The sequence below is a fragment of the Ranitomeya variabilis genome, chromosome 4 (genome assembly GCF_051348905.1).
Source record: "Ranitomeya variabilis isolate aRanVar5 chromosome 4, aRanVar5.hap1, whole genome shotgun sequence".
Lineage (NCBI taxonomy): Eukaryota > Metazoa > Chordata > Amphibia > Anura > Dendrobatidae > Ranitomeya > Ranitomeya variabilis.
In genome coordinates this window covers 533,439,669-533,561,564 of record NC_135235.1, presented here as the reverse complement: position 1 = coordinate 533,561,564, position 121,896 = coordinate 533,439,669, and the positions used below count along the sequence as shown (strand labels likewise).

The following is a 121,896-nucleotide window of genomic DNA, read 5'->3' as shown; positions in this document are numbered from 1 at the left end:
CGTCACCCATTGCTGAGTCTTGGCTGAGCTAGAGGACAATCACAGCATTCTCTCCACCCGACTTCAGCTTTCAGCGGAGAATGAAAAAAATTGCACATGCGCAGAGAGACTCATAGTCAGCCAGAGTGCAAGCCGATTATTTATGACAGCGCACTCGTCTGTTTTCCTCGCGAAATTTTCGGACCATAAACGCTTATTTTAGCCACGTGACCTCAGTTCATACACCTCAACAAGCCATGTAGTGCGCGTGCGCGTGCGCGAGCGCGAGCTTCCGCGTATTAACCCAGAAGCCACTGCGGCTGCAGAACTAATACAAAACAGTTCTATTCCCCGCATTCTATTGGCCCGGTCCTCCTTCAATCAAAAGTTCCGCCCATCACCCAATTTGTCCTCTGATTGGCTATCTAATTCTGAAGCGATTTTTTTTTTTTTCAAAATCAAGGAAGATTACGTCAGACTACGGAGGCCCGCTCTTATCATTATTGGTGCATTCATACGAGCGCCGCCCTCTTGTCATGTGATTGGAGAATTCAATCCCGGCCTGGCCGCGGATTGGTGGAAGGTTTTTGGCGGTTTCTCAGGTTTGAAGTTGTTTCTCGTAACCGTCCGACCTCAGTATCTCTCTGTGAGGAACGAAAGGAGCGCGCTGTGGGCGAAGAGCCGGAGTCTTGTCGCCATCGTCTGTGTCGGGTAACGTTACAACATGGAGTCTGAACCACTAAAAGTAAGTATGCCCTCGGCTCCGTGACCGAGAAACGACACGAATTTCTGCTTTATTACACTGGAGCCCGTACACGCCTGTCACTATGTGCACAGCCATGAGAGACTTCGCCAGTGTGGGACTACATGTACCAGCATGCTCAGCTGAGGAAATCATTTCAGTGTGGGAACACTGCACGATGTATTACAGCATACACTGAGAGTCTGTCATGGAGCTGCGTCACATAGGAGTAAGTACTCAGCAGGTGTGGAACTACAGCTCCCAGAATGCTCAGTACCGGTCAGATGGGGGTGGATGTGGAACTACAGCTCCCGGAATGCTCAGTACCAATCAGATGGAGTTAGACGTGGAACTACAGCTCCCAGAATGCCCAGTACCGGTCAGATGGGGGTAGATGTGGAACTACAGCTCCCAGAATGCCCAGTACCGGTCAGATGGGGGTAGATGTGGAACTACAGCTCCCAGAATGAACAGTACTGGTCAGATGGAGGTAGGCATGGAACTACAGCTCCCAGAATGCTCAGTACTGGTCAGATGGAGGTAGGCATGGAACTACAGCTCCCAGAATGCTCAGTACTGGTCAGATGGAGGTAGGCGTGGAACTACAGCTCCCAGAATGCTCAGTACTGGTCAGATGGAGGTAGGCGTGGAACTACAGCTCCCAGAATGCTCAGTACTGGTCAGATGGAGGTAGATGTGGAACTACAGCTCCCAGAATGCTCGTCAGATGGAGGTAGGCGTGGAACTACAGCTCCCAGAATGCTCAGTACCGGTCAGATGGGGGTAGATGTGGAACTACAGCTCCCAGAATGCCCAGTACCGGTCAGATGGGGGTAGATGTGGAACTACAGCTCCCAGAATGCCCAGTACCGGTCAGATGGGGGTAGATGTGGTACTACAGCTCCCAGAATGCGCAGTATCCGGTCAGATGGGGGTAGATGTGGAACTACAGCTCCCAGAATGCCCAGTACCGGTCAGATGGGGGTAGATGTGGTACTTCGGATACTGAGCATTCTAGGAGCTGGTCAGATGGGGGTAGATGTGGAACTACAGCTCCCAGAATGCCCAGTACCGGTCAGATGGGGGTAGATGTGGAACTTCAGCTCCCAGCATGCTCAGTACCGATCAGATGGGGTAGATGTGGAACTAGAGCTCCCAGCATGCTCACTACTAGTCAGATGAAGGTAGGTGTGGTGCCTAAGTGTATGCTCATCATGTGTGGTCAGCGGCTCACAGCTCTGCAGCCTTGTTTCTGGGGTCGTGCTCTCCTGAGTGACACCTGCAGCATTGCTGTAGCATTAGCTGAACTTGTGGGAAGAGTTGTAGTTCTGCAGTGAAGCTGCACTTACACTGGGAGACTGAACCATTGTACTTAAAGGGAGCCTGTCAGCAGGATTGTGCCCAGTAACCTACGGACAGTGTCAGGTCGGCGCTGTTATACTGGTTACAATGATACCTTGGTTGATGAAATCCGTCTTGTGGTTGTTGTGTAATCTTCATTTTCAGTTTTGCGTTAAAGGGAACCTGTCACCCCCAAAATCAAGCTCACCAGCATCAGGGGCTTATCTACAGCATTCTGTAATGCTGTAGATAAGCTGCCGATGTTACCTGTAAGGGTACCGTTACACTAAACGATTTACCAACGATCACGACCAGCGATACGACCTGGCCGTGATCGTTGGTAAGTCGTTGTGTGGTCGTTGGGGAGCTGTCACACAGACTGCTCTCCAGCGACCAACGATCAGGGGAACGACTTCGGCATCGATGAAACTGTCTTCAACGATGCCGAAGTCCCCGGGTAACCAGGGTAAACATCGGGTTACTAAGCGCAGGGCCGCGCTTAGTAACCCGATGTTTACCCTGGTTACCATCGTAAATGTAAAAACAAAAACAACAGTACATACTCACATTCCGGTGTCACGTCCCCCGGCGTCTGCTTCCCGCACTGACTGTGAGTGCCGGCCGTAAGGCACAGCACAGCGGTGACGTCACTGCTGTGCTCTGCTTTCACTTTACGGCCGGCGCTCACAGTTTGGCCCCGATAAAATAAAAAGTTTATACTCTCCTCCCGTGCTGGCGCCCTTCCTGTGGTGCTGGCACTCTCTCTCCCTGGGGCTCCCGTGCTGCTGTTGTGACTTGTGCCAGTGCCCAATCATCGCTGTCATCACTGTCCCTGCCTTTGTAAGGATTGAGCATGAAGAGGAAGTCTGGGCTGCAACTGATCTTGGATTTCCTCTTCATGTTCAATTCAACAGGAGGCGGGGACAGTGACGCCAGCGCTGATTGGGCGCCGGTGTCAGAACTACAGCACAGGAGAACAAATGCCAACACCACGGGAATGGTGCAGGCACGGGAGGGCATATAAGCTTTTTTTTTTTTTTCCCTATTTCATCAGTGCCAAACAATTAGATCCAGAAGGGGTTGTCCAAGTAGAGGACAACTTCTTTAACCCCTTAGTGACTGAGCCAAATTTTTGAAATCTGACCAGTGTCAATTTATGTGGTAATAACTCTGGAACGCTTCAACAAATCCCAGTGATTTTGAGATTTTTTTCATGACACATTATACTTTATGATAATTGTAAATGTAGGTTGATATGTTTTATGTTTATTTATAAAAAAATATCAGAAATTTGAGAAAAATGTAAAAAAAATTGCAATTTTCAAACTTTGAATGATTATCCCTTTAATCCAGATGGTCATACCACAGCAAACCATTAATAAATAACATTTCCCTCTTGTCTGCTTTACATCAGCACCATTTATAAAACGTTCTTTTATTTTGTTAGCATTTTAGGAGGTTTAAAAATGTAGCAGTAATTTTTCATTTTTTCAAGGAAATTTACAAAATTAATTTTTTACGGACTTATCCATGTTAGAAGTGACTTTAGGGGTCCCATATATTGGGAAACCCCCAAACGTGATACCATTTTAGAAACAACACCCCCTGACATATTGAAAACTGCGGTCACGTAGTTTATTAACCCTTCAGGTGCTTTACAGGAATTAATGCAAAGTGGCATGACAAATGAAAAAGTGTATTTTTACCACCTAAATGCCTCTAACTTCTGAACAGATTACTACAGCCGGCAGACTTTAAGGCCAGAATTTGGTCATGAATTGCCATGGCAAACATCGGTGCCACAAAATCATGATCTGAGGGCACCGATTGGGATAAAGAGGAAGCCCCCACACTGTTAACTATTTATAATGAAGTAGTCACTATTGACAGCAGCATCTAAGGGGTTAAACAGATTTGTACGGTGCAAATACTGATTGTGGCTGATACAGCAAGTTGTCAGCTATAGTGTACATCCGACAGCTGCTGGATTGTCACCTGTATGGGGAGGCTATTCTCAAATATCTCAGGTCAGTTAAAAGACGTATTGGCTGTCATTAAGGGGTTAACAGTGTTTCTTGTCACAGAACACATCCTTAGGATAGATCATGAATATTAATACCTATGGTCTTACACTTGGTACATCAATGTACATTTTCTGAAACCTTTTGTCAGATTCAGTAGTACAGTCGTATTCGAGTGAAAACGAGTGAATGCAATACCAAGCACAGCCACTACCAAATATCTGGCACTGTGGTAAAAACGCAGCAAATCTGAGTCCGGCTGACGAGTGCAAGTCCTGGCTGTCATACTACTACTCACATAATGACCTATGCTAAGGATAGGTCATCAATATTAAAACATCTTCACAACATTATAATCGCTCTGTTTTTCTAAAAGCGTGGCAAAAAAAAAAAAAAAACAGCCTAACTGCATCATGTCAACACACCATTATTTTCCCAGAAAACTGCCTTTTAAAAGGATTGTCTGCTACTTATGTTCCTTACGTTTGAACCCATTAAATAAGAACACCTAGGCTTTACTCCACTGCCTGCACCATTCAAACTGTGTTGACACTCAAGTTCCCGGGGTTAACGTGAGTTATTGTGTGTGGTTATACCTGACTCATCTTCAGGTTCCCCTCAGCTTGAGATTTCATCTGACAGACAGGGCTGCAATATTGTTGAAATACAGCAGAGCTCAGAGAGCTGCAAAAAATGTAAGAGGTCATTTACAAGTAAAAAAAAATGTGGATTTCTCTGGAAAAAAACATCAGATCGCTAACATCAAGATATCATTTTATTCAGCTTCCTATTACCTATAATTCCATGTAGATAACTTAGAAGGGTTGATCTTAAAGGGACTCTGTCACCCCCGCCAGCCGTTATAAACTAAAAGAGCCATCTTGTGCAGCAGTAATGCTGCATTCTGACACGGTGGCTCTTTTAGTTATTGGTGCAGTCAAAGCAGAAATAAAGCGTTTTATAATTTCGCAAAAATACCTGTCTTTAGCCCTGGAGGCAGGTCTTAACCCCCCAGCTGCACACGCCACACTGCCGTCACTCAAGGCTTCTTCGGCGCCGGGCGCCGCCCCCTCCGCGCTGTTTTCAAATCAAATCCGGCGCCTGCGCTGTTTTGTTCTGCCTGGGGCAGGCGCAGTGAGCGCTGCCCGTCTGACCTCAGATGCAGTCTCGCAGACTGCGCATGTGCGGCCACCCAGCTTGTGAATCCCAGCCCCGCAGTGTGTTATGTGGAGCGCCCCCACTGCCGCAGGGCCGAGGGGTACCCGGTACCGGGCCTCTGAGTCTCTGTTCTGGGGTTGTCACGGTGGCTAGACCTGGTCCGTGACCCTGCTGAGGGGCGTCCAATGAAGGGTGTGGATGGTGATGAGGTTGTGGTGGTGCGGTGCACGTCGCAGTAAATAACGAGGACACCAGGTTGCAGTCTCTTTACCTCTTTACTGAAGGCTTCAGTATCCTCAGTCCGGAATATAGTTAAAGGGAACCTGTCACCCCGTTTTTTCGGTATGAGATAAAAATACTGTTAAATAGGGCCTGAGCTGAGCATTACAATAGTGTAGTTTGTGGACCCCGATTCCACACCTATGCTGCCGAAATACGTTACCGAAGTAGTCGTTTTCGCCTGTCAATCAGGCTGGTCAGGTCAAAAGGGTGTGGTGTCCTCCCCCAGATCTTGCGTAGTTTTCCGTTGGTGGCGTAGTGGTGTGCGCATGTCCAAGGTCCAGAATCCTCTGCCAGGGGATTTCAAAGAGCGCGGTGTCCGTTATTGCATTGGTGATCGGTGGGCGCGGCCATCTTCCTTTGGCCGCGCGTGCGCAGAAGCGGCGCTGTGCTGGCCGCGACGCTCTGCTGGCCGCGGCTTCAGGAAAATGGCCGCCGCGATATCCATCTGCGCACGCGCGGCATCCCGCGGCCATTTTCCTGAAGCCGCGGCCAGCAGAGCGTCGCGGCCAGCACAGCGCCGCTTCTGCGCACGCGCGGCCAAAGGAAGATGGCCGCGCCCACCGATCACCAATGCAATAACGGACACCGCGCTCTTTGAAATCCCCTGGCAGAGGATTCTGGACCTTGGACATGCGCACACCACTACGCCACCAACGGAAAACTACGCAAGATCTGGGGGAGGACACCACACCCTTTTGACCTGACCAGCCTGATTGACAGGCGAAAACGACTACTTCGGTAACGTATTTCGGCAGCATAGGTGGGGAATCGGGGTACACAAACTACACTATTGTAATGCTCAGCTCAGGCCCTATTTAACAGTATTTTTATCTCATACCGAAAAAACGGGGTGACAGGTGCCCTTTAACCGGGCTGCGCAAGTCCGGCCGGTCCGATGGCACCTCCAGGGTTCCCTTTGCAGGTGGAAATCTGTGCCTACCTTCTAGCGCTTGTGTGTTGTGGTCCTCCCCTGCTGTGCTTACGGGATAGTCCCCACAACTGTTGTCTGTTTCTGAAGTTCCCTCACAACTCGATTATGATGTTCTGCTTCGTCCCCCAGATGATATGGCTAGGACGCACCCGTATGACGGGTAGGCTCGGAGGTCTTCCGGGACCCTAGAGTCGCCCCTCCCCAAATGTTGCCCCCTATGTCTTCCTAGGTGATTTGAGTGAGACAGCCCGCCTATAACTGACTGTCCTGCCGTAGGTTTGAAGTAAGGCCTGGAGCTCTATACTTCCTCGGCGTTCCGGCCACCGGCTGCGCGCCTCAGTAGGATGTTGCCTCGACTTACAGCACGACTCCTACTGGTGTTTCTCCTTGTTGCGTTGATCTCGTTTCTCACTCAGCACAATAAACCTCGCTTCTTGTCCTTTCTTGGGGTACCGCCGCAACGAAGTGCAGGCGCGGTCCAGTAACGTTCTTTCTGTTCGCTAGGCCTCTGTCAGGATCCCACCCCTGAATCTTCCCCTGCAACACCCTCTGCCACAGGATGTTGCCTGGTTCCAACCCAGTCAGCTTCTGACTAACTTCCTATCCAACCCCCAGTTTTACCAGATTGTGAGGAGTGGCCTAATACATAGCACCCTTAGCTCCCCCTGGAGGCCAGACTGTGAAGTGTATTGGTGTCTGTGATACCTGGTCAGGTGAACTCCTTCAGTGCCATCAGACGTACCATAGCCCCCCTTAGCAGCGGAGCATCAGTACTGCAACGACCAGGACTCTGGGGCGCTGCATATGCATTATGCAGAGTGCGGGGCTGGGATTCCTGGGCATGCGCACTGCGTGTGTCAGCCACTCACCCAGATCCCCCGCCTTACAGCGTGTGTATCTTCAGCTGATCGAGACTGCATCTGAGGTCAGACGGGCAGTGCTCACTGTGCCTGTCCCAGGCAGAACAAAACAGCGCAGGCGCCGGATTTGATTTGAAAACAGCGCGGAGGGGGCGGCGCCCGGCGCCGAAGAAGCCTTGAGTGACGGCAGTGTGGCGTGTGCAGCTGGGGGGTTAAGACCTGCCTCCAGGGCTAAAGACAGGTATTTTTGCGAAATTATAAAACGCTTTATTTCTGCTTTGACTGCACCAATAACTAAAAGAGCCACCGTGTCAGAATGCAGCATTACTGCTGCACAAGGTGGCTCTTTTAGTTTATAACGGCTGGAGGGGGTGACAGAGTCCCTTTAATGACTGATTCCCTTTAACCCCTTCCTGACGTCGGACGGGATAGTACGTCCGACGTCAAGTTCCCTGCTTTGATGCAGGGCTCCGCGGTGAGCCCGCATCAAAGCCGGGACATGTCAGCTGTTTTGAACAGCTGACATGTGCCCGCAATAGCGGCGGGTGAAATTGCGATTCACCCGCCGCTATTAACTAGTTAAATGCCGCTGTCAAACGCAGACAGCGGCATTTAACTACCGCATCCGGGCGTCCGGAAATGATGTCATCGCCGACCCCCGTCACATGATCGGGGGTCGGCGATGCTTCAGTATTGTAACCATAGAGGTCCTTGAGACCTCTATGGTTACTGATCCCCAGCAGCTGTGAGCGCCACCCTGTGGTCTGCGCTCACAGCACACCTGATTTTCTGCTGCTTAGCAGCGATCTGATGATCGCTGTTATGTAGCAGAGGCGATCGTGTTGTGCCTGCTTCTAGCCTCCCATGGAGGCTATTGAAGCATGGCAAAAGTAAAAAAAAAAAAGTAAAAAAAAATATGAAAAAAATAAAAAAAACATAAGTTTAAATCACCCCCCTTTTGCCCCAATCAAAATAAATCAATAAAAAAAAAATCAAACCTACACATATTTGGTATCGCCGCGTTCAGAATCGCCCGATCTATCAATAAAAAAAAAAAAAAGCACTAACCTGATCGCTAAACGGCGTAATGAGAAAAAAATCCGAAACGCCAGAATTACGTTTTTTTGGTCACCGTGACATTGCATTAAAATGCAATAACGGGCGATCAAAAGAACGTATCTGCACCAAATTGGAATCATTAACCCCTTCCCGACATTTGACGTACTATCCCGTCGAGGTGGGGTGGGCCCATATGACCACCGACGGGATAGTACGTCACACGCGATCGGCCGCACTCACGGGGGGAGCGCGGCCGGGTGTCGGCTGCATATCGCAGCTGACAACCGGCACTATGTGCCAGGAGTGGTCACGGACCGCCCCCGGCACATTAACCCCCGGCACACCGCGATCAAACATGATCGCGATGTGCCGGCGGTGCAGGGAAGCATCGCGCAGGGAGGGGGCTCCCTGCGGGCTTCCCTGAGACCCCCGGAGCAACGCGATGTGATCGCGTTGCTGCGAGGGTCTTACCTCCCTCCCTGCCTGCTCCAGACCCGGATCCAAGATGGCCGCGGATCCGGGTCCTGCAGGGAGGGAGGTGGCTTCACAGAAGCCTGCTCAGAGCAGGCACTGTGAAGCAGCCTGCACTTCTCGCAGATCGGTGATCTGTCAGAGTGCTATGCAAACTGGCAGATCACCGATCTGTATTGTCCCCCCCTGGGGCAAAGTAAAAAAGTAAAAAAAAAATTTTTCCAAATGTGTGTAAAAAAAAAATATTCCAAAATAATGAAAAAAAAAAAAAAATATTCCCATAAATACATTTCTTTATCTAAATAAAAAAAAAAACCAATAAAAGTACACATATTTAGTATCGCCGCGTCCGTAACGACCCGACTTATAAAACTGGCCCACTAGTTAACCCCTTCAGTAAACACCGTAAGAAAAAAAAAAAAAACGAGGCAAAAAACAACGCTTTATTATCATACTGCTGAACAAAAAGTGGAATAACACGCGACCAAAAAGACAGATATAAATAACCATGGTACCGCTGAAAGCGTCATCTTGTCCCGCAAATAACGAGCCGCCATACAGCATGATCAGCAAAAAAATAAAAAAGTTATAGTCCTGAGAATAAAGCGATGCAAAAATAATTATTTTTTCCATAAAATAGTTTTTATCGTATAAAAGCGCCAAAACATAAAAAAATGATATAAATGAGGTATCGCTGTAATCGTACTGACCCGAAGAATAAAACTGCTTTATCAATTTTACCAAACGCGGAACGGTATAAACGCCTCCCCCAAAAGAAATTCATGAATAGCTGGTTTTTGGTCATTCTGCCTCACAAAAATCGGAATAAAAAGCGATCAAAAAATGTGACGTGCCCAAAAATGTTACCAATAAAAACGTCAACTCGTCCCGCAAAAAACAAGACCTCACATGACTCTATGGACCAAAATATGGAAAATTTATAGCTCTCAAAATGTGGTAACTCAAAAAATATTTTTTGCAATAAAAAGCGTCTCAGTGTGTGACGGCTGCCAATCATAAAAATCCGCTAAAAAACCCGCTATAAAAGTAAATCAAACCCCCCTTCATCACCCTCTTAGTTAGGGAAAAATAAAAAAAAATGTATTTATTTCCATTTTCTCATTAGGTTTAGGGCTAGGGTTGGGGCTAGGGTTAAGGCTACAGTTAGGGTTGGGGCTAAAGTTAGGGTTAGGGTTGGGGCTAAAGTTAGGGTTAGGGTTTAGATTACATTTACGGTTGGAAATAGGGTTGGGATTAGGGTTAGGGGTGTGTCAGGGTTAGAGGTGTGGTTAGGGTTACTGTTGGGATTAGGGTTAGGGGTGTGTTTGGATTAGGGTTTCAGTTATAATTGGGGGGTTTCCACTGTTTCGGCACATCAGGGGCTCTCCAAACGCGACATGGCGTCCGATCTCAATTCCAGCCAATTCTGCGTTGAAAAAGTAAAACAGTGCTCCTTCCCTTCCGAGCTCTCCCGTGTGCCCAAACAGGGGTTTACCCCAACATATGGGGTATCAGCGTACTCAGGACAAATAGGACAACAACCTTTGGGGTCCAATTTCTCCTGATAACCCCTGGGAAAATACAAAACTGGGGGCTAAAAAATAATTTTTGTGGGAAAAAAAAGGATTTTTTATTTTCACGGCTCTGCGTTATAAACTGTAGTGAAACACTTGGGGGTTCAAAGTTCTTACAACACATCTAGATAAGTTCCTTGGGGGGTCTAGTTTCCAAAATGGGGTCACTTGTGTGGGGCTTCTACTGTTTAGGTACATTAGGGGCTCTGCAAACGCAATGTGACGCCTGCAGACCGTTCCATCTAAGTCTGCATTCCAAATGGCGCTCCTTCCCTTCCGAGCCCTCCCATGCATCCAAACGGTGGTTCCCCCCACATATGGGGTATCAGCGCACTCAGGACAAATTGGACAACAACTTTTGGGGTCCAATTTCTCCTGTTACCCTCGGGAAAATACAAAACTGGGGGCTGAAAAATAATTTTTGTGGGAAAAAATTTTAGTTTTATTTTTACGGCTCTGCATTATAAACTTCTGTGAAGCCCTTGGTGGGTCAAAGCGCTCACCACACATCTAGATAAGTTCCTTAGGGGGTCTACTTTCCAACATGGTGTCACTTGTGGGGGGTTTCTACTGTTTAGGCACATCAGTGGCTCTCCAAACGCAACATGACGTCCCATCTCAATTCCTGTCAATTTTGCATTGAAAAGTCAAACGGCGCTCCTTCCCTTCCGAGGTCTCCCATGCGCCCAAACAGTGGTTTATCCCCACATATGGGGTATCAGCGTACTCAGGACAAATTGTACAACAACTTTTGGGGTCCAATTTCTTCTCTTACCCTTGGGAAAACAAAAAATTGGGGTCGAAAAATAATTTTTGTGAAAAAATGATTTTTTATTTTTACGGTTCTGCATTATAAACTTCTGTGAAGCACTTGGTGGGTCAAAGTGCTCACCACACCTCTAGATAAGTTCCTTAGGGGGTCTACTTTCCAAAATGGTGTCACTTGTGGGGGGTTTCAATGTTTAGGCACATCAGGGGCTCCCCAAACGCAACATGGCGTCCCATCTTAATTCCAGTCAATTTTGCATTGAAAAGTCAAATGGCGCTCCTTCGCTTCCGAGCTCTGCCATGCGCCCAAACAGTGGTTTACCCCCACATATGGGGTATCGGCGTACTCAGGACAAATTGTACAACAACTTTTGGGGTCCATTTTCTCCTGTTACCCTTGGTAAAATAAAACAAATTGGAGCCGAAGTAAATTTTTTGTGAAAAAAAGTTAAATGTTCATTTTTATTTAAACATTCCAAAAATTCCTGTGAAGCACCAGAAGGGTTAATTAACTTCTTGAATATGGTTTTGAGCACCTTGAGGGGTGCAGTTTTTAGAATGGTGTCACACTTGGGTATTTTCTATCATATAGACCCCTCAAAATGACTTCAAATGAGATGTGGTCCCTAAAAAAAAATGGTGTTGTAAAAATGAGAAATTGTTGGTCAACTTTTAACCCTTATAACTCCCTAACAAAAAAAAATTTTGGTTCCAAAATTGTGCTGATGTAAAGTAGACATGTGGGAAATGTTACTTATTAAGTATTTTGTGTGACATATCTCTGTGATTTAACCCCTTCCCGACATGTGACGGTATAGTACGTCACATGTCGGGACCCCCGCTTTGATGTGCGCTCCGGCGGTGAGCGCACATCAAAGTCGCGACATGTCAGCTGTTTTTTACAGCTGACATGTGCGCGCAATAGCGGCGGGTGAAATCGCGATCACCCGCCACTATTAACTAGTTAAATGCCGCTGTCAAACGCAGACAGCGGCATTTAACTACCGCATCCGGCCGTGCGGCCGGATATGAGCGCATCGCCGACCCCCGTCACATGATCGGGGGTCGGCGATGCTCCTCCATTGTAACCATAGAGGTCCTTGAGACCTCTATGGTTACTGATTGCCGGTGGCTGTGAGCGCCCCCCTGTGGTCGGCGCTCACAGCACACCTGCAAATCTGCTGTGTAGCAGCGATCTTATGATCACTGCTGCATAGCAGAGCCGATCGGGCTGTGCCTGCTTCTAGCCTCCCATGGAGGCTATAGAAGCATGGCAAAAGTAAAAAAAAAAAGTTTTTAAAAATGTGAAAAAAATTAAAAAAATATAAAAGTTTAAATCACCCCCCTTTCGCCCCAATCAAAATAAATCAATAAAAAAAAAACCCCAACCTACACATATTTGGTATCGCCTCGTTCAGAATCGCCCGATCTATCAATAAAAAAAAGCATTAACCTGATCGCTAAATGGCGTAATGAGAAAAAAATTCGAAACGCCAGATTTACGTTTTTTTGGTCGCCACGACATTGCATTAAAATGCAATAACGGGTGATCAAAAGAACGTATCTACACCAAAATGCTATCATTAAAAACGCCAGCTCGGCACGCAAAAAATAAGCCCTCAACTGAAAATGGAGACGCTACGAGTATCGGAAAATGGAGCAATTTTGTTTTGTTTTGTTTTTTGCAAAGTTTGGAATTTTTTTTCACCACTTAGGTGAAAAATAACCTAGTCATGTTAGGTGTCTATGAACTCGTAGTGACCTGGAGAATCATAATGGCAGGTCAGTTTTAGCATTTAGTGAACCTAGCAAAATAGGCAAGCAAAAAACAAGTGTGGGATTGCACTTTTTTGCAATTTCACTGCACTTGGAATTTTTTTCCCGTTTGCTAGTACACGACATGCTAAAACCAATGGTGTCATTCAAAAGTGCAACTCGTCCCGCAAAAAATAAGCCCTCACATGGCCAAATTGACGGAAAAATAAAAAAGTTATGGCTCTGGGAAGGAGGGTAGCGAAAAACGGAAAAAGCTCCGGGGGTGAAGGGGTTAAGGGCATAAAAATTCAAAGTTGGAAAATTGCAAAATTTTCGCCAAATATTTGTTTTTTTTTTTTACAAATAAACGCAAGTTATGTCAAAGAAATTTTACCACTATCATGAAGTACAATATGTCACGAGAAAACAATGTCAGAATCGCCAAGATCCGTTGAAGCGTTCCAGAGTTATAACCTCATAAAGGGACAGTGGTCAGAATTGTAAAAATTAACGTGCAAACCACCCTTGGGGGTGAAGGGGTTAAAAACGTCAGCTCGGCACGCAAAAAATAAGCCCTCAACCGACCCCAGATCATGAAAAATGGAGACGCTACGAGTATCGGAAGATGGCACAATTTTTATTTTTTTTATTTTTTTTGCAAAGTTTGGAATTTTTTTTCACCACTTAGGTAAAAAATAACCCAGTCATGTTAGGTGTCTATGAACTCGAACTGACCTGGAGAATCATAATGGCTGGTCAGTTTTAGCATTTAGTGAACCTAGCAAAAAAGCCAAGCAAAAAACAAGTGTGGGATTGCACTTTTTTTGCAATTTCACCGCACTTGGAATTTTTTTCCCGTTTTCTAGTACACGACATGGTAAAACCAATGATGTCGTTCAAAAGTACAACTCGTCCCGCAAAAAATATGCACTCACATGGCCAAATTGCTGGAAAAATAAAAAAGTTATGGCTCTGGGAAGGAGGGGAGTGAAAAACGAATACGGAAAAACGGAAAATCCCACGGTCATGAAGGGGTTAAATACAGTAGTGATATTTTGGTATGTCATTCATTGACTTGTTGTTTTGACACCAAACCATATACCACCAATAAATAGAGTACCCACAAAACAGTGTAAGCTAGTGCCCACATCATACCAACATGGCTGAAAAGGTCTTGATACACAACTGGAAGGGCTCACAGTCACACGGATAACGACTTTTTTGATATTGTGGTCATCAGGCCTGTGGAGTCGGTGTCCAATGAGGTTTAGGTGGAGTCGGTATAAAATGGATTGACTCCTAAAATATATAAATAAATTGGGTTCAGTATTTCCATGCAGGATGTTCCGTAAATGGTTTTTATAAGAATTTGGCAAAGTTATGAAATGTCCTATAAATGTGTCTGCTCTGTTCCTGATCTTAGAATCTAGGCTTTTAGTTGAGGTGAATCTGTTCTGCTTTATGTACATGCTCAGTAGTGGCCAGCAGGGCTGTGGAGTCGGTGTCATTGAAATTGAGGAGTTGGAGGTTTGGCTTACAGACTCCACAATCCTGGTGGTCATGATAATGTACAAGTCCCTTAGTTCACATAATTTAGAAAATGGCAGCGTGTCAATAAAAAAAAAATGACAGTAGCCAAAGTTTAACTGAAAGTTGGCTTATTGACTACTGGACAGCTCCTTATTAAGAACACCAGTGGGCAGCAAAAAATATGTACTTTCCTCCTGGATGGCACAGTCTGCTCTCAGCGCTGTCACATAGCAGTCGTGTGCTAGAAGGGACAATATAATTCTGCTTTTATGGAGGGTTTGTGTGTTGCTGGTATGTACAGCAGTAGGTAAACTCTGCCTGTTACCTGTTCCTTTGTTTATGGCTGTTCTGTTTTCTCTTCCAGCCCCTCTTTGACAATAAGACAGTGGATAAAGTGAAGAAAGCTGACAACAAGCGCCTGTCTGTTGAGAGAATTTACCAAAAGAAGACTCAATTGGAGCATATTTTGCTCCGTCCTGACACCTACATTGGCTCTGTAGAGCCTTTAACTCAGGTGAGAATAAAGAGCCCAGTCAAGTTTTGCCCTGGGTGTTTGTCGATGTCCATTGTACTCTACAGAGGAACAGGATTTGTGTGGTCCAAGGTTTTAAGTATATTGACTATATATCAGTATTTACAGTATTTCCGTGCAGAAATGTCATACCGTATATTAAAGGGGTTGGGCAGTACCACTTGTTTTATTTATTTTTTTTGTGTTAGACACAACTGCAATCTTATGACACCCAGAAAGTACCTTGTATGTGGGTTTTCCACCATGGGGATAACTTTGTAACATCGGATCTGTGGGGGTCTGATGCCCAGAACGCTCTCCACTAAATCTTTACAGCGCTCAAAAAGGCCAGGTTTGGACTATGTACAAAGGGGAACACTACTGCTGCGCCACTATGAGGTTGCTGCCTGATACTGTTGATCGGCACCTATTATTTGGATAGGAGCCGCTATTATATGTGGCAGCAACCACTAAACAGTCTGATGGGAGTGTTGGTTTTACTGTGTATATCCAGCACTACAAACAGCTAATTGGTGGGGAGATCCAGGCTATGGATGAGTCTGCACTGGGGCGTGTAAAGTATTTTATAGACTACTTTTCACACATCAGGTTTTCACTGCCAGGTTCAATCCGGCTAAATAAAAAAAACAAAAAAAAAACGGATCCGGCGAATGTTGCCGCCGGATCAGTTTTTTTCCCCATAGACTTGTATTAGTGCCGGATGACATTGCGTTTCATCCTTTTTTTGCCGGACAAATCTGCCTTTTACGGTTTCTGGAAAAAAAAACGTCCATAGCAACGTTTATCTCTGGCGAAAAAGCTCCGGTGCTTCCAGCTGTTTGCTAGAGTGGGAGCCAGAAGGTGCTGGATCCAAAAAATGACGGATTCCGGCGCCGGATTCTTTTTTTTTTTTTTTTTTTTTTTTTTTTTTAAACTGAGCATGCTCCAATTTTTTTTTTTTTTTTAAATCCAATAATATAGATATGCTAGCCAGATCCGTCACATCAGTTTTTCACAATCTGCGACAAATCCAGTTTTTCCAACATTCGCCGGATTGTGCCTGATGCAACAAAACCTGATGTGTTAAAGTAGCCATAAGCCTTGATTTTAATTTTTTTTTTTTTTAATCTTGGTAAACCCACTTAAGACTATTACTATGTTACAGGATGATTTGTTGAACCTATGGTCCTATCATTTTATTCTCCAAGAAATGTTGACCTTTCCAACGAAAGAAGTAAACTCATTTGATAGCATCTTTTATCCAGACACTAAAAATGATCTCTGCTGGTAGCATGTCACCTCATGTTAACTAGATGTTCTGCCAACTATGAAGCTGAATGTAGAAGAATGGTGTTCTTAACATTGTTTTGATAATATTGCTGTAAATGGAAGCACATGATCTTAATTGTTTGGCTGTTTTTAGAAGTAGCCCTGCTATGCCAGATTCCTGATCCTGAAAGTACTGAAATCTGTTTTATGTCTTATAGCAAATGTGGGTGTATGATGAAGAGGAGGGACTAAACTGCAGAGATGTGACATTTGTCCCTGGCTTGTATAAGATCTTTGATGAAATCTTAGGTGAGTTTCCTTGTAATTTGCACAATAATTTTTTTTCTCTATTGGTGACACTTTATAAGACAGGTCGGTTGCTCAATCCACTTATTTTTCACCTAAAGTCTTTGGCTTTGTTCATATGTTTGTTTAAAACGGAAACCGTGTACCAGAACCGACATCCAACGGACCCGAGTGGGATCTGTTTAGTTCTGTCATAATGTCAGACATTTGCTTGAAGAGGGTCCTCTATGCAGAGCTAGTCAGAAGTGTCTAAGTCTACGTTCACATTTGCGGTCTGCGCCGCAGCGTCGCCGCATGCGTCATGCGCCCCTATATTTAACATGGGGGCGCATGGACATGCGTCGCACTTGCGTTTTGCGCCGCATGCGTCACTGCGGCACGCAGCAAGTTGCATTTTTGCTGCGTCCAAAATCAATGAAAAAAAGGACGCATGCGGCGCAAAACGCAGCGTTGTGCATACGTTTTGCTGCGTTTTTGTTTGCATTGTGCGTTGCGGCGCCGACGCTACAGCGCACAACGCAAATGTGAACGTAGCCTAACTGGAACAGAGGCCTCTAAGCCTACAAGTCAGATGTATAAAGCGCTATGGATTACATGAGCACAACATGCTCAGTCTGCCCAACTTTTAAAGGGGCTGTTCCATTTCAAATCTAATTTGTCAGTTTCTGCAGTATGTTTAAAGCACCATTCTCGCATTTTTTTATTTTTTTTTTGTTAAATTATTATTGCATTGCTGGAATGGTACCTCAAATGTAAGTCCCTTGTCGTATACTTGCCTACCTCCGCCTTTCTCTGTTTCCAGCGTCGCTACTGACTATCTGGCGAAAAGTGACATGGAGGTCACTTTTCAATACAGCTCTACGAGAGCCTCGTTCTGGCTCCCGTAGACTTCCATTGAGCTCTTGTGGCGCCCCAGGGTCCTGGTCGTCACAGTAGCATTGCTTTCCTCACGGGGAGAGTGATGTTACGCCTGGAAGCGATGATGGATAAAGGCCCCGTCTCACATAGCGATTTACCAACGATCACGACCAGCGATACCACCTGGCCGTGATCGTTGGTAAGTCGCTGTGTGGTCGCTGGGGAGCTGTCACACAGACAACTCTCTCCAGCGACCAACGATCAGGGGAACGACTTCGGCATCGTTGAAACTGTCTTCAACGATGCCGAAGTCCCCCTGCAGCACCCGGGTAACCAGGGTAAACATCGGGTTACTAAGCGCAGGGCCGCGCTTAGTAACCCGATGTTTACCCTGGTTACCAAAAAAAACAAACAGTACATACTCGCCTTTCGGTGTCCGTCAGGTCCCTTGCCGTCTGCTTCCTGCTCTGACTGAGCCGCCGTACAGTGAGAGCAGAGCGCAGCGGTGACGTCACTGCTGTGCTGTGCTCTCACGGTACGGCGGCACTCAGAGCAGGAAGCAGACGCCGGGGGACGTTACGGACACCGGAATGTAAGTATGTACTGTTTTTTTTTTTTTTTTTTACATTTACGCTGGTAACCAGGGTAAACATCGGGTTACTAAGCGCGGCCCTGCGCTTAGTAACCCGATGTTTACCCTGGTTACCAGTGAAGACATCGCTGGATCGGTGTCACACACACCGATTCAGCGATGTCAGCGGGACCTCAACGACCAAAAAAAGGTCCAGGCCATTCCGACACGACCAGCGATCTCGCAGCAGGGGCCTGATCGCTGGTACGTGTCACACATAGCGAGATCGCTACTGAGGTCGCTGCTGCGTCACAAAACTAGTGACTCAGCAGCGATCTCGCTAGCGATCTCGCTATGTGAGACGGGGCCTTAACTCTCATCAGGTAATCACAATGCACACATGTTCACACTCCAGGCCACAAGGGGGAGCTTTTGATCCTATTTCATAGGTGACTTCCCTATACATCTTGTGGTTTAGAGGGAAAGAGGGTTCAGATTGTCAGGAACAGAAGAGAGCAGACAGACCTAGAGGGTCAGAACGTCTGAAGGGGCCTGTAGTCTGAAGTACTGCAGCCCCTGAAGGAAGAGCCATATAGAAGGACAGAACATCGTTCAGTGAGTGTGCAGGAGAGTAACATCAGGGGAGACCAGCTACGAGCAGGCTGCCTCTTTCTGAAGCGCAGATAACCGGTAGCCGGATCACCGAGGTTGTGAGGGACTCTACGACTTACAGCAGAGACCGGCAGGACAGCTGAACTGCAAGTTACCTGTCTGCCACACACACCTGAGACACAGTAACACATAGAGCCTGGGGCGTGCTAGAGTCCCTGTAAAAAGGCTCGAGTTACCGGTCATGCAGGTATTGCCCTATCCTATATGGGGGACAGAGAGAAGAACTGTGAGGACCTTATCTGAAGCCATAGGCAGTAAGGGACTACAACACCACTGCGCTAGAGGAAGGCTTTTAACTCCACCTGGTAAAGGGGACTCTGGATTCGCTTCCAAGCCGGCCAGACCCTGCCTGCCCTGTGATCTGGTGCTCTGGACTGTGGCTGCTGAAGTCTTCAGTAAACCAGGTAAAGAGACTGCAAACCTGTGTCCTCGTTCTTTACTGCGCCCTTCACCATCTTCCATCTACACACCGGGAGCCCTGGGGATATACTTCACCTCTGGGACGTTATACCATCTAGCTGCCATAACATCACCCCAGAGGACCCCTTAAAGCAGCGTCGGTCATCCTGACCGAATACCACAGGTGGCGTCACAAACATTAAACTTTATTCAATTTCCCCCTTTAACATGGGCGCTCAGGGCCATGGACCGGGTTGCCACCGTGGCAACCCCCTGTGAATACAGGACCCGGTACAGAGTACCCCACGACCCTGGCAGGCGACTCACTCTCGTGACGTAGCTTCTAGCCTGTCCGAAGCTACGGTCAAAAGATGGCGCCATGGGACCGGAGCTGTGCCAAAAAAATGAGGAAGATGCCAGAGGGTGAGTATAAGAAGGTGGCAGTGGACTTATGTTGAAATCGCCACTCCAGTGCTGAAAAAAAAATCCACTGGAGTGGTGCCTAAAGAAACATGCTGTACTCACCATTTGGGCTACCCTTAAATAGTCTCCTCTGCTCCTGGTGGCTGGCACTTGCTGTGGTTTTGGAATTAGAATCCATCAAGGAAGTCATCTAGGAGATGTTTAGTTTGGTGAACTTGGAGGTGGTGTGCATAACATTAAAATGTGGATGTGCAAAAAAAAGTTAGCCCCGGATTTGTAGTTTTCACGATGGCTAATGGGGGGGGGGGGGGAGGACCGTAATTTATTGAGAACATGATGATATCCTATGTGTGCAAAAACTGCTTTTTGGGCACATGGCAGGACTCGGAAAGGAAAGAACGCTATTTGTTTTTTGGAGCGTAAATTTGTCTAGAATAGATTGTGAATGCCATGTCGCATTTGCAGAGCCCCTGTGACATGACAAAACAGCAGAAACTCACTACAAGTGACCCCATTTAAGCAACTAGACCCCTCAAGGAATTATTATAGGGTTGTGCTGAGCACTTTTAACCCACAGGGGATTCACAAAACTTTATATAATTCAGATGTGAAAAAAATTAAGAAACATTTTTCACTAAAATACTGTTTTAGCACCAAATTTATAATTACTATGATGGTAATAGGAGAAAATGGACTCCCATCATTTGTTATGCAAGTTTTAACTAAAGTGGGAGTACCCCATATGTGGCTGTACACTTAGAGTTGAGCGAATTTGATCGGATTCAGTTGCTGAATCTGAATTTGCTATATTGGTATTCAATTCGTGCCATATGTATGTTTGATGATCGTTTCTGAACATATTTGGAATTTTCTACTCTAATTGACTTTTGGCTGCATTCGGATATTGCAATAACAATATTTGCTGCCGATCGTATGTGGAACCGAATCTGAACAAATTCGCTCAGCTCTGCTGTACATTTAACCCCTTTCTGCCATTGGACTTGCTATTCCGTCCATGTGGGGTGGGCCCTACTTCCCAAGGACGGAATAGTACGTCCAGCGCGATCGGCCGCGCTCACGGGGGTAGCGCGGCCGATCACGGCCGGGTGTCAGCTGACTATCGCAGCTGACATCCGCCACTATGTGCCAGGAGCGGTCACGGACCACCCCCGGCACATTAACCCCCGGCACACTGCGATCAAACATGATCGCAGTGTTCCGGCGGTACAGGGAAGCATCGCGCAGGGAGGGGGCTCCCTGCATGCTTCCCTGAGACGATCTGTACAAGACGATGTGCTCACCTTGTACCAAGCGTCTCCTCCCTGCAAGCCCCGGATCCAAAATGGCCGTGGGGCAGCATCCGGGTCCTGCAGGGAGGTGGCTTCACAGCGCCTGCTCAGAGCAGGCGCCGGGAAGCCTGGAGCTGTGCACGTCAGATCGCAGATCTGACACAGTACACAGCAAAGTGTCAGATCGACGATCTGTCACTTTACCGTGATGCCCCCCCCTTCTTCGGGCGCAAAGTAAAAATGTATATATATATATTCTCCAATAAATACATTCCTTTAGCTAAAAAAAAAAATACAAGTACACATATTTAGTATCGCCCCGTCCGTCCGTAACTGTCCCACTAGTTAACCCCTTCAGTGAACACCGTAAGAGGCAAAAAACAACGCTTTATTATCATACCGCCGAACAAAAAGTGGAATAACACGCGATCAAAAAGGCGGAAATAAATAACCATGGTACCGCTGAAAACGTCATCTTGTCCCGCTAAAAACGAGCCGCCATACAGCATCATCAGCGGAAAAATAAAAAAGTTATAGTCCTCAGAATAAAGCGATGCAAAAATAATTATTTTTTCTATAAACTATTTTTTATCGTATAAAAGCGCCAAAACATAAATGATATAAATGAGGTATCGCTGTAATTGTACTGACCCGAAGAATAAAACCGCTTTATCCATTTTACCAAACGCGGAACAGTATAAACGCCTCCCCCAAAAGAAATTCATGAATAGCTGGTTTTTGGTCATTCTGCCTCACAAAAATCGGAATAAAAAGCGATCAAAAAATGTCACGTGCCCGAAAATGTTACAAATAAAAACGTCAACTCGTCCCGCAAAAAACAAGACCTCACATGACTCTGGACCAAAATATGGAGAAGTTATAGCTCTCAAAATGTGGTAACGCAAAAAAACGCGCTAAAAATAGTAAATCAAACCCCCCTTCATCACCCCCTTAGTTACGAAAAATAAAAAAAATGTATTTATTTCCATTTTCCCATTAGGGTTAGGGCTACGGTTAGGGTTGGGGCTAAAGTTAGGGTTAGGGTTTGGATTGCATTTACGGTTGGGAATATGGTTGGGATTAGGTTTAGGGGTGTGTTTGGATTAGTGTTTCAGTTCCAATTGGGGAGTTTCCACTGTTTAGGCACATCAGGGGCTCTCCAAACGCGGCATTGCGTCCGATCTCAATTGCAGCCAATTCTGCGTTGAAAAAGTAAAACAGTGCTCCTTCCCTTCCGAGCTCTCCCGTGCGCACAAACAGGGGTTTACCCCAACATATGGGGTATCGGCGTACTCAGGACAAATTGGACAACAACTTTTGGGGTCCAATTTCTCCTGTTACCCTTGGGAAAATACAAAACTGGGGGCTAAAAAATAATTTTTGTGGGGAAAAAAAAGGATTTTTTTATTTTCACGGCTCTGCGTTATAAACTGTAGTGAAACACTTAGGGGTTCAAAGTTCTCACAACACATCTAGATAAGTTCCTTGGGGGGGTCTAGTTTCCAATATGGGGTCACATGTGGGGGATTTCTACGGTTTAGGTACATTAGGGGCTCTGCAAATGCAACGTGACGCCTGCAGACCATTCCATCTAAGTCTGCATTCCAAATGGCGCTCCTTCCCTTCCGAGCTCTCCCATGCGCCCAAACGGTGGTTCCCCCCCACATATGGTGTATCAGCGTACTCAGGACACATTGGTCAACAACTTTTGGGGTCCAATTTCTCCTGTTACCCTTGGGAAAACAAAAAATTGGGGGTGAAAAAATCATTTTTGTGAAAAAATATTTTTTTATTTTTACGGCTCTGCATTATAAACTTCTGTGAAGCACTTGGTGGGTCAAAGTGCTCACCACACATCTAGATAAGTTCCTTAGGGGGTCTACTTTCCAAAATGGTGTCACTTGTAGGGGGTCTCAATGTTTAGGCTCATCAGGGGCTCTCCAAACGCAACATGGCGTCCCATCTGAATTCCATTCAATTTTGCATTGAAAAGTCAAATGGCGCTCCTTCGCTTCCGAGCTCTGCCATGCGCCCAAACAGTGGTTTACCCCCAAATATGGGGTATCGGCGTACTCAAGACAAATTGTCCAACAACTTTTGGGGTCCATTTTCTCCTGTTACCCTTGGTAAAATAAAACAAATTGGAGCTGAAGTAAAAAATTTTGTGTGACAAAATTTAAATGTTCATTTTTATTTAAACATTACAAAAATTCCTGTGAAATACCTGAAGGGTTAATAAACTTCTTGAATGTGGTTTTGAGCACCTTGAGGGGTGCAGTTTTTAGAATGGTTTTCCATCATATAGACCCCTCAAAATGGCTTCAAATGAGATGTGGTCCCTAAAAAAAAAAAAAAAAAAAAAAAAAAAATGGTGTTGTAAAAATGAGAAATTGCTGGTCAACTTTTAACCCTTAACTCCCTAACAAAAAAAAATTTTGGTTCCAAAATTGTGCTGATGTAAAGTAGACATGTAGGAAATGTTACTTAAGTATTTTGTGTGACACATCTCTGATTTAATTGTATAAAAATTCAAATTTGGAAAATTGCGAAATTTTCGCCAAATTTCCGTTTGTTTTTTTCACAAATAAACGCAGGTAATATCAAAGAAATTTTACCACTATCATGAAGTACAATATGTCACGAGAAAACAATGTCAGAATCACCGGGATCCGTTGAAGCGTTCCAGAGTTATAACCTCATAAAGGGACAGTGGTCAGAATTGTAAAAATTGGCCCGGTCATTAACGTGCAAACCACCCTTGGGGGTAAAGGGGTTAAGCACATTGCAGGGATGGGAAGGAGCACTATGCAGACTCCATTTGAAGACATTTTGGTCTTCATTAGCTGAGCCCCTAAGGTGCCAGAACAGCTGAAACCCCCACAAGTGACCCCATCTGGGAAACTTTACTGTTTAAGCAATTCATATAGGGGTCTAGTGAGTGTTTTGAACCCACAGGTGCATCACTGAATTTAATAACACTAAGATGTGGAAATTTAACATTAGTGGTAAAAAAAAAATAAAAATTTTTTAATTTGCTGAATATTTGTCAGTAACACAAGGGTTAATAGGTGGAACTGGACCCCATAATTTATTGCTCAATGTTTCCTGTACGCACTGATGCCCTATATACAGTCAGAGATTATGGTTAGGCTGCACGTCCGGAAGGGCTGTGGAGTCTATATAATGGACCAACTCCTAAAATATATAATATATTGGGTACTGTAGTTCAGTGCAGGATGTGCTGTAAAAATATTTTTCATTAGAATTTGGTAAAGTTCTGAAATGTCCTTTAAATGTCTGCTCTGTTCCTGATCTAAGGATCTGGGCTTTTAGTTGAGATGAATCTGTGCTGCACTTTATGTACATGCTCAGTAGTGACCAGTGCTGGTGGGTCACGGAAATTGAGGAGCCTGAGGTTTGGCTTAACGATTCCACAGTCCTGACGTCAGGGCTGAGAAGGAAGGAGCGCTATTTGGCACAGATTTTGCTAGAATAGTTTGCGGGCGACATTTGCGTAGCTCCTAAGGTGCAGAACAGCAGAAAAACCCCAAAGTGATCCCAGTGTAGAAATTGAACCTCTCAAGGAATTCATCTACTGCTGTAACTTTTTTGTAAGATCCACACTATGCTTTATTTTGGAGAATTGCAAATATGCCAGTTTAGTACCCATACCTTTGTACCCCCATACAATGTAGAGCCTAATATATCGTAGCGTCCCCCATAGCTTGTACTTCTGGTGATATGTACACTGTAAATTATTTGGGCTCTCCCTGCTACAATAACGCCTAAGATGTGGTCGCTTATTTAGGCTTAGACACTGGTGCTCAGGGGTGGGGCTTTTGGACTTGGGAGCGCAGATGTCACTGGATTTTATTTGAGGGGGCTGGAGCCATGTCACTTTTCAAGAGTTTTTGTTCTACCAGTAACTTGGGTACCCAATATTTCCAATGACAATCCTGAGTGGGGGCTGGTTTTCTGTGGGATAAATTAAGGTTTTTATTGGTAATATTTTAGGGTACATAATAATTTTTGATCGCATCACATTCTTCCATTCTACACTGAGCACTTACATCAGGGTTTCCATGTAGATCCCACAAAAATGCGATTCAGACCCCCAATTGAACCACCCAATACATGAGGCAGATGGAGTGACTTTGGAGTCCTTTTTGCCATCTGATCCACTGGTATTCATTTTATGATGAGCCACCGCTTGAACAGGGACCAAGTTGAGTACAAAGGGACTCCACGTGCCTTTTATGTTGTTGTATCAGTGTTTTTTGTCTGAATCACAGTTTTGTGTATTTGCACAGAAACCCTGAAGTAAGCACTCGGTGGAGAGCGCAGGATAAATGTGAGTCAAGACTTGTTCTGATTGTTGGGAAGTGGAATGAACATATAGACAGCAGTACAAGAATAGTTCTTATTTTTGTGTAGTATAAGTGATTAGATGTTTTTGTATTTTTTTGCTTTCTTGCTTTTGCAATTAAAAAAAAAACAATATTTCTCCTTCGCCTCATTGGGGGACACAGGACCATGGGGTTATGCTGCTGTCACTAGGAGGCTGACACTAAGCTGAGACAAAAAAAGGTTAGCTCCTCCCCTGCAGTATACACCCTCGTACTGGCTTCCAGACACCCAGTTCAAGCTTAGTGTCCGTAGGAGGCACACTGATTTTTATTTTCACGGATTTTTTCTTTTTAATCCATTCCGGACGAAGGGGGCGACGGATTCTTTAGTGGTCCGATCTCCCCCGAACCAACAACAGGTGAGCACGGGAGTTTCACCTCTCCGTATCCTCTCCTGCGACGTGGGAGCCACTGCCTGAGCTGACCATTTTTGGGCGACGGTTTTTTCCCTAAAAGGGACGCCGATCTCCCCATGTTGTACAGAGGAGCACTGGTGTTTTCCTCCAGTATCCTCCTCTGCAGCCAGGCCTTTTTATTGCCGGACATTTGCCCGGTCCACCAGGTTTTACCCTCGGCTGTACAGTGGCCCCCTATTCCCGTGGCGTCCGTGCAGACCACACTGCATCACCAATGCTCTGTGTGACTCAGGTGGTGGACGGTTCCTCTCCACTCCCCTCTGGGGCTGGTGGATGGAGGCTTCCCATCCCCTGCACCGTCCCAGCCATCCTTAGGCTCCTCTCACCTCCTCGGGTAAGTGTCTCGTGGGGGATGGGGGGGTCGCCGGCGGTCCGGAGGGCTCCTTCTTAAGCAGGGCACATTAGGGGCTGTAACGTCGGCACTTTGCGGCCGCGCACCGGGCCCAGGCCGCAAATTTAGCCCCCGGCTTCGGCCTAGCCGCTGGTCGCTGCCGATAGGCTCCGCCCACTCCTGCGCGTCATCAGCGGCGCCGCCCCTGGTTCCTGGCGCTTCTCACAGCCGTCGAGATCTCCTTCCTGATCTCGGCGGCCATCTTCACTCCACATGCCGCAGCTCCTGCTCGGAAGCACCTCGGTGTCACTGCGCCCACGTGCAGCCAGTCTCCTCTCAGGCTTCTCAGCTTCCCAAGACAGCGGGACACAGGACCGGGGTAAGGAGACATCGTCAGCTTCTCCCCTGCAGCGTCTCCCTCTGCTTCCCAGTCCAGTTTATAGTCCCTGTGGCCTCTTTCTGCATTAGAATCATGTCGCAGTCAAGGTCTAAAAAACTACCTAAAGTACATACGACCTTTTTTTCTGCATGTACCACCTGCCAGGCCCCACTTCCTAAGCCTCAAAGTTCTCCCCTCTGCTCTGCCTGCGATGCCCCATGTGCCCAGGAGCCCTCCACCGACTCTGGCGTACCTAGTCCCCCCCCCCCCCCCCCCCCCCCGTGGGTCGCTTCACTCACAGTCCGTGGATTTTTTTAGCCAACGCCATCAAATCCATTCAAAATCCTCCCGGGGTTCAGGGTAATCCGCTTCAGGCGTTAAGAGATCCCTTCATAGCAGGGGAATCGTCGGCCAGCAGGGGCCGCTCTCCACTTAGAGAGGCTCGGTCATCCAGAAAACGGATCCTCACTACCTCTCCTGAGCGCTCTCCTCGCCGCTCAGACTCTGCCAGCTCCACCTCTCGCTCACCCTCTTTGGGGGCTCACAGCGTTCACGACTCTGAACATGAGTCCGAGGTATCATTGGACCCGGAGGCTCCGGAGTTCAGAGCTACGGTTGACTCCCTCATTGTAGCTGTCAATCACACTCTTAAGGTGGATGATGACGCTAATTCCGCTCCGGAACACGCGGTCTCTTTTACCAGATCCAAACGTTCCCACAAATCTTTTGCCTCTCATCCAGCTTTTCTGGATATAGTCAGGCGTCACAGGGAGCATCCAGATAAGCGTTTCACGGGTAAGAAGGACCTGGCATCTAAGTATCCCTTTTCAGCGGATCTCGTGAAGGACTGGACGGATCCCCCTTTAGTAGATCCGCCAGTCTCACGCCTAGCTTCTAAAACGCTTCTTTCAGTTCCGGAGGGCGCTTCAATTAAGAGTCCCACTGAACGCCAGCTAGACTCTCTAGCTCGTTCAGTGTATGAAGCCTCTGGCTCTTCCCTGGCCCCCTCCTTCGCCGCGGCTTGGGTGACCAAGGCTATGGTTTCCTGGGCGGATGCTCTAGCGAAATCCATTAATGAACAGGACCTCTCGTCTGAGATGGCAGACCTAGCCAAGCAGTTAGCCATGGCTAGCGATTACGTGATGTTCGTTTCCCTCGACGCGGCGAATTGCGCAGCATCGGCGGCTTCCAACGCCATTGCTATCAGAAGGGCTCTTTGGCTCAGGGAGTGGCGCGCAGACTCCTCCTCTAAGAAATCTCTGATCTCCCTCCCTTTTCAAAGCGGGCGTCTTTTCGGCGAAAAGCTTGACCAGCTTATTTCCGACGCCACAGGGGGAAAGAGCAAGTTCCTTCCCCAACAGAGGCCCAAGGCTGCTTTCCAGCGCCAGCCTTTCTTTCGTTTTCGGCCTTTTCGTACCAGCCCAGCCTGGTCCAATCCCTCCGGGCTTTCCAGATCAGACCGTTCCTCTCGCAATGACAGAGACTCTCGTCCCTCCTTCAGGCCGAATCCTTCCTGGCGCGGGAAACCAAGGCAGCCCAGAACCCGAGGTTCCAGACCTCCCAGATTCCCGTCTCAATGACTCGGGAACGGTGCCAGTCGATACCATCAGAATAGGCGGACGCCTACTCTTTTTTTCAGCAAGCCTGGCTCTCCGTCGTGCACGACGAATGGGTCAGGGATCTGGTATCGTCCGGCTACAAGATAGAGTTCTCCTCACCTCCTCCAACTCGGTTTTTCCCCTCTCGTCTTCCCAGTTCGGCAACTCAGACTCGCGCCCTTCTTTGCGCCATTCACATCCTCCGCCAGAGCGGGGTCATTGTCCCGGTCCCGGAACACGAGAGGTTCAAAGGTTTCTACTCAAACCTCTTCGTCGTGCCAAAGAAAGACGGAAAAGTGCGGCCCATTCTGGATCTGAAGCTCCTGAACAAGTGCGTAAGAGTCCGGCACTTCAGGATGGAATCGCTCAGATCGGTCATCTCTTCGATGGAAAGAGGGGAATTTCTGGCCTCGATAGACATCAAGGATGCCTATCTTCACATCCCGATTTTCCCGTCTCATCAGAGGTTCCTCCGCTTTGCCATTCTGGAGGATCACTTCCAGTTCACGGCCTTACCCTTCGGTCTCGCCACGGCGCCCAGGGTATTTACCAAGGTCATGGCGGCTGTCATGGCCATCCTTCATTCTCGAGGAGTCGTCGTGTTACCTTACTTAGACGATCTCCTCATAAAGGGCCCGTCTTTTCAGGCCTGCGAGTCAAGCGTCCACATTACCCTGGATTCTCTTTCGCGCCTAGGTTGGTTGATCAACTGGGACAAGTCCTCTCCCGTTCCTGCCCGTCGGATCTCCTTTCTGGGAATGATCCTGGACCCTTCGAGGGGGCTGGTCTTGCTTCCTCGGTCCAAGGCCCAAGCACTTCAGCAAGGAGCCCAAACGCTCTGTCATCCTCGCCCGTGAACCATTCGGTTCGCCATGAAGATCCTGGGAAAGATGGTTGCAGCAATCGAAGCAGTTCCTTTTGCTCAACTCCATCTCCGTCCCTTGCAACAGGCTTTGCTAGACAACTGGGACAGGAGCATCTCTTCTCTCGACCGCCCTTGTCCCCTGTCCCCGCGGGTCAGACAATCTCTCGTATGGTGGACCCTGGGCCCATCTCTCCTCCGGGGGAAGTCCTTCCTCCCGATCCGCTGGTTAGTGGTGACTACCGACGCCAGTCTTCTTGGCTGGGGGGCGGTGTTCCTCCACCACTCGGCCCAGGGCCTCTGGACAGTTCGGGAATCCAAACTTCCCATCAACATCCTGGAGATTCGTGCTATCAGACTTGCTCTGAGTCGCTTTCACCCCCTGCTCGCGGGTCACCCTGTACGAGTCCAATCCGACAACGTCACGGCGGTGGCTTACATCAACCACCAGGGGGGTACCCGCAGCAGGGCCGCGATGCAGGAAGTCTCCCTCATCCTTCGTTGGGCCGAAACCAACCATTCCATCATCTCCGCGGTGTACATTCCGGGAGTCGAGAATTGGGCGGCGGACTTCCTGAGCCGCCAGGGCCTTGCCTCGGGGGAGTGGGAACTCCACCCAGAGGTTTTTCACCAGATCTGTCTTCGCTGGGGGACCCCGGACGTGGATCTGATGGCGTCCAGATTGAACGCCAAGGTCCACAACTTCATTGCTCGATCTCGGGATCCCCAGGCCATAGGAGTGGACGCGCTGATTTCTCCGTGGCATCATTTTCAGCTCCCATACGTGTTCCCTCCCCTTCCCTTACTGTCGAAGGTGATCCGAAAGATCAAGATGGAGGGAGTTCCAGTCATTCTGGTCGCCCCAGACTGGCCTCGTCGCGCTTGGTACGCGGAGCTCGTTCAGCTCGTAGCCGACGTTCCCTTGCGGTTGCCAGACCGCCCAGACCTGCTTCGCCAAGGACCGATTTACCATCAGAGCTCAGGGGCCCTACGTTTAACGGCGTGGCTGTTGAAACCTGGGTTCTAACTCGTGCCGGTTTCTCTCAGCAGGTCATCCCCACCATGTTAAGTGCTCGCAAGGCGTCTTCCGCCTCCATCTACCACCGCGTCTGGAAATCCTTCTTCTCATGGTGTAGGCTCCGGGGTCTCCCTCCTCTCGTTTTTCTCTATCCCTTGCATCTTGAATTTCCTTCAGGCTGGTCTGGACTCCGGTTTGGCCCTGAGTTCCCTCAAAGGTCAGATCTCAGCGTTATCCGTGCTTTTCCAGCGTAGGATCGCCACCAACCTTCAGGTCAAGACTTTCATCCAGGGAGTCTCCCATGTGGTTCCTCCCTACAGGATGCCGCTGGAGACCTGGGATCTCAACTTGGTCCTAGGGGTCCTTCAGGAACCTCCGTTCGAACCCCTGCAAGACGTTCCGCTCTCGGTCCTCTCTTGGAAGGTTGCCTTCCTGGTAGCGGTGACGTCCATCAGAAGGGTTTCAGAGCTCGCCGCTTTATCCTGCCGGGCTCCTTTCCTTGCCTTTCATCAGGACAAGGTAGTCCTTCGTCCTTCTCCGGCGTTTCTTCCAAAGGTGGTCTCTTCTTTCCACCTCAATGAGGACATCATTCTTCCCTCCTTTTGCCCACAGCCCAAACATAGAGTCGAGAAGGCTCTCCATACTCTGGACGTGGTTAGGGCCCTCAGGAGGTACATCTCCAGAACGGCTCACTTCAGAAAATCGGACGCCCTTTTCGTGCTCCCGGAGGGTCACAGAAAGGGTTTGGCTGCGTCTAAATCCACGATAGCCAGATGGATTCGATCTGCTATCCAGGAATCCTATCGAGTCAGAGGCAGTCCTATCCCGGCGGGGATTAGAGCTCATTCCACTCGGTCGATGGGTGCTTCCTGGGCCATCCGGCACCAGGCAACAGCGGAGCAGGTTTGCAAGGCCGCAACGTGGTCTAGCCTGCATACCTTCACAAAGCATTACAATGTCCACATCCACTCCTCTGCGGACGCGGCCCTTGGCAGGCGTATCCTGCAAGCGGCCGTTGCGCACCTGTAGTTAGTTGGTACATGGAGGTATTTGGTTGTATTGTTTCCCTCCCAGGGACTGCTTTGGGACGTCCCATGGTCCTGGGTCCCCCAATGAGGCGAAGGAGAAATAGGGATTTTTGTGTGTACTCACCGTAAAATCCTTTTCTCCGAGCCACTCATTGGGGGACACAGCACCCACCCTGGTAGCCTTTTTCGGCTCGTGATCTTGTTTTTTGTTCTTGACTGTTTGTTTGACATGTTATATTCTAATGTTACTGGTTATATTGTTTCTATCCTACTGCTTTTGCACTGAACTGGGTGTCTGGAAGCCAGTACGAGGGTGTATACTGCAGGGGAGGAGCTAACCTTTTTTTGTCTCAGCTTAGTGTCAGCCTCCTAGTGACAGCAGCATAACCCCATGGTCCTGTGTCCCCCAATGAGTGGCTCGGAGAAAAGGATTTTACGGTGAGTACACACAAAAATCCCTATTTTACAGTGAAGTGAATTTAATTTGTTTTTTTGCATCACCATATTCCAAGAGCTTTAACTTTTTTTTTCTTTCTCCCGAATGAGCCATATTAGGGCTTTCTTTTTACGGGATGATTTGGCGTTTTTACCTATGTTTTTTTTTTTTTTTTTTTTTTTTTTTTATATATACATGTATTTTTTTTTATGGCTTTTTACGCAGTTTTATAGATCAGGTTCCTCCAGGCTCATCAATACTAACTGTGTTTTGTTTTTGTTTTTTTGTTTTACCCTAAAAATTCTGCCTTATGATATGTGCACACGTTGCGGATTCACCTGCGTTTTTACACCTGCGGATTCCTATTAAGGAATAGGTGTGAATGCTGCGGAATCCGCACAAAGAATTGACATGCTACGGAAAATAAACAGCAGCATGTGCACAGCAGATTTGGTTTTCCATAGGTTTACATGGTACTGTAAAACGCATGGGAAAACAGCTGCAGATCCGCAGCGACAAATCCGGAGCCGCAGCCAAATCCACAACATGTGCACATACCTTTTGTGGCAAAACGGTGTGCTTTTTCCCGTGATATATTTATTTTTATTTTTTTTTTTACTGTGGGACATGTACAATTTAGGCTATGTTCACACTTTGCGGGTTTTGCCGCGGATCCGCAGCAGATTTGACACTGCGGATCCGCAGCAGTTTTCCATGCAGGGTACAGTACAATGTTACCCTATGGAAAACAAAACCCGCTGTGCCCACGCTGCGGATTTCCGCGGGAAAAGCCGCGCGGCTTTTCTGCGGAAAAAAAGGAGCATGTCATTTCTTGGTGCAGAATCGCAGCGGTTCTGCACCCATAGAAATGCATTGATCCGCTCACTTCCCGCATGGGGCTGTGCCCACGTTGCGGGAAGTTAAGCGGATAATGTGCAGATGGTACCCGGGGTGCAGGAGAGGAGACTCTCCTCCAGGCCCTGGGAACCATATTTTGGTGTAAAAAAAAGAATTAAAATAAAAAATGATGCTATACTCACCTCTCAGCGCTGCCCGCGGCGTCCGGTCTCAGTTGCTGTGCTTGCAGGACCTGTGGTGACGTCGCGGTCACATGACCGTGATGACGCCGCGGTTACATGACCGTGACGTCACGAAGGTCCTTGTCAGCACAGCCGCGTGCAGCGCCGGGGAGATCGCGACGTCAGAGGGTGAGTATAGCCAATTTTTATTATTTTTTACATTACTATTGATGCTGCATATTGCTGCATATGCAGCATCAATAGTACAGGAGTAATCCCGCAGCGGAAACCGTGGAACAAACCGCGATAAATCTGCAGGGATAACCGCAGCGGTTTTGCCCTGCAGATTTATCAATTCCGCTGCGGGATTAACCCGCAGAGCAAGCCGCAACGTGTGAACGTGGCCTTATACTCTGATCTTTGGCTCATGTACTGCAGTGCCGGAGACTGGTCAGCGATGGCTAAACAACAAAGGTGCTACTAACGCTTAGAAAGGAGGAGCAATAACTGGAGGAAAGACGAATGCGTATGTAGAAAGTGCGCACCCGAGGTACAAAAAATATCAAATACTACTTTATAATCACCAAAGCACAAACATGATAAAACCACGCTAACACCCCCATCCATGTACTATGTATTATTGTACTTGGATGGGGGTATTATCGTTGTTTTTAATCATGTTTGTGCTTTGGTGGTGATAAAGTAGTTTTTGATATTTTTTGTACCTCGGGTGCGCACTTTCTGCATATACATTAGTCTTTCTTCCAGTTATTGGAGACTGGTCAGTGAGTCACTGACAGCCGGTGAGTCCCTGCTTATAGCTGAATCTCGGACGCCACCGTACCTTGAGGTAATCAGATGGCCTAAGTGTACCATGGCAACAATCGACACCCATGGGTGGTCAGTCCTGCCATAGGGGGTCTTTTAACCACTGATAATACCGCTGTTGCGATTTACAATGGTATTTAAGGATTTAATCAGCTCCAAAACCAATCTGGCCGATACAGCAGGGGCGTCAGCTGTCACTGGCAGTAATTCCACCTGTGGGGTGGCGTTATTCTCTTAATCCCAATCGTCGTTTTAAAAGACCCCTTAACGGCTGCCTTTTTTATGGTTATTGGTGGTCATTAAATGGTTAAAATAGAATGCAACAAGCGATAAATTATATTTGAAAAGGAACAACCCCTCTTAATATGTTCAAAATGGCAACACGAATTCTTTATTAAAATGATGCGTTAATTTTCTGTAGCTATAACTTTTTTTGTTCCTTCTCTCTTCAGTAAATGCCGCTGATAACAAACAAAGGGATGCAACAATGTCATGCATCAAGGTCACAATTGACCCGTAAGTAACTTGAAATTTGTGGCCTCTTATCTGCACAATGTTGTATTTACAGTAATGTTCATTACTGCAATTTCTTTTTTGTGGCTTACAGTGAGAATAACACAGTCAGTGTATGGAATAACGGGAAGGGTATTCCTGTTGTGGAGCACAAAGTGGAGAAAGTTTATGTTCCTGCTCTCATCTTTGGGCAGTTGTTGACCTCCAGTAACTATGATGATGATGAGAAAAAAGTTACAGGTCAGTGTAGCTCTTGGCCAACTCAATTGTCGGCTAACCACAATTTTAATTTAACTCTTACAGCACAAAATAACTGTTGAAACAAAGGACTGGCAGTTGGTGCATCACATTGGGGTCAATCCTTTAAATACATATTCCCACCTGCATTTTTTTCCCCCACTATCTCAACTCTCCCTTCTTTGGCTTCGTAGAGCCAGAAAAGGGGCAAAGATGGATTCAGACCAAGAAGGTAGGAAGGTGCACTTAAATGTTTGGCCACGCTATGATGTGCTGACAGTCTCTTTAAAGAAGTGCTCCCATTAAAGTTTTTAATATATTGCAATCATTGTATTATATAGCACTGTGTACTTACAATTGCTCATTTTGACTTTCTACCTAGCTAGTTCTTCTCTTTTCCTCTCTTTTAAACACATGATTAAAAACTGACTAGCTGAGTCCTAAGATCTATGTAAAAACAGGTCGTCAATATTTCATGTATGAGTCACTGCAAAAGTTCCATTGTAGGGGGAATGGATGCTGCTGGGTCTGGAGTTGGAGAGGGGATTGATAAATGCAGGGACAAGAGACCTCCCCTTTCTTCATAGGGCATATTAAAGAATAATTTACTGGGTAGAAAGGCAAAATGAGCAATTGTAAGTACATTGTGCAATATAATAAATATTAAGAAAATAACTTTGTTGGGAGTGCTTCTTTTTTTTATCAAAACATTTTTTAGGTACTAATGTCACATAAGTAGCATTAAATTAGGCCTCAGTCCTGCAACGACATGCATCTGTTGGAATTAATAGCAGTTAGTGAGAAAAAGGACTTTCATCAGCGTTTGTTAGGGTTATCTCAGGCTCTTCCTGCCTCCTGCTAGATTTGTTGCTTGTGACTGTACAGCCATCTACATGTGTCTTTTGAGGATTCAAACAAATGTAGTAGTGCCACGGACGTCCACCCTGAGTTTGGCAGGGTAGAAAGAGTATTTCAGGCCCAGCGCCCTTGTCCTCTTATGTCCAGAAACTGGGACCTTTTGGGACAGCAAACTAAAGATTGAGGGTATCTTTGCCAAAGATATGCAGTAGCCATTTAAAAAAAAAATAATAATCTGGGTCATTTCCCTGAGCCTTTTCAGCATCCACAACCAGTCTAATATTGCGTCTGACGGTTTTGCAGGTCATCAGCCTTAGCAATAAGTGCTGTGACTGCCTCAGTGTGACTCTGTATATCTCTGTGGACTGGCAGAAGGGCGCCTTCCAACTCACTAACTCTATCCATTGCTGTGGTGCGGACTGTCCCTTTCTGCACGTCATGATGTATTATAGAAATAGGTTCTTGTATATGGCCAACTTGTTCCATCAGAGTATTGAGAGTAAAGTTGCATTTGTTGACTGCATTGGGGACGTCTTGTAGGGTCCCCCGGGGAAATTTCTTCCCAGGATATTTTTCCCTTTTAGGATCTGCAGTAGAACAATTATGCCTTTTTAGGGGATGCCTCTAGTTCAGAGCAATTCAGGATTGTCTCCTTCAGAGATAATTCCATAAATTGGGACCCTTCACCAGGTATTCCCCCTGTGTAGCAGGCACTACCCTCTTGAGCGGGGTACTAGTAGAAGAGAGGCCTGTTGGCCAACTGCTCCAGCTGCGCAGCCACACTTCCTGTGACGTCTGTCTATACCCACCGGCAGTGTGGGCACCATCTTGGTTTTCGTCCGATACCGCACTTTAATTTTTCCCCTCCTTTGAGCATGTCATGATACTGCAACCGCCCAGAAATCAGCTCCCTGACGTCCAGTGACTTAGAGGTAGTTGGTGAGTGAGTCAATTGCTGGTCCCTTCCTTTGCTATGCCTCCCAAGTTATACAGGTGTGCTTCCTTGACATTTTCTTTTTCTTATTTACCTCCTATATGTGACTTATAGTATTGTGCAAGGTGTTGTATATGATTATGGCAGACAACGTAAGTGCTGTGGACCATTGTAGAGACTAGGAGAACCCAATTTGGACCCATGCCCTTTAGATATTGTGTGAATAGCACCAGCTCTGGATGGCTCATTTCAGGGAAATATACATTCGCCAAGCCCATCTTTCCTGGGCAGGGCTATAGTGGTGGGGTTGGGGTGATTTTGATGTACATGGGGTCCCCTGCTATCTGTATGTCGCAGAAATGAGTGTTCTCTCCGCTTACATTTGACCCTGTTCTTTCTTCACCAATTGTGCTCTGTGTGCAGGTGGCCGCAATGGTTTTGGTGCCAAATTATGTAACATCTTCAGTAACAAGTTCACTGTGGAAACTGCATGTAAGGAATACAATAAAATCTTTAAACAGGTAGGTTATTGCAAACAGGCCTTGTGAATCTGCCTAAGGCTGGGATCACACATGCGCGAGATACGGCCGAGTCTCGCAGTAGAAATCACTCCTCTGGCGTCGGCACTTGGGAGCGGAGCGTGCAGCTCCATGTGTTGCTGTGCGGCTGCACGCTCCGCTCCGGAGTGCCGGCGCCAGAGGAGGGAATTCACCTGCAAGACTCAGCCGTATCTGTGATCCCGGCCTAAGGCTTTATTAAGAAGCTGTATAGTGTGTGCGCTGAATGTCTAATCCCAAGTGTTTTGTGTAAGGTAAATGTACACCCAGCCATTGCCAGTGGGTGAAAAGCTACAATAAAAGCAGATGGTTTTCTGTGGGCTGTTAAAAGGGATTGTTCACGTTTAGGAAAGTGGATCTCAAATGCTGCAAAATACCTAATATAACAAACAAAGAAGGTACTTGCGGTGATGTCTCTGATAGCGTGCATTACCCCTGCAGTTAATGTACTGTATTGTCTCGGCACTGGACCGAGGTAGATGGCATGAGCCGCTGAACTCAGGAATTGACTGCAGAAATGATGCGTGCTGACGATGTGACGTCACCACTGCAGCCGAACCCTGAGACTGGAGCAGTGAAAGGAGAGTACCTCCTGTTTGTTTTTTTTAGGTTTTTTACAGCCTTTAAGCTATGTGCACACGATGCAGATTTGCTGCTGATCCGCAGCGGATTTTTCCGCGCAGAAACGCTGCAGATCCGCACTGTGATGTACAGTAAAATGTAAATCAATGGGGTAAAAAAATAGCAGATGGTGTGGAAAAATCAGTGCGGAATTGCTGCGGATTTCAAAGAATTGCATGTCACTTCTTTTGTGCGGATCTGCAGCGTTTCTGCACCCTTCCATGTTAAAAATCCGCACAAAATCCACATCAATTCCGCATAAAAACCGCGGCAAATCCGCGGCTGTGGATTCTGCCAGGAGATGCAGATTTTGTGCAGGAAATTCTGCACCTCTTTACTTACGTCTGCACATAGCCTTATAGCGCAGTTTCCTGAAAGTGATCAACCCCCCTTTAATTCTTCTTGCTATTTGCTTTTAATTTGCTGTTATTACTTGCTCTGTCTATAACAGACCTGGACCAATAACATGACAAAAGCCGGAGAGTCTAAGATCAAAGCTTTTGAGGGAACAGATTATACTTGCATCACGTTTCAACCAGATCTCAGCAAATTTAAAATGCAGATTCTGGATAAGGACATCGTGGCACTTATGTCTCGGAGAGCCTACGATATAGCAGGAGCGTCCAAGGGGGTGAAGGTGTTTCTTAATGGCAAGAGACTTCCTGTAAGTAGTGCATTCCTGTTAGTTTGTAACTAATGTCCTTTCATTAGATTAATTTGCAAATTCGCCTTGTATATTATTAAATTGTCCTTATGTAATCTTATTCCCTCACCCCCAGATCTCTGGCTTCCGCAGTTACGTGGATTTGTATGTTAAAGATAAGGTGGATGAGACAGGTAACTCTTTGAAGGTCATCCATGAAGTCGTGAATGATCGATGGGAAGTGTGCTTGACTATGAGTGAAAAGGGCTTCCAGCAAATCAGCTTTGTCAACAGTATTGCTACCACAAAGGTATGGGTCCATAGTAGTTGATTGGGTGCAAATTTCTGGTTTAACCATCGTCTTAATGCATTTTTCTTTTGTCTTTAGGGCGGTAGACATGTTGACTATGTTGCTGATCAGATTATCTCCAAAATAATTGATGTTGTGAAGAGGAAGAATAAAGGTGGCGTTTCAGTAAAGCCATTTCAGGTACGTCAGTGGTGTGAAACATTCCCTAAAATTCATAAAAGGATTGTGTGGGCTGCAATCTTTATTGTAGCTTTATACAGGATGAATAATACGTCTTTCCAATTGTTTTGCAGGGGAAATAAAATATTCTACGTTCCCTATGGCCCTAAATGAATTAGACTAGTGATTTGGTCCATACACCTCACCTCATCACACTCCGTGCAGGAAATTCTTGCATTGCAGTATAGGGTGCCCCCCTCTACAATCATGTAGCTTGTGGTGGGGACACAGTACAGGCTAGCATATCAGTGCATTGACTGGAAACCCCTTTTATTTTTTTGTGAGATCCAAACAAAAAATATATATAGATAGATATAGTCTGGAGTGAATAATATGTTTAGATTATATGATAAAATGACTACTTTTTTCCTTAGGTGAAAAACCACATGTGGCTTTTTGTGAATTCATTAATTGAGAATCCGTCTTTTGACTCCCAAACAAAAGAGAACATGACACTGCAATCAAAAAGTTTCGGATCTAAATGTGTGTTGACGGAGAAATTCATTAAAGCAGTAAGTATCTATTTTATGAATTGGTACTATAAGAAAAAGTAGTGTTATATCTTTCCTAGTATATACATTTACATGTTGCATCAGCACACTAAGACTAATGAATACATGACGTTAACGTTAAAAACTTAAAGGTACTTAACATTTATTGATCAAAGAGCACAAAAGCCATCCAACCACGTTAAGGAGACCTTTTAATATGGATAGTCCTTAGCCATTGTCTTATCTCTTAGGCTACGTTCATATTTGCGGTCCTCGCCGCAGCGTCGGGCGCCGCAGCGGCGCCGCATGCATCATGCGCCCCTATATTTAACATGGGGGCGCATGTACATGCGGTGCACTTGCGTTTGGCGCCGCATGCGTCCCTGCGGCGCCCGCGTCCGGGCGCAGAGGACGCAGCAAGTTGCATTTTTGCTGCGTACGAAATCAATGAAAAAAAGGACGCATGCGGCGCAAAACGCAGCGTTGTGCATGCGTTTTGCCGCGTTTTTGTTTGCGTTGTGCGCTGCGGCGCCGACGCTGCGGCGCACAACGCAAATGTGAACGTAGCCTTAGTGCCAAAACAGCCTCATATGAATGGGAAGTAAAAAGAATCCTTGGAGGAACCCCTTCATGGCTCAGCACCCTTATCCACTCATCCTTCCCACATAAGGTTTTAATTGCGAGCTATGCTTGCTTTCCTTTTCACTCCTCATTCCCTTAAGGCTGGTTTGGCACATAGGTAAGATCTGTAGAGGCTAGGGACCATTCACATTAAAAGGTCACCTTGATGTGGTTGGATAGCTTTTGAGCAAAGTACCTTTTACGTTTTTTAACGTTTTGAAGCAATATTTGAGTTCATGCATTCATTAGTTGCTGTGTGCTGATGCTTCTTGTGCTTATGTTAGTATATTGGCCACATGGCTCCTGTGCATTCATTTAATAACTTTTCTAGTAGGCAGCATTGAGCTGGCCAGTAAACAATTTGTTTAAATGTGTTATCAAATTTCTTTTAGGCAACAAGCTGCGGTATTGTGGAAAGCATCCTAAACTGGGTCAAGTTTAAAGCCCAAACGCAGCTCAATAAGAAGTGTTCTGCAGTAAAACACACAAAGATTAAGGGGGTCCCCAAACTGGATGATGCTAATGATGCAGGTAATTGCCTTAGAGCTAGTTGGAAAATGGTCTAAATTTATATTTCCTAGTAGAAAATTGCTATTGGACCACAGGGAGCGAAAAGCTCTAAAGTTCGCTTTTTCCATTTCAGGCAGCAAGCACTCTGGGGATTGCACACTTATTCTCACTGAAGGAGACTCGGCCAAGACATTGGCTGTTTCTGGCTTGGGTGTTGTTGGAAGAGATCGGTATGGTGTGTTTCCACTAAGAGGCAAACTTCTAAATGTCCGGGAAGCGTCACACAAGCAAGTGAGTTATAGAAACATTTACTGACTATTACTAGTTCGTGATTTTGTGGACAAATAGCTGTGTAATGGTTTTAGATATGAATTTTTATATACAGATCATCTTGGTTTTGGATTTTCTAAATGCTGTAAAAAAATTTATTTGACTACATATCCTGGTAGTATAGTCAGGTGATCTTCAGCCCCCTGTGTTACTCACTGGCTCATACATTGTTTAGATTATGGAGAATGCCGAGATAAACAACATTATCAAGATCGTTGGTCTGCAGTATAAGAAAGATTATGAAGATGCGGAGTCCCTGAAAAGTCTTCGCTATGGAAAAATCATGATTATGACAGATCAGGTAAGGCCTGCATTCAGGCTTTAGGTGCTAATCCCATGGATTTATTGCCATTTGCTGCTTTAAAGAAATGTGGAATTGGTTTTCTGCATCGGAGTAGAATGTATAAGTCTGGTATATAAATGGCGAATCCTTCTCTTTGTAGGATCAAGACGGCTCCCATATTAAAGGCTTGCTGATCAACTTCATCCATCATAATTGGCCATCTTTGCTGAGGCATCGTTTCCTGGAAGAGTTCATCACGCCTATCATTAAGGTGAGACATTAACCACTTTTAATGCTTGTGTTGATAGACTTCTGTTGTGTCCTATGTACATCTGATCCCCCTTTTCCCATGTGTATAGGTGTCTAAAAATAAGCAGGAACTGGCATTTTACAGTATTCCTGAATTTGAGGAGTGGAAGAATGGCACTGAAAGTCACAAGACCTGGAAAATAAAGTACTACAAAGGTTTGTTCTAAAACCCTGTGTGGTAGTGCTGGCAGGCAAGTAAGACTCAGTTATGTACTCTCATGGTGAAGGGTTCTCACACTGGTGTCGCCTTTACTCACACATTACATGTGCTAAATGTCACTGATTAATAGTTTAAAAAAAAAGTTTAGATTTTAGCTTAAACTGTTTTTGTACCTCGGATAAAATAAGTAAGATTGTATTGAAGTGATTGACAGTATTTTAAGTGTAAGTGCATAGAAATGTCTCTTATTTATACTATGTAAACTACTCTAGTGGTCTGCTGTTAGTTGGTAAATTGTTCAATTTTTGGATTTTCTAAATAGCCATTTTAAAAAAATATATATATCTTAAATGTGATTTTATAGGTCTGGGGACCAGCACATCTAAAGAGGCTAAAGAATATTTTGCGGATATGGAGAGACATCGAATTCCATTCAAATACAGTGGCCCGATAGATGATGCTGCGATCACCTTGGTAAGACATGTCTTTTCAGATTGGGACCTTTCCATTCTTATTATTTTTAATGTTTCACATCAGCACAAAAGTAGTAAATTTAGACTTTGACTGGAGCTTGCACATTAATAAACCCCATTCAGATTAATATTGGCGAGGGGAAAACTGAACAAATACAATTTGTTTTCCTCTAAACATTCAGGCCTTTAGCAAGAAGAAAGTTGATGATCGTAAAGAATGGCTGACACACTTTATGGAAGACAGAAGGCAGAGGAGAATTCATGGTTTGCCAGAGGTACGACCTTCAACAATGAGATTTTTCTGGAAGTAATATGTTCATGGAAGTGTAAATTGTGGTTATCTGTCGTATACAGGATTACCTCTATGGAAAAGCCACCAAGCATTTGACCTTCAACGACTTCATCAACAAAGAGCTGATTCTGTTCTCCAACTCTGACAATGAGCGATCTATCCCTTCCTTGGTTGATGGTAAGAAATGTTACTTTTAGTCTCCTATTTAACCATATGTTAATAAAGATGTGAGGCTAATATCACTTGTTAATAGGTTTTAAGCCAGGTCAGAGGAAGGTCCTATTCACTTGCTTCAAAAGAAATGATAAACGAGAAGTGAAGGTTGCTCAGCTGGCTGGTTCTGTAGCTGAAATGTCTGCCTATCATCATGGTGAGGTAAGAGCTTGGTCTGGATTATGATGAGCCTCTGGTAGATTTAGAAGGGTACGTTCGCTGGGACCGCACCTATCCTGTGTTACAGGGGTTGTCTGTTAATGAAAATCTGTCGCCAAGATTATGTTGCTCAATCTAAGGCTACTTTCAGACATAGCGCATTTTTGAGCGCTATTTTGCGGGCGCTTTTCAAAAATGCGCAATGTCATTTTCGTCTGCCGGCAAAGTGAATGATAAATTCACTTTGCCGTTCAGACACACCGCAAAAAAAGCGGCGCTTTTGTCTGCAAACACGCCGGCGTAAAAAGAATTGACATGTCAATTCTTTACGCAGCGGTGTGTCTGCGTATCCCCATAGGGCCCCATATTACCGTCCACACACAGCGCCTTTGTCCTGGGTGTCGGCGTCTTTGTACGGAGGGGTTGACACCCAGGACCGGACGTGACGTCGGACAGGAAGAGGGAAGCCCCCGCCCCCCAGAGAAGCAGCATGGAGTCCAACAGAATGAGCATAAACGTGGGGCTGCTGATCGATTTGGTATGTGTGTGTGTGTCCCCATGCGACGCTAGTGCCACCATTGTGCTAAGTCGCCGTATGGGACTACTACTCCCATCCGGTATTAGGATGGGAGAGTTGTCCCTGTGTCCGGCGACTTAGCACAATTGTAAAGTTACACAAAACACCTACACACAATACACATACATGACACACAGTACAGTACATACAACACATAACATAGAGTATATACTCACCAACAGCACACTTGTAGGCGAAGCCCTCGATCCTCCAGGAAAAAATCCAAAAATAATAAACCAAATTCATACTCCCTGTCCGCAGAATCCATAAAACGAGTGTCCCACGCCGATCCCCTGCTCTCCGGCGATACACTGCCAGGAGCGAAGCTCCTAGCAGTGTATCGCGTACTGTTCCGGAGTTCAATGACTCCGGCGTCTCGGTTAACAGCAGTACAGCTGCGTTGAACTTTCCCACGCAGCACTGCCGTTAAGCGAGAGTGCCGGGGTCAATGACCGCCGGTAAACTCGCTCGCGCATGCGCAGTGACACACCGACAGGAACTATGGCTCCTGTCAGTGTGTTGCTGCAGCCGTGGAGAGCAGACATATCTCTGGATGTGTCTGTTCTCCATGGAAAATCTTGATACGTGGCACTTAAATATGTGGCAATTAAATACGTGACACGTGGCACTTATACGTGATACATGTCACTTAAATACGTGGCACTGAAATACGTGATACGTGGCACTTTGATACGTGGCCCGTGGCACTTAAATACGTGGCCCGTGGCACTGAAATACGTGGCACTGAAATACGTGGCACTGAAATACGTGGCACTGAAATACGTGGCACTGAAATACGTGGCACTGAAATACGTGGCACTGAAATACGTGGCACTTAGGGAACCTGTCAGGCAAATCTACCCCCCTATCCTAACACTATACCTGTCCCTCCAGTGTGTATTGTATTCTGAGTCATAAAGACAGGAAATGACCTCAATGACTTTTTTTTTTTTTTTTTTCCCTTTTTTTTTTCAAACAAACTTTATTTTCAGTACACAATGCTGAAAAAAACGCAGCTGCAAAAAACGCAGTGTGTGAAAGCAGCTGCGTTTTTTGCCTGCGTAAAAAAACGCAGGTAAAGCAGCAGCAAAATACGCGCGCGTAAAAATACGCAGCAAATATGCTGTGTGTGAAAGTAGCCTAAGGGTAGAAAAAATGGTGACAGACCGTATTCCAGAGTAATTTGCTTATTTATTGCTGTAATTTTCATGAAACCACTGGTTACCGGCTGCACTGAGCCGAGTGCTTGTCTGACTGGTATTCATGCTCTTCTGTCCGCTGGTTATAAAATGCACAGAGAGGTGCTGATCAGAATTGGGTGGGAAAAGCCACCGATATTTGTGTCAGGAGCTACAAAACAATCTGCTTTTTAACTGTTTTTTCCCCTCTATAGACCTCCTTAATGATGACCATTATCAACTTGGCTCAGAACTTTATGGGCAGCAACAATGTGAACCTCCTGCAACCTATTGGTCAGTTTGGTACTAGATTGCACGGCGGCAAAGATGCTGCCAGCCCTCGATATATCTTCACAATGCTTAGGTAAGAAAGACCATAATGCTGGTGACATCAGTTTGATGTTTGGACAGTTATTAGTTTTATAAATGAAACTAACGGCAAGAAATGTTTCCTTTGTTCATTTTGCAGCACGCTTGCTCGTCTCCTCTTTCCTTCTATGGATGACAGTGTCCTGAAGTTCATATACGATGATAACCAGAAGGTTGAACCTGAATGGTATATTCCTATTATCCCCATGGTACTGGTGAATGGTGCTGAAGGCATTGGCACTGGTTGGTCTTGTAAAATCCCCAATTTCGATGTCCGTGAGATAGTTAATAATATCCGTAAAATGTTGGATGGCGAGGAGCCTCAGCGTATGGTACGTGGTAGAATACCTAAGGTCATGGTATCTTCACGAATAAGTTTCCCTTCAAATGGCTTATAACCTTTCTTACACAGCTTCCAAGCTACAAGAACTTCAAAGGCATCATCCAGGAGCTTGGCCCAAACCAGTACATAATCAGTGGTGAAGTTTCAGTGCTGGATGCAACAACTATTGAGATTTCAGAGCTCCCAGTCAGGACTTGGACACAGGTACCTACAATTCAGAAGCCTCTGTGTATACAGTGATTGATTAAATTGTTCTAACCTACTATTTCTATCCCAGAATTACAAGGAGCAAGTCCTGGAACCCATGTTAAATGGGACAGAGAAGACTCCTGCTCTCATTACTGACTATAAGGAATATCATACAGACACCACGGTCAGGTTCATCGTTAAGATGACAGAGGAGAAGTTAGCAGAGGCTGAAGCTGCTGGCCTGCACAAAGTGTTTAAGCTTCAGGCCCCTCTTACCTGTAACTCGATGGTGAGTTTTCTGTAGTTCTATCAATTTTATTTGGCTGTGTTTTAGATTGCTTTTTTACTTACCAGGGTGTACTTTTTAGGTCCTCTTTGACCACACTGGATGCCTAAGGAAATATGAAAGTACTCTAGATATTTTGCGCGAATTTTATGATCTGCGACTCTACTACTATGGTCTAAGGAAAGAATGGTTGCTGGGAATGTTAACAGCAGAGGCCTCCAAGCTCAGCAACCAAGCTCGTTTTATCCTGGAAAAGATCGAAGGCAAAATTGTGATTGGTATGTTCAAAGCAAACTATAAAAATTGAGTTATCTAAGTGGGGGACATTTCCCCTCAATCCAGAATTAATAAAAATATCTTCTTCCTATTTATCACATGGACTGATCATTTACTTGCTTGCTGGCCACCTTAAACAGACTTGTTTTTTTCCAAACTATTGGTTTGTAGTGGTGCCAGCAGTACTACCTTCTTCCCCATCACCGGTCATCACTTTACCTCTCCAGTGGATAGATGATACTTGGCTTTTTCCCATAATACCTTTTTAAGGGGATATGTCATTCTTGAGCAATCCTTTTAATTTGCTGGTGGTTGTGCAAGTGGTTACACTAAACTGATTTTTTTTCTTCACTCCTTTCTACTTAGAAAACAAGCCAAAGAAGGAACTTATTCAGATGTTGGTGCAGAGGGGCTATGATTCTGATCCAATCAAAGCATGGAAGCGGACTCAAGAAAAGGTACAGTGCCCACTCTGCCAACTTTCAGCTGAAATGTGTGCTTTTTTTTCCCCGCATACAAGAAGTTCTTAAGCCTCTATTCTATCAAACTTGAAAATTTGGCACATCAGAGCACTTCTCCACCTGTGTGCATCTCTATTGCTCATAGTAGGTGCTGTCTAGGGATGGGAGAGTTGATTCATCATCCAGGTCAGTTCCCCTTTACTGCTGGACGGGAAGCCTGCGACACTTCTTATTTCCATGTTCTTCGTTTGATTAGTAGGGCTTGTGTGGTGTCGTATGTGTCTGTCACCCCAGCCCAGCAAATCAAGTCATAGATGTCGGGAGCTAAGGCGATTTTAAGGCCTCCTGTCCATTGGTCACATAATATTGACCCGTGTGCTGCAAATAGATTGCTCCCTGTTAAGTGTAATTATTCATGGTGGGTCACTGACAGCCATGCTTGGATTTAAAAGCGCATTTGTGTTTGGGTTTTTTTTTTGTTTTGTTTTTTTTTATCTCTTTACCATCCCCTCCCTAATCCCACCCCTTTCCTTCATTCTTCAATTTACGTGAAGGCTATATACCAGTCATGTAAAAACTGCAAATATCTTTGGTACTTTATATTTTACAGGAAGAAGCTGGAGAGTTGATCGAAGAAGAAGAGGAAACTGACCAATCAACCACTGGGCCAGATTACAACTATCTCCTCAATATGCCTATGTGGTATTTGACCAAAGAGAAGAAAGATGAGCTGTGCAAGCAGAGAGATACAAAGGTTGAATTCATTTTATTGTAATCTTAGGGGTGTTGTCCTCCAATTTGTAACTGCTTTCTGAAGTAGCTTGTTTTGATCAATTATATGCAGTATGTGCGTCTTATAGTAAGGCTTTCCATCTCTTATTAGATTGCAGAGCTGGAGGACCTCAAGAAGAAATCTCCATCTGATCTATGGAAAAAGGACCTTGCTGCCTTTGTTGAAGAGCTGGATGTAAGTCACAACATTAATTTTTTTTTCTTTCCTTTTCTTTATACTTGACTATTAATGACATGATCTAAACTGATCTAAACTGTGACATTTTATTATTTCCATCACTTTATCCCTTATGTAAAATATGTGGTTTAGTAATTATAGACTTGTTCTTTAAATGGCAGCGTGTAGAAGAAAAAGATCGTGCTGAGGAACAGCTTTCTCTCCAAGGCAAAGTGGTGAAGGGTAAAAATGGAAGACCTCAAGTAAAGAAGATGCAGTTACAAGAGATCTTGCCATCACCCCATGGAAGGCGGGTCATCCCTAGGGTCACAACAGCTATGAAAGCAGAAGCAACTAAAAAGATCCAAAGGAGAATTAAGGTAAGGTTGTAATGATAACACTTGAAGTCTTTTTTTCATTTCACACTTCATGTACAGTAAAATGAGTTCCTGGTGGTTCTTCAAATTTGTGCTCCCTTAAAGGGGTAGTCTGGTCCAAATCGGTAAGTATGCATTCACGCTGTGTGACTGCAGACTTTTGAATCCCCTCAGTGCGCACATTGTGCACTGTGGCGATTTGCCATTTTCTGACCTAGGACTGGAGGGTATGTAACTGCAGAGTTGCTATTTGGACCAGGCAACCCCTTTAATAAATGCTTCTCATATATTCTATTAAATATATATTATTATTTTTTTCTTAAACTTTTTATGGTATTACTAAACTATGTAAAAGGGGAGCGATGTCTTGGCCATCATTGCAAGATTCAATAAGGCTGCCTGTAGTGATCAACCCGGTAATGTGTTTTCCTCAGACTGACGACATTGCTAAGAAAATGGAGTTTGGAGATGATGGTGATGAGCTGCAGGAGAGCCCTGGGAACAGCCCTGAGACTGGTCATGAAAGCATGTCACTTGCTGAAAGACTGAGCAAAAAGGTCAAAGTGAAAGCTGAGCCAGGTTTGTATTTCCTTTTTTATTTTTTTACTTTTTAAGTTAAAATTTTGGTTCAACTGTGCAAATCCTTTGTAACTGCCACATGTAAATTTAACAGGAACCAAGGCAAAAGCAACCAAAGGCAAGAAACAGGCAACCCTCCCATTCAAGCCAGTTAAAAAAGAAAGCCCCCACATGGATTCATTTAGTGACTCTGAACCTGAGGTTGTGGCTCCACGTGTCGCTCAACCAAGACGTGCTGCAGGTAAGATATTAATGTGGCGAGTATGTTAATAGATTTGTATATGTTTTCTTTGTACTATAGATTGGACAGAGGGATCTTTGGTTCTTACCGTAAAATCTTTCTTGGAGCCTTCATTGGGGGACACAGGTAACCATGGGTGTATGCTGCTGTCGCTAGGAGGCTGACACTATGCAAATAAAGAATTAGTAACTCCTTCCCGGCAGTATACACCCTCCGACAGGCACCAGGCAACTCAGTGCAAAAGCAGTAGTAGGAACAAGTAAAAATTAAACTTAACCTATGTACCAACCCACAAAAACTGCACGTTGGCCAACACGGTACAACCTAAAGGGAGGGTGCTGTGTCCCCCAATGAAGGCTCCAAGAAAGAGATTTTACGGTAAGAACCAAAAATCCCTCTTTCTTTCTCGCTTCATTGGGGGACACAGGTAACCATGGGACGTCCAAAAGCAGTCCCTAGGGGCGGGATATTCTGCAGAAAAAGAGGTTGGGTCGGCCGGTGAGAAACCGCCGCCTGCAGTATCTTCCTACCCAGGCTCGCGTCCGCAGAAGCCCGAGTATGCACCTTGTAGAATTTTACAAAGGTGTGAATGGATGACCACGTTGCGGCCTTGCAAACCTGCGATGCCGAAGCTTGGTGACGAACTGCCCAGGAAGCTCCCACAGCCCGGGTAGAGTGAGCCTTCACCCCCGAAGGAGGCTGTTTGTTCTGGATACGGTATGCCTCCAGAACCGCCGAACAGATCCAACAAGCAATTTTGGACTTGGAGGCCCTTCCGAGATGACAAAAAGAGGATCAGCCTGATGAAAAGAAGCAGTTCTGGAAAGATAAATCCGGATAGCCCTGACCACGTCCAGCTTGTGAAGAGATTTCTCAAGGGATGAACTGGGGAAGGGCACAAGGAAGGGAGGACGATGTCCTCATTGATGTGAAATGCCGAAACTACCTTTGGTAGAAAGGACGGAACCGGACGAAGAACCGCCTTGTCCTGGTGCAGGATTAGAAAGGGAGAACGACAGGACAATGCTGCCAGCTCAGACTCTCCTAATCGAGGTGATGGTGACCAAGAAGGCCACCTTCCATGATAGAAGCGAAAGGAGATGTCCCAAATCGGTTCAAAAGGCGCACTCTGAAGAGCGTCTAACACGAGGTTGAGGTCCCAAAGCTAGATAGGAGGACGATAAGGGGGAACTATATGAGCGACCCCTTGGATAAAGGTCCTCACCTGTGGAAGAGAGGCCAAGTCTCTTTGAAAAAGGATGGACAGAGCGAAATCTGACCCTTCAAGGTGCTCGGGGAAAGTCCCGAATCAAGACCCGCTTGAAGGAAACCGAGAAGTGATGGAAGGGAAAAATTCATAGGCTGTTGTCCTCACACCATCGGAAAAAGGCCCTCCAACATCTATGGTAGATACGTGAGGAAGCCGGTTTTCTTGCTTTAATCATAGTCTGGATGACGCTATGAGAAAAACCTGCGTCCTTCAGGACCGCGGCCTCAACGGCCATACTATTAAATTGAGAGACCGAGTATTGGGGTGGAAGAGGGGCCCCTGCAAAAGAAGATCCGGACGATCCGGTAGTCTCCATGGAACGTCCGATAGCATGTTCACTAGTTCCGCATACCAGGCCCTGCGAGGCCAATCTGGAGCTACCAAGAGAACAGGGACCCCTTCGGTCTTGATCTTTTTTACGACCCTTGGGATCAAGGGGAGGGGGGAAACATAAGGCATCTGAAACCAAGATCACGAGAGCGTTGCATCCGACGGCCAACGGAATGTGGTTTGCCTGGGAGGCCATTAAGTCGACGTCTGGGACGCCCCACTTCTGACAAATCTGGCTGAAGATTGAGGGAAGTAGAGACCACTCGCCCGCCATGAGCCCTTGGCGACTGAGGAAGTCTGCTTCCCAATTGTCCACCCCTGGGATGTGGACGGCTGATATAGAGGGAACGTGGCTCTCCGCCCAATGCAGAATTTTTGCCACTTCCGACATGACCTGTCTGCTGCGGGTCCCTCCCTCATGGTTTATGTAAGCCACGGCTGTGGCGTTGTCCAACTGAATGCGGACCGGCTTTCCCGAGAGGAGGGACTGCCAGTGGACGAGGGCTAGGAAGATGGCTCTGATTTCCAAGAGGTTGATAGGAAGATGTGCCTCTTGAACAGTCCAGCGGCCCTGGGCCGTGAGGTGGAAAAAGACCGCTCCCCACCCCTGGAGGCTAGCGTCGGTGGTGATGACCTGCCAACGGAGGGGGAAGAAATTACCTCCTGCGCAGAGAATGGAGGTGGGTAGCGTCCACCAAGTGAGACTGCTTCGCCTTGGGAGAGAGGCGAAACGGGCGGTCCAGGGATAGTGGGTTCCTGTCCCAGGCAGCCAGAAGGGCCAGCTGGAGAGGGCGAGAGTGGAACTGAGCATGGGGGACCGCTTCCATGGAAGCGACCATTTTCCCCAGAACCCTCATGGCGAGGCAGAGGGTTCGGGCCCTTTAGTGCTCTGATAACCCGACGAAGAGAGAGGAACTTCTCCTTGGGGAGGAAGACCTGAGCCTGGAAGGTGTTGAATTCCATGCCCAGGAACTCCAGACGTTGGGTTGGAACCAAGGAGGACTTCTGATAGTTGATCATCCAACCGAGGTGAATAAGCGTGTCCAGAGTGAACTGGAGGCTCTGATTGCAATCCCGACGAGACGAACCCTTGACCAGGAGGTCGTCGAGGTAGGGGATCACGAGAATCCCCTTTGAACGCAGAATGGCCATGACTGCTGCCATGACCTTCGTAAAGACCCTGGGGGCAGACGCCAGAGCGAAGGGGAGAGCCGTGAACTGGTAATGATGATCTTGGATCGCGAAACGGAGGAACCTCTGATGCTGTACGCAAATCGGGATGTGTAGGTACGCATCCCGAATGTCCACGGAACACAAATTCTTTCAGTTCCATGGATGCGATCACCGAGCGCAGTGATTCCATTTTTAAGTGCCGAATTCGGAGATGGCGGTTTAACTGCTTGAGATCCAAAATTGGACGAAGAGAACCGTCCTTTTTTGGAACTACGAACAGGTTTGAGTAAAAACCCGAAAACCGCTCGCGATAAGGGACCGGAACTGAGGTGAGGAGGGAATCGACGGCCTGGGGAGGACTGTTTGGGAGGACGAGAGAGAAAGTAACGTCTTCCTGGGGGCGAAGAAAATTCTATCTTGTAGCCTGAGGTGACGATCTCCCTGACCCAGGCGTCGTCGACTACCGATAGCCAAACTTCTGAGAACAGAAGAAGCCGGCCTCCCACCCTGGAAAGATTTCCAGGTGGGGGCAACCCGTCATTTATTAGAAAACCTGTGGCCTCGAGGTCCAGAAGGTTTGGAGGAGCGGCTCTTGGTTCTCCAGTGCGGGGGAGGCCTGAAGGAAGGTTTCCTCCGTTCTCCTTGGGAGGAAGACCGGTCCTGATGAGCTGTGTTTCCTGAGGAAGTAAAGGGGCGAAAGGACTGGGGGCCCTTCTTGTTGAAGGGACACCTAGGCTTAGACTGAGGTAAGGAGGTACTCTTACCACCAGTAGCGTCCGAGATCATTTGATACAGCTGTGTGCCGAAGAGTCTAGAGCCCTGAAAGGGCAGACCAGTGAGGGATTTTTTAGAAGCGGGATCTGCGTTCCACGCTTTAAGTCAAAGAAGTCTGCGAATGGTGACAATGTTACTGTTAGCCCTTGTGGAGCAAGCAGCTGCATCCAGGGAGGCATTCATGAGGTATTTACCCACAAGAGCAATCTGGTCCGCCAAATCAGACAGCTCCTCAGCTGGAGTAGAGGCTAAAATGCCTCTGCGCAGGGTTTTGGCCCATGCTGACACAGCTTTCGCTACCCATGAAGAGGCGAAACTAGGACAGAGGGAGGCTCCAGAAGCCTCAAACTCCGATTTGGATAATGCCTCGATTTGTCTGTCCGTGGGATCCTTAAGAGATGCCGCGTCCGGAATAGACAAAACTGTCTGTGAGGATAATCTAGACACAGGTGGATCTACCTTAGGAGACTCGGACCATTTGCTAACAAGGTCTGAGGGAAAAGGGTATAAAACGTCCAGCCGTTTCCTACTAGGGAAACGTTTATCACGTTTACCCAGTGTCTAGACGTAGTGTTTTCAAACTCCTTGTGATTGGGAAAAACTCTGGAGGGACTTTTAATCCGTTTAAATGAAACGGAGACATCCTGCGAGGTTGTCTCTTCCTCCTTAAGCTCGAGCGTCTGAATAATAGCCGAAATAAGGCTATCAACCATATCCTGTGTTCCAGAAGTCTGATCTGCATCCCAGTCAGATTCCGACTGAGCGGTTACATCAGACCCGACGTACGTCTGCGAGGAGGGGGAACGGGCAGATAGGGGTATCCCGGTGTGAATCTGGTGAACTGGAAGATCTGGACAGAATCCTCTTTCTGTATCTTTTTTTCAAGTCTGCCTCTGTGGAGGTCTTAGTTGGGTGCGAGCGAATCGCCGTGAGAGGCGTTCGTGGCATTAGACAGAAGCGGGATACGTTCAAGTGCCTGGACCAGGGACTGAGACACTTTAGTCAAGTCAGACACTGATTGAGACATTGCAACGGCCCACTCCGGGGGAGGGGAGGTGCACTCATCCGGAGACCTAGGAGCTTCCTGAGGGACGGACATGATGGGAGGAACGCAGGATGGGCAGAAGGGAGATGGCTGACCTGAAGCCCACTTTTTCTTACAGTGAGCGCAGGCGTAATGGATGACCGTAGTGGTATAGCCGGGTGCGGGGTTGGACATAGGTAGAGGTAGAACCACGTGCAGCAGGTGCGGAGACGATACTGCAGGGAGGAGTAGAGCCAGAGAGAGAAGCAGCGCAAGCCTACCTAAACCCAGCGGCAGTTGCGGGAATCTGTGTCCCCCAGGGATCCTTGTGCCCCACGCGATGCGATGGAGACCCAGCAGGAGGAGGAAGTCGGCCTGTGTCAGCGCGGGAAGAACACACCGGAAGTGGGCGTGGCCAGGCACCGAAGGGAGAGAGAAACTCCCAAGAGAAGACGCCCCCCGTCAGCGCTGGACCCCGGGGAAGGCGTGCCCGCGGGGACGTAGGGCAGGACAAAGACGCAGGGGGAGTGGCAAGCTGGATGCCAAACAAGCCGCCGAAGAAGGAAGAACGGCGCGCGCCCGTAAAATGGGCGCGAATTTTTTAAAACGGAGAAGGGATAATGAAAGATGCCTGCCACGCTAGTGGCCGAAAGGATAACAACGGCGCTGACTGGTGTACGCAGGTTACCAGGTGCCGCCGTCCTGTGCTCCCCACTAAATGACACCGCAAAGCAGAGGTGAGGTGAATAGGTCGATGGGGGGGATGGTACGTGTTGATTGAAGAGCCCCCTACCTGAGGACGAGGAACGCGTCAGGAGCCCTTGTATCGTGGAAAGGGTCCTGGGAATGAAGTCCTCCTTCCCGCGCCATTACAACCGGCGCAGAAGACGGCGTCAACCCCTAAACGGGGGAGAAGGTCACTGGAGGTGACCACCGTCTTCCTCTCAGCCCGCTCCAAGGAGAGGGATGTGGGGGGGGGGGGGGCAAGGACTTCAAGGCAAGGATAGCGAAACATGAACACCCCAGGGTGACATGAGTCGAAGTCCTGCCAAGCGGATCCGAGAGGGTGCGATGTGGGAGATGCCACACTGCTCTCTGTTGCTTACTATGGGGAATCGGGGTGAGAAGAACTGCACCCTGTAACCCCAAAAGAAGGATCTGAAATAAAAATGGGAAAAGATTAATACACACACACACACACACACACACACACACACACACACACACACACACACACACACACACACACACCCCCACCCCCACCCCCTGAAAGAAAAAACAAATGCGGATCTGGTGTTAGATCCAGGTCCGCCTCCTACAGATACTAAGCAAAAACTAAGTTGCCTGGTGCCTGTCGGTGGGTGTATACTGCTGGGGAGGAGCTATTCTTTATTTGCATAGTGTCAGCCTCCTAGCGACAGCATACACTCATGGCTACCTGTGTCCCCCAATGAAGTGAGAAAGAAATAAATTTTACACTTAGTGCCCCTAGTGATTATTGGTCTCGCCTTTAGCAATTATTTCGGTTTACTTTACTTTTTCAATTGTTCTAATAAATTATGAACCCTAAGGATAGTGATCGTTTGTAGTACACAGTGAGCCTCATACATACTGCCCCACAAGTGTAGAGCATATACCATTTAGCTTTTAATTAGCCTGGCTGAGTAATTCTTTATTCTTTGCAGCAAATGTGAAATATGTGTTGGATTCAGATGATGACAAGAATAAGGCACTTGATGACAGTGATATTGAGAGTGATGATCAGTTTGCCCCCAATGTGGTTTCAGACGATGAGTCCTTTGAGGTTTCCAAACCAGCTCGAAAGCCTAAAGCTCCTGCCCCAAAGTATGTACTGACCCACCATTCAGTGTTCTTGACAGTAAAACGCCTGTTTGCTTTGGACTGACGTATAGTTTTGACTAATTACCAGAATACTTGTTTTCTTTAAATAGGAAACTTAAGAAAGATCCTAGTCCAGACAAAGTTAAGGAAACTTTTCCTGACAACAAAGCACCTGAACCTCCTAAACCAGGTATTTACCAATGTCTCAATTCATACATTATTGTATGATCTGGGGTTACTGGGTGGATAGAGAGTGGTTTGTGCTGGATGCTCCTGATGTATTTGGCTGGTCTTTACAACTAAATATATATATATATTGCACACAAATTTTTTTCTTCTTTTTTTTTTTTCTTAGTGAAGTCAGTGGTAGTGGATAGTGATGATGAGGCAGTGAGTAAACCGTCAGTGAGCATCACTGCTCCAGCAGCAACCAAGAAGAAACTGCATCCTGCACCAGAGAAAGCTGCCCCAAAAAAACGTGTCAAAAAGGCAGAGTCCACAACAGCAAAGAAAGGTATGAAAGATCTTTATCTGTAATGAGTAATGCACTGTATTGTTCATCATTTCACTGGTTGAAGATGTCACACACAAGCTGACAAATGACTGGAGCTGTTAGTTCTGCACTATATATATATATATATATATATATATATATATATATATATATATATATATATATATATATATATATATATATATATATATATATATATCTTAAATTGACTGACTTTACATATCATCCTATGTAAAAATGTATGCAGCAGGAACTGCTTTTCAGCTGACGTATGCCAGATATGTAGTGTAACTGGCATCTGCTTGTTGCAGCCGCGTGCAGAGCTTTCTCCGATTGACTGTGGCATTTAAGTTATTGAACTACAGCAAACTGTAACGGCAACGTTTAAATGGCTTAATCGCTGCAATTTGTCTCCTCTTTCCAATAATGTAGTATTGCTTACTGTACATTCTGCAATCGATCGCCAGTTCAATAAATGTGTGTGTGTATACATGTACGTATGTGTGTATGTATGTATATGTATGTATATGTATGTGTGTGTGTGTGTGTGTGTGTGTGTATATATGTATATGTATGTGTGTGTGTGTATATATATTTATGTATATGTGTGTGTATACACTCACCGGCCACTTTATTAGGTACACCATGCTAGTAACGGGTTGGACCCCCTTTTGCCTTCAGAACTGCCTCAATTCTTCGTGGCATAGATTCAACAAGGTGCTGGAAGCATTCCTCAGAGATTTTGGTCCATATTGACATGATGGCATCACACAGTTGCCGCAGATTTGTCGGCTGCACATCCCAAAGATGCTCCATACAAGGCAGGATGGATCCATGCTTTCATGTTTACGCCAAATTCTGACCCTACCATCCGAATGTCGCAGCAGAAATCAAGACTCATCAGACCAAGCAACGTTTTTCCAATCTTCTACTGTCCAATTTCGATGAGCTTGTACAAATTGTAGCCTCAGTTTCCTGTTCTTAGCTGAAAGGAATGGTACCCGGTGTGGTCTTCTGCTGCTGTAGCCCATCTGCCTCAAAGTTCGACGCACTGTGCGTTCAGAGATGCTCTTAGGCCTACCTTGGTTGTAACGGGTGGCGATTTGAGTCACTGTTGCCTTTCTATCAGCTCGAACCAGTCTGCCCATTCTCCTCTGACCTGTGGCATCAACAAGGCATTTCCGCCCACAGAACTGCCGCTCACTGGATTTTTTTTCTTTTTCGGACCATTCTCTGTAAACCCTAGAGATGGTTGTGCGTGAAAATCCCAGTAGATCAGCAGTTTCTGAAATACTCAGACCAGCCCTTCTGGCACCAACAACCATGCCACGTTCAAAGGCACTCAAATCACCTTTCTTCCCCATACTGATGCTCGGTTTGAACTGCAGGAGATTGTCTTGACCATGTCTACATGCCTAAATGCACTGAGTTGCCGCCATGTGATTGGCTGATTAGAAATTAAGTGTTAACAAGAAGTTCGACAGGTGTACCTAATAAAGTGGCCGGTGAGTGTATATGTATATACTATGTGTGTGTGTGTATATATAGATATATATGTGTGTGTGTATATGTGGGTATATGTATATATATATATATATATATATATATATATATATATATATATATATATATGTACAGTCATATGAAAAAGTTTGGGCACCCCTATTAATCTTAAGCTTAATGTTTCATAAAAATTGTTGTTGTTTTTTGCAACAGCTATTTCAGTTTCATATATCTAATAACTGTTGGACACAGTAATGTTTCTGCTTTGAAATGAGGTTTATTGTACTAACAAAATGTGCAATCTGCATTCAAACAAAATTTGGCAGGTGCATAAGTATTGGCACCCTTATCCATTTCTTGTTTTAAATACTCCTACCTACTTTTTACTGACTTACTAAAGCACTTTTTTTGGTTTTGTAACCTCATTGAGCTTTGAACTTCATAGCTAGGTATATGCAATCATGAGAAAAGCTACTTAAAGTGGCCACTTGCAAGTTGTTCTCCTGTTTGAATCTCCTCTGAAGAGTGGCATCATGGGCTCCTCAAAACAACTGTCAAATGATCTGAAAACAAAGATTATTCAACATAGTTGTTCAGGGGAAGGATACAAAAAGCTGTCTCAGAGAGTTAACCTGTCAATTTTCACTGTGAGGAACATAGTAAGGAAATGGAAGAACACAGCTACAGTTCTTGTTAAGGCCAGAAGTGGCAGGCCAAGAAAAATATCAGAAAGGCAGAGAAGAAGAATGGTGAGATCAGTCAAGGACAATCCTCAGACCATCTCCAGAGAGCTGCAGCATCAGCTTGCTGCAGATGGTGTCACACTACATCGGTCAACTATACAACGCACTGTGTTTTTTTGCCGCCATGCATAACACCTTTTTGTATTACCAAACAACTCAATTTTGGTTTCATGAGTCCACAGGACCTTCTTCCAAAAAGAAATTGGCTTCTCCAAATGTGCTTTTGCATACCTCAGCCGACTGTCTGTGGCGTGCTTGCAGAAACGGCTTCTTTCGCATCACTCTCCCATACAGCTTCTCCTTGTGCAAAGTGCGTTGTATAGTTGACCGATACACAGTGACACGATCTGCAGCAAGTTGATGCTGCAGATCTCTGGAGGGGGCCTGAGGATTGTCCTTGACTGATCTCACCATTCTTCTCTGCCTTTCTGATGTTTTTCTTGGCCTGCCACTTCTGGCCTTAACAAGAACTGTACCTGTGTTCTTCCATTTCCTTACTATGTTCCTCACAGTGGAAATTGACAGGTTAAACCTCTGAGACAGCTTTTTGTATCATTCCCCTGAACAACTATGTTGAATAATCTTTGTTTTCAGATCATTTGATAGTTGTTTTGAGGAGCCCATGATGCCACTCTTCGGAGGAGATTCAAACAGGAGAACAACTTGCAAGTGGCCACTTTAAGTAGCTTTTCTCATGATTGCATACACCTAGCTATGAAGTTCAAAGCTCAATGAGGTTACAAAACAAAAAAAAAAGCTTTAGGAAGTCAGTAAAAAGTAGGTAGGAGTATTTAAAACAAGAAAATGATAAGGGTGCCCATACTTATGCACTTGTCAAATTTTGTTTGAATGCAGATTGCACATTTTCTGTAAGTACAATAAACCTCATTTCAAGGCAGAAACATTACTGTGTCCAACAGTTATTAGATATATGAAACTGAAATGGCTGTTGCAAAAAAAAAAACATTTTTATAAAACATTTAAGCTTAAGATTAATAGGGGTGCCCAAACTTTTTCATATGACTGTGTATGTATGTATGTATGTATATATGTGTGTGTGTGTATATATATGTATGTATGTGTATATATATATATATATATATATATATATATATATATATATATATATATATATATATATATATATATATATATATTTATATATAATATTTATATATATATTTATTTATTTATTTATATATATATATATTTATTTATTTATTTATTTTCTCCTACTACATTCCATCTATACTATGGACACATTTAGTTTGATCTCCCTACACATCCACACGCGAGGGGTTCAAGTAGAGTGTCTTCTTAATTTCTAGGGCTGCTGTTCTGGTGTTTTCTGCGTTACATTTATTCACTACAACAGTGTCCAGTACATGAGAGAGTGCTGGGGTAAAGTGGATGGCTGAATTACATGGGTTGTGCACACTGCTGACTTACTGCAGAGCACAAAGACTGATGGGAAATATAACCAAAGAAAATGTAGAGACAAGCAAAATCCTCCAGAGTGGATTCTCATAGAAAATAATTTTCTTAAAGTACAAAATTTGAATTAAAAATTGGAAATGCACCTCAACCACAAAAATGATGAGAAAAAGAGCAAACACTGTACATGATAATGATATGGTACATAAAGTGCAACAATACAAATTATGCAGAATAGCGAACATCAAGTAATAATCTGACAGACAGTTTAAAGAGAAAAATTTGACAATATAAATGGAGTAAAGGTGAGTATAATATCATCAATATTAGTCATAGAAATAATATGGCCGTTCAAGAATATGGTGTGAAGATTAGGTAAAGTGCATAGTGCAGACAATTTTCAATTAAATATATAGAGAGAGATAAATCAATCAATCCAGTATCTAATTGCATATAAAATCTGTCTGTATTTCATCTGAAGGCTAAGAATATAAAGAAAAAATTCTTATTTTGATTATTGAAGCAGTGTAGTAGGATCAATGAGATCCAAAGCCTTCAAAGGAAAAAACAGAGCATAATGTGCACACCATGACCTGAAATGGTTAAATAGACCGCAGTAGCAGCAACTGAAAGTATCAAAGGTATTCAAGATACAACCTGTCTGAAGTCACGTACCAGTGTACCCCTTAACGAGCGTTTTGAAATTCAATCTTCCTCAGAAGGGGTGCATGTGACATGCACCCCTTCTGAGGAAGATCGAATATCGAAACAGCCCCCTACAAATATTTGGGTAATAGATGGAGGTATGTAGCCTTTACTCAAGGAAACCAGCAAACTATAAAAGGGGCTTCCTAGACCAGACCAATATCCATGCTTGCACTATATTCGCATTGCTTTTATCTCTTGTTATAAACATAATGGTCTCTGTCCAGAAAAACAGCCATCCATCATGGAAGCATTGTCTAAGCCAAAGACGTCCAAATCGACTGCTGCTACCAAGCATGTAGATTCTGATGATGAGGTGACAAAACCCAAGAAGACGGCAAAACCCCGCAAGAGGAAGAACTCAGATTCTGACTCTGGTTCAGATTTTGGCGTGAAACAAAAAACTAAACAATCCAAGGTAAGAACCAGTTGAATAGCACCCCAAATTTGATACTTTCCCTGAAGGATTATTGCATTCACTCCAATATTAGACGCCATGATGCTTTCTACTAGTCCTGGTAAAACTTGACTGTGACCTTTTAAACATGATCATGTATTTTTTTTTTTCCTCATTTAGAAATCAAAGGCAGTGGATGATGATAGCTTCAACTTGTCTGACTCTGAAAACGATGCCAGCATTGCACCAGCTCGTTCTCGAACAGCCCGTGCAAAGAAACCCATCACCTATATTGAGGATTCTGATGATGACCTATTCTAAACTTTATACACGTTTTCTAACCCAGTAGATGGCAGCTATAAACTTTACAATAGAACTGCACAAGGGAAGATTTTATCAGACTCAAGACCTTCTGCTAATGTGGCATTTGTGTATCTTAAAATCTAAATATAGTTTTAAGCTTGTTGGATTTTAGGCACTGCCAAGTTATTTATTACCCACCCGCTCCTTTAGAATGACTCGAAAGTCACTGTGGGTGTTCGTATTGCTTGCAGCTTTTGTTGACATTTTTTTTTCTTTGTGGGTACCTGGTTTTTACTTTGATACTGTAAAGTTACATAGATTTTATGAATTGAGAAGGTGAAGTTTTAACTTTGCCCTAATGTTCTTCCCTTGCCCTTTACAGTTATGAGGCTTCTTTAATCCTTGTGACTTGACCCACTGGTAGTTTATACCTTACTCATTTAGTAAATGCCATGTTTAATGCTCTCTGACTTGCTAATCCATGTTTTCCTCATCTAATGTACAGGCACTTGCAAATATTTCAATGTTGTTTGTGTTTTGTCAGTGTATTTGTCAAGTTTTAATTGCAGTTTGTAATAAAGACCTACAAAAAAAAACTGTTCCCATGTAAAAAACAGAATCTAAAAAACACTTTGTAAAACATAGGGCACACAGGCGCTTGATTTCAATGGTGTGTTCTATACTTAGTCAGTTTTCCGGCTCATATCTTTCAAGTGATTCAGTTCCATTATATTTGGTTTAGTTATTGTTGGGTAGTCCTCTCCTTCATTGCCATTTTTAACTCCTTCACCTCCCAAGCCTGTTTCTCACCTTCATGACCAGGCCAAATTTTACAATTCTGACTAGTGTCACTTTGAGGTATTAACTCTGGAACATTTTCTTATGACATATTGTACTTCACGATAGTGGTAAAATTTGTTCGATAAGGCTGCTTTCACACATCAGTTTTGTGCCGTCAGGTAAAATCCGGCGAATTTTGAAAAAAAATGGATCCGGCAAAAGTTGCCGCCGGATCAATTTTTTTCTCATAGACTTGTATTAGCGACGGATAGCCTCACATTTCATTCGTTTTTCGTCACCTTATCAGTCAAATTGTTTTTCCTGCGGCCGGAGAAAACGGACATAGTATTGTTTTTTGTGTCAGTCGAAAAAAACAGACAGCAACGGATTTGGTGCCATCCGGCGTTTGCTAGAATGGAAGCCTATGGCGCCGGATCCGGCAAATTATGGAATCCAGCCACAGACTCTGTTTTTTTTTAAACTGAACATGCTCCGATTTTTTTTTTTTTTTTTTTTTTTTTAAAGGATATGTGCGTCTCTCACACTCACTCATATATCAGGCTAAAAAAATGGATCCGTCGCATCAGTTTTTCACAATTTGCGACGGATCCGGTTATTTCAAAATTCGCCGGATTGAGCCTGACTGCAAAAATCTGATGTGTGAAAGCAGCTTAAGACTTGCATTTATTGGTGAAAATGTAACAAGTTTTCAAACCTTTTAATTTTTATGCCCTTTAAACTAGAGTTATGTCACACAAAATAGTTAATAAATAACATTTCCCACATGTCTACGTTACATCACCATAATTTTTTTTTTATCAGGAAGTTAGAATGGTTAAAAGTTGACAAGCGATTTCCTTATTTTTCAAACACTATATACAAAACCAGTTTTTCCCAGGATCCCCCTCAGGACAGCATGTCAGGAGGTAGTCCTACTCATTCTCTAGGGACAGGAAATACATGAGATTAAAAGCCCACCTCTGCCTCACCCTCAGTGTTTGTCCTGTCCCTAGCAGGACGGAGCACAGAGAGGAAGGAGTTCAGGAACATAGACTTAACCTTTGAGCTCAAGGGGATTGGTGGGGACTTGAGCTCTTTCCATCCCACTGTCAAGAGGGTCCAGACTGATGCCGCAGTGGGTAGAGCAGGACAGAGCTCCTGACTTCTGCCGCTTCCCTCGGCGGAGGGCTCTCATTGCCATGCTGCAGCAGCCAGCCGAACTGTCGAGTTGCTCGTATTGTCGTGTGCTCCAGCGTTGGAACGCATTTCAGGTTTAGCAGCCTGCATGGTGGCATCGGGCAGGCCATCTGGAGATCCTGCTGGCCTCGAAGGGGGTGGAGTGCTTCTAGGTCCATATCCCAAATATGGAGTCACATGAGCAGCAGATGTGGCAGCAGCACCAGATGAAGAAAAAGAAAGAAATGAGGGCACTCACCGTCCACAGCCTTTTCAGTCCTTTATTGTGGCTTAAAACATGTTTATCGCAAGGTCTTACAGGAAAACGACAGGTGTCATGAGACGACGGACCGTTTCGCGCTTGTGCGCTTCTACAGGACCTCATTTCTTTCTTTTTCTACATGTTATGGACTGTTTTTCAAGTATGGAGCACCCCGTCCTGTAGCCCGAGCGGCACACACGCAAAAAGCAGCGTTGAAACCCAGTTATCCTGACCTAGTAAGCTGTACGTGCGAACCTTTCTTTCTCTTTTTTCTTGTTTTGTTATACCAGATGAAGAAGCCCCACATAAAGGTTACCCAGCAATGATCACATAGTGTCGTAGTGGTGTCTTGAGAGGCAGTCAGAAGAGTGGACTGGATGATTCTCCAGCCCGTAAGGAGGATCCTTCGGCTGAGAGAGGCCCTCCGAGGATTACGGTACCATTCTTTTACAAGTCACTGGTAAGTGATCTTCAAGAAAGATCGCTTGGTGATGTAGCTCTCCCGTTTTCTCTCCATATTTTATTGGAAGAAGTGTACGTCTAAGGCCAAACACAGGGAGTTTGCGGAGTTCCGCTACCAGACAACTATGTGAAAAATCTAGCCTTGCATCCAGCAGATGGTGGCGGAGGAGACTCAGACTTTGCTTCCATGTTGAGGGAGATGGTTAGAGCAGGGGGTTCAGTAAGATCTCTTTCCCAAGAGATATCTTTTAAAGAGAGAAGACCCAGGTCTCTGGTGTCAATGTCTGAGAGTGACTCAGGAGAGATGGTTTCAGATTCATCCCCTTCCGCTTGACCAAGTGGACCAGCTAGTAAAGGCGGTTAATAGCACAATGGGTATTGTAGAGCACTGTCTGGAAAAGTCCATGTAGGATGTAATGTTCAGGCGTTTGGATCACAAGGTTTGTAGATCCTTCCCACTTACTGTAATGTTAAGATCAGTGCACTGATTGCTCACGAATGGAAGAAGCCTGAGAGGAAAGGATCTCTGCCTCCGGCCTTCAAAAGGAAATACCCTTTTGAGGACACAGCATCTTCCTCTTGGGATAAGGCCCCAAAGCTGGACATAGCGATTGCTGAAGCATCCAGGAAAGTCTCATTGCCGTTTGAGGACATAAGGAGTTTAAAGGACTCGTTGGACAGAAAGGCAGAGGTCTTTCTAAAGGGCGCCTGGGAAACGTCAGCAGGGCTCCTTAGACCAGCAGTGGCGGCCACCTTCACAGTTAATCCATCGTTAATGGTCTGGTTAGACCGGTTGGAGGAAAAAGCTACAAGAGACAGTATCCTGTCCTCCCTTCCCATGATTCAGGGGGCGGCTTTTCTATCCGACGCTTCGGTGGACTTAGTGTCACTGGCAACAAGAACTGCGGTCCTTTCTAATGCTGCACGCCAGGGCCCTGTAGCTACAGTGCTGGCCAGGGGGATATTCAAGCAAGGTCTAAGTTGTGCAGTATTCCTTGTGACGGAGGACACATGTTTGAGCCAGTATTGGATGAGCTCTTGGAGAAGGCAGGGGACAGCAATGAGCGGTTCCCTAGCTTGGCGGGTCCTTCATATAGGTGGGACATTTGGTAGGAGGTTTGTCCAGCTGTAGAAGATCATCTAGAGACAAAACTAGATGGGATAGCAAAAAGAAAGGTAGAAGCTGTATGTTCGGTTTCTCCCGAGATCACAGGAAACTGCCCAAATGACTGCCTGCCCAGGTGGGGGAGAGGCTTCCGACTTTTTTCCCGGCCTAGTCAAAAGTTTCGGACAGTGCATGGATACATGGTGTCATCAGCACAGGTCTTAAGTTTGAGTTCCTGAAAATACCTCATGACAAGTTTATGTTGACTCCCACTCGTTCTTCACCAGCAGAACAACAGGCGTTGGAGTCGGAGGTCCAGGAGCTACGACAGAAAGCAGTCCTGATAGACGTTCCTACATCAGAAAGAGGTAAGGGGTTCAATTCCCCCCTCTTCCTGATTAAGAAACTGAACGGTTCCTTTCGGACCATTATTAACCTGAGGGGTATGAATACATTCTTATTGGTCCGATCCTTTAAAATTGAGTCAGTGAGATCAGCAATAAAATTGCTCTTTAAAGATTGCTTCATGGTAGTATTAGATCTCAAAGACGCCTACTATCAAATTCTGATACATGCAGTGTTCCAGCAGTATCTTAGAGTGGCAGTATCCTTGGGAGGTGTGTGAAATCATTTCCAGTTTAGAGCCCTTCCGTTTAGCCTCGCCATTGCTCCTTGGGTATTTACTAAAGTAGTCGCAGAGGTGATGGCTTATCTTCATGAGCAGGCCACCCTGGTAGTCCCCTATCTGGACGACTATCTGATTGTGGGCCGTTCACATGAGGGTGGCTCATTAATTTCATCCTGGACTCCGAGGTCCAGGAATGTTGACTGCCAGAGTCCCCCTCTACCATACAGTCCCTACGTTGGTGGTTAAACTTGCCAAACCTTTGTAAAGGGGTTCCCTGGGTAAACCGGATCTCCAGAATTGTTACTGTGGATGCTAGCCCGAGGTTGGGGGGCACATATGGGGGGGGGGGGGGGGGGGGAGATGTGGGTCCAGGGGGTGTGGTCACATCTAGGAGCAGGATGCGTCAACTAACCTGAAAGAGCTGTTAGCTGTGGAGCGGGCATTAAGAGAGCTCCTTATATCCCTGCAGGGTCGACATGTCAGAGTGTTCTTAGACAAGCAGGTAACTGTGGCCTATATTAACCACCAGGGGGGTACTCGATGCAGGTCGTTGATGGAGGTGACAGATCGTATTTTTCAGATGGCTGAAACTCATCTGCTGTCATTAACATCCCTACACATAAAAGGGAAGGAGAACGCCAGAGCGCTTTTTTTTTTTTTTTTTTTTTTTTAAGCTGCTACAAGCTCAGGCAGGGGAAAGGGTCTTAAATCAGACTATCTTCTACCAGATTGTGCAGATGTGGGGGTTCCCGGACTTAGACCTGTTCGCCAACAAGGGGAACAGGAAGGTACTGCGGTTTTGTTCTTTAAACCCCAGAGAAAACCCACATGCGGTGGATGCCCTCCTGATTCCGTTAGTTCTAATGAAGATACGGGAAGACAGGGCATCTGTAAATCTGATAGCTCCATTCTGGCCCAGAAGACTTAGATTTCACTGGCAAAGATGTCTGTCACCAACCCATGGGTTCTTCCAGAGCGCCCAGATCTCCTCACAGGGACCGATCTTCCATCGACAAGTCTCCAACCTACATCTGACGGCATGGAGTTTGAGAGGGCACTGCTGAGGGAGAAAGGGTTTTCTTGGGGCTTGTTAGATACTTTACTAAAAAGTTGGAAAGCTTCCACAACTGCGATTTACGCCAGAACCTGGAGAAAGTTCCTGTCAGTCTCAGGGGCGGAGATTGGGGGAAAAAAGTCAAAATAAACCAGGTGTTGGAGTTCCTACAGAGGGGCTTGGAGATGGGTCGGGCCACAAGCACCATTAAAGTCCAGGTGTCGGCATTAGCAGCCCTGTATCATTGTGATATAGCAGGCAATTACTGGGTATCCAGGTTTATTAGAGCAGGGGCTAGGTCTAGGCCCATCCTTAAGCAGAGCTTGGTACAGTGAGAGTTGAACCTGGTACTGGCAGCGTTGACCGAGACCTCATTCGAACCTATTGAGCAAGCCCCGATAAAATTCTATCGCTGAAGACAGCCCTTTTAGTTGCGTTGACATCGGCTTGGAGGGTTAGCTATATGCAGGCCCTATCTAGGCAGCCTGCATATACCCAGTTTAGGGACGAAAGGGTTGTTTTGAGACCGGATCCCCTGTATCTGCCAAATGTCGCTTCCAAATTCCACAGACTTCAGGAAATAGTCCTTCCTTCTTTTTGCGATAACCCTGCCAATCAAAAAGAAAGGAAACTCCATTCGTTAGATGTTAGAAGGTGTCTCCTTATATTTCAGTAACCGATCCGTGGAAGAAGGAAAATTCTTTATTTCTGTCCTTTCAGGGGGTGAGGAAAGGGCTTAGTCTCCAAAACTACCTTAGCCAGGTGGATTATGGAGGCAATTTCTTTAGCATACACAGCAAGTGGCACTGCAGTTCCGAAGGGCTTGAAGGCGCAGGAGAACAGTGTTGGATGGGTTCCGGAAGTGACGTGGGGATGTGGGCGGAGCCTGGCGGTGACGAGCCAAAAGTTGGGAGTGGTCTGCAGTGGCCCGGTCCGCAGGGGCGCAGCATCCCGCAATGCGTGCCCAGTCGCCGACCCAGAGCCGCTCTGGTGGGTGGGGGCACCTAGCGGAACGCCTGCCTCCCCGCACCAGAGGACCAGCACCCGGAGCGCATGCCGAAGAGAGGGAGTCAGCCGGCGGCATGGACGAGGAGCACGGCCCCCCAGTGCTGGTGACAGACCGAGGTGTGCCAGCGCACGGGGACACCATAGGTGAGGAGACGCAGGGGCCCTGGGACGTGAGGGAATCGATCGGCGGGGAGGACACAGAGGGGAGAGGTCTGGAGGGGCGAGAGAGAACCATGGCCCGGGGGAGGAAGGCGACACCGGAGGCACGGTAGAATGTATGGATAGAGGGCACAGGGAGGTGAGCGCCGAGGCAGTAATAAGGGCTTGAAGCCACTGCTCACCTTTCTGTGCTACTCTCTGGCGCAGGGCCTCCACCAGGGAATCTGACATGGTTGCAGGGGGTTCCGGGGTCCTCAGGAGACAATAGCTTCAAGGGGTCAGCTGGGGGGAAAGGAAGTCACTGACCCGGCAACTGAATTTAACCCCTGTAGGTGTGGCCAGACACCCCTTCCCCTTTAATTCCATTGGTCAGCGGGTGTCCCATTTTGTGCATCACGTGGGGGAAGGGGGTTTGGGCAGTGAACAGTATTTCCATCTACCCATATGGGCTCCGCAGTCAGAGGCACGTTCCTTATTTAGTACGATGCCTGCCATTATTGCGGAAGCAAAGTACTCTTTCCTCCTCTATCATCCAAAATGATCTTGTCTAGCTTTACTCCAAAGAGCCGGGAGCCCTGGAAGGGGAAACTGGTGAGAGACTTCTTGGATGCCGAATCTGCGTTCCATAACTTCAGCCAGGAGACCCTGCGAATCATGATGATATTGCTAGCCACAAGGGCTGTGCAAGTGGCTGCGTCTAGAGAAGCCTACAGAAGGTACTTTTATACTTTCTCCGTGGTTGGTGAAAACCCAAGGAGAGCTCTTCATCTTCCTGAAGAAAATGATCTGCTCCAAGGGTACGAGGCTACGTTAGAAGTTTGATTAACTGCAAAAATCAAATTATCCACTATATCCCATAGCTTCGAGATCTGTTCGGAATCCAAATTAGAATCTGACTCTTGAACCGCCGGTGTGTAGGAGGAAGGAGAGTAAGAGGGATGCAATCCTGGAGAATGTTGAGGTCGATGGAGACCTGAAAGATGAGCTGGTGCACGTTCGCTTTTTGGATCTTTTGCGTGATTTGCCATGCTGATGTAAGAGGGTGGTGCTGTTATGGACAATAAGGAACACGCTGTCACTTTAAGAGACTGCACCCACTTGTCTGGTGTGATGGAATGTTCTGCTTCTCCCCTGCAATAGACTGTGTGAATGAGCTTGACTGTGCAGACGGTGGGGGTGGAGCCTGAACAGTGTGTGTGAGCTGAAGCTGCTGCAGAGAGAACTTAGTGCTGTTTTCTGCAAGAGAGAACCCACAGCCTGTAACGGAGTGGACTTGTGAAATTTGACAGACTCTTCCGGGTGCAGCGAGAGTGGCTGTCCTGTGTGAGTTTGAGAAGCTAGGAAGATACAGAGAAAGGGATTTACAGTTTCCAGGAGCACCTCCAGGATCCAGAAGCAAGGAAAAGACCACGTTTCACGGAGCTGGCAGAAAGCCGTGCGCACCACCGTACTAGACTCTTGGGGGCCCCCCGGGACTGGATCTGAGTCCCCAACATCACTGAGTTTTTTCCTGTTTTGTGCACATGTTAGGGCCTAGTGTAGGCTTCAATAGTCAGTACACGGTAGCTGTGTGGCCTGCTTAGTAAGGGCCAGGGAGGTTATACGTAGAGTAGCATCATTATTTGTTTATTGTTTGCATTTACTTGTGTGACGTATGCTGATTCTGTAATAGTTGGAGCACCGTGCTATTTTACAGACATGCTAAAGAATATAACTCTTGTAAATTATGTTTTGCCATTGCATATCCCTGTTTGCATCTTCCTCATCCACTTCATTCCTTGCCTTCCAATAAATCTACCCTTTGTTGTACGCACCTCATCTTGTGTATGGTAGTCTTCCTGCACCGTGGTGGTCCCCCGGCCATCGTTTCACTGAAGTTGAGAAATCACAGAGTCCAGCTAACTCTGGGAAGCAAATGAGACTCCTGAAGTTGTAGTGGGATTGAGCCGTCATTCTATGACCGAAACTGAGGCCTGTGACACTTTGGTTAGGTCGGTGACTGATTGGGAGAGAGCTGCGGCCTAGTCAGGGAAAGGGGAGTTATCTTGTGGGGGGGCTCCTTATGTGATGGCGTGCTGGGTGGATTGTAATGTGAGCATAGGGTTGAGGTTTGTGGAGGACAATGGCCAGAGGATGGGAGAAAGACTCCCTGATGTTAGATGTAGAGAAGGAGAGATGTGCCAGAGGGTGAGAATTGCTGGGGATAGAAGAGCTGCCCCCCAGGTGACCGAATTTCCCAGCTTCAGGAACCTATGACCCTGGAGACTGTGGTTCAGCGGTCCAGAGCGGAGAGCTGCTGAGTCTGCAGCGTTTCTGGAGGAGGTGGCGTAAAAAACGTGTGTGTGTGTGTTTGTTTGTTCCAATGCAACCCAATAATAGAAGCCTCCTGATTGGCTGAGGGGTGCGGGAAAGCTGGCTTGTGTCATTGACCTTGCTGCCAGGGGCATGTTTTGGCAACATTTGCTTTTATATCTTGTTATGAATACAGTTGGCTCTGTCGAGACAAACAGCCATCCATCATGGAAGCACTGTCTAAGCCAAAGCCATCCAAATTAACTGCTGATAGATTCTGATGTATATTGCGATGTTGAAGTGCCACCACGCAAGAGTGTGAACTCTGACGCTGGTTCAGATTTGCCATGAGATGACTCACAAACTGGAATAATTGTTAGTCCCAGCCTGCTATATCAAAGTAGCCAGAGTTTGGCCAGAGTGTACTGCATCCTGGAAATCAAAATTTACGCCACCTTTTGTAACATATTATGGCAGAAATGTACTCCAGTCCTCACTACAGTCTTAAAGGGAGTGGTCTGAAACTAATATTGATTTTGGTTCATTACAAAGTCCCTACCCTTCCCTCTAATCTAATTGCTTTTATTTATTTTCTTTTACAGATTTCCGTTTTGATGGTGCTTTGTTTGAGAATCCCTAGTGCATGCTGGGATACTCAAATGAGCCATCATCAGGGGTCAGGGCCTGCGGTCACTGCAAAAGCCTCTATCCCCACTCTGAAAAGAAACATCATCAGTGATGTCTGTTTCAGGGGCTGGGCTAGTCTGTGCTCTACTGCACATGCAGCGGTTGTCAATTGTGACATACAATTGGGAAAGTAAAGGTACCGTCACATTTAGCGACGCTGCAGCGATCTAGACAACGATGCCAATCGCTGCAGCGTCGCTGTGTGGTCGCTGGAGAGCTGTCACACAGACAGCTCTCCAGCGACCAATGATCCCGAAGTCCCCGGGTAACCAGGGTAAACATCGGGTTATTAAGCGCAGGGCCACGCTTAGTAACCCGATGTTTACCCTGGTTACCAGTGTAAATGTAAAAAAAAAACAAACACTACATACTTACATTCCGGTGTCTGTCGGGTCCCCCGGCGTTCAGCTTCCCTGCACTGTAAGCGCCGGCCGTAAAGCAGAGCGGTGACGTCACCGCTGTGCCCTGCTTTACGGCCAGCCGGCGCCGACACAGTGCAGGGAAGCAGAACGCCGGGGGACCCGACAGACATCGGAATGTAAGTATGTAGTGTTTGGTTTTTTTTACATTTACACTGGTAACCAGGGTAAATATCGGGTTACTAAGCGCGGCCCTGCGCTTAGTAACCCGATGTTTACCCTGGTTACCAGTGAAGACATCGCTGAATCCGCGTCACACACGCCGACTCAGCGATGTCTGCGGGAGATCCAGCAACGAAATAAGGTGCTGGCCTAGCTCCGACCAACGATGTCACAGCAGGATCCTGATCGCTGCTGCGTGTCAAACACAACGATATCGCTATTCAGGACGCTGCAACGTCACGGATCGCTAGCGATATCGTTGTTAAGTTGTTCAGTGTGAAGGTACCTTAAGTATTTGATACACTGTTTTCCCACCTACAAAGAATGGAGAGGTCTGTAATTTGTATGTACACTTCAACTGTGCGCTTCAACTGTGAGCGACAATCTTGGAAAAAAAAATCCAAGCAGAAAATAACATTGTATGATTTTTACATAATGAATTTACATTCTGTATTATGAAGCACAGGATCTCAGACCAGAAAAATTTGATTTTGGGGCATGACCATTACATATAGTACATAACGACCCCAGAGAGGCATCTCCAGAATGTTGAGCTACTGTATATGCTTTGTATTAACTGAAGTTTGGCTGGGGTCTTATGGTACCTAGTCAATATTTTATGTTTGTTTTCTTGCATTTAGAGGAGAGTTTGGGGACAGTTAGAATTTTATGCATCTCCTTCGTCGAGAATGACCTGTTTTCAGTCTAGTTCCCATTTGTTAAGGAATTGGAGCTTTTTGATACACAGAGAGACTATTTGATTGTATAGAGTTGCATCTGTTTTTGAGGCTGTCTGGGCCAAGAGTGTCTCGAAGTTTGTTAGGTGTCAGATCGAGTTCGGATTATTTGCAATAGATTTAAAGAAGAGCATGAATTTGTGGAGGGCAAGAATGTTTAGCAATTTTTCTAATTCTTCTCTGGTGGGGATTAGTCCTGTCTCCAGCAGGTCTTGTAGAGGTTTATTGGAAGAGATCTCTGACCTGTAGGAGATGAGGATAAGGCGAACAATTTTCTCTGTTAACCAGATTTTATAAGTGACTTCGGTAAATGGGTTTTCATGTCTTCTAATGAGAGCGTGCAAGAGAGCACACAGAAGAATGCATAGTAAAAAGGGAGCTCATACTGCACATATGTCGGAATTCACAATCGACGTTTGCACAGTAGAGCACGGACTAATTCAGCCCCTGAAGTGGACGTCACTGACGCTTTGCTTCAGGATGGGGACAGAGGCACTGCCAGTGACCATAGTCCCTGCCTCTGACAGCTCGTTTGGGAATCCACAGTGCATACTGAGATACTCAAACAAAGCGTCTTCCAAGCGCAAACAGGAAAAAAATAAAGCAATTAGATAAAGGGAAGGGTAATGACTTTTTAATTAATTCATAATAGAAAAACTATTATTAAAAAAAATACATTTTAGGATGAAAATAATAGTTTGCAAGACAATCATGAACATGCGTTAAAAACGCTCACTTCATGATTATCTTGCCATGTAAACAAGATGCAGATGAACGAGCAAAAACGTTATGGCAGCTGGGATTCCTAACAAAGTAAAATCTGCATATAGAGTGTGAGTCCTGCAGATGATCCCACTAACGTATAGTACACAAGAAAAGCAAAAAGTGGAAAAAATAAAACATAACTTTTAATATAAAAAAGTAGATAAAACAGTCACCCAAGTAAACACTTATTACGGGGCCACGTCACCACCATATATAATGGACCTAGAAAGATGACAGGCCCTAAACAGGATTAAAAATTCCGCATAGATTGTCGGAAATTTTTAATCCTGTTTAGGGCCTGTCATCTTTCTAGGTCCATTATATATGGTGGTGACGTGGCCCCGTAATAAGTGTTTACTTGGGTGACTGTTTTATCTACTTTTTTATATTAAAAGTTATGTTTTATTTTTTCCACTTTTTGCTTTTCTTGTGCAGCTGGTATTCCTCTAGTATTATCTAAATCTAGTATTTCATTGCTGTCACGATTCCCACCGTGCTGCCAATATGTCACGGATCCCAACAATATGTCTGGGATCTCGGGGAGGATATCTTGATCATCCCCACTACTCACACCAATTTGTCACGAACCGGGGCTGTTTGGTTGCCCCTGATTTCCACCGAAGGGGATTTATCTATATCCCACTTCTGAGTTACGGTTTGGAACTTGCAGCTCTCTGGCGCCCCCTTACCCTCAGGTCAGATTAGGTACTGCACCTTGGGTAATTAGTCGCCAGAAAGGCTGCCTGCTATGTACTGGCTATTGGGCACACTGCAGCGACGGCAATATAACTACTCCCACACAGGCGGGAACAATAATTATCAACACCGCCGTCACTACACAGATTCCTAATTGCACAGAACAAAGTATGCTGCCACCAGTTCTGATTTTCACCAAAGGTTAACGGGTCCGGAGCCCACCCAAATCAGTAGCTTAATTCAGCTCAGAGGACGCAGAGTTGTATAGAGCAGGGGTGTCAAACTGCATTCCTCGAGGGCCTCAAACCATGCGTGTTTTCAAGATTTCCTTCTCATTGCACAAGGTGCTGGAATCATTCTGTGCAGGTGATTAAATTATCACCTGTGCAATACAAGGATATCCTGAAAACATGACCTGTTTGCAGCCCTTGAGGAATGCAGTTTGACACCCCTGGTATAGAGCATGAAGAGACAAGCTAGTAAAATTAGATATTTTACTCCATAAAAGATAGGCAATATTTACAAAAATGTTAAAAAGATATTATAAAGAAGATGAATCATGTGTATATTACAATTACAAATAAAAAGGGATTAACGGTGAAAAGTGACTTACGATTCTTTTATATCTTTCAATGGTACGCCGTGTGCTGGCTGGGGGTAATGGGACCTTCCCCACTTAGTTTCAGGTCAGATTGCACAGCCTATAATAGCTGAATCCCCCAGCAAAAGACACTCCCAGAATGCTGATCTTACCAAGTTATTCTAGCCCAAATCCCAGGCACTCCCCCTGTGGTGACATCACTTAGAAGCTGAAACCTCCTCTTACTTACAATATGAAAACAATCTTTTACGCATATCTCGCTGTGTGAACCTAATGATGTTCCCCACGGCAGGGGTGTTCTTTTAAGTGTAAATACGGAGCAATTACCTGAACCGCTTACTGAGAAATCCGCACTCTGCACTCGTTGCGCCTAGCTGCTCGCGCTTTCAGTGGGTGACAGGTCTACTGATGGACATCCTGAATATATAATTCTTATCGGTCTAGCCCAAATCAGTGCCGCGATATATAACTTTAATCGAACAATAGAAATCCATGCCTTTTGAGAGGGACTATACCAATTCCAGCTGGTACTAGATGGCAGAATTGTCTGCTGCAGCTACAAGGACCATAAAAGTTGTTTTGAGAAAGGGGAAATGAGGGGTTTAGGATTCACATACACAGAAGCAGCCAGCAGAGAGAAAAGAGGGGGGTTGAAATAGCCCGCAGCGTGTGTCTGGAAAAGTTAGGTAGATATTCAAACATGGCATATTCACATTATCGTGACAATTGCACAATGCGCATTGTTTACTTTGGTCTTCCTATGTAAACATGCATTTAAATGAACGCCTACAAGTTTATCGATCAGTGGTTGTATTGTTCCCCTGGTCGGTCTATATAATATAAACAGACACTTAAGAATTAGATTTCGGGTGGGGGGGGGAGAGCCGGGAGCCCCTGATAAATCCCCTATATTGAGCTACTCCTAGCTTCAGAAGAGTGGAATTTATAGCCCCATATGCTTGAAAGACCATCAGACTTTGATAACAAGCAGGGAAATGAAGAATCTGGAGGATATAACAAAGAAATTGGCTGCTGCAGCTTCGCAGCCCACAATGAGGCCCCCAAACAAGATGGCCGCCACACTAACAGAGGAGGGGAAGCTCCCTCGGGGTCCCCGATACCCAGAAGCCAGAGAGAACTGCAACTCAGAAGCTACCGCCGAGTATAGTGAGATCCTGTGTGAGAGGGGCCCCCTCCGGTCCGGTGCTGAGGAGCCTGGGTGCCCCCCCCCCCCCAGATAACCGGGTCCCGGGAACGAAGAGATCCGGCGGCTGTTCTGTCCCGTCGGTGGCTCGGGAGGAAGCGAGAAGCCGGATGACATCAGCACTGCCACAACTAATGAGGTCTGCGCTTACCAAGATGCTGCCACAGCCTGATAGAGAGGGAGGAAGGAGCCGAGACCCTGCTGGGAGACCGAGAGCTGCGACACCCATCAAGACGCTGCTCCTGCCTGAAGTAGAGGGGAGAAGGAACCGAGACCCTGCGAGGAATCCAGGAGCCGCAACGCTGCAGAAGGAGGGATCCCAGGACAGGTCTCCTTCCGTGACTGCAGGCAAGTCATATGCCGACTTGGTCCGGGTGGGGAGGGGAAGCCCAGGCTGGTCGGATGATCCCTTCGCTGGTCACTTACAGCATAACGGAGGGGAGGGTGGATGATATGACAGCGGTGGGGGAGAGAGAAGGCCCGCTGCTGCAGGAGGATCTGTCATGCCGTGAAGCGGCAACTAGAACACCGCCACCGCTATATAGCGCCGCACAGCTTCATTTTACTCCTGAGAGATGTGCTGCCCCTAATCCTCCATTCAAGGGAAATGATTATAGACCCCAATGATAAGGGGCTGTGTTGCAGGAGCGGCACAACAAAGAGAGAACCTTCTTCTGACACCCCAATAACCATAGGTGAAACCTATAAACTCCCTGACAATAGGGGGCAATTTTGCAAAAGCTCATCTGTTAAAGGAGTCGTAGTAACTAATTATAATGGCTGTGATCAGTCCTTTGCATCAGAAAGTGACCTTTTTGAACTGTTAAGGTCACAGCAAAAAACTATACTAGAAGAAATCGGGCTGCTCTGTGATGAAAGCCTCAGAGAAGCACTCCAAAAAATAAACCCCAATCCTATCTATTCTACAGAATTTGCTAATAAAAATGACAGCAACACAATAGATCAAAAAGATCAGTTGAATGTAAACCATGATACAGACAATTCCTCCGACTCATCAGAGGGGTCAATAAGAGCCCACTCAAACAAAATGACGGATATCACTGATTATGAAGGCAGTGACTTTAATAACTTCACATATTCTAATGAGACTTCAACCTAGAATTCCCTCTCGGGGACTTCTATGGAGTCTGAGACTCATGAGCCTACAAAAAATTCCTACCTCAGCTAAATAAAACTTGGGACTAAAAAAAATATGACGCGGGCCTCGAGGTCTATTTCTCTAATGTTTCTTTAATAGATAACATACCAGCCTCCGATAATTATCCATCTGAAAGCTTTATGATAGATATCTGCAGAGCTCTTTTATCATCGACAAATATTTTGAAAAAGGGTAACAATCCTGTTGAATATAAACCAAATATACCCGTTTCCCCACAACCAAATATAGAAAGAGCCTCTGAATCAATTATCAAGCAGCTTTTTAAAGATATTTCACATTTTATTGTTGGAGACTCTAATTCCAGCCCTATCGGGGCCCTCGATACTCTCCTTCAGGCCCAAAGGAAAGTGGAACGTCTGGACCAAAACTACCAAATTTTGCCTCCTACCCAGGCTTGCAGTCCGCACATATTCTTGGACTCTGGAAGGGATGCAAAAAGACATCACCTTTTTCAGAGAATACTTGGCCAATTATGAAGACTTCAGAAGGAAAGATAACATTAAAATAAGAGGAATACCAGTCGATTCAACCTGCAGTTAAAAAAAATATATTTCTTCAATGATATCTCACTTATTACCCAAAAATGAAGGAAAAAATCTGATTGAGAGGGTTTTCAGAATCCAAAGGCCACCATCTCTCCCTTCAAACATTGCCCGTGACGTCATTGTGTCCCTCCTCCCTACAGGGGTAAAGAATGATCTCATGTTGACAAGAGACTCCAAAGTCCTCCCATCTCCATACAGCAACTTATCCTTTTTTAAGGATCTGTCAAAAACTACCCTACAAAGACGAAAATCATTTTCCCAATCCACACGGGAACTCATACAGGCAGGAGTTCGCTACCAGTGGACAAAGGCCTCTAACCTTCCGGAGTTGATAGGATGCACTCTTTTGTAGAAGGAAGGAACTTCCTAAAAAGAATGGGACTAACACTTTCTACAGTTCCTTCCGATGCCTCCTCTCTGGGCACAGCGGTTGCATACCCTACTTGAAAAAACTATATATTCCACTTGCTTTTCTTACTGGAACTGAACCGGACATTGCCCTCCACTTGGTCTTATGGTCACATCGGGTGAACCCGAACCGGGCAAGTTTTCATACTTCACTGAATTATACCGACTTTACTTTTCACACCTTACACATCACAATTTTGACTTTTAGTTTGAGAAGCGGACATTTAGCAACCTATTTGGTCGTTATATATTGATATTTACATCTTCCAACTTTCCTTTTCCCCTTTCCTGTTATCCATAACCCTTTTTTCCTATATTTTTCCTTTCCCTTTTTTTTAACTCCTTGTCCCCCCCCCCCCCCCCCCTCTCCCTTATATCTCTTTCCCTGCCCTTTCCTCCCTTTCCATATATGTTTTAAAATTTTCAATAAAACGTTTGGAAAAAGAGTTAGATTTCAACATACTCCATTTATCATTTGTCCCTTGAGACAAGCTGATGCCAGAATTGTGTGTCTGCAGCTTATTTTCCTCCCTTAGGCCAAGTTCACACATTGTGGATTTATAGTTCTGTTTTCATTTTGCAAATCTGCCACAATTTACAGTACAATATATGTAAATGGGTTCTGTACAAAATCCCATTCCCACATCACCATATTCAATGCTTTGTAATAAAGTAGGGTCAAATCTGTAAGTATTAGGCTACTTTCACACTGGCGTTTTTTTCAATACATCGCAATGCGTCGTTTAGGGGAAAAAACGCATCCTGCAAAGTTGTCTGCAGGATGCGTTTTTGCCCCATAGACTAACATTAGCGACGCTTTGCGACGCATTGACACACGTTGCAACCGTCGTAAGACGGTTGCGCCGTGTTGTGGCTGTCCGCCGGGAGCAAAAAACGTTACATGTAAGGTTTTTTGCTGCCGACGGTCCGCTTTTTCCGACCGCGCATGCGCGGCCGGAACTCCGCCCCCACCTCCCCGCACCTCACAATGGGGCAGCGGATGCGCTGGAAAAATGCATCCGTTGCCCCCGTTGTGCGGCGCATTCACTGCTAGCGTCGGTAACCTCGGCCCGACGGGCCGAGCCCGACGCTAGTGTGAAAGAAGCCTTACATGTGTATCCTTTGCAGCTATGTGACCAAATCCGCTACAGAAATTTTCCACAATGCAGGAATGTGGTCTTGTCTTAAAAAAACATGGGAAGGAGGGGTGTATTGCCTGCACAGTGTTAATGGTAAGATTGTCAATCAAAACTCCATGCCTATCCCAGCATTAATTTGTCTCCATAAAGAGAAGCGCCTTCTCTCTTCAACACTGGAATACTTGAAGTTCTATCTGTTCTTATCATTCCTTGAACTTTCCCTGGTCCTTTCCTGCTTAGCTCTGTACAGATAGATCCCTAGGAATAATACAATGAGGATTTCACTGTAAATACTTAATCTTAAGTGCCACTGACTGCACACTGTTACTGTTCTGCTATAAAGAAGCACTATGTAATGTGTTTTAGAAATTCATATTAACGCTGAAATGTATTGATTTGTATCGTCTAAAAACATCTAGCATAAGTTTTCTTTCCTGTGTTTCACCTCATCTAACCACAGGATTGTTACCAATAATCTAAAATATTGTCACCTGTCAAACTTCCCATACATCGATCTGTCATGATCCAGTTTGGGTTTTGAGTTCTGTCTATCCTTTTCCCGGGCTGATCGTGTCAAAGATTAACTTTGCTCTGCCTCATTCTGGGTTCAGGTTTGCTATTTAGCACCATTGCATCTTGCAGATGGTGTCAGTTATAGTTTCTGCCTACGGCATGTGTAGCTGACCCCGTTTGCTCTAATTTGTTCTGCTGCTTGCTTACGGAACCCATGACTGTTTATCCTCCCTTCCCGACTCCGGGGGTAGCCAAGACCCCAGAGAATATGATTCGGGGGTTTTTTACCGACCCCTGGGTTGTGATCGCTGGTAATTAACCGTTTACCGGCGGTGGCAAAAAAAAAACTAAACGCGATTTCCCATTTAATTTCTCTGTCCTCCGATGTGATCGCACATCAGAGGACAGAGAAATGGGGTCCCGGATCGCCCCCCGATACTCACCTGTCTCCCCCGGTGCTCCTCGTGCCTCCCGATGGGCGCCGCCATCTTGTTCCGGCCAAAAAATAGCCCGCCGGCACCCGGAAGATCTTTGGGGTCTCGGCTGCCGGGGGGTAGAACAAGAACATGATCGGGGTTGGGTTTTTACTGACCCCTGTTTTGCAATCGCCGGTAATTAACTGTTACCGGGGACCGCAAAAAAAAGCGATGTGTAATTCTCTGTCCTCTGATATGTTCGCACATCAGAGGACAGAGAAATAGGGGGATTCGGGGTCCTTGTTATACTTACCGGTGTTCCTGGGTCCTGCTGGCTGCCGGCTTCTTCCTCTGGTGAGAAAATGATCTGCCGGCCAGCAGCTAGAGGAGTTGGGGCTAAATTTAGGGTTAGGGTTGGGGCTAAATTTAGGGTTGGGGCTAAATTTAGGGTTAGGGTTGGGGCTAAAGTTAGGGCTAGGGTTGTGGCTAAAGTTAGGGTTAGAGTTGGATTTAGGGCTGGGTTTGGATTAGGGTTGGCATTAGGGTTACGTTTGGGATTAGGGTTAGGTTTGGGATTAGGATTAAGGTTAGGGTTGGCATTAGGGTTAGGGGTGTGTTGGATTTAGGGTTCTGATTAGGGTTAGGGTTGGGATTAGGGTTGTTTTGGGGTTAGGGTTGTGATTATCGTTAGGGTTGTGATTAGGATTATGGATCGGGTTAGGGGTGTGTTGGGGTTAGGGTTGGAGTTAGAATTGGGGGTTTTCCACTGTTTAGGTACATCAGGGGGTCTCCAAACACGACAGCCAATTTTGCACTCAAAAAGTCAAATGGTGCTCCCTCCCTTCTGAGCTCTGCCGTGCGCCCAAACAGTGGTTTTCCCCCGCATTTGGGGCATCAGCGTACTCGGGATAAATTGGACAACAACTTTTGGGGTCCATTTTCTCCTGTTACCCTTGTGAAAATAAAAACTTGGGGGCTAAAAAATCTTTTTTGTGTAAAAAATATATATATATATTTTTTTTATTTTCACAACTCTGCATTATAAACTTCTGTGAAGCACTTGGGCATTCAAAGTTCTCACAAAACATCTAGATAAGTTCCTTGGGGGGTCTAGTTTCCAAAATGGGGTCACTTGTGGGGGGTTTCTACTGTTTAGGTACATCGGGGGCTCTGCAAAACGCAACATAACGCCCGCAGACCATTCTATCAAAGTCTGCATTCCAAAACGGCGCTCCTTCCCTTCCGATCTCTGCCATGCGCCCAAACAGTGGTTTACCCCCACATATGGGGTATCAACCTACTCGGCATAAATTGCACAATACATTTTGGGGTCCAATTTCTCCTGTTACTCTTGTGAAAGTAAAAATTTGGGGGTGAAAAGGTCATTTTTGTGGAAAAAATGATTTTTTTTATTTTCATGGCTCTACATTATAAACTTCTGTGAAGCAGTTGGGGGTTCATAGTGCTCACCACACATCTAGATAAGCTCTTTGTGGGGTCTAGTTTCCAAACTGGGGTCACTTGTGGGGGTTTCTACTGTTTAGGTACATCAGGAGCTCTGCAAATGCAACATGACACCCGCAGACCATCCCATCAAAGTCTGCATTCCAAGCAGCGCTCCTTCCCTTCCGAGCCCCGATGGGTGCCCAAACGGTGCCCCCCCCCCCACATATGGGGTATCAGCGTACTCAGGACAAACTAGGGTCCAATGTCTCCTGTTACCCTTGAGAAAATAAAAAATTGCAGGCTAAAAAAATCATTTTTGAGGGGGAAAAAAAGGATTTTTTATTTTCACGGCTCTACGTTATAAACTTCTGTGTAGCACCTGGGGGTTTAAAAGTGCTCACCACACATCTAGTTAAGTTCCTTAAGGGGTCTAGTCTCCAAAATGGGGTCACTTGTGGGGGGTTTCCACTGTTTAGGCACATTAGGGGCTCTCCAAACGCGACATGGCGTCCGATCTCAATTCCAGCCAATTCTACATTGAAAAAGTAAAACGGCACTCCTTCTCTTCCAAGCTCTGCTGAGCGCCCAAACAGTGGTTTACCCCCACATATGGGGTATCGACGTACTCAGGAGAAATTGCACAACAACTTTTGTGGTCTAATTTCTCCTGTTACCCTTGTGAAAATAAGAATTTGTGGGCGAAAAGATCATTTTTGTGTAAACAAATGCGATTTTTTATTTTCACGGCTCTACTTTATAAACTTCTGTGAAGCACTTGGGGGCTCAAAGTGCTCACCACACATCTAGATAAGTTCCTTAAGGGGTCTAGTTTCCAAAATAGTGTCCCTTGTGGGGGGTTTCCACTGTTTAGGCACATCCGGGGCTCTCTAAACGTGACATGGCATCCGATCTCAATTCCAGCCAATTCTGCATTGAAAAAGTCAAACGGCGCTCCTCTTCCAAGCTCTGTGGTGCGCCCAAACAGTGGTTTACCCCCACATATGGGGTATCGACATATTCAGGAGAAATTGCACAACAAAATTTATGGTTAAATTTCTGTTTTTACACTTGTGAAAATAAAAAAAAATGGTTCTGAAGTAAAATGTTTGCAAAATAAAGTTAAATGTTCATTTTTTCCTTCCACATTGTTTCAGTTCCTGTGAAGCACGTAAAGGGTTAATAAACTTCTTGAATGTGGTTTTGAGCACCTTGAGGGGTGCAGTTTTTAGAATGGTGTCACACTTGGTTATTTTCTATCATATAGACCCCTCAAAATGACTTCAAATGTGATGTGGTCCCTAAAAAAAAAATGGTGTTGTAAAAATGAGAAATTGCTGGTCAACTTTTAACCCTTATAACTCCCTAACAAAAAAAAATGTTGCTTCCAAAATTGTGCTGATGTAAAGTAGACATGTGGGAAATGTTATTTATTAACTATTTTTTGTGACATTTCTCTCTGATTTAAGGGCATAAAAATACAAAGTTTGAAAATTGCAAAATTTCAAAAATTTTCTCCATATTTCTGTTTTTTTCATAAATAATCGCAAGTAATATCGAAGAAATGTTACAACTAACATGAAGTACAATATGTCACAAAAAACACTCTCAGAATCCGCAGGATCTGTTAAAGCGTTCCAGAGTTATAACTTCATAAAGTGACAGTGGTCAGAATTGTAAAAATTGGCTCGGTCATTAAGTACCAAATTGGCTCTGTCACTAAGGGGTTAAAAAAAATAATCTACGGTTCTATTATGTAGATGGTGTCACAGAGTTGCTACATGGCAGTATTACAGGGATATGGGCACTTTGTGTTCCTGCACATCGTGCCTGTATGAAAATTCCTGATCATTACAATATATGTTGAACATGCTCGCATCTTTTTGCCCAGAAATTCCATATAAATCCATGTCTGTGTACCTCTATAAATTGGAAGACAAAATAGCTTAAAATTTACTTAGGCTACTTTCACACATCAGGTTTTTTGCATCAGCCACAATCCGGCGAATTTTCCAAAAAATAGATCCGTTTTTTTTTTTCGCCGGATCCATTTTTTTCACATATAGTTGTATTAGCGCCGGATTGTGCCTGATGTCCCAACGTTTCAGCGGCCGGAGAAAACGTCAAGAGGAACGTGTTTTGTTGCAACGTGTGCACATAGCCTTACACCTGCTAGAAGCTTGTGAATACTGTATTGTGAAATCTAAGGACATCGCTTGGGAATTGATCACAAAAAAGGAAAAAGTAGAAATTTCTCTATGCTGACCAAAAGCTATTAGCTGGAATCAACCTCTAAAGTGGCATAAAGATGCAGCACTTGCTGTATGGAAGCTCTGATGAGCCAATCGCCTACATAGGGAATAATAAACATTACCTGAAGTCTGATGACTGCTGCTGCAACCACTGCGACGTTCCTAAAAAGCCAAGATACTGCAGAGATCCTGAATGGAAGGCATATAAATTGGTAATGATATTCCTTAGGGTTTGGCATAGTCCCTACATTTTCTGTGGGAAGAGAGAATTGGAATATGAAGATAGGTATCTTCGAGATCTATGCTGCCCATGAAGTCACCTTTTTATAAGATGGCTGTAACTGAGCGATTTGTTTCCATCTTGAATTAATCAAGGAATTTGTTCAACTTGGTTAGATGGATAACGAGACAATATTTTCCCTGAAGTATATTCTAGAGAATTTTTGGTGACAAGGAACAGGTTCTAGAGTGCCTTGGGAAATAAATTATGGGGTGATCTGAAACAGCTGTATTCTGAATGGAGTTGATGTGGAACCTGTCTGGAAGAGTCATAATTTCTTATAACAGATGCTACCTAAGTGTCTGACGATATGCTGGACCAGACTTGAAAGAACTTGGACAATCCTCCTACTACAGGAGGTAATCATATCTTGGCACCATAAATCATTTGGTTTCTGAGTAAAAGGTGTCTTTTAAGGTGTGCTGGAGTCAAATCTGGATCTTACTTGTCTTCTGATTCTAAATTTAGGTGATCTTTTGAAACGAGAACAAAAATACCTGAGTGTTTTTTTTTCCACTTAGAGGTTTTCTCAAGAAGAAAGTACATTTTAATCAATCAGTAGATTCATGGAATAATAAGTGTCACAATTATATGAATTAAAAAAATGTTACTGTGCTGAGATAATCTTATAAATTATTATTTATTTATATAGCACCATTGATTCCATGGTGCTGTACATGAGAAGGGTTACATACAAATTACAGATATCACTTACAGTAAACAAACTAACAATGACAGACTGGTATAGAGGGAAGAGGACCCTGCCCTTGCGGGCTTACATTCTACAGGATGGTGGGGATGGAGACAATAGGTTGAGGGTTGTAGGAGCTCCGGTGTTGGTGAGGCGGTAGCTTTGCTAGTGGTGAGAAGGCAGCAGGGTCAGTGCAGGCTGTAGGCTTTCCTGAAGTGGTGGGTTTTCAGTATATGCTTTCTATGTGCTGTCTGACCGTGCAGGAACATGATTGGCACATATCACAATTCCTGGCCAAGGAACGAAGAATGATTATATAGATGATATAGCAATGGCTTGCAGCTGAGCTGCTATTTTTATGTGAGGTGAAACATTACCCTGCTTGTTTTATCACAGGAGCGAGTGTTTCTGCTGAACCTCCAGTCCCCTGAGCTCATAAATCAAGTCAGTGAGGCAAGATCTCTGACTGCCCGCAGCGCTCATTTGCCACTGATTTGATTTATGAAGAGCTCATATTGCTGGAGACGTAGCAGAAATGTGTTCATATTTTAAAACAGGCAGGGAAGTGTTTGACCTCACAGAAAGATACAGCTGTGACCCCATGCTGTTCTGTCTGTATACTCTTTTTTTTTACCGTGGCCCGGAATTGTGGTATGGTCCTTGATTAACTCCTTTGATTTTCTAGACTGGTACAATATCACTTGTGTCTTGTCTCAATGATGATATCACACCAAGCCAGCTAATCAAAAGGGAAGGCAGGGATGATGTTAAGAGGCAGTTCTCAGATCTCTTGTTCAGATGACACAGATTGCAGACGATGCCGATGGACCAGATCCTGCAAATTTTCTCCAATAGTAGTAAAGAAGCTTCCCACAACAGAAAGATGGATTTCTTGGGCAGCCTAACAGCTCGACCAATCTAAGTCAGGGCTTCCATTCCGACATCTCTTTTGGATACAACTTATAAATAGACTAAGGGTATGTGCACACGTCAGGATTTCTTCAGGATTTTTAGCGGGTTTTTTTGTGGATTTCCCCAATTAAAACGCTATAATACCACATAAAAACGCATACATCATGCATCCTATCATTTAGAATGCATTCCGCACTTTTTGTGCAAATGTTGCATTTTTTTCCGCAAAAAAAAACGCATTCCGGAAAAAGAAGCAACATGTTCATTATTTTTGGGGAGTTTTTGCGGATTTCCCATGAAATTGGAGTGTCAGGGAAAAAAACACAAAGAATCTGCATAAAATCCGCAAAAAAAAACCGCATGCGGATTTCTGGCAGAAATGTACAGATTTTGTCAGGAAAATTTCTGCAAGAAATCCTGACGTGTGCACATACCCTTAAATCTAGAGCCATTATCAACTTTCCTCTACAGTTTAAGCTGCTCCCTCTGAAAATAGCATTTAATAGACTAACTAGGAAATATCTTTTTGTTAGGAGGAAAACAGAAAAATAGTTGCTTTTTTGGTTTATTTTAGTGTTTATATCAGAATACACAGTTTGGTTAACTTGTTTTAGCATTGATGAGATTGTCATTATGTAACAGAAACAACTAATCCCATACAGGTATATATAGGAAGACAAAGAGATCCCAAAATAATAAAAGCAATTTTTACTGTAACATTGTTAAAATATTTGTAAAAAAGTACATAAAAAAGCAAAATGCCGTGGGGGACACCTTAAGACACTAGGAGGACTATATGTTTGAGGGAATGAATTGCTAACAAAATCAACAAGGAAGAATAATTTAGCTCACAAGACATACGGTGCCTTGCATCTGCGTAGCGCTTCTAGATATTATTACAATATTGAATAAATGACTAATGCAATAGAAATCAAAGTGTAGCTAATAAATATCTATAAGGTAGCAATAAAACAAACCCACGAATGAAGGTGAATCATGAGTTGTATACATTGCATTAATATGGTATAACATCCATTGATACGATAACATCACTTTACCCCTGAGCAAGGTAACCCATGGGGCAAGATAAATCTCACTATATACACTGCTCAAAAAAATAAAGGGAACAGTAAAATCCCACATCCTAGATATCACTGAATTAAATATTCCAGTTGCAAATCTTTATTCAGTACATAGTGGAATGTGTTGAGAACAATAAAACATAAAAATGATCAATGTAAATCAAAATGAATATCCCACGGAGGTCTGGATTTGGAATGATACTCAAAATCAAAGCGGAAAATCAAATTACAGGCTGATCCAACTTCAGTGGAAATGCCTCAAGACAAGGAAATGATGCTCAGTAGTGTGTGTGGCCTCCACGTGCCTGTATGACCTCCCTACAACGCCTGGGCATGCTCCTGATGAGGCGGCGGATGGTCTCCTGAGGGATCTCCTCCCAGACCTGAACTAAAGCATCTGCCAACTCCTGGACAGTCTGTGGTGCAACGTGACGTTGGTGGATAGAGCGAAACATGATGTCCCAGATGTGTTCAATCGGATTCAGGTCTGGGGAACGGGCGGGCCAGTCCATAGCTTCAATGCCTTCATCTTGCAGGAACTGCAGACACACTCCAGCCACATGAGGTCTGGCATTGTCCTGCATTAGGAGGAACCCAGGGCCTAGTGCACCAGCATATGGTCTCACAAGGGGTCTGAGGATCTCATCTCGGTACCTAATGGCAGTCAGGCTACCTCTGGCCATTTCTTATCACTAATACCGCTGGGTAAACAATAAAATGCACAATCTAACTGTTAATATCACGGTGGCTCAGTGGTTAGCACTGAGGCATTTCAGTGATGGGGTCCTGGATTCAAATCCCACTAAGGACAACATCTGCAACAGGGGTGTCAAACTGCATTCCTCGAGGGCCACAAACAGGTCATGTTTTCAGGATTTCCTTGTATTGCACAGGTGATAATTTAATTACCTGCACAGAATGATTCCAGCACCTTGTGGAATGCTAAGGAAATCTTGAAAACACTCATGGTTTGAGGCCCTCGAGGAATGCAGTTTGACACCCCTGATCTGCAAGGATTGTATGTTTGCATGGGTTTCCACCAGGTTCTCCAGTTTCCTCCCACACTCTAAAAACATACTAGTAGGGAAGTTAGATTGTGAGCCCCAATGGGGACATTGATGTTGATGTCTGTAAAGTGCAGGGAAGTAAAATAAATATCCAGGAATTAATGAATATATTGGTGACCATTTTTTGTGGGTGGAAATTGATTGCTTTTGTGTTCAGTTTCAAATTGTAGCCACTAGGTGTCAGCATTTCATTTATCCTAATACTGGCTTTATTATAGTATTTTAGGCACTTTTTTATGCACTCATTATATTGCCTAATTGCCATCTTGGAAAAGGTTTTTTTCTGTCAGCTTTGTTACTTACCTGTTTATATGAGCATATAATGTGGACAAAGTACCCCTAAGGTCAATTGTGGCCTTGTCCTTTACTTCCATCTTTCTAACAGTCTACTTCTGGAAATGCATCTGTCTGGCAACAGCTACTTCTTTTTCTGGCTCTCGTTTCCATTTTGCGACATCCATCTCTGCTTTATAGCAAATGAATGGCACTTTTATGCTCATTAAGCCTGATGTTTATGAACTTAGATGTCTGGCCAATATAAGCTGTGCCACACGCACACCTTAAAGTTACATTCTTAAGTCACAAGTTACCAGATTCTTTCAAGGGTTTTCAGATCCATTAGTGTTATGTATGTTTCATTTTCCCTTAAAGGAAAGTTAAACTAATAGGCACCTGATACTATTCAAAATACGTATGTAAAAGTTTCCATAGAAGTCAAAAGTAATCTATTTTAAGAAGTGGACAATTTCCCATAAGCAGACGTAACAAGCTTTTTTAAATTCATTTTTTTTTATTAGTAGTTGAGAACAATGACGTGTAATGACAATGATCATGTAATGATCTATGACTATTTATGTCCTTAGTACCTGCTTTGCCATTTGTGTCTTTCTATAGAAAGGACATAAATAGTCATAGATATATAAGTGATCATGTCATGATTTGATTGCATGTGATGTGGTAAAATGGCAAATTGGAAGGAAGTTTCCTGCCGTATTTTCTGTAAGGTTACATGATGATTGCAGACCTTTTTTATTTATTTATTGTTAAAGCACTACAGTATCTGTAAGTCATAGGAACATAGAGGTAGGCAGTGTGATCTGTGCCTTTGTCATGAACTAGTGGACAGAGGCACTACTACGTTTTACTACGTTTTCCACCAGCACCATTTATCGCAAAAGACAAGGGGTAGCATATGTGTGTCAATACCTTAAACAGCTGGAGGCAGGAAGCTACTATATCTGTCCCTGTTATTTACATGAAGAGGCAGAAACGTGGTACTAACTGTGCCGGCATCATATGGGGCCACTACTATCGCTGCCAAAATGGCTTAAGATAAGGGTAGGAAACCTTTTTTCTGTCAAGGCCCATGTGGATACTTATACCATCATTCGGGTGCGGCACTAAATTATCAACAGGGAAATGATCCTGCTATATTGGGTCAAACAATTATTTAACTCATCGCTAATGTGATGGCTGGAATTCCTTCTCTTTGGTGAGATGTGTGATGTTAGGTGGTAATGATGATGTTGCTACTCGCAACTGATTTTCCATGTTTGCTTCGGTATGGAGTTCAGTCAACTTTTTGTGATGATACGCTTTGTAAAAAAAAAAATGACTGCAGAAGTAAATTGTTCTTAACACAGATGCATATTACACTGCAAGTCTCCTCCAAATAGGAAAGTAGTGGGAGGTCTGCAGTATACATCACATAGGAGACACCAAAACTGCTGTATATACATCACATAGACGCTGGGGTGGGAGCATACATCACATAGGAAACAGTGGGGCTGGAACATATACATCATATGAGACACTGTGGCTGGTGCATGCCTCACATAGACATCAAGACTGCCTTATATACATCACTTAGGATACAGTAGGACTGGTGCATACATCACATAGGATTCACTGAGGCTTGTGTATAGACATCACATAGAAACTGGAGCTGGTTCATACGAAGCACATAGGAGACACTAGGACTGATGCATATACAGCACAAAGGAAATGCGGAGGCTGCAGTATATACATCACATAGGAGATATGATACTAGTAGAACCGCTTGAATCCGATGGTCGAAGGAGCATGAGCAGGGTAGACCAAGCTGTGGTAGAAGTTCTAGGATGTAGAAATGGGAGTTGTAGACACAATCCGGAGATGAATAAGGACAGTCTGGATAACATGGTTCAGGAACTGGAGACTGGAACTAGAGCACTGCTAGATACAATACTCAACTCCATGTGGCTTTAAGTAGTCCCAAACAAGAAACAATATGGCTTTCATAGGTTCAGTATTGACCATATTGTAAAAGGGTGATTCCAGAAACACAATAACAGCCTCCAGTGGTAAGAAGTGGAACTGCAGCACAATTTAGCAAAGTGAATAATAGCAGCCACTAGTGGTCAATAAGCAGAAGGACAACAGTATAATGACACTAGGACTGGAGTATATGCAATAGAAGCGGGTCTGGTGCATACACCACAGGAGACACGAGCTGTCGCTGCTGTCCTTATATGTGGGACAAGACACCTCCCACGGAGTACATCCTGGCACTGGCCAGCATCAGGATGTGATCCTTCACTGCATGTGCCACAGTGTTAAATAGTGAACACTCCATGTGCACGCTCGCATTGTGAGAAGAAATTAAATGGCCAGCAAAACAGGGCTGTCGGCCCGAGCACTGTAGTCCCCAGAAATCTACCCAGGGACCAGAGAAAAGGTCATCGAAGGCTGGAAGTTCCCCATCCCCAGTTTAAGATAAGGAGGCTGTGTCTACATTATCTACAGGGAGAGACAGAAGCATTGCTATCTGCTCCTACATTGTGCACAGAGGGAGAGAGTACTGTATGTGCCTACATTACTAACAAGAAAGCTGTGCGAACTACATTGTTTGCAGCTAGAGACAGGGAGTTAGTAATGTCTATACCTACATGATTTACAGGGCTAGCCATTTACAGTGGCATGTAAAAGTTTGGGCACCCCTGTTCAAAATTATTGTTATTATGAACAGTTAAGTAAGTTGAAGATGAAATGATCTCTAAAAATGCTAGAGTTAAAGATGACACATTTCATTTGTATATTAGGCTTCTTTCACACTAGCGTCGGGCTCGGCCGCTAGTGTTGTCTCCGCCGCACAACGGGGGCAGCGGATGCATTTTTCCAGCGCATCCGCTGCCCCATTGTGAGGTGCGGGGAGGTGGGGGCGGAGTTCCGGCCGCGCATGCGCGGTCGGAAAAAGCGGACCGTCGTGAGCAAAAAACGTTACATGTAGCGTTTTTTGCTCCCGACGGTCCGCCACTGCACGACGCATCCGTCGCACGACGGGTGTGACGTGTGGCAATCCGTCACAATGTGTCGCTTCATGTTAATCAATGGTGAAAAAACGCATCCTGCAAACACTTTTGCAGGATGTGTTTTTTCGGCAAAACGACGCATTGTGACGGAATGCAGTTAACGCTAGTGTGAAAGTAGCCTTAGGCAAAGGCTGGTCCAAAATGCATGTCGGGGCAGACATGTAAGTATTGGAGGCCACTGTGCACACTGGTAGTTAAGGTAATAAACTAATATAACTATACTAGATGGTGGCCCGATTCTAACGCATTGGGTATTCTAGAATATGTATGTAGTTTATTTATGAAGATTTCAGAATAATGCAATGAATACACAAGATTGGGCCGGCCGGGCACGACCAATCAGCGAAGCGTGGTTCAAATCCCGCGCCAATTCGCGGCCAGACTGCGTCAGTCGCTGATTGTACGCGGCCGGCCGGGCGTGACCAATTAGTGAAGCCAGGGCCAGCTCCAGGTTTTTGAGGGCCGCGGGCGAAAGAGTCAGACAACCCACGCAGCATATAACAGCCCACGTAGTATATAGCACAGCCACGTAGTATATAGCACAGCCGACGTAGTATATAGCACAGCCCACGCAGTATATAGCACAGCCCATGTAGTATATGACACAGCCCACGTAGTATATAACACAGCCCACGTAGTATATAGCAACGTGGGCACCATATCCCTGTGAAAAAAATAATTAAAATAAAAATTGGTTATATACTCACCTTCCGGCGGCCCCCGGATCCAGCCCAGGCCTTTAGCGATGTTCCGTTCCCAGTAATGCCTTGCAGCAATAACCCGTGATGATGTAGCGGTCTCGCAAGACCGCTACGTCATGTGGGGTCATTGCCGCAATGCATTGTTGGGATTGGAGCATCGTGAGGAGCGGGAAAGGCTGCCGCGGACGCCGGATGGTGATCAATCAGCGACGCGGGATTTCCGAGACAGACAGACAGACGGAAGTTACAGACAAACAGGCGGAAGTGGACCTTAGACAATTATATATAGATGTATTGCTTGGCAATTGTGCCTTAGGCATACATGGATCATTGGATACTTAGCTTCGACACAGTACAGTAGTTATCCCTCCTATCATTCCTATGCAAGACTTTCTAGCAGCAGTAGCGGAGTGAGTTACATTTACAGGTATATAACTCCATTTCTCCTATCTTGTGTTCCCTTTTGATTTTTCGTACAGGTTTTCCACACGTGTATTTGCTTCCCATTCCCCTCCATCCTGTATGCATCTTGTATTAATAAATATTTGTACTCTTTCAATAATACTTTGGACTATTGTCGTTTTTTTCAGCCCTTTATGGTTAGTACCTAGTAGCACCTACTTTTGCAAGTATCACAGCTTGTAAACTCTTTTTGTAGCCAGCCAAGAGTCTTTCAATTCTTGTTTGAGGGATTTTCATCCATTCTTCCTTGGAAAATTCAAGTTCTCTGAGATTCCTGGATCGTCTTACATGCTTTGCTTTTTTGAGATATAGCCACAGATTTTCAATTATGTTCAGATCAGGGGCCTGTGAGGGCCATCATAAAACCTCCAGTTTGTGCCTTTTGAGATAGTCTATTGTGGATTTTGACCTTTGTTTAGGATCATTGACCATTTTCAAAAGCTATCCTCTTTTTAATGTCAGCTTTTTTACAGATGGTGTTGTGTTTTCATCAAGAATTTATTGAAATTTAATTGAATCCATTCTTCCCTCTACTCATGAAATGTTGCCCATGCCATTGGCTACAACACATCCTCAAAGCATGATTGATCTATCTCCATGCTCAAAGGTTGGTGAGATGTTCTTGTCCTGAAATTCTGTGCCCTTTTTTCTCCACACACACCTTTCACCAAAGAGTTCTATTTTAACCTCATCGGTCAACAGGACTTGTTTCCAAAATGCATCAGGCTTGTTTAGATGTTATTTTACATAATTCTGAAGCTGAATTTTATGGTGAGGATGCAGGAGAGGTTTACTTCTGATGACTCTTCCATGAAGGCCATATTTATTTTATGTAAGGCAGCTGCTTAGAAGAACCCATGGTTGCTGGGGGTTTTTGTTGGCACTAGGTTAGAGGAGGCTGGGTTTTTATTAAGCTGGGAAATTTGCGTCACCTGGCCATTCCTAACGATGACAGTGAACAAGCCATAACCCTAACAGACTAATTAAGGTCTGAAACCTTGGTCAAAGTTATCTGAGAACAGAAATCTCCACTTTCCTTTTTGCAATTTGTAAAATGTAAAAAAAATTGCCACTGTATTTGTTTTTGCTCATATAAAATGTACTGAAAACTTATTCAAAAGGAATTGATTCCTTGGTTCCCTTTTTTCAGTTTATTCTTGGAGGTTGTCACAGCTTATCTTGCTGACAATAAGCATATGGCTTGCAGATAGATAATTGATAGCTTGACAGAATTTATTTGGTATGATTATAAAACCGCACCTCTGTATATCACGTGCCTAATACACATTGTATTCTTACCATATTTTGACTACATAACATGTTTATGCTTCCCAATTGTTACATAGCATCAGAAGTAGTATCTATAATTACAAACATTTCTTATCATACAATGGAAAACAACTGCTCGTAATTACAAAGATTCAATTTAGTTGACCTTTGTGAATTTTTTTAAACTCCAATGTCACAGATTTTGATATGGGACTTGTGCAAAGAGAAAGGAATTTCAACAAAAATTCACACCTCTGCATTATTCTTCTAACAGTTTAACAGTGAGGCCCTACACATACTGCGATGACAGCAACACTTTCTTGTCAGGGTTGAGAGGCACTTGGGACTTCTGAGGTCCTCTGACTGGTTACTGAGAATCTCATCACAGCCGAGGGCTTCCGGCGTCATGTGAATCACAACTTCAAGTGTTAACTGCTGTCTTTGTGCATTACAGTCTTAAGAATGGATAATAATATTTCAGGCTATTATATCACTTGTATTCCCAGAGGCGTAACTTGAAGAGCCAGGCAAACTTTTGAATGTCCTCTTACCAAATGGCATCCTATCCTGATACTGACTAGTGCGCCCAGAACAAATGGGACATATTTTATTTTTTTGTAGCATAGGATGCACTTTTGTATGAAAGCACCCTAGATTTAGATACCAGCATCCATAATGGACTGAAGAAAGGAAAGAATCCTAAGAATGGAGAAAACAGATGGCACTCCCTCCGGTAACATCAGCCAAATACGGTGGTAAACCTTGACAGATTGCGGTTTATTGGCCTGCAACATAGTCTGGACAACAGAGTCCCACAAACCCTAGGATATCAGAAACTCAGCTTAAACAGCCATGCCATTCGCAATGTCTGGATTATCAGATGTAATATTTCCCACATTGAATCCCACTCGCGAGATTTTATGGATGCTAAGTTTACATTGGAGGAGGTAGAATATGCAATAATGGACATGTCCTCTGGGAAAGCTCCCGGGCCGGACGGGTTTCCCGTTGAGTTATATAAGAGATATCGGGATATACTAGCGCCTCTCCTATTGAAAGTATTCCAGGGTATATGGGAGGGAGGATGTATGCCCGAAACTTTTTATGAAGCACATATTGTCATACTCAAAAAAGAGGGGAAGGACCCTCTGGAATGTGGCTCCTATCGACCCATATCGTTAGTCAATGTAGATTATAAAATCTTCACTAAAATCCTGGCCATTAGACTGAATTCCATCATACTGGATTTAATTCACCCAGATCAGACTGGCTTTATGCCGGGAAAAAATACCTCTATTAACATCAGGCGAGTTCAATCAATAATTCAATATAGTTCTTTGGTGTCTGATAACAATTGGGCATTAGCATCCTTGGATGCGGCTAGGCTGGGTTCACATTGCGCTAGGTGTGTCCGTCTAACGGACTCGTTTTTAAGTAGTAAAAACGCAATGTAACGCACTTACTAACGCGCCCATAGACTTGCATTGTAAAACGCATTGTGACGCATCCCTAAATTGGTATGCGTTTGTCACATAACGTTTTTTTTCTGACGGACCTTCAACGCGGCTTGCAGCGTTCTCGGGTCCGGTCAAGCTAACGCACTACTAACGGAAGCGTTCATTCTGCCATAGAAGGCTATGGCAAACGCAGTCAGAGCAAATCATGAAAAATTTCCAAATAGGACCACACGTTTTAATAGCGTTTGAGGGTGGTCACATGTGTCATGTGACAGGAAATGTGATTTCGGCCATTAAGAGGAATATACCACCCACAATAGGACTACTGCACGTGACAGAGTGTTGCAATACCTCTCCTGAAATGTAAGTACATTTCTATATATATATCTCAGTATACATCATGGGAGTCTGTAAAATGTCCGTCGGATGTGTGTGTACTAAACATGTTGCTTTGTTGCACACAGATGTCGGACACAGATGTCAGCAGCAGCAGCAGCAGCAGTGTGTCTGCGATTTTTTCGTCACAGTCGGTAGGCTTGCACTTTAAAAAACCACTATAATGTTGTGTGAAACTCCATTGTATTGAGCTAGGCATAACAATCCTGTTTATTGTTTTATTGTGAATAGGAGTCTTCTGAGCCCGAGGCTGCTAGACCACCCCCCAAAAAACATGCTAAAAAAACAAAGGTACATAGCACACATGTTGAATTTTTCAGGCATAAATTTATTGATCCAATGAATGTTAACATAATTTAATGTTAAAATGTTTTTTTTTTACATTTTACATACACAATAGGTGGTGCAACACGGAGGACAAAAAAGAAAGAAGGTCCCTAGCCGTCTGTCGTCGCCACAACTGCCAGTGGTAAATATCAAATTAGAAATATTCTATCCAATATTTATCAACAATCTATCTATTCAATTTCTATCTACTATACCTGTAAAATATCAACTATCTATCGCTCCATCTATTTTTGTCAATCTATATCTATGTATCTATCTATCTATATCCATGGATCTATCTATTTATCTATCTATCAATGTCTATGTATCTATCTATAAATATGTATCTATCTATGTATCTATCTATCTATATCTATGTATCTATCTATCTATATCTATGTATCTATATATCTATCTATATCTATCTATATATCTATCTATATCTATGTATCTATTGCTATATCTATGTATCTATCTATCTATATCTATGTATCTATATATCTATCTATATCTATCTATATATATGTATCTATCTATTGCTATATCTATGTATCTATCTATCTCTGTATATATGAATATGGCCATCCAGTGAAATTGAAACTATCAACCTAAATTTTTTGGGTTTACCTAGTCCAAGTCAGCGGCCAAAAAAAAAAGGATTGTCGTTGACGAAGAGCCATTGACTATCCACAACGAGACACTGATCAACCTTGTTGAAGCCAACCCCTCCATATGGGACCAGAGCGACAGCTCCCACCATGACATCGTGAAAAACCGGAAGTTGTGGGATCAAATAATCTGTCACTTTGATCCCCGAATCATGGAGAAGTCTACAACTTCAAAGAAAAAAATTGGTAAATATTGGTGACGTAACATCGGAAAATGTAAACCCCCAAAAAAATTCTATCCTATCAACCTATCCACTTGTTGTCTATCTCTCAATTATGAACTATCTGTACACTATCTATCTATACACTATTTCTAAAAACTATTTCTTAACTATCTATCTACTATTTATATCTCAACTATCCTAGCAAACTATGAAAAATGTTTCCTATATCTTCAAACTGTCTACTATTTTTTTTTTTTTTTTTAAATTTAAAGCCGATGCTGTCCATACCCGTTGGAAGTCCATCCGCGATCGCTTTGTCCGTGACTACCGGAACAATCAAAATGCAGCAAGTGGATCCAGTGGTAAACGGGTGACCCCGTATGTGCATTACGACCAACTGCTCTTTCTTCAAAAAACATTGTCTCAGCGCTCGTAAGTACAAAAACGTCTGTGTGCGAGACAAAATTGTTTAATAAAGGTAACTAATTTACTTTATTTATATTAATTTTTTTTTTGGGTTACAGCACGATATGCAGTACCGCTGCTCCGAGACCGACAGAGGAACTGGAACCTTCTCCAGTGGAACCAACACAACCTGAAGATGTGTCTGGCATCAGCGAGCCACGATCTGCGGATAGAAGCACTGTTGCTGCAGGTGTGAGTGCCCGGTTGCAATCACAGCGTGGACGCAAGCGAGCAACCCAAAAAGATGAAGCTGATGCAATTATCGTGGATGGACTCCAATGGGTAGAGGACATGTGTCGCAGTGAGCTGAAAGACGTGAGGCGCGAAATTACCGAGCTGCAAGCACGCGAGTCTGTCTACTCTGCTAATGAGTGGAAGCTACTTTTCTTATCCTATGTGCCTGTTGCCCAAAATATCCCGGCACATAGAAACTTTATGTTTAGACAAAGACTGAACGAGCTTGTAGAGGAATTTGTGGGACCACAAGAACCCGCTCCATCGGGAACTAGAAGAATGGACTTGCCGGCCTACAACCCTCAATATAGAGGCCGGGGTGAAACGAGCGTGGAACCTCATAGACATAGTAGCAGTCCATCATATAGTTGGGCAGACAATACGCCCGTGCAGTACCAAAGTCTTTAGTACAGTTCAGTGTCCCCAGCCAGGTGCAATAACCACGTTGCAAGTTTTCTATTTTTTTTTTTTTTTGTTATGTTTTTTGTTGTGAATTTCTATTTTCCTTTTTTTTCTTCCCTATGGGATATCATATGTTAAACCTGTGTACCAAAAGTTTGTTGGAAAAACCCATAAACATTTTGTAAACTGTTTCAAATTTAATAATCTTGGATGACTTTAACTTTTAACACAACACAACTTTATACACGACATAAGGTAATTTTTAACACGACATCTGGTTAAAAAACTTTTTACACGCCATAAGGTAACTTTTTACACGACATCAGGTTAAGAACATAACTTTTTACACAACATCAGGAAGACTTTACAATATTTTCACACGTATCTGTCTTGCCATGGAACATGGCCTTCATGTGTGAAGTAGTGTGCAAACTGATCACGAATCCTCATTATTTGTGCTGTTGACCGAACAGCAGTAGATTCAATGCTCATGAGGTTCGACTCACAATCATCAGGGTCTACCACCTGGGTTTCATGTCTCGCCACAAAATTATGCAGACAGATGCACGCCTTCACAACACGGTCCACATTTTCTGGTTGCAGTTGCATGCAGGTTAGTAAAATCCGCCATTTCAATGTCAAAATCCCAAAGGCACACTCCACATAACGTCTAGCCCGGCTCAAGCGATAATTAAAAATGCGCCTGCTGGAGTCTAGACTACGGCTTGAGTAGGGCTTGAGGAGATTTTGTCCTAGTTGGAAGGCCTCGTCACCAACTAAAACATAGGGCAAACTTGGGCCTTCGGTCCCCGGAAGAGGTCTTGATGAGGGTATGTTGAAACTTTGGCTGTACAAACATCGGCCCATGTTGGAGTCTCTGAATACTCTGGAATCGTTAGTCCGGCCATAAGCACCAATATCCACAGCAACAAAACGGTACCTGGCATCCGCAATAGCCATCAATACTATAGAAAAGTATTTCTTATAGTTATAGTACAGGGAACCACTATGCGCAGGTTTCTGAATCCGTATGTGCTTGCCGTCCACGGCACCAATACAATTGGGGAAATTAGCCACATCCTCAAACTGTTGGGAAATCGCTAGCCACATTTCTGATGTCGGGGTTGGTAGCACAAGTGGTTGCAAGTTATTCCAAATGGCATCACAAGTTTCCCGAACCAGTTGGCAAATTGTTGACTTCCCAAGTCTAAACTGATAATGCAGTGATGCAAAAGTTTCTCCGGTAGCCAGATATCTGTCGACATTAAAATAAAAAAAAAAAAAAATAGGATTTTTAGTGATCATCTAAAGCCTAGTTACAATAGAATATACAATTGCAAAATGAACATTATGCCCCACGATACCTACATCTAGTGTTTGTCAATAGAATGCTAAAAAAAATGTATAATTACCTCACAGTCACTACTAGACGTTGCTCCGCACTGATGCTTTCACGAAAAGTGCTGCGATGATGATGTATCTCATCCGTCACATGCGAGAGCAGAACATCAAAGGTCTCAATGGACATCCTGAGATAGCGTTGGAATTTGGAGGGGTGATCCCAAAGCTGCACATACAGGGTGTGAAAGGCACCATATGTACTCCGCAAGAAATTCACTTCGTGGATCCAATATCTCCTTTGCGAACTGCGCTTTCTCTGACGAAGTCGCAACCGCATCAAGCGAAATCTGACGAGCTCAGACACAAACATCTTGCTAGCAGAAGTTCACTCAATGCTTTCAAAATGGAGAATGAGTCTGTGCCCACACCCGACAATGACAAAAGGGAAAAAAAAAAAAAAAAAAAAGAACAACTTTATTGACAGTGACAAACGCAGACAAACGGATACGGACATCAAAATGAAAAACGCGATCACATGCGTTAACGCTAGCGTTACTGTGACGACGAATTTCACATATTTTTTGCTCCTTTTCTGTACATGCGTTTAACGCATCCGTTTAACGCCATGTACTTGACGCAATGTGAACCTAGCCTTCCCCTAGATAATGAGAGGGACTTAGAGATGGAACTATTTATAATTATACGCGCCTTAGGTTTCATATATAATACATTGATCCACCTTAGAAACTGATCTCCAAAGCCATACTTCTGTAAACATGCTGACAAAAAGGGCCATTCAAGAGAATCAAAGGCCTGAACTCATCAGGGGTGCCCCCTCTCACCGGCTCTTTTTGCTCTTGCGATAGAGGCACTGGCAATATGTATGAGATCCTCCCCTGATATCAAGGGCATAGATATAGCGGGTCGGGTGGACACCATTGGCTTATATGCCGACGATATGGTGATATTTATGGATAAGGCAGAGGAAACACTACCAAAAGTGATTGCTACTATAGATGTCTTTAGTAAATACTCCGGCCTGTATATAAACTGGGACAAATCTGCTCTATTGCCTCTCTCTTGTGCCCCAATGCCAAATCTTGAAACTCTGCCCTTGTTGCCTGTCGTATCCAATTTCAAATACTTGGGTATCTATATGTCCCAAAGCAGTAATTCTGATCTACGACTCAATGTCTATCCATTATTAGAATTAGTCAAATCCAAATTTGCATCTTGGAGCAAACTCCAACTATCTGTTGCAGGCCGTATTAACCTAATAAAAATTATTTTACTCCCGAAACTCAGTTATTGCCTTCAACATAGTGCAGTACCAGTACCTAAGTCCCACTTTACAAATTTTAATTCCCAAATCACTTCCTTTATATGGGGGAAATCTAGGCCCAAACTTAGACTGTCTGTTTTGCAGAGGCCTAAACGGGGGGGTGGAGCGGCATTACCGGATTTTTTTCTATATTACCTGGCCGGGCAGGCTAAAGCATTGGACACGTGTATAACTGGTGGTTGTCTCCCTAACTCTGAACATCATCTGCTTCATTTTGCTCGGGTGGAGTGTCCATTGAGCTTTTTAGAATCAGAAAAAATGAGTACCCCTCATCCACTGCCCATGCTTCGATTGGCACGATTGGTCTGGAGACAAATTAAAAAAATTGTTGGATTTACAGATATTATTGTTGAAATGCCCCTGTGGAAAAATAACTACTTTCCGGCGCTGCTAAACCACCCGTCCACTGATTTTTGGGTGATGAATGGTGTTACCTCGGTAGGGGATTTACATGACCAGGGGACCTTTGTGTCCTTTGAACAATTGCAGTCTAAGTACGATATTCCAAGATCCCAATTTTTTCGTTTCTTACAATTAAGATCAGCTTTCCAGTCATATAGGAGGGGGGTGGACATAGACCGCACAATTTCGTCTTTACCTCTGATAGGAATCCTCAAATCCCAGGGACCCCAGGGCCTTATTTCTTCTTTATATACCTATATGTTGTCAGTGGGGACAGGATCAACTATAAGACTCATCAAAGGGAAGTGGGAGAGACTCATCCCTGATGTACAAGAAGAAGAATGGGAGGAAATTTTAGAGTCCCAACTTACAGTATCCCCGTCGGTCAATAATAGAATGACACAACTATATATAATATATCAATCATATTTGACTCCCATACGGCTTTTTAAGATGGGTCGACTTCACTCCTCGGAATGTCTGCGTTGTCATTCACCAGACGCAGATTTTATCCACATGATGTGGAGTTGTCCTGTTATCCTTCAATATTGGAAAGAGGTGACATCACTGCTTTCATCCATAGTCTTACCTCCTGATCCTCTTGAGCCATTAATTTGTCTATTTGGGGTGTGGGACGAGGAGACTTGGGGTCATCATCTTGGGATTTTTTTACGGGAGTCACTCTTTATGGCAAGGAAGGTGGTGGCAATGCGGTGGATAGGGGGTTCATGCCCCTCCCTCAGAGCCTGGGTTAAGTTGGTAAATTCGGTCATTCCATATGAACGTACGCTATATCAAAACAGAGGATGTCCAGGTAAATTTGAGAAAATTTGGAGCGGATGGAACTCCTCTCACCTCACTTTATAAACTTATAGTTAATTGCGTTAGTGCAAAGTGTCAAATTTCTCTAGCTGTTACGCAAAGGAGGATGCGAGCTTATTGTTAAGCGGCAGAAAGGTAGTTAGTAGGATATAGTTGTAGTTCTGATTTAATGACTGCAAATTTTCATGACTCCATGTTAGGTTTGTACGGTTTGAATGGAGTAAAGGTTATGTTGAGCATAAATTGTGATTTTCAGTCATACATACAATGTACATGTTCCACATTGACTGTAATACTAATGAACACAAATATGTATATTGTAGATTTTCACTTTATGGTTAATAAACGAATTTAAAAAAAAAAAAACAGCCATGCCATTAAATGCAGCTGATGAACAGTAGGGTGGAACACAGGATCTTGTGAAGAAAGGATGGAATGAGGGGCCATGGAATATCTGCAAACAGCTGATTTAGGTCATAGTACTATGCCCGGCGAGGTTAGTCTTAGGATCAGCCGAATGTCCTCTGCCTTGACCCACTTGAGAAATTGGGAAAGCAGAGGTAGAGGAGAGAAGAGATAAAGCAGAGAGAACACTGTACATTGAATGACCAGAGCATTTAATGACCTGGTGACATAGGTTGTGACCCTGTGACTTAGACTGAATGTGAAGAAGTCCATATTAGGGGTGCCACAGAGGGGTCATAAATGATTGAAGACCTCTGGAGGGAAATCAACTCTTCTGGATCTAGAGTTTCTTGGCTAAGAAACTCCACTGTTCAGTTTTCTACCCCCGGGAATGTGAACAGCAGAGAGGCCTGAAACATAGAGATATGCCCAGAATACTGTCATGTGGTTTGCCTCATGATTGAGGGACTCGTATTGCCCCCTGATGTCTCAGCTAGGTAACCACAGTGGAGTTGTCTATCTGCACTCAAAGATGGTAGTCCATGAGGAGGGAGGACCAGTGGGAGAGAGATAAAAATATAGATTGAGGCACTCACCATTTAGCATAAAAAGTTCAATTACTGCAGTTTCACATAGCCAAGTTTGTATCAACATTCCCTGTTATCTAACAGACATTTTGTGTAGAGGTCACGTTTCCTCTGAAACATGACAACATACGTCACTACCTCATTATATATATATATATATACATATATATATATATATATATATTATATATATATATATGTACTGCTCAAAAAAATAAAGGGAACTCAAACAACGGAATATAACCCCAAGTAAATGAAACTTCTGTGAAATCAAACTGTCCTGTGCGCAGGCGACGGGAAAGCTCAGAGAGGCCCGGCGCCTACGCACTACAGTACTTTACGCTGCCCTCAACAGGGCAGATAAAGTACGCCTGCTCCGGAGCCACGACACGAAGCAAAGAAGAGCACGTCATCGCAGGAAGATGGGAGGTGTCGGACCCAGACCGCGACGCCCATCGGACGGGACCGCCCCTGGGTGGGAATAATCTAACTTGCTTTTCTTATCTTTCAGGTTACATCGGGGGCTTATCTACAGCATTACAGAATGCTGTGGACAAGCACCCGATGGCAGTGGCAGCATCTTATAGGCGAAAAATGGGGTGACAGGTTCCCTTTAAGTGGGACTTGGTTCCTGAGGGGGATCGAGGTACTTTGTAAACACTTTGTAGACATTTGTAAGTGTGATGGGTAGCTGTCTGAGAAATTTTCCCAGGAAGAGGACATGGTGCCTGTAAAAAGTTAAAATAGACTGTGAAGGTCACCTACTCTTACCCAGAAGCTATGAATCTGCTGCGGCCAAATGGCAATAGTGAAGAAAGATAGCTGGGACTTCTGTCTAGATGCTTTCTGAGGTTTGTGCCAGGACAGTAGAAAAGGTAGCAAAGGAGTCTTCATAAGTCCAGACACAGCCTAGAGCCCTGGAAAGAAAACCCAAGAACATAAGCCCCTCCTTATGAAATAGCACAAAATTCAAGGCCTGAGTGAGACTACCCACCAGTGCATACCTGGGTCAGAAGCAGCCCAATGGACGGAAACCAGACCGCCACTCAGAGGGAAAGGTGAGGGGATAAGGGAGGAGGGAGCCGTAATCATTGAAAACCTTTTTACAATGATCCAAAAAAGATACTGGAGACCAAGAAACGAGCCGCAGAGAAGCAGCTATAAAGTATAAATTTTGTAAAAAGTACAACATACCGGCAAAGCAATTGTAAAGCATAGATCTAGAGAAGCAGGGAAAAGATGGCCCACGAGAAATAAAGGGGAGGAAGAGCCCAGGGGACAGACATTAACCCATTGGGGAGGGGGGATTATACTCACACATCCACCCCTTTAGTGGATTTGCATAGATCAGTTGGGACACTGAGACTCCACTGCAGAGGCAGTCATTGAGAATTCGTAACTGGCAATTAATGGTGTCCACAGGGAGGCACACTACTGTGGAGTGCAAGGAGTCTCCTCCCTGATATAGTACCTAAGGTGGGAGACATCCACAACACTTAATAATAATAATCTTTATTTTTATATAGCGCTAACATATTCCACAGCGCTTTACAGACATTATCATCGCTGTCCTCAATGGGGCTCACAATCTAAATTCCCTATCAGTATGTCTTTGGAATGTGGGAGGAAACCGGAGAACCCAGAGAAAACCCACGCAAACACGGGAAGAACATACAAACTCTTTGCAGATGTTGTCCTTGGTTGGACTTGAATCCAGGGCTGCAAGGCTGCAGTGCTAACCACTGAGCCACTGTGCTGCCCGACTTGGAAAAAAAAACAGGCAAAAAATAATAAAATATGAGGACCTTATACAGGTTATGGAAAAATCTGAGTCAATGTAAGGCGGTCATTTAGGAGTGCTGAGGGGGCAGCCCCAGGGATAAGGGAAGTGCCAGGAGCTGCCGCAGCTCCAGCTGAAAACCTCCAAAGGAGGATAGGCACATGGTTAAAGGTAGAAATCGGTCACAGGAGCGCTGAAAGGAGACACTGACATTGGATACAGTTTAGCCACAATGCGTTTCAACGGACATGCCCTCTTCATCAGGGGGGATTTCAAACTTTAAAACTCCCACCTGATGAAGATGGCATGTCCGTTGAAACACGTTGTGGCTAAGGCTACTTTCACACTAGCGTCGTGCACTGTATGTCGCTATGTGACGTTGCGGCGCACCGACGCTAGCTGTGAATGCGCCGCACAACGGGGGCAGCGGATGCAGTTTTCCAACGCATCCGCTGCCCCATTGTGAGGTGCGGGGAGGCGGGGCGGAGTTCCGGCCGCGCATGCGCAGTCAGAAATGCTGCAGACGACGCACCAAAAAACGTTACAAGCAACGTTTTTTGGTGGTGACGGTCCGACGCAACACAACGCAACCATCGCACGACGGTTGCGACATGTGGCAATGCGACGCACTGTGTCGCTAATGCAAGTCAATGGAGAAAAAACGCATCCTGCAAGCACTTTTGAACGATGCTAGTGTGAAAGTAGCCTAAACTGTATCCAGAGTCAGTGTCTCCTTTCAGTGCTCCTGTGACCGATTTCTACCTTTAATCCTTATACAGGTTATGTATGTGGAGCGCCCCCAGACGCAGGACCGCGGGGTACTCGGTACCGGGCCTCTCTGTCTCTGTCTTGGGGTCGTCACGGTGGCTAGACCCGGTCCGTGACCCTGCTAAGGGGCGTCCAATGAAAGGTGATGGTGCGTAGTGCAAGACGCGATGAATAACGAGGACACAGGGTTACAGTCTCTTTACCTTTTTACTGAAGGCTTCGGGATCCACAATCCAGAGCACTGCTAACAGGGCTGGCTGAGACCTGCCGGTCCGAACGCACATCCAGAGTTCCCTTTGCAGGTGGAAATCAGTGCCTACCTTCTAGCGCCTGTGTGTTGTAGTTCTTCCCTGCTGAGCACCACGGGATAGTCCTCACAACTGTCGTTTATATTCTGATGTTCTCTCTCTGTCCCCCAGATGATATGGCTAGGACGCACCCGTATGACGGGGTAGGCCTGGAGTTATTCTGTGACCCTAGAGACGCCCCTCTCCCACAATTGCCTCCTTTGTCTTCATTAGGTGATTTAGGTGAGACAGCCAACCTATAGTTAACTGTCTTGCCGCTGTTTGAAGTAGTGCGTAGAGTCTCTTACTTCCTCGGTGCTCCGGCCACCGGCTACGCGCCTCAGAAGGATGTTGCCACGGTCTTAAGGGCACGACTCCTTCTGGTTCTATCTCCTCTGCGCTGTGATCTCGCTTCTCACTTCTCCGCAATATACTCCGCTTTCGTGTCCTTTCTAAGGAGCCTGCCGCTCTACCTTATAGGCACAGCTCCGTAACGATCTGTCCTTTTCGCTAGGCCGCTGTCAGGATCCCACCCCTGACAGGTCCTCTTCCGGGCTGCTTTCTCACTCCCTGTCCAACCCCCAGTTTTACCAGAGTGAGGAGTGGCCTAATTGATAGAACCACCCCCCCTGGTGGCCGGAGTGTGGAGTGTAGTGTGTGTCTGTGATACCTGGTCAGGTGAACTCCTTTAGTGCAATCAGACGTAACATCACTCCCCTTAGTGGCAGAGCGACATTACTGCAAGGACCAGGACTCTGGGGCGCTGCATCTGCATCCTACAGACGCTAAAAATTAGTTTCCTATTGCCTGAGCAGAGAGTATAGCCCACCAAGAGAAGACAACTGGTTTTTTTCAGATAGTGATAAAATTATATATCCATTTTCTAAGGTTCTTACTATTTTACTTTTTTATATTTGTAGTACACTGACTGAGCGCTCCTCCCATCAGCCTAAGGCTGCTTTCACACTAGCGTCGGTACGGGGCCGTCGCGCTGCGTCGGCCTGACGTACCGACGCATACTGTGCAAAAAATGCCCGACATGGGCAGCGGAAGCAGTCTTACGACACTTCCGCTGCCCCATTGCAAGGTCCGGGGAGGAGGGGGCGGAGTTTCGGCCGCGCATGCGCGGTCGAAAATGGCGGTCTCGACGCACAAAAAAAGTTACATGTAAAGTTTTTTGTGGCTGCGGTGCGCCAAAACATGGCGCAACCGTCGCACGACGGTTGCGACGTGTGGCACTGCATCGCGATGCGTCGCTAATAAAAGTCTACGGAGAAAAAACGCATCCTGCGGGCAACTTTGCAGGATGCGTTTTTTATGCACAACGACGCAATGCGACGTGAAAGTACCCTAAGGCATTTTTAATTAGAGCTGGATACTGCCTGCCCTTAAATTTGTAGGCTTTCAGCCCAGTAGAGGCATATTAGGTTTAAGGTCACAACAAAAAGGTACGCCTTGTCTCTGGATGTTGGGCTCTCACCATTTGGCCAATTTGTGCGCTGAGTATCTTTACTTTAATGTTTTTTCTACACCAGTCATGCAGATCTAATTGTTTATAGTCATTGCTTGCATGTTATAGCATTTCAGAGTACAGTTGTTTTTTCTTAGCCTTGGTGATAAAGAAGTCATTAAACAAGAGGTGTGTGTAAGGTCGGCAACACTGCTATTAGAAGGTCCTTTCGAGAGGAAAGGACATTGGTCCTATCGTATCATAGAAGAATTATCCTCATCACCAAAGAGAACAGAGACTCAACAGTGATAGATTTATTTGTATTTGACTTAAGACAAACATTTCAAACTAAATAGCAGTCTTTTTCAAGCAGGAGCACCTGGTATGTAGTATGATGTAAATATGCACCATCGGACAATGCCTCCTCCTGCACAAATGTCCTTGAAAAAGTTTTATGAAAGCAATAACACAGGACATGTTTGGACCAAACCACATTGCCTGTGTGAAAGCTTTCTAAAGCCTATCTGAAAGTCTGAATCCCTACAGTGTCTTCAAAGCAGGGATCTATGTTCATATATTAGGTGATTACTGAACAAGAATGACGATTATCTCAGCAGGAGAACTCTCCTTCCTTGGGAGTGGAGCCCCAATCCTGCTGTCTTGGCTATGATTGTTGACATAATGGACAGTCTAGTGTTCCATGTCGCGCCAAACAAACAGAATTCCAAGCTCAAAAAAAGTTGATCCCCAGATCTATTTCAGAAAGTGTTCCTCAATCTTCATCTTCACAAACTGCAGTTCATGTCCTGACTCCTGAAGGCTAAGAACTGCTAGAAGATATGCCAGATTCATAGTTTGCAACTGACTGGAAAATCTTGTTTCTGATTCGCTTAACTAGGTCCTGAACTTCCTTCATGAAGGCTTTCATAAAGGTCTCGAGCTAAACACATTGAATGTTCCTTTTCTCAGCATTGCCCCCATCCAGACGAGAATTTATTGCTCGAACCATTAACGAACCATATAATTCAACTTGAGAAAAGTATTTATGTAGGGGGTGTGACAGTTACAATGCCTTTTTCTCTCCCAATCCTTGTTTATATATTTGATGTCATGAATATGTTTTATACACGGTGGTACTGCTACACGTATAAGTGTATTACCAGCCGTGTATATGAGTATTGCTACACCTAAAGTGTATTACTCTATATGTATATACAGTGTTATGGACCTGGTGGTTAGGTGCACCTGGAATGACCTGATGGTTAAACTAGAAGGCAGGACGAGCTCTGGGAAGTGGGAACTCTGCTGTCCGCAAATCCTAATCCTATAACACACACAGTAGAAATAGCTGTGGAGCGTACCTAACTCTCCCTAGACGCCTCTTCACAGCCTAAGAGCTAACTACCCCTAAAGATAGGAAAATAAGCCTTACCTTGCCCCAGAGAAAATTCCCCAAAGGTAAAGGCAGCCCCCCACATATATTAACTGTGAGTTAAGAGGAAAGTCACAAACACAGGGATAAAACAGGTTTCAGCAAAGGAGGCCAGACTTACTAGATAGACTGAGGATAGGAAAGGGATCTATGCGGTCAGCACAAAAAACTACAAAAAGCCACGCAGAGTGTGCAAAAAGACCCCCGCACCGACTCACGGTGCGGAGGTGCCACTCTGCAACCCAGAGCTTCCAGCTAGCAAGGCAATATCATGTTAGCAAGCTGGACTAGAACTTAGCAAGTACTAAGAAATATATTCAGTACACAATGAACAACAAATGAACTAGCAGGGACTTAGCTTCTGCTGGAGTAGACAGGTCATCAGAAAGATCCGAGAGAGATCTGAACCAGTGCTAATACATTGACAGCTGGCATGGAGTAACGATCTGAGTGGAGTTAAATAGAGAAGCCAACCCAGCCGCAAACAAGGGCAGCTGAGGAAGCAACCTCAGAACCAGCAGTTCCACTCACAGCCACCAGAGGGAGTCCTGTTATGACCCCAATGGCAGAGGGTCTCAAAAGTACATACCAAGTCTGCAAACACAAAAAAAACCAACTCATAGGGCAGTGGTAACTGGGCTGACCATATATCTAATCCTAGCACCACAAATAGCAGCAGCCGGGGAACGTGCCTACGTTGGTTCTAGACGTCTCGCGCCAGCCGGAGAACTAACTGACCCTAGAAGGGAAAAGATAGACCTTTCTTGCCTCCAGAGAAAAGACCCCAAAAGTTGGATACAAGCCCCCAACATATAATAACGGTGAGGTAAGGAGAAAAGACAAACGTAAGAATGAACTAGATATTTAGCAAAGAGAGGCCCACTGACTAATAGCAGAATATAGTAAGATGACTTATATGGTCAGCAAAAACCCTATCAAAATTTCCACGCTGGATATTCAAGAACCCCCGAACCATCTAACGGCCCGGGGGGAGAACACCAGCCCCCTAGAGCTTCCAGCAAAATCAGGAATCACATTTAGTACAAGCTGGACAAAAAATAAGAGCAAACCAAATAACCAAAAAACAAGGAAGCAGGACTTAGCTTAATTTTGCAAGATCCAAGACCAGCAGACAGGAGCAAACAGAAAGGAACTGATTACAACGATGCCAGGCACTGGACTGAGAAACCAGGAAGTTTATATAGCAACACCCCTGGACTAACGACCCAGCTGGGTGCCAAACTGAGGAAAGACAATCCCAGAGTCATATCACTAGTGACCACAAGAGGGAGCCAAAAAAGTCTAATTCACAACAGTACCCCCCCTTTAAGGAGGGGTCACCGAACCCTCACCGAGACCACCAGGGCGATCAGGATGAGCAGCGTGAAAGGCACGAGCTAAATCGGCCGCATGCACATCAGAGACAACCACCCAGGAATTATCCTCCTGACCATAGCCCTTCCACTTGACCAGATACTGAAGCCTCCGCCTGGAGAGACGAGAATCCAAGATCTTCTCCACCACGTACTCCAACTCGCCCTCAACCAACACCGGAGCAGGAGGCTCAACAGAAGGAACCACAGGTACAACGTACCGCCGCAACAAAGACCTATGGAACACGTTGTGAATGGCAAACGACACCGGAAGATCCAAGCGAAAGGACACAGGATTAAGGATTTCCAATATCTTGTAAGGACCGATGAAGCGAGGCTTAAATTTAGGAGAGGAGACCTTCATAGGAACAAATCGAGAAGACAGCCATACCAAATCCCCAACACGAAGTCGGGGACCCACACCGCGGCGGCAGTTGGCAAAACGCTGAGCCTTCTCCTGTGACAACTTCAAGTTGTCCACCACATGATTCCAGATCCGCTGCAACCTATCCACCACGGAATCTACCCCAGGACAGTCAGAAGGCTCCACATGTCCCGAGGAAAAACGAGGATGGAAACCAGAGTTGCAAAAAAATGGCGAAACCAAAGTAGCGGAACTAGCCCGATTATTAAGGGCAAACTCAGCCAACGGCAAGAAGGTCACCCAATCATCCTGATCTGCAGAAACAAAACACCTCAAATAAGCCTCCAGAGTCTGATTAGTTCGCTCCGTTTGTCCATTAGTCTGAGGATGAAAGGCAGACGAAAACGACAAATCAATGCCCATCTTAGCACAACAGGATCGCCAGAACCTGGAAACAAACTGGGATCCTCTGTCAGACACAATATTCTCAGGAATGCCGTGTAAACGAACCACATTCTGAAAGAACAAAGGAACCAGATCGGAAGAGGAAGGCAGCTTAGGCAAAGATACCAAATGGACCATCTTGGAAAAGCGATCACATACCACCCAGATGACAGACATGCCCTGAGACACCGGAAGATCTGAAATGAAATCCATGGAAATGTGTGTCCAAGGCCTCTTCGGAACAGGCAAGGGCAAGAGCAACCCGCTGGCACGAGAACAGCAAGGCTTAGCTAGAGCACAAGTCCCACAGGACTGCACAAATGACCGCACATCCCGTGACAAGGAAGGCCACCAAAAGGACCTAGCCACCAGATCTCTGGTGCCAAAAATTCCCGGATGCTCTGCCAACACCGAGGAATGAACCTCGGAAATGACTCTGCTGGTCCACTTATCAGGAACAAACAGTCTGTCAGGTGGACAAGAGTCAGGTCTACCAGCCTGAAATCTCTGCAACACACGTCGCAAATCCGGAGAAATGGCTGACAGGATAACTCCCTCTTTGAGAATACCAACTGGTTCTGCGACTCCAGGAGAGTCAGGCACAAAGCTCCTTGAAAGAGCATCAGCCTTCACATTCTTTGAACCTGGTAAATACGAGACCACAAAGTCAAAACGGGAGAAAAACAATGACCAGCGGGCCTGTCTAGGATTCAGGCGTTTAGCAGACTCGAGATACATCAGATTTTTGTGATCAGTCAAGACCACCACACGATGCTTAGCACCCTCGAGCCAATGACGCCACTCCTCAAATGCCCACTTCATGGCTAACAACTCCCGATTGCCAACATCATAATTCCGCTCAGCAGGCGAAAACTTCCTAGAGAAAAAAGCACATGGTCTCATTACAGAGCAACCAGGGCCTCTCTGCGACAAAACGGCCCCTGCCCCAATCTCAGAAGCATCCACTTCAACCTGAAAGGGAAGTGAGACATCAGGCTGGCACAAAACAGGCGCCGAAGTAAACCGGCGCTTCAACTCTTGAAAGGCTTCCACGGCTGCAGGAGCCCAGTTAGCAACATCAGAACCTTTCTTGGTCATATCCGTCAAAGGTTTAACAACGCTAGAAAAATTAGCGATAAAACGACAGTAGAAGTTAGCAAAACCCAAGAACTTCTGAAGACTCTTAACTGACGTGGGTTGAGTCCAATCATGAATAGCTCGGACCTTGACTGGGTCCATCTCCACCGCAGAAGGGGAAAAAATAAAACCCAAAAAGGGAACCTTCTGTACTCCAAAGAGACACTTTGAGCCCTTAACAAACAAAGCATTCTCACGCAAAACCTGAAACACCATCCTGACCTGCTCTACATGCGAGTCCCAATCATCAGAAAAAAACAGAATATCATCCAGATAAACAATCATAAATTTATCCAGATACTTCCGGAAAATATCATGCATAAAGGACTGAAACACTGAAGGAGCATTAGAGAGCCCGAAAGGCATCACCAAGTACTCAAAATGACCTTCGGGCGTATTAAATGCAGTTTTCCATTCATCTCCTTGCTTAATGCGCACAAGGTTGTACGCACCACGAAGATCTATCTTGGTGAACCACTTGGCACCTTTAATCCGGGCAAACAAGTCCGACAACAGAGGCAAAGGATACTGAAATTTAACAGTGATTTTATTCAGAAGCCGATAGTCAATACAAGGTCTCAAAGATCCGTCCTTCTTGGCCACAAAAAAGAATCCCGCACCAAGAGAGGAAGAGGATGGACGGATATGCCCCTTCTCCAGAGATTCCTTGATATACGAACGCATTGCGGTATGCTCAGGTACAGACAGATTAAATAATCTTCCCTTAGGAAATTTACTACCTGGAATCAAATCTATAGCGCAGTCACAGTCCCTATGAGGAGGAAGAGCACTGGACCTGGACTCGCTGAATACATCCTGGTAATCAGACAAATACTCAGGAACTTCCGAAGGAGTAGAGGAAGAAATAGACACCGGCGGGGAATCACCATGAATTCCCTGACAGCCCCAACTTGACACAGACATTGCCTTCCAATCCAAGACTGGATTATGGGTCTGTAACCATGGCAGACCCAAAACGACCAAATCATGCATTTTATGCAGAACAAGAAAACGAATCACCTCCCGATGTTCAGGAGTCATGCACATGGTTACCTGTGTCCAAAACTGCGGTTTATTTTCCGCCAATGGCGTAGCATCAATACCTCTAAGAGGGATAGGATTTACCAACGGCTCAAGAACAAAACCACAGCGCTTGGCAAACGACAGATCCATAAGACTCAGGGCAGCACCCGAATCCACAAACGCCATAACAGGGTAGGAGGACAATGAGCAAATTAAAGTCACAGACAAAATAAATTTAGGTTGCAAATTACCAATGGCTACAGGACTAACAACCCTAGTTAGGCGTTTAGAGCATGCTGATATAACATGTGTAGAATCACCACAGTAAAAACACAACCCATTCTGACGTCTATGATTTTTCCGTTCATTTCTAGTCTGAATTCTACCACATTGCATTAAATCAGGTGTTTGTTCAGACAACACCACCAGAGGATTCGCGGCTTTGCGCTCCCGCAAACGCCGGTCAATTTGAATAGCCAGCGCCATGGAATCATTCAGACCTGTAGGAATGGAGAAACCCATCATCACATTCTTAATGGCTTCGGAAAGGCCATTTCTGAAATTTGCGGCCAGAGCACACTCATTCCACTGAGTAAGCACGGACCATTTCCGAAATTTTTGGCAATACACTTCAGCTTCATCCTGACCCTGAGAAATAGCCAGCAAGGCTTTTTCTGCCTGAATTTCAAGATTGGGTTCCTCGTAAAGCAATCCGAGCGCCAGAAAAAACGCATCAATATTTGCCAATGCCGGATCTCCTGGCGCTAGCGAGAAGGCCCAATCCTGAGGGTCGCCCCGTAAGAAAGAGATAACAATTTTTACTTGCTGAGCTGAGTCTCCAGATGAACGGGGTCTCAGAGATAGAAACAATTTATAATTATTCCTGAAATTCCTAAACTTAAATCGGTCTCCAGAGAACAGTTCAGGAATAGGTATTTTAGGTTCAGACATTGGACTACTGGTAACAAAATCTTGTATGCCCTGCACACGAGCAGCAAGCTGATCCACACTTGTAATCAAAGTCTGGACATTCATGTCTGCAGCAAGCACAAGCCACTCAGAGGTAAAGGGGAGGAAAAAAAGAGAGGAAAGGAAAAAAAAAAAAACTCAGACTTTCCTTTCTTGTAATCCCACTTCTGCAATGCATTAAACATTCAACCTTGGCCTGGCATACTGTTATGACCCCAATGGCAGAGGGTCTCAAAAGTACATACCAAGTCTGCAAACACAAAAAAAAACAACTCATAGGGCAGTGGTAACTGGGCTGACCATATATCTAATCCTAGCACCACAAATAGCAGCAGCCGGGGAACGTGCCTACGTTGGTTCTAGACGTCTCGCGCCAGCCGGAGAACTAACTGACCCTAGAAGGGAAAAGATAGACCTTTCTTGCCTCCAGAGAAAAGACCCCAAAAGTTGGATACAAGCCCCCAACATATAATAACGGTGAGGTAAGGAGAAAAGACAAACGTAAGAATGAACTAGATATTTAGCAAAGAGAGGCCCACTGACTAATAGCAGAATATAGTAAGATGACTTATATGGTCAGCAAAAACCCTATCAAAATTTCCACGCTGGATATTCAAGAACCCCCGAACCGTCTAACGGCCCGGGGGGAGAACACCAGCCCCCTAGAGCTTCCAGCAAAATCAGGAATCACATTTAGTACAAGCTGGACAAAAAATAAGAGCAAACCAAATAACCAAAAAACAAGGAAGCAGGACTTAGCTTAATTTTGCAAGATCCAAGACCAGCAGACAGGAGCAAACAGAAAGGAACTGATTACAACGATGCCAGGCACTGGACTGAGAAACCAGGAAGTTTATATAGCAACACCCCTGGACTAACGACCCAGCTGGGTGCCAAACTGAGGAAAGACAATCCCAGAGTCATATCACTAGTGACCACAAGAGGGAGCCAAAAAAGTCTAATTCACAACAGTACCCCCCCTTTAAGGAGGGGTCACCGAACCCTCACCGAGACCACCAGGGCGATCAGGATGAGCAGCGTGAAAGGCACGAGCTAAATCGGCCGCATGCACATCAGAGACAACCACCCAGGAATTATCCTCCTGACCATAGCCCTTCCACTTGACCAGATACTGAAGCCTCCGCCTGGAGAGACGAGAATCCAAGATCTTCTCCACCACGTACTCCAACTCGCCCTCAACCAACACCGGAGCAGGAGGCTCAACAGAAGGAACCACAGGTACAACGTACCGCCGCAACAAAGACCTATGGAACACGTTGTGAATGGCAAACGACACCGGAAGATCCAAGCGAAAGGACACAGGATTAAGGATTTCCAATATCTTGTAAGGACCGATGAAGCGAGGCTTAAATTTAGGAGAGGAGACCTTCATAGGAACAAATCGAGAAGACAGCCATACCAAATCCCCAACACGAAGTCGGGGACCCACACCGCGGCGGCAGTTGGCAAAACGCTGAGCCTTCTCCTGTGACAACTTCAAGTTGTCCACCACATGATTCCAGATCCGCTGCAACCTATCCACCACGGAATCTACCCCAGGACAGTCAGAAGGCTCCACATGTCCCGAGGAAAAACGAGGATGGAAACCAGAGTTGCAAAAAAATGGCGAAACCAAAGTAGCGGAACTAGCCCGATTATTAAGGGCAAACTCAGCCAACGGCAAGAAGGTCACCCAATCATCCTGATCTGCAGAAACAAAACACCTCAAATAAGCCTCCAGAGTCTGATTAGTTCGCTCCGTTTGTCCATTAGTCTGAGGATGAAAGGCAGACGAAAACGACAAATCAATGCCCATCTTAGCACAAAAGGATCGCCAGAACCTGGAAACAAACTGGGATCCTCTGTCAGACACAATATTCTCAGGAATGCCGTGTAAACAAACCACATTCTGAAAGAACAAAGGAACCAGATCGGAAGAGGAAGGCAGCTTAGGCAAAGATACCAAATGGACCATCTTGGAAAAGCGATCACATACCACCCAGATGACAGACATGCCCTGAGACACCGGAAGATCTGAAATGAAATCCATGGAAATGTGTGTCCAAGGCCTCTTCGGAACAGGCAAGGGCAAGAGCAACCCGCTGGCACGAGAACAGCAAGGCTTAGCTAGAGCACAAGTCCCACAGGACTGCACAAATGACCGCACATCCCGTGACAAGGAAGGCCACCAAAAGGACCTAGCCACCAGATCTCTGGTGCCAAAAATTCCCGGATGCTCTGCCAACACCGAGGAATGAACCTCGGAAATGACTCTGCTGGTCCACTTATCAGGAACAAACAGTCTGTCAGGTGGACAAGAGTCAGGTCTACCAGCCTGAAATCTCTGCAACACACGTCGCAAATCCGGAGAAATGGCTGACAGGATAACTCCCTCTTTGAGAATACCAACTGGTTCTGCGACTCCAGGAGAGTCAGGCACAAAGCTCCTTGAAAGAGCATCAGCCTTCACATTCTTTGAACCTGGTAAATACGAGACCACAAAGTCAAAACGGGAGAAAAACAATGACCAGCGGGCCTGTCTAGGATTCAGGCGTTTAGCAGACTCGAGATACATCAGATTTTTGTGATCAGTCAAGACCACCACACGATGCTTAGCACCCTCGAGCCAATGACGCCACTCCTCAAATGCCCACTTCATGGCTAACAACTCCCGATTGCCAACATCATAATTCCGCTCAGCAGGCGAAAACTTCCTAGAGAAAAAAGCACATGGTCTCATTACAGAGCAACCAGGGCCTCTCTGCGACAAAACGGCCCCTGCCCCAATCTCAGAAGCATCCACTTCAACCTGAAAGGGAAGTGAGACATCAGGCTGGCACAAAACAGGCGCCGAAGTAAACCGGCGCTTCAACTCTTGAAAGGCTTCCACGGCTGCAGGAGCCCAGTTAGCAACATCAGAACCTTTCTTGGTCATATCCGTCAAAGGTTTAACAACGCTAGAAAAATTAGCGATAAAACGACGGTAGAAGTTAGCAAAACCCAAGAACTTCTGAAGACTCTTAACTGACGTGGGTTGAGTCCAATCATGAATAGCTCGGACCTTGACTGGGTCCATCTCCACCGCAGAAGGGGAAAAAATAAAACCCAAAAAGGGAACCTTCTGTACTCCAAAGAGACACTTTGAGCCCTTAACAAACAAAGCATTCTCACGCAAAACCTGAAACACCATCCTGACCTGCTCTACATGCGAGTCCCAATCATCAGAAAAAAACAGAATATCATCCAGATAAACAATCATAAATTTATCCAGATACTTCCGGAAAATATCATGCATAAAGGACTGAAACACTGAAGGAGCATTAGAGAGCCTGAAAGGCATCACCAAGTACTCAAAATGACCTTCGGGCGTATTAAATGCAGTTTTCCATTCATCTCCTTGCTTAATGCGCACAAGGTTGTACGCACCACGAAGATCTATCTTGGTGAACCACTTGGCACCTTTAATCCGGGCAAACAAGTCCGACAACAGAGGCAAAGGATACTGAAATTTAACAGTGATTTTATTCAGAAGCTGATAGTCAATACAAGGTCTCAAAGATCCGTCCTTCTTGGCCACAAAAAAGAATCCCGCACCAAGAGAGGAAGAGGATGGACGGATAAGCCCCTTCTCCAGAGATTCCTTGATATACGAACGCATTGCGGTATGCTCAGGTACAGACAGATTAAATAATCTTCCCTTAGGAAATTTACTACCTGGAATCAAATCTATAGCGCAGTCACAGTCCCTATGAGGAGGAAGAGCACTGGACCTGGACTCGCTGAATACATCCTGGTAATCAGACAAATACTCAGGAACTTCCGAAGGAGTAGAGGAAGAAATAGACACCGGCGGGGAATCACCATGAATTCCCTGACAGCCCCAACTTGACACAGACATTGCCTTCCAATCCAAGACTGGATTATGGGTCTGTAACCATGGCAGACCCAAAACGACCAAATCATGCATTTTATGCAGAACAAGAAAACGAATCACCTCCCGATGTTCAGGAGTCATGCACATGGTTACCTGTGTCCAAAACTGCGGTTTATTTTCCGCCAATGGCGTAGCATCAATACCTCTAAGAGGGATAGGATTTACCAACGGCTCAAGAACAAAACCACAGCGCTTGGCAAACGACAGATCCATAAGACTCAGGGCAGCACCCGAATCCACAAACGCCATAACAGGGTAGGAGGACAATGAGCAAATTAAAGTCACAGACAAAATAAATTTAGGTTGCAAATTACCAATGGCTACAGGACTAACAACCCTAGTTAGGCGTTTAGAGCATGCTGATATAACATGTGTAGAATCACCACAGTAAAAACACAACCCATTCTGACGTCTATGATTTTTCCGTTCATTTCTAGTCTAAATTCTACCACATTGCATTAAATCAGGTGTTTGTTCAGATAACACCACCAGAGGATTCGCGGCTTTGCGCTCCCGCAAACGCCGGTCAATTTGAATAGCCAGCGCCATGGAATCATTCAGACTTGTAGGAATGGAGAAACCCACCATCACATTCTTAATGGCTTCAGAAAGGCCATTTCTGAAATTTGCGGCCAGAGCACACTCATTCCACTGAGTAAGCACGGACCATTTCCGAAATTTTTGGCAATACACTTCAGCTTCATCCTGACCCTGAGAAATAGCCAGCAAGGCTTTTTCTGCCTGAATTTCAAGATTGGGTTCCTCGTAAAGCAATCCGAGCGCCAGAAAAAACGCATCAATATTTGCCAATGCCGGATCTCCTGGCGCTAGCGAGAAGGCCCAATCCTGAGGGTCGCCCCGTAAGAAAGAGATAACAATTTTTACTTGCTGAGCTGAGTCTCCAGATGAACGGGGTCTCAGAGATAGAAACAATTTACAATTATTCCTGAAATTCCTAAACTTAAATAGGTCTCCAGAGAACAGTTCAGGAATAGGTATTTTAGGTTCAGACATTGGACTACTGGTAACAAAATCTTGTATGCCCTGCACACGAGCAGCAAGCTGATCCACACTTGTAATCAAAGTCTGGACATTCATGTCTGCAGCAAGCACAAGCCACTCAGAGGTAAAGGGGAGGAAAAAAAGAGAGGAAAGGAAAAAAAAAAAAAACTCAGACTTTCCTTTCTTGTAATCCCACTTCTGCAATGCATTAAACATTCAACCTTGGCCTGGCATACTGTTATGACCCCAATGGCAGAGGGTCTCAAAAGTACATACCAAGTCTGCAAACACAAAAAAAACCAACTCATAGGGCAGTGGTAACTGGGCTGACCATATATCTAATCCTAGCACCACAAATAGCAGCAGCCGGGGAACGTGCCTACGTTGGTTCTAGACGTCTCGCGCCAGCCGGAGAACTAACTGACCCTAGAAGGGAAAAGATAGACCTTTCTTGCCTCCAGAGAAAAGACCCCAAAAGTTGGATACAAGCCCCCAACATATAATAACGGTGAGGTAAGGAGAAAAGACAAACGTAAGAATGAACTAGATATTTAGCAAAGAGAGGCCCACTGACTAATAGCAGAATATAGTAAGATGACTTATATGGTCAGCAAAAACCCTATCAAAATTTCCACGCTGGATATTCAAGAACCCCCGAACCGTCTAACGGCCCGGGGGGAGAACACCAGCCCCCTAGAGCTTCCAGCAAAATCAGGAATCACATTAAGTACAAGCTGGACAAAAAATAAGAGCAAAGCAAATAACCAAAAAACAAGGAAGCAGGACTTAGCTTAATTTTGCAAGATCCAAGACCAGCAGACAGGAGCAAACAGAAAGGAACTGATTACAACGATGCCAGGCACTGGACTGAGAAACCAGGAAGTTTATATAGCAACACCCCTGGACTAACGACCCAGCTGGGTGCCAAACTGAGGAAAGACAATCCCAGAGTCATATCACTAGTGACCACAAGAGGGAGCCAAAAAAGTCTAATTCACAACAGTACCCCCCCTTTAAGGAGGGGTCACCGAACCCTCACCGAGACCACCAGGGCGATCAGGATGAGCAGCGTGAAAGGCACGAACTAAATCGGCCGCATGCACATCAGAGGCAACCACCCAGGAATTATCCTCCTGACCATAGCCCTTCCACTTGACCAGATACTGAAGCCTCCGCCTGGAGAGACGAGAATCCAAGATCTTCTCCACCACGTACTCCAACTCGCCCTCAACCAACACCGGAGCAGGAGGCTCAACAGAAGGAACCACAGGTACAACGTACCGCCGCAACAAAGACCTATGGAACACGTTGTGAATGGCAAACGACACCGGAAGATCCAAGCGAAAGGACACAGGATTAAGGATTTCCAATATCTTGTAAGGACCGATGAAGCGAGGCTTAAATTTAGGAGAGGAGACCTTCATAGGAACAAATCGAGAAGACAGCCATACCAAATCCCCAACACGAAGTCGGGGACCCACACCGCGGCGGCAGTTGGCAAAACGCTGAGCCTTCTCCTGTGACAACTTCAAGTTGTCCACCACATGATTCCAGATCCGCTGCAACCTATCCACCACGGAATCTACCCCAGGACAGTCAGAAGGCTCCACATGTCCCGAGGAAAAACGAGGATGGAAACCAGAGTTGCAAAAAAATGGCGAAACCAAAGTAGCGGAACTAGCCCGATTATTAAGGGCAAACTCAGCCAACGGCAAGAAGGTCACCCAATCATCCTGATCTGCAGAAACAAAACACCTCAAATAAGCCTCCAGAGTCTGATTAGTTCGCTCCGTTTGTCCATTAGTCTGAGGATGAAAGGCAGACGAAAACGACAAATCAATGCCCATCTTAGCACAAAAGGATCGCCAGAACCTGGAAACAAACTGGGATCCTCTGTCAGACACAATATTCTCAGGAATGCCGTGTAAACGAACCACATTCTGAAAGAACAAAGGAACCAGATCGGAAGAGGAAGGCAGCTTAGGCAAAGATACCAAATGGACCATCTTGGAAAAGCGATCACATACCACCCAGATGACAGACATGCCCTGAGACACCGGAAGATCTGAAATGAAATCCATGGAAATGTGTGTCCAAGGCCTCTTCGGAACAGGCAAGGGCAAGAGCAACCCGCTGGCACGAGAACAGCAAGGCTTAGCTAGAGCACAAGTCCCACAGGACTGCACAAATGACCGCACATCCCGTGACAAGGAAGGCCACCAAAAGGACCTAGCCACCAGATCTCTGGTGCCAAAAATTCCCGGATGCTCTGCCAACACCGAGGAATGAACCTCGGAAATGACTCTGCTGGTCCACTTATCAGGAACAAACAGTCTGTCAGGTGGACAAGAGTCAGGTCTACCAGCCTGAAATCTCTGCAACACACGTCGCAAATCCGGAGAAATGGCTGGGATAACTCCCTCTTTGAGAATACCAACTGGTTCTGCGACTCCAGGAGAGTCAGGCACAAAGCTCCTTGAAAGAGCATCAGCCTTCACATTCTTTAAACCTGGTAAATACGAGACCACAAAGTCAAAACGGGAGAAAAACAATGACCAGCGGACCTGTCTAGGATTCAGGCGTTTAGCAGACTCGAGATACATCAGATTTTTGTGATCAGTCAAGACCACCACACGATGCTTAGCACCCTCGAGCCAATGACGCCACTCCTCAAATGCCCACTTTATGGCTAACAACTCCCGATTGCCAACATCATAATTCCGCTCAGCAGGCGAAAACTTCCTAGAGAAAAAAGCACATGGTCTCATTACAGAGCAACCAGGGCCTCTCTGCGACAAAACGGCCCCTGCCCCAATCTCAGAAGCATCCACTTCAACCTGAAAGGGAAGTGAGACATCAGGCTGGCACAAAACAGGCGCCGAAGTAAACCGGCGCTTCAACTCTTGAAAGGCTTCCATGGCTGCAGGAGCCCAGTTAGCAACATCAGAACCTTTCTTGGTCATATCCGTCAAAGGTTTAACAACGCTAGAAAAATTAGCGATAAAACGACGGTAGAAGTTAGCAAAACCCAAGAACTTCTGAAGACTCTTAACTGACGTGGGTTGAGTCCAATCATGAATAGCTCGGACCTTGACTGGGTCCATCTCCACCGCAGAAGGGGAAAAAATAAAACCCAAAAAGGGAACCTTCTGTACTCCAAAGAGACACTTTGAGCCCTTAACAAACAAAGCATTCTCACGCAAAACCTGAAACACCATCCTGACCTGCTCTACATGCGAGTCCCAATCATCAGAAAAAAACAGAATATCATCCAGATAAACAATCATAAATTTATCCAGATACTTCCGGAAAATATCATGCATAAAGGACTGAAACACTGAAGGAGCATTAGAGAGCCCGAAAGGCATCACCAAGTACTCAAAATGACCTTCGGGCGTATTAAATGCAGTTTTCCATTCATCTCCTTGCTTAATGCGCACAAGGTTGTACGCACCACGAAGATCTATCTTGGTGAACCACTTGGCACCTTTAATCCGGGCAAACAAGTCCGACAACAGAGGCAAAGGATACTGAAATTTAACAGTGATTTTATTCAGAAGCCGATAGTCAATACAAGGTCTCAAAGATCCGTCCTTCTTGGCCACAAAAAAGAATCCCGCACCAAGAGAGGAAGAGGATGGACGGATATGCCCCTTCTCCAGAGATTCCTTGATATACGAACGCATTGCGGTATGCTCAGGTACAGACAGATTAAATAATCTTCCCTTAGGAAATTTACTACCTGGAATCAAATCTATAGCGCAGTCACAGTCCCTATGAGGAGGAAGAGCACTGGACCTGGACTCGCTGAATACATCCTGGTAATCAGACAAATACTCAGGAACTTCCGAAGGAGTAGAGGAAGAAATAGACACCGGCGGGGAATCACCATGAATTCCCTGACAGCCCCAACTTGACACAGACATTGCCTTCCAATCCAAGACTGGATTATGGGTCTGTAACCATGGCAGACCCAAAACAACCAAATCATGCATTTTATGCATGTTCAGGAGTCATGCACATGGTTTCCTGTGTCCAAAACTGCGGTTTATTTTCCGCCAATGGCGTAGCATCAATACCTCTAAGAGGGATAGGATTTACCAACGGCTCAAGAACAAAACCACAGCGCTTGGCAAACGACAGATCCATAAGACTCAGGGCAGCACCCGAATCCACAAACGCCATAACAGGGTAGGAGGACAATGAGCAAGTTAAAGTCACAGACAAAATAAATTTAGGTTGCAAATTACCAATGGCTACAGGACTAACAACCCTAGTTAGGCGTTTAGAGCATGCTGATATAACATGTGTAGAATCACCACAGTAAAAACACAACCCATTCTGACGTCTATGATTTTTCCGTTCATTTCTAGTCTGAATTCTACCACATTGCATTAAATCAGGTGTTTGTTCAGACAACACCACCAGAGGATTCGCGGCTTTGCGCTCCCGCAAACGCCGGTCAATTTGAATAGCCAGCGCCATGGAATCATTCAGACCTGTAGGAATGGAGAAACCCACCATCACATTCTTAATGGCTTCAGAAAGGCCATTTCTGAAATTTGCGGCCAGAGCACACTCATTCCACTGAGTAAGCACGGACCATTTCCGAAATTTTTGGCAATACACTTCAGCTTCATCCTGACCCTGAGAAATAGCCAGCAAGGCTTTTTCTGCCTGAATTTCAAGATTGGGTTCCTCGTAAAGCAATCCGAGCGCCAGAAAAAACGCATCAATATTTGCCAATGCCGGATCTCCTGGCGCTAGCGAGAAGGCCCAATCCTGAGGGTCGCCCCGTAAGAAAGAGATAACAATTTTTACTTTCTGAGCTGAGTCTCCAGATGAACGGGGTCTCAGAGATAGAAACAATTTACAATTATTCCTGAAATTCCTAAACTTAAATCGGTCTCCAGAGAACAGTTCAGGAATAGGTATTTTAGGTTCAGACATTGGACTACTGGTAACAAAATCTTGTATGCCCTGCACACGAGCAGCAAGCTGATCCACACTTGTAATCAAAGTCTGGACATTCATGTCTGCAGCAAGCACAAGCCACTCAGAGGTAAAGGGGAGGGAAAAAAGAGAGGAAAGGAAAAAAAAAAAACTCAGACTTTCCTTTCTTGTAATCCCACTTCTGCAATGCATTAAACATTCAACCTTGGCCTGGCATACTGTTATGACCCCAATGGCAGAGGGTCTCAAAAGTACATACCAAGTCTGCAAACACAAAAAAAACCAACTCATAGGGCAGTGGTAACTGGGCTGACCATATATCTAATCCTAGCACCACAAATAGCAGCAGCCGGGGAACGTGCCTACGTTGGTTCTAGACGTCTCTCACCAGCCGGAGAACT

General features: G+C 45.1%; 2 protein-coding genes across 2 annotated transcripts; both read left to right on the top strand.

The window, feature by feature from the left end:
• The first annotated feature begins 461 nt into the window (after nt 1-461).
• Nucleotides 462-60,259, top strand: TOP2A (DNA topoisomerase II alpha). Its single transcript, XM_077252409.1, has 35 exons — nt 462-724; nt 14,836-14,985; nt 16,470-16,560; nt 33,543-33,606; nt 33,698-33,843; nt 36,056-36,153; nt 37,262-37,474; nt 37,590-37,763; nt 37,842-37,943; nt 38,357-38,494; nt 39,487-39,625; nt 39,738-39,895; nt 40,110-40,235; nt 40,378-40,488; nt 40,577-40,682; nt 41,051-41,160; nt 41,342-41,434; nt 41,514-41,628; nt 41,705-41,826; nt 43,794-43,942; nt 44,048-44,279; nt 44,360-44,494; nt 44,568-44,768; nt 44,848-45,043; nt 45,408-45,499; nt 46,113-46,256; nt 46,386-46,469; nt 46,634-46,831; nt 47,263-47,407; nt 47,502-47,648; nt 53,905-54,064; nt 54,172-54,251; nt 54,417-54,575; nt 59,188-59,378; nt 59,538-60,259. The coding sequence occupies exons 1-35, from the start codon at nt 704-706 to the stop codon at nt 59,676-59,678; spliced, it is 4,731 nt and encodes a 1,576-aa protein (XP_077108524.1). The 5' UTR covers nt 462-703; the 3' UTR covers nt 59,679-60,259.
• A 32,978-nt stretch (nt 60,260-93,237) lies between these two features.
• LOC143765575 (uncharacterized) lies at nt 93,238-95,686 on the top strand. The gene is made up of 6 exons (XM_077252408.1): nt 93,238-93,554; nt 93,652-93,711; nt 93,821-93,889; nt 94,379-94,601; nt 94,852-95,011; nt 95,104-95,686. The coding sequence occupies exons 1-6, from the start codon at nt 93,468-93,470 to the stop codon at nt 95,684-95,686; spliced, it is 1,182 nt and encodes a 393-aa protein (XP_077108523.1). The 5' UTR covers nt 93,238-93,467.
• Nucleotides 95,687-121,896: the final 26,210 nt, after the last annotated feature.

Coding starts and splice junctions, on each gene's coding strand:
- TOP2A (XM_077252409.1), top strand. CDS start 704: ATGGAGTCTGAACCACTAAAA. Junction 33,844..36,055: donor TGATGAGAAAAAAGTTACAG/GTCAGTGTAGCT, acceptor CTCTGTGTGCAG/GTGGCCGCAATGGTTTTGGT. Junction 40,236..40,377: donor TCATGATTATGACAGATCAG/GTAAGGCCTGCA, acceptor TTCTCTTTGTAG/GATCAAGACGGCTCCCATAT.
- LOC143765575 (XM_077252408.1), top strand. CDS start 93,468: ATGTTGCTTTGTTGCACACAGATGTCGGACACAGATGTCAGCAGCAGC. Junction 93,712..93,820: donor AACATGCTAAAAAAACAAAG/GTACATAGCACA, acceptor CATACACAATAG/GTGGTGCAACACGGAGGACA. Junction 94,602..94,851: donor AACTTCAAAGAAAAAAATTG/GTAAATATTGGT, acceptor TTAAATTTAAAG/CCGATGCTGTCCATACCCGT.